This window comes from Dufourea novaeangliae, unplaced genomic scaffold (genome assembly GCF_001272555.1).
Source record: "Dufourea novaeangliae isolate 0120121106 unplaced genomic scaffold, ASM127255v1 scaffold113, whole genome shotgun sequence".
Lineage (NCBI taxonomy): Eukaryota > Metazoa > Arthropoda > Insecta > Hymenoptera > Halictidae > Dufourea > Dufourea novaeangliae.
The window spans coordinates 563,133-707,311 of record NW_015373986.1 but is presented as its reverse complement, the minus strand read 5'-3'; the positions used below and the strand labels follow the sequence as shown (position 1 = coordinate 707,311).

Below are 144,179 nucleotides of genomic sequence, written 5' to 3'. Positions count from 1 at the left end.
CTCAGGCATGGACCCAAAGTCTCCTCCGCAGTTTACTATGCTTATATTTCGAATGTGAGCCAATGGCCCTCTGTCTCCGTGTCGTACAAATACTAAAACACCGCCCAGTGTCAGATTTCCATCTAATTTTCCTGGATGTAGAAAGACAGTACGATTAAAGTACTATTAAATTAATGAGTATATCTCTGATAATGCTCTCTGTGAATACCTTCTGTGTCTGCAACAATTTCATTAGGAGGATTACAAAATCGAAATATCTTTTTAGTCTTCACGTCTGCTTTGAAATTTCTAGGAAATTCTCTTACAGAAATATCATTCCCCAGTACCTTCGCCTGCAGTGAACTCTTCTCATCTATACCAATATATTTGTACATACCTATGGAGGGTACAAAGAAAGAATTTTACTTTTATTGCACAGCACTAATAACTAAGTCCCAGAACCCGTATGCGTTATCGATAAGGCTGATATTCGTTTAAAAAAAGAAAGGAGGAACAGAGAAGGTCAAAAGCGTCAAAAGGATTCCTGAGCCGTGTTTACGGCTTATAACTGGCCGACGAAGCAGACAACATGAAATCCTCTATGTTGATCGCATTGTCGCATGTGTTTACTATTCACAGCTTACATCACGATCCAAAACAGCGTTTTATATTCGAGTATTATATTCAAATCGTCGGGACATGCAGCGAAACAAGGGAACTACGGTGCCAGAAAAACGAAAATAAAGGTGCCAACAGAGAGGAACGAAGAACATTTGATTTCGGATTACCGGCGACAAGAAGGAAGATCCAGACGCTGAGGATCACGTAGCAGTAAAACGCTCGATGCTGGTAAGAGAGTCGAACCATTTCGGCCAACATCTTGCACTAGTTTTTGGTTCTCGACGGTCTCCCCAAATCTGGTAATAACGACCTCGAAGACGAGGATGACCAGAATGAATCCGGTTCAACGACACCGATCCAGAATGCATTCTATTTCTTCAGCTACCCTGCAGCATGGCCCTTTCGCCGTGTCCCCTGGAGGACTAAGATTACTGTGAAAGACGTCGAGGGAATCGTCTACATCTGGTCGACTCTTGGACACCGACTCGGACCATAAGAAGACGTCAATGGGCGCTGTCGCTCGTCCGTCATCTGACATCTCTCAATTTTTTCCTCTCTGATTAATTTATCGATTATTTTCCAGGTATCTAGACAGCGAGTCCTGAAGACCCGAGTATGTTTACAAAGAGGACCGTTGTTCAACAATCGTGGAAGCAGTATAGACACTCGTGTAATTTGTTTTTCGATGTTGACTTTTTATTTGTCGTTTGGTCGGGTGCATAAAAAGGGGAAACAATTTTACTGTATATCAGTGGTTTCTTCTAGAGTTTAATTAGACTTTCAAGTTTTACTTTCCGTGTCGTTCGTTGTTTTACAAAGAGAAAGTTTACAGGGGCCAATAAACGACCCCCTCTTCAGTTCACACATTTATCGCGGGACGCATTTATCGTGTTTCGTTTTCTTGCTTGTTGTTGGCGTGCTATTGTATATACAAATTTACATTTTTATAACGATAACAATGGGAACGTGTTGCCGTATGACAGGCGCGGATAGACGCAGTGGCTGGTCGTTGACATCTCGTCGAAGCCACCCTCACTTTTTCGCAACTTTCGCGATGTCAACCTACTCGAGATGACACTTCCGTGGGTATTCGCACACGCGATGGAACGGGCCGAATACAGAGGCGAAACTAGAACCCTAATGGAATATTTTTCTCGGACCACAGACAGGTGAAGACGCACTCCTTGCGACAGGAGTAGGTTATCGGAGCGCGCACGCGTAGAACGCCCCCGTGTCTCCATTGGCCTGGCCTCTGTTTCAAATTCACATTTCGATCCGCCACTTAAGAAGTTAATTCCACACCGACGAAAGTGTAGAATATTTTCGAGACGGAGCTGCTGGAATAATCATTGATTCGTCTGAAAATTATGAATCGAACATTCTTCACCTGGATAGAAAATTGTTAAGAACTTAAGAAAATCTTGCTGTCCCCAACGAGTCCACCTGTCCAGCCTTCAATTCTTCCTAACGAGTGTTTCTCCTTTTTCCTTTGATATTTTTACCTGGAATCTTAATTCGAAAATTCACGTCCATCAAATTGATGTAATGTGTACGTTCACAGTGTCTGAAGGATGCAGTTTATCAAGGTGCGTTGGATGATGAGGAATTTCGTGTCTACCCTTGATGGAATCCATAAATTGATCTTTGCATGAAGAAAATTGTATTACACCAAGGCAGCGTTCGCTTAACGTTCGTCGAGCAAATGTTTGTCAAACGCAAGCTCTCCCGTCGAAGGGGGTAAAAGTAGGCTGGCCAAGGAGCAGCGCGCAGACGCCATGGTATCTATTTCCGATTTCGGGTATGCCTGTGAATCTTGTCTTACCCATCCTTGATGCCCTGATGCTCTTTGACCAAGCTTCAGTAGCAACACGTTCATACGACTTAATCATGATTTTGAGGACCAGAACACGTGGCGACACGTAGGAAGCGTCCACGACGCCCCAAGATAATGGACCCTCCTTTTTTCGGTCGATGCCCAGGACGGGGGAAGACAGGCCGAGGAAACGACAGAGAAGGAAAGCAACAATGAGTCTAGGAGATTAGTGCTATACGGACCGTTTGCTCCACAAGCAGCGGATGGGGCCGTACGAAGCGGATTCGGCTCGTACGACACGGGATCTTTTCCCCCCTGAGAATGATCTACCTACGGAGGGGTTCTCGCGTAGCGTCGCGGGGGCGTTGAATTGGCAATCAGTCGGCAGACGACGTAGACGGGTCCGATTACAGTCCTACGAGCCGTGCCTAACTGGCCTGATACGCGAGAGAGCCCCCGAGACTAACCGTGGTCAACTACGTACAATCTAGCCATCAGCCTTAAACGGAATATATTTACGGTTATATACAGGGTGCTTCATTTAACCTGACATATCGAAATATCTCCAGAAAAACGAAAAAAATGTGTCAAATAAACCCTCAATATTTTCAAAGGGGCTATCCACTTGTGCTAAAATTAGCCTGCCCCCTGGGGATAAGACGGGGGCAACTTTGGAATCTTAAATGGAAACCAACATTTTTTATTGTAGATTCAGATTCTACGGAAACATAGGCGGCCCCGTGTACTTCTGTCGCTGAGCGAACGTGTGACGTCGACATCCGTTCCCTCGCCGTTGAAGCTGCTTTGTACGCGACATAACAAAAGAAGAAAATATGGTTTCGGTATAATCGAACGGGTAGAGTGAGCGGAAAGGATACGTAGAGTGGCCGTGAAATCGGACAGGGAGACTGAAGTACCCGTGTTTCTCAGGTGTTAGGAGACCAGGAGTGTCAGAAATAGGGGGTGTAAAGGGTCTTGGGTCTTTCGTTTCAGTTTAAAGGCCTGTAGATACCTATATTGGTATTTTTATAATTTTTATACTTTCTGTCAAAAGTCTGCTTTACAAGCTATCGTTTCCACCGACTGTACCGTGAATCTTCGAATAGAAGACGCTGGAGGTAAATAGGTTGGCTAATGTCTTCCAGGATTAAATCAATTGGATTGTCCCGCGGCTGGAAAGTAAAAGGGAGAACCGCTGAATGGAAAGGCGTATGGAGATCAGGCATCTACAAACTGGATAGCCGCGGTTAATTAATGGCGCTATCGAGGTCTAGGATAATGTTGATCGACTGGACAAAGAAGCAAAAAAGTAGTTCAGTTAGAATGGTAGTCAACCGTTGATCTCGTCCAGGTGTAACTTCATCTTCAAAAGTTGAAAGTGCCTAGGTTGACCACCCAGGACTATTACGAAACGATAAAAATCCTGGCGGAGAGAAGGACACCGGAAATCACGATTGCACAAGGCAGCGTTGCCGATTAAGTTGTCGAGGAACTCATGGAAAATTGTCCAATCGTACTTTAGGACAGAAGAATACGTAAGATCGTTGGTACCGTTGCAGACTTCGATCATCATGGGGACATGAATCTTCTTGATCCATGTAACACCGCTGTGCCTCATTAGCATCGTTACCGGTGACGATCATGCTCGATCTTGCAGCCTTGGCAAGATCATTGCCACCGGTTGCGCCTCTGCGATGCGATCCTCGATCATACAGCGGCTCCGTTACAGAATGTCGCGAGTTTAATTGCATGTTATAGCGTTCTACTTATTATCGCGAAGGATAGGGTTCACGTGATTTGTAAAACGATCGGTCAAGGATCGTAGTGTTCAGAAATCGATAATCCTGGCCAAAACTATCGACGGATTTAATGGTCTATCGGAACCAGTACATGAAACAACAAACTATTTGGAGTTCAATACAGAGCGGACAAGGATTTTTTAACCCTTTGCAGTAGATTGTTCCTTCTGAAGGGACATAATGTATGGGGAATTAGGAAATATCCAGTACACGTGAGGTAGGTACCATAAGTGAGGTAGACGAAGGGCCTACCATTATTTAATCCTACCATTTACTTTGGGAGTTACTGAAATTTATGCTAAATTAATATTCGGCTGAACATTTATTTCAGTACTTGAGATAAATTTAGTCAGTGGTAGGAGACTTTTTTTTCAACGTCACTGTTTGCTCGCAAGGGTGCAAACGGTTAAAAGAAATTCCGTTATCAGAGGGTTTTCGCCAGGATTTACCAGGATAATCTCCAGTTTGAACCATTGTCGCGCAGTTGTATACAGGAATTCTGTAAAACAGGTGAACACCTGTGACGCCCGCGTCCAATTATCGCGTACCTCGCGGTCTTTCGACATCCAACGGAGATTAATTTATTGAGAAAGCCCCGCTAGAAATTCACGTGATTTCGAAAAGCGTGTATGCGAATCCCCGTACAAGGAAAATCATTGTATCCGAAGAGAAAGTTGCGGTTTCAACGTCTGGTTGACGGACTCCGGTGCATTTGACACTTGAGATTTCTAATTGATTTCGTAATATCTTTATTTCGTCTCGACTGGCTAAGAGACACTGGCCGTTTGATCCGCACCGAGATCGCAATCTGACGGATGCGTACTTTTACCCGAATTAGTGAAACTTGGAACGAAAGGAAATGAAAGTAAATTGGCTCGTCTGCGAGGGACGACGCCTTGGAACGCGGGTTAAGGGACTAGAGGCTGACTGGAAACTATTCTGAGGAATAGATCAAAGAGGACCGATCTAGATCCAGCATTTCTTCCCACCTACGTCTTATTATTCGAGTGTTCGTGAAAATCACCCCGTCGATTTTTCACGAAATATCCCCCTGTGTCCGTGTGGATCTCCGTTCCGAGAATCCCCTACCTGCTCAGGTAGAGGGTAGGAGGAAACGCGTCGATTCATGCTCGTCGATCCGATCATCGCCACCTGCCAGGTTCCTGGAACCTGTCCATTGTTGCGGTGGAGGCTTTCAGCCAGCTTATGGGGCTACCCTCTTCATCGAAATTACATTGTGGTCGGACAGGTCCGAGCGGTATCAACTTGGAATAGCGCCATAAATCCCCGGGCTAACTAGGTTAGAATATATAATAAGTACATATATTATTTATATTTAGCATTGCGCGTAAAATTTCGAAAGGGAGTACCCCAAAGGTACGTTCCATGTGACAGTAAAAGTTATGTCTTTCGTTGTAGCACTTCATGAGAATGCCCAGATAGCACAGGACGCCTTCAAGACGTCTATTTTACGGCTATTTCAGGTCTAAGGCGCCTTTAAGCCGTCTATAAGGCGTCATGTGCTATCTGGGTGTGAACCAATGGCATAACAAATGATAAATGCACGTGAAAATGTACTTTAACCTCATCTCCCACTCCAGGATTATTACCGTTGCGTATACGCAAAATAGGTTAGGTCGGAATAGATCGTATCTATTCGTCCCATGCGATTCGTGGAATCGAATAATAATTGATTTCGCTCGAAAACAGAGGTGGTAACATAACGTTGGTCGTACAATTATCGCGAGGAAGCGGTAGGTATTGTTCACGAATGGATTTGTTTATTCCAGCCGCGATCGTCGTTCCGATTCGAGACGCGTGACCTTCGTGACTGGCTGTGAACGCTGAAATCGTTTGATCGCTATTCTTTGATCTGTTTCCCTTTTGTTCCCGATGGGAATTACCGGCGAAGTGCACACTTTTGATTCACGTTGAACTATATTATTTTCTAACACGCGAATTAATTAACACGTTCTCGTCTCACGAGGACGTTAATCTCCGTCTACTTCTCTTTTATAATCGTGCCAATGAAAGCTCCAGCAGAGCCACCACGCCGCGGTGAAACGAACGTTTAATGAGCGTTAATGAAAACTCGTCGGGAGCGAACGTTTGTCGCGCGTGACCTCCCGTTTAGTCGCAATTTCTCCGTTGGGTTGCACACGTTATAAACGTTACATAAGTCGGCTCACGTGCTCGCTTATCGAAAACGATCACACTCCCCCTCTCTGGGTCTCGTCCTTTTGCGTCCTATCAAGGAAAACGGAAGAAGGGGTCACGGTCCAACTCTTCGAATCGGCGGTCTCACGTGTATGGCGTTAATTCAATGATGTTCTCAAGTCTTATCTTCGGAAACTTTGACACTGATAGCCCCAGGCGGACTATGAAGACGATTCTACGGCGCTAGAACTTATTGCAGCGGCGAAATATCTTCGTACAGAGTGATGCAAAAAATGGGTTCATAACTTCTAGGTTAGACAGTGCTCGCCAAACGATGCACAAAAGTCTTGATAGGTCGGAAAATTAATATTTTCAAAATTATATACCTGTGTATCACCCTGTATAATGCGATCTTCTAATTGAGGTACAGCAATATTGTTTTAGGTTATGTTAATGTAGTACTTACATAGAATTTTTTTATGAACATTGTATAGAAAGGTTAGCTTTTGTCATTGAAAATTGGGGACAATCTTTGACGAACGCAATTGCTATGATAGTATTATGTGTTAAGTATATTTTGGTATAGTATGTTCAAACACTTGAATATCTGAATATTGAGTACTGTAATGTTTGGGCATATTAAACCATGGTATATGCGTAATTGTACGTATTCGATAATTCCCATACAGTTGAACGTATCGCGGAATTGGTCGAGTTTCTTGATAATGATTTTTCGAAAGAAATTCGATATGCAACCGAGTCACCAGTTCGTGGACTTGGAACGTGCGTCTCTTTTATTATGTAAACACGTCCGTGGTTATCGCCGCGGGTCAAGCAATACTCTTCCGCTTTGGGGAATTATGAGGAACTCGATCAAGCCCTTTGTTTAAACGAAATGAACGTGCCGATCGTTTATTGAATAAGTAATTTCACTCGGAAAAACCGTTCTTACACAACACTTTAACCCCCTTGGATGACGGAAGTTCCTGAAGATCGACGATGTCTGGGTCCACTTGGACCCCCACTCGTTACTTTCAAGCAAGAATTGCCAGAATTTCCTGATGTAGGCACAAAGTAATGTCACACAGAGCTATGAACACGTCCTCACACCATGCTAATACTATTACAAATGAAAGCGTGACGTCGCATCCCTAGTATATATATAACCCCCCCCCCTTCTAGCAACGTCGTTTGAAGGTGTTCTTTTTTCAAAACATGATTCTGCAAAATACTCTGGTCTACGTATTGTGTACCAATACAGTAGAGCCTCCCGTATCCGAACTAACAAAGAGACGTAAGTGTTCGGATAAAGGAACGTTCGGATACGGGAGGTTCTATTGTATAAACAGCTCTACGCTTCAGGTTAGTTCCCTAAAGACATTGGAAACTTCGTGAAATTTTCGGTCAAAATGGATCCAGACAGAGGATAATTATAATAGTAATGTCGAAAAGACAATGTAGTATGGTTAATATTAGAAATATTGAGTGTAAGTATAGGAAGTCAGCGAACGCTCTTGTGCCAGGCTGGGAAGGAAGTATCAAACTAGATAACCGCAGCGAGGCTCATTGCTTCCGTTTGGCGTGTGTGGATACCGCGCGTGTTACATTCGCTCCGTCCGTTGCTGCGAGTATTCGCGAATTGGCTATCCTTTCACATAAGCTCTACTGTTTCCCCATTAATAATGTCTTTCCACGACCAAATGGGCGGTCATGTTCCCCTTTATTTGCCTTTTCAACGGGGTTAATTGGCCGGTTATGTTGCAGGTGGTTGTTGAGAAGAGATTGCTGAGAAACGATGAGGATTTACTGGGGGGAACTTCTGGAGAATAAATAAAATACAAGACACTTTTCGCATAGAACAATATAAACTAATCAGACTCTGCAATAGATTTGCAAAAGGGTGAATTTGATTTGCAAAAAGTTGACCTTGGAGTGCAGATATTGTAGTATAAAGTATTATGGACTTCAGTACGGTCTTTATTTGACTTGGGACCCGATAGAATCTTTCATAGAGTAGTCAAATGTCTGTTTGGTTCTGACTCTTAATGGTTGACGTTTGTATAAACATCCGCAGTCTAATCGTGGCATACTTTCGATAACAGAAACGTCAACGGTCAGCGGGTTAATTATTTAGCCGATTAAAATTAAACAGTAATCTGTTGATCAGTTTGACTTCCGAGAAGTTCAGTTAAGGGGTCCATAAAAAAACAAGTTCCACAAACTACGCTTCAAAGCTTATTGCTTTCCAATGAAAGAAAAGAAAACCATATGTGTATATAGGTTATATAGGTAATTTATTTTCAACCTCTCCGGCCTTGAAAAGGAACTTTGTTATCACTCCCATCCACACACTTTTATTTTACATATTTTATTTAACCTTCTCTTATGAATATTACACCCCTAACCTTATTGCCTCCTTTTCCCTAATATTCCTGTCTATTCCTCTCAACCATCCTGTTATCCTCCCATTTGTTGTCCCTTCTAATACTAAAAGAAAACTGTATACATAAATACAATGTTAAAACATTTCTGTTTCCCATTTGTCACACCATACTGCGCAGTATCAACAGAGAGAAAAACTACGAAATTCGTTGGAGGTCGAAAAAAATGTTCGAAGAGCAGGGTGGTCGGCCGGCCGAGTTCCACCGACGACTGTCGAGAGGGCACGAGCGTCGCTGATTGTCGCGTGGCCGGTGGCTAGTAGGGGGAGCGACGACGCGGCGCGGCAGTTCAGTTTGAATCCAGCATTTCACGGGAGTGAACGTTCCCCGGGATACCTCGTTCACGAATTCATCGATAATGACACGCCGGTGTCCGAGACAGTGCAGGTGAAAAACCGACGGGTGCACTTTTCATCGACGAGACAGTGGTGTGTAAACCGGAAGTGAGCTGTCACGTTGGAACTCGTCTGCCGAACGGTCTTCGAAGCGGAGCTTTCGACGAGCCAAGGTCAGAGATTTACCTTCCTTCTTTGAACTAGCTCAAAACAATGAGAACATTTTATCAAAATTTAATTTTTAACGTAAAATTAATTTAACACAAACAGTATTAATTTCTACGTTGAGTCGTTGTTGGTGGTTTGTCGTGGACGATTGTTTTTTCGTTGTTTTGAGCTACTCGAGACCGGGGACAATCGCGTGCTGGTCTTTAACGCGTTGACTGAGTAATGTTACACTGGTAGGATGATAAGGTTGTGTTGCGTTGAGTGTGAGAATGTGATTATTGTCGAGTTCCGGATTGTTATGCATTTCTGTGCGTGGGCTTGCTTTGTGTTGTTGTAGAGGGTACTTGACGAATGATTGTAAACGATATTGTGTGATATATTTGTTGTAAAATATTTAGCGATCACCACTTAGGGTGGTCTTAACGTTCTTAGATGGAAATTAGAAGGACATGATGAATCGACATAATTGTTTACGATGCAGATTTATTTGCTAGATTTTAAAACTTTAAATTTTCCACAGATTGATCATTGTGTTAGTTTCGCCAGGAACTTGCAATCTGGCATCAAAAACAAACGTCGGTTGACGGTTTAACGACTCTGCGAGTCTCTCTCTGGTCACTAGACAATTTAACAAATTACAGGAAGCTTCTTTATTGCCGCGGGGGACTCTCTAGTATTCATCTAACTGCAAAGCTCTGCGAGTTTTTGTTTCGTTTGTTATTGTTAAACTTGTTCATGTTTGCGCAAACATAGGGACCTCTTTATCTGGATTGTATTGGGGACAAATTAACCATGTTCGAAATTTTTGAGGATATATCGCTTCACTAGGATGGAAATTAACGTGCATAAAAAGTGATAGTAGAAAAGTTCAAAGAATTCAAAGTGAAAGTTACTGCCAGGCTAATAGTATACGAGTCTAATGTAGAAGGAAAAGTATTGTTCTGCAAAACAATGTGGTCAGTATTGGTCAGAATTTATTTATAAAATACTGAGTTACTATTTTGTTAATTATGAGCACTGAATAGTTTGTCAAGGCATTCACATTCCAAAAAAAAAAAAACGATTTCTTTCACTTTCTCCAAAATAGATTCCTGATCAACGAAGACGTCACAGAAACTGCATAATGCGGATATAAAATACCTTGACATCCTGTTCGGGAGATCCTTTATGGGAACTCCAATATCCGCATAAATATCTGCCAGTGTATTACTCACCGGCAGACTCGATATTTAAACCTAAAGTCTTCTGAGCGAAAAAATTGTAAACCGTCTTCACCGTATAATAATTTAATGACTGTTTTTTTTTTAACCGGTTTAATGAGGTTTGTAGTTAGTATCAATCGTACACTACCTGAACAGTGGATATGTTTGGGTTGGTTTAATAAAGTTTGAGGTTTGTAACTGAATAATGATTTTTTTTTCGACTAGTTTGATGAGGTTGGAAGTCTGAGGTTTGTGTCCATCGTACAATAATTCAACAGTGAGTATGTTTGGGTTGGTTTGATAAGGTTTGAAGTTTTTGTATATTATATGTATGTATATTATATGTACCATATAGTAATGTATCAGTGGCTTATTTCTGCGGTTGGTTTGATGAGGTTTGAATTGACTCGTCCAACTGCGCGCGGTCGCCTTTTGTCCGAGCAGTGGTTGGATCGAAGAAGCGAGCCACTCGGTTAATACGTCGAAAGTATCATCGTTGTCATTACCTTTAATGCGGCCGATTGTTCTTGTTATACCGCGACGGTGTGCCCGTTGAATGTGCGCCGCGGCGGCCGGTCAATCAACCGCCGGTGTTTGTACCCCCATCGGACATCCCGTAACAAACTGTTGACCTCGGCGCAGAGGGGAATTACGGAGAATCGTCGTTGGTTCACGACGGATCATCATCGAAGGGGGACGGTTCGCTCTCTATTTTTAACGTTTACCGAACGTCGTGGAACGTTTCCACTTATCGGCTCGTTGTACCCTAGATCACCGCCATCTTTTTTGTACTCTAATTGTGAATGTTTTTAGTATATCGCTAACAAGGGAACTTTGGTACTCTGGAGGTTCCGATTTTTCTTAAACATCGGAGGTATGTAGGGGTCATTAATAGAAAGATGGACAGTTTTTTGTTTTCGATGATTTTCGGTTCTTTGGGGTGAAAACACTCCTTGAAGGTTAATGCGTCCTTTCCTAGTCTTTTGTATATCTTGAAAACTAGTAGATATTCAAAAATTGTTGATACGAAAATTTAGTGGATTCTTAGGCTTTATGCAAGTGTACAACAAAATTGGTAAATATTTGCTTTCTAAATAAATAAATAAATAAATATACAAAAGATTTGTCAACAATTTTATTACACAGTTTTATAGACCATAAGAAGTCATTAAAGTTTCATTGCAACTTTTTTTATATATCTACTATAGTTTTCAAGATATATGTATAGAGAAATAGGAAAGGACATATTAACCTTTAGGGGGGGGGGTTTCACCCTGAATTTAAAAAAAATTTGAAATTTTGTAGTAGCGAAGTTTGTCGAACGGAATTGTGATTTAGTGAATCTCGACTGCAAGTAGCACCGTTTAATACAGCGATCAATCGGAATCAACGAACAGTGCTTTCACAACAAATCGTCGATAATCGTGAACCGTAAAACCGTCCCGGCGGCCGTTACACATTCGCGTTAAACGACGCATAAATTTTCGTCCAACGCTCTCGTAAATCTCGCGGAACGACTCGGAATTGTTAGAAAGTCCTCGAACGTTATCGGGAATATTGTTGGAAATTTGACTTCGCTGCAGGTTTGTCCACAAATTGTCGTTTATTTTTCGTTTTTCGAACCGGAAGCGATATATCGGAGCTGTTGCTGTATCCCGAGACAGAATAATATCGCTACAGAGAAAGAAAAAGACGGCGCCTCGCTAGGGTATTAATATCTTTTTTTTTAGTAGTTGTAGTAATAATGTTTCTTTAATAGGGGAAGGCTTCGGAGGATGAAGGTTATGTTACAGATATTAAGTCTGTAGTAAATTGATGTTAAAAAAGTTAGTAGCAACATACGTCCTTCATGCTCGTTAAGATAAAGAAGGTGAATAGGGTGAGATAAGGTGAAGTATGGTACTATGTGAAAGAATACGATGTACCAAGAAAATGTAAGTTTTCAGAAAACTGTTACATAACCTCTCTTTATCTTCTGAAGCCTTCAGTTCATACTGGAATTTTGAACCAATTTGTCCACCAATAAATAGACTGCAAATTTTCTGTATTTATCTTGTAAGAAAAATTCTCTAAAGTTATTGAAATTTTTAATACAGTTCACCTAGATTTGTAGTTTCCATCAAACCTTATGGTAACCTTAAAATTTTGCATGTTTTGGGATTGAATTATTGCATATAAAAATTGCTCATGTATCTTTAGTTAAATGAGTTAGAGATGCTGGAAATACACTACAACTACAAAATTGATGGAGGATGTACATATTCAGATAAAAACGTAGCTAGCGGCAGCAAAATCGTAAAAAGACATAACGCGATGGAACTTTCTCCGAGAGGCTGATAAAAGTGGCCCGTTTGCGTGAAACGGGGAGGCAAGTGGGAATCGTGTAACGCGGTTTAAACCGATCGAATCGATTTACATAAACGTTGCTCGCACGCCCGGTTTGCATAATCGGGTTACGCTGAATCTGTAATAGTAATCGCACCCGGATATCCGGATATTCGCGACTTCGGGACCGTTTTCGGGACGTAGGAGAGCGTGACTTCAACGTTCTGTCCCGTGACTGGGTCACATATGTCGATCAATAAATCCTAATTAGGATCAGACCGATTAAAAGTCGTTCACAGTAGTTGTCGTTGCCATAGACTCTCAATCAATGTCATAATTAGTTTACTTTGTATAGTGTTATTTTAATAGTAATACAATCTTTATTTTAAAAAATTTTTAATGTTTCAAATTTCGGATCTTTCAAATTTTGGATGTTTCAAATTTTGTAATAATCAAATTTGTGACGTCTCAAAATTTTGATATATGAAAATTTTCGGTTTCTCAAATTGTTGCGTTATTAATATTGAATTCTCTGTCTCTGTGTTCTTTCACGTCATAGTCACCGTGTACCGTCTACTGAAGCTTAATTATTATTATTATTATTCATGTAACATGTGACATTTTATGCATTCTGTGGAGAATGTCCCACGTACGTATGTATAGTGAGGTCACGCGGACGACGGCACGCGCATAGAAAGGAACGAATCGCCGATTAATGGGTGACAATTTTATTCCCGTTTTACACCTTTGGTTACTTAAACGGTGGACACCTGGCTGGAACGGCGGCTGTCTGCCGTTTAATCAACGGTCAATTGACGCACGGTTTGTGTTTTGAGAAACAGCCACGCGACAGCCTTGTCCCGATTGTTCCACGGCTGACCCGTTGTCGATTTCGCAACCGGAGGATATCTAGGCAAAAAAAGGGCACGCGATTGTATAATTTTGCTGTGCTTATGCCTCGTAAATAGATTCTGTATCTGTCGCGAAGCTAGTGGTAGAACCAGATACTTAACTCTTTTTCTTCGTCAGTGATCCGTTGATCGGCCTAAACAACGTGAAAAATAACAACCACCTTAAAATGATTTCTTTACACTTTTTATTCTTCAGGCCTAGCAATCTATAGATGGATCAGTGATCTATGGATCAGTGATATATGGATCAATGATCTATGGATCAATGATCTATAGTCACTTTAAATTAAATTTTCACGTTTTTTATTCTTCAGGACTAGTAATCCATCGATGGTTCAATGATCTATCAATGGATCAGTGGTCTATCGATGTATCAGATACACTTTCAGCCGTAGATCCTTGAACGGTTCGTGTCAGTAAAGACTATGGATCGTTTTCTAAATAATTGCTGGTAGTGAGAGTTTATTTATTAATAATGACAATGCCAATTTAATGTTAAGATGTATAAAGTACATCGAGGGAATTTTAATGGAAGGGAATTAGCGAAACGACATTTCATGGAAGCTTGCGGAGAATTGTCGAGGATTTAGGGGAGGGATCGTTTCGTGTTAAAATGACCGGTGTAACACGCTTTGATGGGAATCTATTCGCTGAACTCGACTAGTTTTCCTTGTTAGAGAACGTGGCCGATAGTCACGAGAATTCGCTGATGTTTATGCGCTTGGTGTAACAGAATTGCTGGAATTTTAGTCGTACCGACGAGAAAAAGAATCGCAGTCTTTTCTCGAGAAACTTTATTACGCTCGTTGTTACCGCACTTTAGGAGCCACGGCTTAGCGATCCATTGCAAATTGAATCATATCCATTCACGTTTCTCGAAACTGTGTTCCGATCAGGAAATAGTAAAGTCACTGCTGGTTAATCGAGAGATCGAATGAAACTGTAAATTTCAAACCAATTTTCTATATTTGGATTCTATCTTTACTGTGTGTGATCATTTGTAACTTTCTAGTTACGTATACATATGTATTAGGTTGCTGCACAACTTCTGTCCAATTTTGATTAATATAATGTATTCATAAGAGGGTCAGAACGTTTCCAGTAACCTTAGGGGAAGATATAAGGACGTTTTAGAAGCGTTCTCACGAATTCTACTGCAATATACTGTGAAAATTATCTCAATTGATATGAAAAAATTGTAACGCTTATGGCCCTGAAAATATTCGACTCGAGGATACAATAACGTCTATTTTGGAACGTCATAACCTCGCTGCGGAAATCCAATATGGCGACCGTGAAGTTCATTTATAGCCTCAAAATCGAATAAAGTTTCTTTGGTAATTGAAAATTTCAAGTTCCATTTGATCAAACAGTAATTATGAAGTTAATGTGATCCTTCAATTTTCGTAATTTCTATTTAAATAAATTGAAGTTTAGTGTCTGTTGTTCCGTTATCGGAACGTTTATGTCTCCCTGTTGGTTTGGATGCGGGAGGTTCGACTATAGGATAACAAGACAGAATAGAAATATGATTTATTGTCTAACGTAACAGAACTCCCATTGTTATATAAAATGTGTTTCAAGCTATCGATCACTTCAGACCGAGTTTCGAGACTGCGTATACCCCGCAATCATGCGTTTTCGCATTCCCGCCACGTTGGATCGCGAGCTATGAAACGCGCGGTGAATCACGATCGCTGAGGGTATCGTGGATCGACAATATTTTTTGTGTAATTAATATGGCTCGTCTATTGTGTACCCGCGTAACCCATTGTCGCGTCTAATGCTCGTTACGTCTGTACGTATCTGATCCCTACACCGAATACAAAAGTATTTGTACCATTAGATTTTATGATATCAACCTTATAATAGTAAACAATATGCTTTTCGAAAACCCACTGGTCGATGAAAATTTTTATAACGTAATCTAAGAATCTAGAAAATTATTTTTAACAACTAACTGCGAGTAAATATTTTTTATTGCAAAATGTGTAATTATATATTGGTTACTATTGCCATAATAGTTAATTCTAACGATATAGTTATATATCGTATCTCAATTTCATCAAATACGAAAATGTTTTAATTAAGACATTCGACTAAATATTCGCCAGTCTGGTAACATCAATATCGATGAATAGAGAAGAAACGATCGATTGAGGGGGGATCATTTATTACAACAGTCACGTTGCTCGATTTGTCGTGACGTCAAAGCAAGCTGAAACCTGCGATCTATGACCGATTACAATCGCCTCGCTAAAAGAACCGAGTCGATTTATTTTCTTGCTCTGTCTCGTCGAACATAATAAAAAAAAACGACCAGCATAAAAATGTCACTGGACTGGCCATTCTTAAAAAAAAAAAAAAAGAATCAGTGACGTTTTTATGTGTATTTTTAGTCCAGGAGACATAATATACACGATTTTATAGAATAAAATGAGGTTGCGAATTAACTTCATGGTCGCCATATTGGATATCTGCTTCGAGGTTATGTTTCAAAAGAAAAATTATTATGTCCTTCGAGTGGAATGTTTTCAGGACTACATTCGTTAAAATTTTCTGTATTAATTCAGAGAATACACAAAGAATTCGTGACACTAATATTGAAAGACCGTACATATATTCTTCCTTACCGCAAATGGAATGCAATGTGCACTATTGGGTTGCCAGAAAAGCTCTGATACCTCCGAAAATCCCTTACATAGCAATTAAATTTATTAAATAATACGCTAAATATTATGCAATCAACCTTGGTAGTTCTATTGCCAGCTAACATACTGAATTATAATATTTTTTAGAAAGCAATATGGCGGCCGAATATTCGGCGTATATCACTCGGTACAAATCGTTACATAAATATGTACAGTCCACGAATAAATTACAGACAATTGTATGTTTTATATCAAGACAGTTGCAAAGCCGAAAGAAAGTCGATCCCAATTGGCGAGAAATGCAAAGTAACGCGTCGAGACCGTTTCAAAGTGTGCAATTAGCCTGATGGAAAGAGCGCGGTTTCTTGCTGTTCTCCTCCCCCCCCCCCCCCCCCCTCGATTGCCGCCAGGGAAAATAAGCTGGAAGCTTACGTAAATCGTTCGCCACCGTATCGATTTACCTCGGACTTGACTTCGTTTTTTGTCGGATCCTCGCGGAGAAAGGTTCCACAAGACGAATTTCGCAAGAAGCCGATAAGGAAATGCGACTCGAAAAGATCGAATTTTTACGGTGTATTGGTTTTGCGCAATATAGAGGGGAGTAATTATTTGTTTCGACTCGGTGATACTTTCGTTCGTATCGTTAACCTGTTGCATCTGGAATATTTCTTATTTTTTTCTGAATTTTTTATTGAAAAATCTCTCCCACTTCCCATGGAGGATTCATTGGAGTAGTGCATAATTCACGAAATTATTTAAAAAATAGGGGTTGATTCATTTTTATGTCTAATCAATCTGTTGAATCTAGAATGTTTTCTATTTCTGGCTGAATCGTGCTTTGAACACTTTCTTCTATTTCTCCTGGAATTTTCTTTGGCTGTAGGTTAGTGTGAAATTTCATATTATGCTTCACAAGATTCGAACCCACGTCAAAAATGATGATTTATCTCTTCTACGAATTCGTAGATTTACCTGGCCGCAGGTATACTCATCTCTCACGAAAATTGCCTGACCTGGGTAATGTCTCAGGTTTTCGGTCCATCCATCTTCAGTCTGATCATTTACATATTTTTCTGCATTCTGCAGGTATAAGATGCAGATTCACGAGTTTATAAATATCAGGATACTGTCCCAGTAGTAACAGTTTCAATGTCAGAAACCCAAGATAGGGTCAGTGATATCTGACAATTAAACTACAGACATTTATACTACAAAGTCAAAGTAGTTTTCTATTTTATCTAAAACCTGGTGGAATAGTAAGAAAATAACAAAAGTTCCCTTTGACTGCAGTTCCTGCAAATTAAATTAATTCCTGCAATTTCAAAATTCGATGAAATTTTAATTTTTCAATATTTCCATCTGAAACCATGAATTTGCACAAACTTCTGCTGTCTATAGGTGACAATCATCGCAAAATCTCATTAAGACACACCGTAATTAGGAATATACTGTATCTGGAGCAACCTAAAAAAAACTTGCAACGTAACACGGTTGACCAGGGGGGTTAGAGAGGTGTAGATATGCATGGTGAAGTTTTTCCACGAAACCACGAGGAAACCAAGTGTGTATCTCTCGCGCCTTTCACGCGGGCCCTGTTTTTGTTTAACCGATGGAGGAACTTGCTTCTGTATTATGAGCGGCTCGCCTTTCATTAATAAATCAAAACGTCGTAACAGGTGGCCGGCGAAAATTGACTCTCTCTGTTCTCCTCCTCCACGTTCTCGGTTCACCTGATCGTTATCGTTTGGAATAACGTTCATCAGGAACTACGTTACATGTAACCAACACATTGTTTAATAGAATACTAGTTCCTTACTTTACTTCCTTGCTATAATAACTCGTAATAGTGAACATCCAAAATTAAAAAAAAAATTAAATAGTGAAAGCATAACAACTTACTACGAGTTAATCAGCTACCAAACTACCAAGCTATTCGGTTACTAAGTTACTAATCAAGCTACTCCATTACGAAGTTACCAAGCTACTACGTTATTAAGCTATCAAACTACTGAGCTATCAAGCAACTAAGTTATGAAACTACCGAGCTACTAAGTAAACAAGTTACCAATTTATTAAGCTACCAAGTTACCAAGCTACTATGTTACCATGCTCCAAACTACTAAGCTAATGTAAAATTACTTCTAGATGATTGGTGTATACGAAGGCTCCGTCACTTACCTTCTAACGCTTGTGAACGGAGTGTATTAAATTCTTTCGTAGGCCACACGAACGAGATTATAAAACAGACCGGATAGCCGTTTTCCCGTTTCTTCGATTTTGAAAGAGCCACGCGCTACCGTATCGACGTTATTTCGTCACTCGTCCGTCGACGAAACTGGCGTCCCGTACACGCGGAGTTCGTTGAGCAACGAACAGGCACGCATACTTTCGTCTCGCGTAACGTCGATCCGCGCGAAATTCTTGCCTGAAATCACGTCGATACGTTCTCGGTTAATCGGCAGTTCTGTTATTCACACTTAGAGAACCTAAGTAGAATCGTTTATGGAATCGAAGTTCCGCGAATGATCTATCTGATGGCGATAGATTGCTATAGGGCACAGTGGGAATCGAATCTGCGGCGAAAAATACGTGAAAATTGTAAGAAGAATTTTTTGACTTTGGAATTTAAGTTCCGTTACGCTCCTCCTCTCGAGGTACTGTGGGCCATTTTCAAACTTTGGATTATCTCCAAAATTATAGGCCATATGGGAAAACTTTACTTCATGTTTTCGATTTGTTTTTTCATGTAGAATCAACCTGCGTATTTCTTTTTTATCATTTATAAGATGTTCACGTTGTTAAACCTATTTTGTTTATGGTACACCGTGGCCACTTTGAGTTTCTCTACAGGAATGTGTTAGTTTCTAATAGTTTCGCAGGTGGTCGGCTATGGTGCAAGCCGGCTTGGAATTCGTATGGCGCCTAAGAACGTACACGTACGGTTTACACAGAATCTGGCTGGAAGTGGCGAGGACGGGAGGAAAAATTGTGCCCCGACAGCTCGCGAGAGGCTGTTTACGTGCCTCTCGTCTGACCGCGATGGGGTTAAGAAACGATAACGTCTGACATACTGACTGTTTCGCAAGGGAACGCCAGTTGATTGCCGTTTTCCTCGGTTGTCCCCGGGTAAAACTACTAGGAACGTGACAAACGACCTTCCACCAATCTTATTCCACATTCTGCGCTGTTTTTTCTCCATTTTTTCATTCGAATACGCAATCCCTCGATCGGACATTTGAAAGTTTCTTCTATTTCGAAGTTGGAGAACGAACGTTGGATGTGTCCCAGTTGAAAATAAAATTCTGAGCCTAGTAGAGCTCTGTGTTATTGAAGAGTAACGCTGCGTATCCACATGAAAGAAACTTTCTGGGGTTGAAACTTAAGCTGCGTATCCACATGAGAGAAAAATTTCGGGATTGACCCTTAAGCTGCGTATCTACATGAGAGAACTTTCGGGGTTGACCCTTAAGCTGCGTATCTAGATGAGGGGAACTTCTAAGGTTAACCCTAATGCTGCGTTTCCACATATAAAGCACACTTCCGCGAATTATATTATTCGGAGTACTGCTAAATTATATTAGAGGGTACTGCTGCATATCCATGTGAGAAAACTCTTATATAAAAGTTGCATGTCTACCACACTTGTGCAAATAATACTCTCCAACGCGCATATGTACGCAGCGTGTAACTATAATCAAGCGATTCACGCGCAAACTGTTCAAACGAAAACATAAACCGTGACCAGGAGAGAATTTTCCAATTTCATTATTTATAAGCGAGGCACTTTCGTTCTTACCGGTCACGTGTGCCTCGTCGAATGTAACCGATTAGCTTTTGTAACCGAAAGGAGAAATTCCGTGTATATACGTATACGTTATCGGAAAAATGCAAATGTCTAGATGTACATACAATTCGAACCGCCGTGCCGTCAGAGTCGGTAATCTTCTCGTCTCCTCCAGTGTCATGCGGCACACGATGACAGGATGATTAGGTCAATTCCACCGTCCAGACGATTGTTCATCGGAATAGGAAGGAAACTCTGAATGAGTGTTTTCGCGTGGAATCGCACATTCGAGACTCGTCGTCCTCATTGCAGTTCGATAGACCCTTTTTCGCTGTCTCGACTAGAGTCCTTCGAGGTTATGTAACCGCTTCGAAGGGCAGTCATTGTACTTAACGACGGTTGGGAATTTCGGGAACAAGGACCGTTCACAGTGAAATTGACCGGTTGTTATTCTCGTTGGCGTACGTTCGTAGACGTGACCGGCATCGTTGATCCCCACTGTCGTCATTTCGGAATCGTGCGATCGGTAATTTAGACCGTGGATGTTTATGCAAATCTGACGATCTCAGACACCGTTTCGTGCGTTCGTTCGATTAAAAATTTAATGCAACCCTGCACCGCCAGTCTATAAAAAGGATTAGAATCGTTGATTATCATTCATTCTCTCGATCCGATTGCTCAATCAATAATTTCCATATACCGATCGCCGCGTTATCGATCGATGATAAATTTTCGTTAAGGAACAATGTTGACGTGATCGACTCGATCTTGTCGGAATTACGTAACTAGGGGAAATACTACGTAACTGGGTACATTGGTGATTGTTTAATTAGCACGATCGGTAGCGTTACTCAAACCCGTTACGATTTCGCGTGGCCGCGAACAAAAGGCTCTTGATCGTTACGCGAACATTATTCAATCGTCGAGGTTCGAATAACGAACGGGAGTGTGTGTGTGTGTGTGCGCGCGCGCGCACGTGAGCTTGGCTGTTACCCAATGACCGTTTACTTTCTCCACGATGGAGAAAGATCTCTGGCAGTGTCCTCGCCCCCCCTCTTCCCCCTTCTGGTGGTCCTCTGGCCTCTGAACCTCGCGAAAACCCACACGTCGGTCGTCATCCTTCTCGCAATACACACACGATCGGCCTCTCCGTCCAGGTGTGTAAAACCAGCTGGAATCGAGTGCAAGTGGTTTTAGAAAGTCGTTCGCGCTCGGATCCGCGTTCGGAGCCAATGTCCTTTCGTCGTACGACGCGCGGCCGAAGGAGTCTTTCGAGGTTTTGATGAAATCCGGAAATTCTTCGGAAGAATCTTCGGGAACTTGACGACACTCTTATACTAGTTGTACAACATAGAGACGTCATCTTCGGTTAGTATTTATTCGGTTGATCTATCTACAGTTTTCTTGGCTGACGAGCCTCGGGTTTTTGTTAAGATTAATCCATGGTAGGTGAAGCAAAGTCGACTCAAACTCCAGTCAAAGTTGGGTCAAAGTTCAGCCAATATACTCTTAAAGTTCAGCCAAAGATCAGTCAAAAGTTCAGTCAAGAGTTCAGTCAAAAGTTTAACTCAACATTAACTCAACTTTAACTAAACTGCAATCCAGCTTTGACTCAACTTTGACTCAACTCTGACTCAACTTTGGCCCGGTTTTAACTCAACTTTAACTCAGCTTTAACTCAGCTTTAACTCAGCTTTAACTCGACTTTAACTCGACTTTAACTCGACTTTAACTCGACTTTAACTCGACTTTAACTCGACTTTAACTCGACTTTAACTCGACTTTAACTCGACTTTAACTCGACTTTAACTCGACTTTAACTCGACTTTAACTCGACTTTAACTCGACTTTAACTCGACTTTAACTCGACTTTAACTCGACTTTAACTCGACTTTAACTCGACTTTAACTCGACTTTAACTCGACTTTAACTCGACTTTAACTCGACTTTAACTCGACTTTAACTCGACTTTAACTCGACTTTAACTCAACTTTAACTCGACTTTAACTCGACTTTAACTCGACTTTAATTCAACTTTAACTCAACTTTAGTTAAGATAGTTCTACGTTGGTCCAAGATCATCCAAGAATAAGATTGTTCTATACATATACATGTCCTGTTGGTATCCACTTTCATGAAAAGAGCCATACAATATATTGTAGAACTGACTAATAACGAATTATTAGAACGCAGCAAGTTACACTAGTAACCTAAAACGGGGCTAATACCACGAAACAGTGGATGAGCGTTAAGAGACCCTTTCCGGGATGACAGAGGATCCTGGATGCGGGCTTGTTGAGATCCCAAGAGATTGTTCCTTTGTGGACCGGGAACAGAAGCGGGAAGGAAAGGGATATTCCACTGAAAAATGAAACGGGTGTTCCCGATCGTTCACACAGTTGGCTCTCCAGTGGCTCGTTACTCGATCCCTCGTATCTCCGAACAGTAGCAACCCTTTTCAGTCTTGCCATGATCTTCATCGAGCGTACGTGTACAGTTCTGCAATAGAATATCATACTATAGATTGTTATTTGTGAAATCCCCAGAGATGTATTACACAGGCTGACAGACTTTATATTCTTTCGGGTTATCTATCGGGTTATCTTTATATTCTATCGGGCATTATGTTCCATGGATCGTGTTTTGCAATGTATACCCAGAAAAGATTACGAATATTTCCTCCCCCATCCAGTGGCCTCACGCAATCGCCCGCCCGAAATTAATAGTCAACAATGATCTCCTGTCGTGATTTCGGTATGCTGAACGCGCTCGTATTGTCGCGAGTCGCGGGGGATTCGGGTCAAGTCCGACCTCGCTTTTACAAAAGCGGTCTTCGATGACGTTAATCCGCGTTGTTTAGTCCCGTGGCCCGGCTAACCCACTTCTTGGCCTTGAAACGGAGCAGCCGCGACGACCTCTCGGGGTCGTGTTTCTCCTCTCTTCTGTTTTTTTTTTTTTTTTTGCGGAACCGAGAACTTTCCTTGAACCCGTTAGATAGGATAGTTTCACGTAAAAGGGCGGATGTCTGCGATTCCCGTCGTTAAAACGAGCCACCGGTTGCTCGCTAACAGGAGGAGGACGACAACGGATGCCTATGTTATTAAACTAATTGCGAGCGTGCTCTTTGACGAGCAATGTGCGTGAGTTGCGATATTTGTCACGGACCACACCACTGTCTCCTTAAGTTTCCCTCTTCCTGTTTCTGTGTGTCGCAATCATTAGGAAGTTTCGGATAGAGCCAGTGTTTGTTGCGTGATTCCATTTAATAGGAATGTCGACGATATCTACCCCCACTGATTTAAATTAATCGTACAATGGATGATCAAGTGTAGACGCAGCTTAACGTTCACAGTATTGATCCAATACATCAGCACTGATTATTGTATACACTTTATTTTGCGCTGGGAAGTCGATTCTCAATTTCTGGTCACGTGGATTCTAACATTACGAAAATTCCAAGTGTATACGCAGCTGAAGAGGGCCTTTGGTTATGAAGTTGTACCAGAATTAAAATCAATCTTCTATCTCTCAACATATAAAGTCTCTACCGCAGAGTTACTTTGCCCGTCAAAAGGATTCAAGTGTATACGTAGCTTTACACAGATTTTGTTTATCAAATTCTGTTAGTGTTAATTTGTCGTGTACGATGTCGATGATTTATCTTCATTCCACTATTGTATAACTGTCTAAGTGTATACGTGGCTTAAGTACGTACGTACAGTAATGCAGCTTAAGCGTGTACGCAGCTTAAGCACTACTTTCCACGACTCGATTGTCGACCCATCTATCCCAAGAAGCTAATGTCTAGACTAGAAGTTAACTCGGTGAAAGATCTGTAACCACTTTGTCTCCGTTTCTAATTACCCAAGTCGCAATAGCGAGCCCAGTCGACGAATGTACCTGCGTAAAAACTCGTGTTAATGTTACATCAGCCGGACTGTCAATTCCGTGGTTGCGATACATACACACACACAAATACACTAGTGCGTTGCTAGTACACAAATTTGCAACTACGGCGAAACGGTTGCTCCACTTCTGGCCGCCTAACTGGCTTTTTATTACACGCCATCCCAGGCTAGATGATAGTAATCGTACGGCCATAACCCCCCCCCCTCCTCTAGCGATGTTGACAGTTCCTCTGTTTCGAAAAACCAGCTAACAGGCTCGTTTCGTTCGCTACGTTTTTGCAGATGTGCAGCAATCTGACCTGCGTGGACGACTTCCTGAATCGGGCGTTCCACAAGCTGGGCCTCGTTGTGGGTCGTCATCCCGGCTACTTCGTGGTGATCCCGGTATTGTTGGCATTCATCTGCTTCACCGGATACCAGAGGATCCATTACGAGATCGATCCCGAGTACCTATTCTCGCCCACAAATGGACCGAGCAAAACAGAACGGGCGATCGTCGAGCAGTACTTCAAGGTCAACTACAGCCACTACTTCAGCCTGGGTCGCATCACCAGGCCAGGTGGGTGTTGAAAGGAATTCGAACTACTATAGGAATCCTATATTCTATTCCTAATTACCCTAACTGCTAGGTAGCTGATCCCTAAAACGTTCAATAGACATAATGTAGACATGATCCAGAGAATTGGCTTTGTCTAGGTTACCTGGTATTCAAAATGTTGGGACCAGTTAGTATTTGGTCCCTAAAACATCCAATAGACATAATGTAGATCCGAATTTTTGTTTAACTGCTACCTAAAATGTTTGAATGAGGACCATCAAGAAGATTAAAAGATGATCGTTTACGCGAACGTGGACCGTTTACTAGCTAAAGTTCAAGGAGAAAGTGCATCAAGCACCACGAGACAACGGCTTCAACCGTCCGCTTCCTTGTTTGCCTCGTCGGCCGTGTAATTTCGCGTTACACGCTCCTCCCCTTCGTACGAATTAACCTTGTTATTAACGATACGCGCTTTCTCGTTTCATTGAGTCGTCGCTAATTGACCCCTCAGCTCGACGATGTCGTCTCTCCCATCGCGGTTTAATTGTGCACCTCTTCCCAGCCGGACCGCCGTTTAGAAGAGAAACAAAACGGGATCCTTCACGTTCCGTTTTCAGGTCGTTTCGGTCACGTGATCATCACCTCGAAGGACGGGAACGATAATCTGCTGCGCGCCGATGTGTTCGACGAGCTGATCCAGCTGGACAAAGTGATCAAGTCCTCGGTAGCGACCTACGAAGGCGGGGTCTTCACCTACGATCAGATCTGCGCGAAATGGCTGGACGAATGCTTCAGCAACGACATCCTGAATCTTCATCACATCATTAAGTAAGCATCGGTGGTCTTAGGGAGAATCGAGATATGTAGTCCAGGTGTTTTTTTGGACCGTTTCTGGTGCTGGCTGCGCGTCTTTTGTTCCGTTTACATTTTGGGATCTAAGTAGTCGGTAGCATTTTTCAGGGATGTGGAGAAGAAGGAGCTGAACCTGACCTTCCCGGTGATGCTGAACCCCGTTTCCTGGGAGATTCACATGCTGCCGGTCTATTTTGGCGGGAGCGTGATCAACGAGGACCAGGAGATAGAGTCCGTGCCGTCGATGCAGCTCGCTTACTTCCTGGCAGCTGAGAATTCACGTCAGGATGCAATGTAGGTCCACTTTCCTAAATCAGGGAACTAAGTTATTGAACTATAGAAGCCTATCTTCAGTGGATTGTGGATGTTTATGATGACGATCTGAGTGGAAAGAATGTAGAGACAATTTGGATTGGGGATACCCTATTATTCAGATACCCCAATACACAGTGCTACGTCCTTATGATCTCCTTATAGTCACCTCATCATTCTGAGGCCTTTACTTTCAGCCTTATAACTCATTTAAACATTAGAGCTACCTATCCCTTAGAAGGGGATTACATTAGAGCTATCTATCCCCATAGGAAGGGATCACATTAGACCTACCTCCGTAGGTAGCCTGTGTTTTTCATGCCCAGATGTCCTCTAAACGCCACAACCCCACAGTCCAATCATCAATCTGACTATTCACCGGACTTTTTTCGTTCTCCAATCAGCGGCGCAGCTTGGGAGGAGGCGTTCCTCGAGGCAGTGAGGAAGGTCGAGGAAGGAGGCGTGTTCAAGCACATTGCCACTGCAAGGTTCGCCTCCAGGACCCTGGAGTTGGAGCTAGAAGAGAATACAAAGACGATAGTGCCGTATTTCTCGAGCACGTTCATCCTGATGGCGTTGTTCTCCGTGGTCACCTGCATGATGACTGATTGGGTACGCAGCAAGCCTTGGTTGGGGCTTCTTGGCAATGTATCAGCGGCTATGGCCACTGTGGCCGCGTTCGGCTTATGCATCTACCTGGGCGTGGACTTTATAGGTCTGAATCTGGCTGCACCTTTCCTTATGATCGGTGAGTGGACACTTTACTTGACGAGCTGAACACTTAAAGAACCTCTAGAACTCTGGAGCATTTGGGTAAATAAGGTTCTCCGCGGTTCGAATCATCCTAGACCTTAAATTGATGAGACCAGATGACTCATCTAACTAATGTACCTCAAACATTATTCAGACCCCGTTCGGAGAAGATAATTCCCTAGGAAATACGCGTAGCGCGTTCGTTAGCGGTCCGATTCACGTTCCATTCACAGAACCCATGGAAGTAGCGATCATCATTCATCAGGAATCCAGCTCTCGATCGATTTATCAGGAAAAACCGTGAACGTCGGTCTGATTAGCATTTTCAGATTCCTCTTTACTGTGCTGTCGCGTTGTTTAGCCAGTCACAACTTCTTCCTCTCCTGTCTCTTAATTCCTCATTTTTGCTGATATTTGGATCCTCAGGGTGGTACCATCCCTTAATGTGTCTTCCCATATTTTCTTTTATATCTTGAAAAGTATTGTACACATAAAAAAACTGTTGCAATCAAAACTTAATGGGTTTTTATACTCTGTAGAACTGTGCAATAAAATGGTGAAAAATTTGTTTTTTAAATAAATAAATATATGAACAAACAAATTTTTAACAATTTCATTACACACTTTCATAGATCACAAGGATCCAATGCATTTTTATTTTAACAATTTTTGTATATCTACTGTAGCTTTCAAGATATACAGGAAAACAAGAAAGGAAATATTAACATTTAGGGGTGGTTTCACCCTGAAGACGCGAATATCAGCAAAAACGAAAAATTGCCCAATGCTTCTGTCAATACCCCTACAAAGTGAAGGTTAAAAAATAAATTGAAATTTACGGGGTACCGAAGTTCCCTTTTTAGACCCTAACCCCATGTCCTACTTCTGGACTATTACTTTGCCACATGCGCAAAGAGGTTAGGTCGGGAACATCAGTGGAGGAAATGTTCATTGATGATCCGTATACGCTGTTTGTACAACAGAAATTCCGATCGAAAGCGAATCGACGGTACGATTTCGCAACGGCGATCCAGTCGAACGTAGCCGGGCGCAATCATCGACGGTAATGAAGCGACTTTGGTCGGCCGCGTGCGCAGGCGAGCGCGACGAAAGGAAAAGAGGGCCTACGGAGAGACAGACTTCCGCTTTTCACGTAAATCACCGTACAGTCGATGGTGATCCGTTCGTGTGCTCGCTCGATCGAGTCGACACAAGAGAGGCCTGGAAAATTTCGCAAGACGAGATATTTCGTCAGCGATCGGTTGCGTCGCGACGTTTAACCGACACGCACGATCGCTGACCGGACCTAACGAATCGGAGGCACCGTACCGAACTAGACAATTTTTTTTCATTCGACAAAATTGGACTCTTCCGAAAGTCTCGATAGATTTGTAACGGAGACTGGGGTGGGCGGTGCGATCGCAAAAGGGGTTATGTTACATGAAAAATTAAGTCGGAAATATAGAATAACGGTTTTTTCGTATAATTATTCGTTACCAAAATAATCCAATTTGAACGTTTACTTAATATAGATGTATTCATGTTGACAATAAGTAGAAATGGAATGCAATGGTCAGACCGATTATATAACCTAACCTATACATACAATAACGAATTGCCTTAATATGGAGTAGTATTGCTACACCACCACCACAATTGTATCAAGACTTTTGCGCTGATCCAATAATGTTCAGCAGTGATCCTGTATCAAGTTAAGGCAGTGGCGTCGTTGATCTGTTGATTCTTCCTGGTGTCACGAGAAATTCGATTGTCCGGCGAGGAAGGCTTCCGGTGGTCGTCCTTGCTTGTAATTGAATAAACGACAACCGGGCGTTTATTAGCCCGTAAATCACCGTCCAAATCTAGACAGGGTGAATCACGAATCAACCGACCATTCTGATTCACTGCGCGCGCGAGCGCGAGCGATAAGTGCCGCCTCGTTACCACGATAATGGCACCGCCTGTCGTTTCTGTTTGCGAGACGACGAATCGTTTATTTAATTATAACACACAGCCGACTACCAAGGGTACCCCGAAAATTTCGTTTTTTTTTTAAACTACACGAGTTTGTAGGAGGACAATATTCAATTCTACAGAGTGAAACCACCCCTTAAACCTTGACATGTACTTTCCTATTTTCTTGCGAATCTAGAAAATTACAGTAGATATAAAAAAAAATTGTTGCAATGAAAGTTTAAAGGGTCCTTATGCTCTATAAAAGTGTGTAATGAAACTGTTCAAAACTTATTTTTAAAATAAACAAATAAATAAACAAATTTTTTTAAATTTCACTGCACAGTATTGTAGGATATAAAAAATCCGTAATCTTTCATCGCAACAGTTTTTTCATAACTACTATAATATGCGAGATATACAGAAAAACAGGAAAGGACATATTAAGGGGTGATTTCACTTGGAGAACCGAATATCACCGAAAACGAGGAATTTCCCAATAAATCTATCAGTGAACAGATTTTATCGATTTAACGGTTGTTGTTACTTCTGATTGAATCCAATAACTTTGAGCTTTATGGTTGGCTGATATGAATGAAGAAAAATTTTCATTTAACGTTATGGCTCTATTGTTTGCTCGTAGGAATCGGTATCGACGACACGTTCGTGATGCTGGCTGCCTGGAGACGGACCAGTATCATGAAACCGGTACCGGAGCGGATGGCCGCGATGCTCAGCGAGGCAGCTGTCTCGATTACGATCACATCTCTGACCGACATGATATCGTTTTTCATCGGGATTCTTTCGCCGTTCCCCTCGGTGCAGATCTTCTGCATTTATTCGGGTGAGTTTCTGGGATTACCCTCAAAAGCATCAATCCCTGAAAAATTTTTCTCCACTTGGTGTTCTGTCGGAAAGTCTGATGCCAAGTGAAAGTCGACTAGTATACATTTGAATTGATCTGTACATTGGAGACCTAACCAGATATAGTTAACTAATTACAGGTCTGATTAATATAGGGGGAAAAAGAATGGGGGTCCATTTTGGATCTATTATGATACTATGTTTTATTGTAGAATTCATTCTTGTACTTAAAAATAGGAAAAATGAAGTTCCTTTTGATGTACGTTCAATTGGACTATCAGACTGGACACTTAACTTCCAACCCTTTTTGTCTTGTAATTTTCAATTTCTTGCATTTTTTGATCATTGGAGTTGTTATGTCTGTCCAGGATTCGCTGTGGTCTTCACCTTCGTCTTCCATCTGACATTTTTCACCGGCTGCGTGGCCATCAGCGGTTACTGCGAGCAGAAGAACCTCCACAGCGTGGTGTGCTGTAAGGTGCAGCCTCTTTCAAAATCCTGTAAGTACTTTTACTTTGTTCCCCTTACAAAAATTTCATCATTTTTACACCATCCGATACCCTACAAAAATCAGCGTTAAATTTCTTGAGAATGATAAAAGTGGACTAAAATGGATGGTAGTCAAAAAGGGTTCCACATAAGACCTTTCACCTAACAAGAAAAGGTATTCGATCGTGACGTTTTGCGTGTGCCTAGACCTCTATGTGTATATCTAGGCAGCAAAGACGATGCGTAAACAATTAGGCGAAAGAAAGCCGCAGAAAGAAAATTGCGAAGTAGAGCGGAACGGTGAAAAAGAAATCGAAAAAAAATTCGTGTATCCTCTTTCTAATCCGCCGTTACCCTAACAGTGGGCACCTTCAATATCCCACTTGTCTTTGAAGATACAAAAAAAAAATATGAGGGAAAAGTATTATTTGGCTAGAAGGAAGAAATAAAAAAGATATTTTTTTTAAATAGGACTACATATATTTATTAGCATGGCGTAATAGTTAAGATCAAGACCAATCCAACGACCTATAATAGAATGACCTTCATATGACCGTGAGTGTGAAAAATCCACAAATATACGAGAGTAGATTTAAACAATAAAATAACTATGATACAGAGATTAGTGCAAAAATGTGTCCAAGTTGATGGACATCACTTCGAGCATTTGTTAAAATAAATTGTCTGCAAATCAAAAGCAAACGAGATATTAACGGTGCCACTTCAGATGGGACACCCTGTATATACTTGCCTCTAGGGGTAATTACCGACCGAGCGCTCTACAATGCCCTCTAGGGCCAGAAATTCGAAAACTGGACTGGATACCGTTACACACTCGCTTTCGTACGTTACGTAACCAGTTAAAGAATATTATTCGTCAGTAAAAGTGAGATGAAGAGAAGATCCCCGTTCATTTCGGTTACTACATCCCGATGTAACCGTATACAAACACTCGTAACCACGCTGAAATACACATACGAATGGAAGAGGGAACGTTCAACGGTCGAAGAAGACGTTACCCGGAACACTTTCACGGGGCCTCGAACGTATCGTTCGGCGTGTTTTTATTTGAACTTTCATTTATTTTCCGTGGCAAGGTGTACTTTCTACGGTGGAACGGGCAGGGACCCTCCGAACGCGCATTATCCTCGAATCGAGGCGCGTTCACTTTGCCCCTTTTTCGCGTGTACGGTTACTCTCGATTTTGTGAAAGGAGACGATGCGTACTCGGCGGCAATTGGGTTGCGGATTTTCATATGAATACACCTTTTTATCGGGCTTCTTTTCAAGAACTGTTCTACAGAGATGTACAGCACCTCTTAAAAATTGTGGACTGAAAAAAATGTTGGATTAAATGTTCATTAACAGGGTTAGGTGGGATTTAGGATAATTTTATAAACAGGGGTAGGTGGGATTTAGGATAACTTTATTAACAGGGTTAGGTGGGATTTAGGGTAATTTTTACAGTTTGACATACTGGAAAGAATTTATTGGGTACTGTGGCTGCCCAAAGTTTCTGGTCAAACTGTAATTTTAACGTATAGATATATACAGGGTGTTCCAAAAAGGGGTTCGTAACTTCTACGGTAGATACTACTCGTCAAATGATAAAAGGAAGTCCTGACAAACATAGGTGGAAAATTTTTCGAGTTTAAGAGACTCCTGAACTTTTAGGTTATTTTTACATAAAAATACGAGATTCTCGACGATACTACTTTCTGTTAGTGAAACGTTTTTTTAAATAAATGTTAATACATCGAATTTTTTCAAGAGCTTTAACCTAAAATTGCTTTAACCAATCCATCCGACCGATTAAAAAAGGCAAATGGCACATTCTAAAAATACAAATAAGCTTTGTGAAAGGGGGAATAACTAGATAGTTCTATCTTTAGAAATTCATTTTGCAATCCATTTCGCCCGAGAAAGCCGGAAGATCTCGTTAAGTCATCGTTATCGAATTGCTCCCTGTGATCTATAGATCCCCAGGCAGCTCGATGTGTCCCGTTACACGCGAATTACCACGCGTCCCACCGTGTCGAGGTTACGTAAGGACGATTTTCGGAGTTACGATCGTAAACACCAATTACCAAGCAGGATCCATACACGATCTCCGGGAAAAGTCGCGTGGAATCTGGATCCAAGCGTCATCGACTTTCTCTCGGTCCCCCGATGTCGTCACACACGCCTTTCCCCTCCTAAGTGTCCATATGTACATCTAACGAAAAAGAAAAAAAATATTCGAGATCTCCCCGTTATGTCAGGTACAAGCCCGGTGCGTGTTACGTTCGAGCATATAGTTAATTCGTTAGATCACTGTGGTCGTGTTATGTAATCGGTGGGTCGCTGGACTTTCTCCGTGCGTGGACACATTAGAGATGGGCAAATCTCATTATCTAGATAAAGAGTCTCGAATAACGAATAAACGATAAAAGAAGTTGTTCGCCATTTCGAATCGATTAAACGTGGAAATACAGTAAATCCTCGATGAGTATTCGAAGGCTTCTCGGCACTGAACATTAAATATTTCATAAACTAATTGCCATATGCGGTTGAAACAAATATTGTTGGCTTCAGAATTCCAATCACTGTACTAAGTCTCATTAAAAAGTCATTGTACACCTGGGGAGCCTTCTAACACTCATCGAGGAATTACTGCACCAATTTGAATGTTGCCGTTTCATTATGTATCATTCGAATAAAATTGTGCCCAAGTCTGGGACTACCTGGCTATGTCATCTCTCTGTGATTCAACGATTTAAACGACAAAAAAAAAACGTGAAACTGATCAGGGGACAGTTAAAGACCTTCAAGGTACTGTCTGCGTGACGCGCCTGCTAATACTATTGTCTGTTAGCACGTGACATTGTAGGAACAATCAGGCTCATTGGCAATCTTTGTTCTCACACCAGCAAGATGATTTCATCTTTTGTTTTCCCGCCTGGCACTTTCGGTTCCACAGTCTTATATACTCGATGAATCACTGACGAATCGGTGGACAATGATGCTATCTCGAATTTCAGCGCATCGATCCTGGATCTACAGGGCACTTTGTACTGGAGGAGTGGACCCGGATGATCCGTACAATCCGGTGGATAATCCAGAACACGGATGTATGAGCTGGTTCCGTGACTATCTGGCAGGTGCGCTAAACTGTCGACCCATCAAGGTCATCGTGATCCTGATATTCGCCTGTTACCTGGCTGGTGCAATCTACGGGCTGACGACTCTTCAAGAAGGCTTGGATCGTCGCAAGCTTTCCAAGAACGACTCTTACTCGATAACATTCTACGACCGACAGGATTATTACTTCCGGGAATTTCCGTACAGGATACAGGTACGCAGTAGATTACTTGTCTTGTTGTCTCAGACGACAGTAGAGGGTTGCTTCGATCCTCTAGGATAGCTTCAAGGACGTTGTGTACAGAATGTAGGATAGTTTATCGTTCGAAGAAGAGATTTGGCCCGGGCCAAGACCACATCAATGGATTACCTGTTCCAGGAAGTTGCCACCTCTGCTAACTAGCTTTTAGCCTTGTATCCATCTAGGGGCCCTAAAGTTAACCCCAGAAGGATTAAGTCGCCTCGTGGCCTTGATCTCCAGGAAATTGTAAAAGGTTGAGGCGCGTGGATGGACGAACGGGGGACGAAAGCCTTTCATCCGGGAATCGCGCGCAACCCTCGGTTACGACGGCTCTCGTGACACATAGCACCGGCCACCTCGCAATTATGTCACGTTCGCGCTCGTTCGATACGTCGTCCACAAAACAGCTTTCTCTCGGTGTACAGACGTCTCGGAATTGAAGAAAAGTGACGGGGGACGATTGCGTCAGACGATCCTTTCTCGACACTTGGCACTGCGATCTGGGATACCTCTGGAAAAACCCCGTCTGATACAGTCATTCGAAACTATGAAATGACGATAAAGACGATGGGGAACAAGAGCATATCCCAAATATAGGGTATCGCAATATAGGGTTATTAATACATTGGGTATTCCAAAAGAAGGTATCCCAAAATAGGGTATCCGAAGATAGGTTTATTAATACATAGGGTATCCCAATATGTACAGGGTTAGCAATTCATATGGTATCCCAAAATAGGGCTATCAATAGATAGGGTATCCCGAAAACAGGGTTATCAAAACATAAGGTATGCTAACATAGGGTCTTCGAAGATCCTTACGTTCCTTCACCGTTATGTTCCAGGTGGTAGTGAGTGGGCAGTACGACTACAGTAACCCTGTGATTCAGCAGCAAATGGAGAACCTGACGAGATCCCTCGAAGCGAGTAGCTACATCAGTAGCGCGCCAATATTTACCGAGAGTTGGCTAAGAAGCTTCCTGCGGTATGTGAACAACAGCGAGCTAAACGAGACCAACATCACCGACGAGAAGAGCTTCATGAAGACGTTGAAGGATACCTGGCTGTATCCTATAAGTAGCCTGTCCCTGGACGTGAAGCTCGACGACGCTGAGGAGCACATTATAGCGAGTAGATTCATGATCCAGGCGGTGAACGTAAGCGGTACCAATCAGGAGAAGGACATGGTGAAGGAGCTTCGCAGGATCTGCACCGAGTCTCCGTTGAATGCTAGTGTCTTCCACCCGTACTTCGTCTTTTTCGATCAGTTCGAGTTGGTTAAGCCGACCAGCATTCAGTGTATGGTGTTCGGGGCCCTGATCATGATGTTGATCAGTTTCCTCTTTATACCGAACGTTCTGTGCTGCCTCTGGGTGGCTTTCTGTATCATTTCAATTGAACTGGGGGTAGCCGGTTACATGTCTCTCTGGGACGTTAATCTGGACAGTATATCCATGATCAATCTGATCATGTGCATAGGGTTCAGCGTGGACTTCACCGCCCATATCTGTTACGCCTACATGAGCTCCAAACAGAAAACACCAGAAGACAGAGTCCGAGAGAGTCTCTACAGCCTTGGACTACCAATAGTGCAGGGTGCCGCGTCCACAATTTTGGGCTTGGTAGCCCTGGTCCTAGCTGGAACGTATATATTCATGGTGTTCTTCAAAATGGTCTTCCTAGTGATCTTCATAGGCGCCATGCATGGCATGTTCCTCTTACCTGTGCTTCTATCATTATTCGGTCCCTCCGCACCCGCGGACGACAAGACAGAGGATGTGAAGATTCAGGATGATCTAGCTTCCAAGCTCCAGCAACCCTACGTGATTCCACACCCTAGTCTTTCTTACTATCACCGCACGGGAATCGCCAAAAGTCTACAGGGCAGCCCAGCAACAAGTCTGGCTGCTTTCGAAGAAAGAGACCCTGGCCTAGGGACCAGTGAGGACAGCAACTCGACCGAGAGCAGCTCTTCCCAGAGTAGAAGACGAGAGGGTCAATTGGAGCAAGAGAACCACACGCGTCACGAGGTCTGGAGACGATCCATAGGGGTTCTATACGGTATGTCCCAGTTCCAAACAGCTGCACATCCAGTCTCCCCGCCACCTGACTACGCTGGCGCTCTGCAAGAACTTCAGGCTGACCAGGATCGTCGCGCCGTTCGAACGGTGCCCTTCGTCGGACCTTATCCCGCGCATCGACCAACGAATCACAGAGATCACAGGAGAAGCAGATCCTATCACAATATCCATCACTCGTCGAGGTACTTGACTGATCCCCGGTATCCTTAAAGGATCCGGTTACCAGTGACTATGCACGCAGCCGGCAGAGCCGGGAGAAACTTTGTTTCCCGCGGACTTTCGCCTCTTTCGACTGACCAGGAGAGTCTGGTCGCTCTGGGGAAGCGAATGGAGGCCAAGTTCCCCGGCTCTCTCCGCGGAATCACCGAGGGGCTTCGAGAACTTTGAAAGAGGATTTCCTTTCTGGAGAACTTTTGGCTTCTAGCTAGGATGAGGTCAAAGGGGCTCGAGGAATTTGAAGACTACTAAGGCTCGATCGCCGAGCACGCGTGTACCGGACCATCGAATCAGAGACTTGGGGTGTCCCAAATAGTGTATCCCTATATAGGGTGTCCCAAAATAGGGTATCCCAATATAAGGGTTATCAATACATAAGGTATCTCGGAATTGGGTATCCAGAATAGGGTATCTCAATATAGGGTATCCCAAAATGGGGTTCCCCAATATAGGGTATTCCAAGATAGCGATCGAATCAGAGACTTGGTGTTGAAGTGGGTGGAAAGAGACACTTTTTTTAGAATGTTAGACGTCATGTTTAGAATGGGAGCAGAGAGATTGAGTGGCCTTTCGAATCGGTTCTACAGGTCTGTAATTTTCTTCACATCGTTCTCTCGATATTTTCTCTGGTCTGCACTCTCTAGGATATTTATGTAATTTATGGAGTGGGATTGAAGTAAAAATCTACGCGGAGACCTGGGAACCTGATTCGTCGTAACGATAGAGAAACAAAAAAAAAAAAAAAGAATGCATAGTAACGATAACGTCGAAAATCCCTTCGATTTATCTACTATATTTTTTAACGAAGTTTGTACGAGTGAATTATATCTTAGATTACCAAATGGCAGTGTGTGTTGCCGCGGACGAATCGACCGATGAAACATAGTGTTTAAGAACCGAACGACTACCTGCTCAACCGATATCAAAGAAAAATAAAACGTTGGACCGGAAATCACAAAGAAAATGCATTACATGTACGATTCTTCGTGCCTTACCGAGAATTGTGGTCCAATAAAAAGCAGATGGAATTACCATGGATTTTTCCTCGAGGCAAGAATGAACCAAAGTCTGATCTGTTTATGAATAATGGAAGCGAACGAGGGTGTGCTGCACATTCGATATGGAACTTAGCGTGAGTGTATGCGAATGAGTGGAATACATTTGACAGAGACTAGCAGCTGCCATTGAACCAACTGTTATAAAACGAAATATATTCTGGTAACAACTTTCCGATTTCACTGGCGAATCCACAAGTTCCTGGCCTTCTTTTATAACTCGCAGTGTATGGTTGTCAACTACCAAGCGTAGAGGATCATGGAACCTGTCTAATTATTCACCGTCGGTAACCAGTCGACGAAGAAGGAAAAGTTTTCATCGAACTGGTTGGTATCCCTTCTTTATCAACTGTATAAACGAGCTGACGGTAAGGTAGGTTTATGCAGGGGCCTAGTATGCAACTATTCCTGCATCCTTGTCCAACCGGAAGTGTCACTTGGAGTCTGTACCCATTCCTCAAGAGAACAATTTTCGACCATTATTTTTCCTCCGTCGTGATTTTCAATGGTAAAGATAGTCAAAAGGGAGAAGAATGCACCCAGAGGAGGACGATACCAATACCGGAACCTTTTGGATACCCTTTAGCTTCCGGTCATGCATGAAACATCAACTTTTATAGTCGCCCCTTTTTGGATATTGCCTTTTCCGATCTCTCGGCGATCTTCAAAGGGCCTTCTGCACTCAGCGATCACTCGAAGGTATGCGGAATATCTCGATATCGTTTCTTACATCGAGAAACACAGGTGTTCTTCAGCGCTGCGAGAATTCTTTCAAAGGCTCCAGGAAACTTCGAAGACCCTAGCCGCCTCGAACTTTGCACCATGAGTCCTGGACGATTCTTGAAAGTTGCGTGAACTTTGTTACTGTTCTATCAGTTCATCTTCATCTTCTGGATCTTGATCGATCTATCTACCTTCATCTGGCAATATAGACGAAAGGTTCTATAGCAATAACAATAGCGCCACTACCTACTTCTTTAATCTGATTTTATCCTTGCCTGAATCTATTCATCTGGATTCCAAATTTTCGGTGAGGTAATAGATAAATCGATTCACCTTTACCTGGAGGCCGAGAACCGTCGCGTCGTCTCCTCATATATCATCGACCGAGAACATCATTCCGGGTTGACAACGGGACGGCCGAGCGTCAACAACGTTATTGGACATGGGGCGGAGGGTCCAATCAAAGCTGTATTCATAGAACGGGCTATATGTTGTCAGGGGAGTCTGGTGCCCGCAACTTCCCACCGCAGCTCAACAAATTGCCAATTTTTTTCCACCTACCCCTCCTCCTCCCTCGTTTTTCGGTTCCTCCGGGTCAATCCGTGACTAATTGCCCCGCACTTCGGCCTGTTGATTGCCTCCGTTCGTTCCTCCGTCCGAAAGAACCATTAGTCACACAGTTGTATTATACATGCACTTCGGCCTGTTGATTGCCTCCGTTCGTTCCTCCGTCCGAAAGAACCATTAGTCACACAGTGAACCGTATTCGTCCATTCTGAAATCACTGGTCGAGGTGTCGGTGTGTGTCTTGTACACCTGCGTCCAAGAAAGTGGGTATATTCATGGCGGGAGATTTCAAGGTCTAATTAATTTTTTTAAACGGAATGCTATATTTTTTTATACATAATATGATAGCGTTTTTTAAGACATGTTCAACGATATGTCGCATGATGCCATTGAGTGTAGTGGGAGGCGGTGGAGGCTACAGTGTTCTATTATCCGAACTTTTAATGTTTGCATGGACAGGTCTTGCTGTATCATTGAAACTATAGTGTCATTGAGTTTTCATGAAAGGTGACCTAAATATCATAAATATTAGCTGCATACAGGGTGGGTCATTTAAATCGATCTTCACTTCTTGAGAAGTTGTTGTTCAAAATTACTTACGTTCTTCAGTCGAACTATGAATACTGGTCAAAGGGCGAATTCGACGTTAGAGGATCATGTCCAAAATCGTCGATCCTCCAGGTAATAGAAGGGTTATTTGTCTTGGATCAGATTCTACTATCCTGTAACTCGATCAGGGATTCATTCCTGGTCGAATCTCCATCCGTTTGACGACATCCAGTCCACAAAGGGTCCGATTGTCGTCGAAGTTGGAGCGATTTCCGAGGAATAATTCGCGGGCTGCGACCGCAAAAGGAGGAGGAAGGGATCCTACTGAAAACGCGTCGACTGAATTATTAATACGGGCCACGAACGTTTCGAGTCCTCGCCTCGTTCTTCGAGGCTCCCGCGTCATCGTCGAGAATCCTTAGGCGAGTTCCCTCCCCCCCTATCTGGGTATAGGGGAGCCTGACGAGTATCCTGACAAGCAGCCTGTTGCGTGACCCGGCCGATCAATATCTGTACAGGCGCAACAACCGCAACCGCACCTCGTATCTCCCTAACGGACTCGTCCCGTTTCACGTCCTCCGTTGGAGCTCCTCATCCTTTCTTCCTCTTGTTTCTTTCCTTCCTTCTGTCGCTCTTGGAGGGGAAAAGGAATTCGAGACGAGGACGTGCCTTGTCGACTCGAGCACCTTTGCGTTTGCTCTCCTTGTTAGCCGTCGTATTTCCGGGCTCTGGTTAGTGTTTAACGTCTTCCCACGTGGGTGGTTGGAACGTGGTGCTTTTTTAACGATACCTGGGATTTTTCAGAAAGACGTTAGGGGCTCTTTAGAAGTATCTGAGTGGTTCTAGAGTATGGAGGGCGGGTCCATTGGATTCTAGGATCTACTAGGACCCTTGAAGAGCTTAAGAGACCTTCCGAGGCCCCTACTTTCCAACTAGTTCAAGGAGTCCAAAGAGTCCAAGTAGTCCCAGGGTATCCAAATAATCCAAATAGCCTAAATAGTCCAAATAGTCCAAGTGGGTGAAGTGGATATTAGGACTTGTCAATGGAGTCCATGCATCTAGGTCCTATCAGTGATCTTTAAGAGTGTTTAAGCAGCTAGAACTTCGTCTGGTGGATCTCTGGGATCTGAGAGATCCTCGATGAATACTAATATTTACGGTGGTCCCCGGAGGATCTATATGATCTACAGTCTGTGGGGACATCAGGCACCATAACTGCACTTTGGTAATATCAACTTTTCATAAACGGGACGCAAAAGTGCCCTTTTAAATCGGAATGCTAAATGCACAGTCAGAATTATTTACGACACCACTTTTCCTGCCTCCGGAAATAATTACGCGGCTAAAGGGCTTGACCCGTTTCTCCCACGTTGACGTCAAAACTCGTGCTCAATTTCCGGGACTCGTGGGGAATTTTCATTTCTTGGCGAACACATACAGAGTCAGAGAGCAAAATAAAAAAAAAAAAATACTAACGCACAATTCCCAGGCGCTCAAAAATATGCCAGGGTGGTTTTAATTCTCCGCCGTTGCAAAGAAACCCGGCATGCCCCATACATCCCTTGAAACTCTTTACTTTTCCCACGGATTAGATAAGTAATTACGTACGTAGTTACGGAGACACTCGTGATGCACTCTCTCGTCGTGGCACCTAGCCTCATGAATGTTTACCAGGGGCAGAACTTTAGTCGGCCTTCCCGTTAACTTCGTTAATAGCTACACACCGACAAAACACCGTTCTTCTGGACGTGATAATTAGTCCCGTACTTACTCGGGTTCTGATTTGAATTCCAAAAATATCGTAGTCCAAATTGCCACCAGAGTTTCCAATTTGTCTGAATTAGAAGTGGCCTCACCCAATAGGGGTCTAGCTTTGCTATAGTCTTACCGATCAGTCAGACTCCCATGGGCTGAAATAATAAACTAAGCGATCATCTTGGTTTTCGTTATACGAATTAATTTCGACATGAATTTCAAAATCACTACGGTGTAAATCATTGCTAATATTTGTGGTTAGTCGCCCTGAATCAGGGTCTGCATTAAAAGTGTCCTCACCCAATAGGGGTCTAACTTTGCTCTGTAGTTTTGCTGATCAGTCAGATCCCCACGGACTGCAACTGTAAACCTGGCGGCCATCTTTGTTTCCGTTAGATGACTTAAGAGGAAAAGAATTGCCCTAGTACTTTAATCGGTTGAGAAAACCCTAGTTCGACTTACGCTCGTATTTTCCTCCTGGACAATGTCCCCTAAAGGATAGATGGTAAAAGACAATTGTCAATATCAGAGAAGTTTTCAGAAGTTGTAGTTCGAGTCGAAACTAGCCCCTCCACTGTCACATAAGACGTGCACCGTTTCTCGTGTTTCCAGGCGGAAGCACGCGTCGTGAAATTCCGGTTCCCCGGGTATTAGAAGTTGGAAGCTCGTCGGTTGGGGCGCCTTTAGGCCGCGCGTCGCGCCGGTTGCATTCAACGGCGCTTTCTTTTTACGCATAAACATGTTATTTCGCGGGAACCGACGAGGCGGGCTTGTGTACGTGACGACACGTACCTACCTACCGGGCTGCGCCGTGGACCCCTGCTCCTTTTCCTCCCGGGGCTCACCAAAAACCTCGTTCCCGGTGTGTAACGTAATTTCGCGGGTAAGAAACACCGTACCACGGGAAAAGAAAACGCTCCCGGCAATTTTTACTACACCTACCTGCCCGTTCTACCGTGCCACAATTCGTTGGGTTCTCGTGGAAATTCCTGTCGATTCCTCCACTGGCGTTCAAGTCTGTGTTTAACCCTGGTTGGGTCAATTCTGACCCGTCACAGAGACACGTGTACATAATGTGGGATGATATTCTGTTTCTCATGGTGTAAACAGGTGACTTTCTTCATAACAGGTCGTCTGTGACCCGGTCATTAGGTACCTGTATATTTTTTACTTAAAAGAGTGTACTTTGGACCAACAGGGAATTATGGCCTTCTAAAGGTGAATCTAATAACCGGGTAGGTTATCAGGTTTCACGTGGTCGATTTGCATGGCAGAAGACACTGTACCTTGATCCAAGCACTAGAACGGACCCGGCGAGGTACGTCCCCGTTAACAAAGAGGCGGCCATTGAGTGTACCGGTGTGTCCATGACGCTATTGCCGCCATTTAAAATTACGCGTCGATATCTGAATACCCGGGCTCGAGGCCAGACCTGAACGCGCGCTGTTAACGTCAGCCATTCTTTTCTAGCGGCTACACACACGTCCGGCTCGTTATCTGAGCGAACGTCAGTTCCAATAATTGGAGGATCCTGATAGCGGAGGCTCACTCAGGAGACCCCGAGGCGCTGGCATTTATTAGCCCGGCCAACGTTAGTCGACCAGGAACCGCCATTTTCCTAACTGGGTACGCTATTTTGTGCACTTTTGTTTATAGTTTCTTTCGCCGGATTTGAGAAACATTTCGATGATCGATTCCTCTTTCAAGCCTAGGTTAGGTCGAGATCCGTCACTTTCCTAACCTCAATATTTCCACGTTTTATTTTATCGATTCCAGAAACAGTTTTCTGATATCTTCTAGGTTAGCTCGAAAACGGCCATTCTCCTAACCTCAATTTTTCGACAGTTTCGTCTACTGATTTCAGAAATCTTTTTCTGATCTCTTTTTCTTTCAGGTCAGGTTAGGAATTGATTTAAGTTCTACTATCCGATGGAAGTGGATACATACAGATTGTATATGGATCTACAGCCTACGTAAGAAGGGTTCACGAAGTTTTCAAAGTCCATAAGAAATGGAAACGCAGTCGAAGAGACGTGTTACACGGCCTGGAGGACGGTTAAACGGTTGGCAACGCGTCCGTAATTGAAGAGACCACGGAAATACCAGGGTGTCGTTAACACGTACCAACGCGACGAGAGAGCAACGGAGGCTCTTCGAGGCGCAATTAGGATCGAGCCTACGCAGGCTCGAGCAGCCTCCCGGGAAACTGGGACAGAGTAAATAGGCAGAGGCACAAAGGGGCCTCCAGCGCTAAAGAAACCGGGAAATGAGTCCTGTGAAACAGACGAGATCAATTGCGTCACTGGGTCGAACAAGGGGCGGCAACACATGGGCTTAATCACACGGTCATCGATATTTTCACCATCTTTTTCTAACTTTACTCTACTAGCGTGTAGGTTACTGCTGTCGATAGAGAATGTTCGTGTGAAAGTCGATTTTTTCCATGAATTGGAATCAGTCAGATATTCGAGGAAGAAAACGTATATTTCATGAAGGCGAAGAGAGAATTTGTCAGATCGGTGTCCGAAGAAGGTGATAAATCCACCAACTGAATTACTAAGAGTATTCTTCGTTTATTATTCTTTTTAGTAGGCAAATAAGCTCATCAGCGTGTTAGTCCATGGAGATATTAGGTCTTTATAGATACGAGATCTAAAATAAGAACTCAGCAAAATAAGGAGTTACCTCTAGAAGCAGCGAGTTCTCAAGATCAAGCCAAAGATATGCATCACAGGATCCGAAATCTAATATCGAAGCTTCTGAACTCTGCTTGCACCATAACTAAAAGTCACCACAATTTTACGCTTTCACAGAATACCCAAAAAGAGGACTCAGCTATATAGGGAGCTACCTCAAGGGACAGTACGACCTCCAGGTAAACCCAAAGGTACATTCACAATAAAAATCACCACCAAATTCTTCTAGATCCAAGATCCAATAATCTGTACCGCAGATAGGCTCAATCAGTAAAAAGTAGCCAACTGGCCGGCAAGGTGTCCAGAATGAGAAAGGTCAGGAGTACTTTCTGCTGGTTTGGGTAGAAGGTTGGTGAGGAGGGGCTTGCGGGCTGACGGCCAGTTTCAATTACGCCCGATGACAGGCGTCGGACGAACGCGTCCGCGCCTCGACGACATGGGAATGCTGGCCGGGGCCGAGGCTGGCGTTTGTCCTTGAACTTTAATTCTCTTCCCCCCCTCCCATCGCTGGAGCCTAGGCGACCGGACTGATACGCCCGCAGGTCCCGTCCGCGTGCTACCTACCGAATGGTGATGCTGCCTAACGTACACGAACACACACACTCGCAACGTGGGAGAGACAAGGTTTCCCCGTAAAATCGCGCTGTGACGATTTATACGATCGAAACGAGAGAGGTGGTATCGTGAATTGCATCCTGTGACAAGATGCGGGCCGCTTCTGCTGGTAATCATCGGAGTTACTTACAAATGGACTGTCACGCAATTGCCAGCGGAAGTGACTCGTTGTCCCCTCGGCCGAACCGACCAATCGTTATTCTCTTGGTCCACGATCATTGCCGGCCAACGTGACCCGTCGATCAAACGCGCGCTCTCTTTCTTTAGCCCCTCCCCTCCGCCGATGAGAGTTCGTTTAAGACGTCGTTACGGGAAGATTCGGACCTCGAGACAATGGAGACGATTGTTTCGGGGACCATTGATGAGGTCTTCATTGTATCTTCGTCACTTAACGATTGTTTGTATTTATGGTAGAACCTCTATTATCCGAACCGATAGGGAGGGTATTTTATTTTAGAAAAAAACTGTTTCTCGGTGCTTTGGATACTTTCTGTTTTTCTCTTCAGAAGGATTGATTCGAGCACATATGTTGATTAGACATTTTTCACTCCACCCAATGAGTACTACAGTAAATTCTCGATAAGTGTTCGACGGCTCCTCGGTAATGCTGACTTTTTAATGAGGTTTGGCACAGTGCCTGGATTCGGAAGCCAACGATATTTAATGTTTGGTGCCCAGGAGCCTTCGAACATTCATCGAGGATTTACTGTATAACAGCTTAAAGAGCGGTATCTCCCAACGTGTGGCGTACGCAAGCGGCAATTTGAATATTCTGGGGGCAATTAGGAAAATCATTGATATTTGTCGCTTCATTGGCAACAGTTTCACCTATGTAAACTTTTTCAGAACTTGGTTTACTATTATGCTGGAGGGACATCGAGATCTTTGAGATGTTGACGAGGGACATGATCCGAAAAATGTTGGGACACACTGCGTTAGACTCTTTCATAATTTTTTTCAACACTGTAGATTAGGATCTACAGAGAGATCGGGGTATTGAAGTTGGTAGGTACGCTGTCGGCCAGAAGCGATACATCTTCCTTTAATACGATGTTAACGGCAACCTCAGCATATACATAGAGTTCAGAGGCTGCCTGGTCGGATTTTGTGGCGTGCGCGCGCGCGCGCGATAAAGAGAGAGAGAGAGAGAGACGGAGGACTGGGGAGCGAGCGAGATAGGGAATGAGTAAGGCTTATAAGAAGGAACGGTGTCAAGTGGCCGCTTAAAAAAACTCTTCTAAAAAAAGCAAACTTTTCAAAAGCATCATGTATTAGAAGGGGGTGCAGTTAAGAAGATCGTGGAGAGAGCTCCAGCTCGGCTTGTCGTTTCTTCTCCCTCGTTGATCCTTTGAATTGCCGACGGAGACCTCGATACAACCTCTGTGAATTTTCATTCGACTGACCTAAGAACCCTGCCTCCCCCCCCCCCCGCTTGGTACACGTTATTAAAATCACGGAATTTAATCCCGGATTCCTTAGAGTACCATGCGTCCAATGGTGTGTGGGACTAAATGAATCCTCTATTTAGCATAAGGCTAACCTAGCTCTTATGAAGCGGAGCTGGTACATAAGGTTTGGCCCAGTTTACATCGAAATAGAATTGCAATGTACACAATTGAGCATTGACCATACTCTTCAGCTATGCTCCATTTCAATAAAAAGTTTAGAATTAAATTTAAAGTGACTGCCTAGCCTTAACTTTCACGAAGTAAAACCTATACGTAAGATTTGGCCCAGTTTGGATTGAGATGGAATTGTATTGTAGACAGTTAAGTATATGTCATAGCCTTCGGTTGTCCTCCATTTGGTCCATTAAAAAATCCAAGAAGTAAGTTAGTGGTAGATGAAATCACCTTTGTTGATGTTCCATAGATGAATCTGAAGAATTTTCCGAATATCCTGGGTCAGATTCACTCGTCCTGATCAGCCCCGTGGAGACAAATTACGCGCCTTTCTGGAATAGTTTCCAGGGGAGATCCTTATCCCTCGCGCAAATGAAAAATCGATCCCAGGGGGTAAGTAGAGAAACAGAAGCTCGCTAATGAGTACGGTCAATCAAGGCTCGAATAAAAGGAAAAACCACTGAAGGGGGATGTAGGGGGGATAAAGGTTGCTGGGGGCTGGTGACGTAAACAATGACCTGCACATCGGCCCCGGTTTATTTCCAGTCCGTCTGCCTCGATTCACCAGCGAGCAGTTTTATCCTTTCCATCTGGTGGATCTTGGAATTAGCGATTCGGTAGGGCTGCTCGACGTTGCTTTATCCGCCCGTCCCCCTTCCCCAGGTTTCTCGAAATTTAACAGAGCGCTTCCAGAAATACAGACATCCCGTCGACAAATTTGACGTCAACGACGGCTACGTGGAAACAATACCGTCGACGTCACGCTGCAAAACAGATGCAATCGATTTCCATCGAGACACAGGCTTGTCACTGATGGACGTTGAAACGCATTACTACAGTAATACCTCGATAATTGATCATGGTTTTGATGACGATTTTCACAGGATTAGGGGATCTAATAATTATCTAGATAATTCGTAGAACCGTTTAGTCAATCGATACAGTAGTTCGATGCCTGGACTAGTAACGAAGCCTTACTGTACTTAAAGCGAACACACAGGTGATTTATCGAAGCCTTTAATTATTATTTTAGGTGCATCTTTGCTTATACAGTTCCGTATTCCATCGTCCTCTGTACTTGAACACTGACTACAGTAGTACCTCGATAGTAGATCAATGTTTCTTTAACCTACGTCGATCTTACCTAACACCTAACGTGAGCACCTTCAGTATCCCACTTGCTTTTGAAGATACAAAAAAGTGTGAAGGGAAAGTATTATTAGAAGAAGGAACCACTATGATAAGTAAACATTTTTCTCAAGGTCATATTTTTCGAAATTTCTAGTTCATCGATGTTTTTTTGAAATGGAACCACGTATTTTTATCAGCGTGGTGTGATAGTTGAGATCAAGACCAATCCAATGACCTATAATATGTGATCTTCATGTGACCTTGAGTACGAAAAATCCACAAATGTATGAAAGTAGATCTAAAAAGAGATAAAAGGTGTTTACGTTAGGTGGAACACCCTGGATAACATCTGCTCGAGTTGATAATGGAAAGCGACAGGTGGACCATTATCAGAACATTACTGTACTCGAAGCAAATGCAAAAACCCGTACAGATATCGACTAAAGATTTTCTCCAATAGCCAATCTCAGTGGTAGAGTCTTTAGGGGTCGTAGCTTCTAGATCATCGATTGGATCATAATCGTTCTCGTCGGAGTTCCCCAATCAGGCAAATGAGTTGGAATAAGCGAAAGGCCCCTGTCCCAGTCCCTGTTCGGTTTATTCGGAGGGTGTTTTGGGCTCGACAAGATTACATCTGACTCAGTCGTTTTAATTCTCCTCGTGGGATCGAAAGGGTCGTGGCCAGGAGGCGATCTGGACATCGCGGGAACAACTCGCAGATAGCTCGGGAGGATCGTTTCGGGGCTGTTCTACTCGAGGTGAAGAGAGAAAGAGACAGAGAGAGCAGCCCTATAGCGATTCCAAGCCCGGCTGGATTCGTAAGAAATCGATACGCGGCGAACCTGCCACCTGCTGGCAACCTCCCACCGACCTAGTGCAGGTGCCTCCGCTTCTTTCCAGGACTGATCAGCCCCTGCGGGAAGAGATCGTCCTTGAAATAGGAGAAAGTGGCCCCGGTTATACTCTCCGCTCGGAGACATCCAAAACCCCTTGACCTTGATCCCAAAAGGAATCTAATCCTTTTTTTGTTATTCCATCTAGGTCCGAGGATCATCGACTGGAAGAGTTAGCAAGTGTGACTTAATCTAATTAGCTTCTACCGATGAAGAAATAGATTCCAATTTCGAGGAAGTTTTATCTATGAAAACCTAGTCTCCCAGTATTTGTGACCAGTTTAGGGTATCCTTTGGTCCAAAGATGATCCTAACTACCTACACTAGATTTTCACTACCCCTTCGTCATAATTGTGGGTCTAAGAAGAATCATTACCCAATTTCTACGAATCCACAAAGACCTAGAACCAAAGTCTCTATAATCAAGTTCAGATCCACATGGCCCAAATATGATCCCAATTACATCCACCAGGATGTCATGTCCCATTATCAAGATAGATCCACGAAGTTCGTTCCAAAGGACAGACTAATATACTCCAGCCCGTTCTCCAGCGACCGGATTAAGACGTTAGGAATTGGAGGATCGAAGATAGCTCTCATCTCGTTGGACTGGACTCGAGGCAGGCGACATTCACGACGCGGCTGCACCGGCGTAAATCTTCATTTTGCACCGGGGGGGCTCGGGCAATTTTTCAGCGCCCGGCGAAAGCGTTCGACGAGACCCGGGGACAGCCTGGTCGCCCCAACCCTTCGTTCCTGGTCACAGGCTAAAGAGGAAAAACGAGCGCCGGCGAAAGGGGCCGTTGGACTGGGGGAGGCGCGGCCGACAGAACCGAAAAAAAGAAGAGAAAAATATATATCGAGAGAGAGAGAGAAAAAGGGGAGAACCGAGGGAATTTTGAACCTACAGCGCGCTTTCACTGGGGCAAGGTAATGAAATGGCTCGGCTGCGAATCCGTCGCAGTCCAGGATCGTCAATTAATGACACCGTCTGACTCCTCCTCGCCTTCCCTATAGCTGCTCGGCCGAGCATGCGATCAGTGTGTAATTTCACGAATTACACGGGCTGAGAGCAAGGGAGGAGATCGATTCGCGGAAAAATCCGTGATCGATCGGGATTTAATGGGGCCTGAATCCTTCAAGATTTCGTCGAAGATTTACGACCGACTCGCCGGGAGTTTAAGATCCTGCGTTACGTCGGAAGATCGCTCTGATCCGAGATCGTTGCCCCGTTCACCAGGTTGAACCTTAACGAAAATGTGGATTCTGAAATAGGTGAGCTTTAATCACTTTTAATACTGTATTATTGTGAATATCGTCGTTTAGATCATTTTTCAGGACAGTAGAAAACCACTACTAAGTGCGGACATAATACACTGGGGGTACCTCCTGGGCCTAATTCCCCTGACGCCCTTAGCCCCAATAACGTCATTTCCATTTATTTCGTTGTCTTTTTAGAAACATACATAGAAAAACGAAGTTAAAGAAACCAATATGCAAATAATACCAATAAATTTGCTACCGGAATGACGACAGTCTGTCATAGATCAGACCTGCCTGGGATTTAATAATCCAGAAGACTGAAACGATCCCATATACAGGATATTATATCCAGAAGATGATCTATTAGAGAGTCCAATTATAATTCTAAAATAGAATCACCCGAATGTCGCGTAATCGATCGTTTCGGGCCACGTGCCCTAAAGGGTTGAAACGTCTATTTGTGTATCGTATGTGAAACAAGGCTGGATCTGGGCGCAAAACCCGCGTCTCTGACGTCGCTATTATTATCCAGGAGGCGAGCACCGTGTTTCGAGAGACACACACAGACGGTCCAGGACACGAGGGAGGCCAAGCATAATAAACAACGGATCCCCGGATACGGAGACAACCGGGTAGTTTCTCCCTCTCTCTACCTGCCTGCGGGGATTACCCCCAAGGGGTAGTCGTGGTAGTAGCCTTTCAGGGTCGCCGGCGATTAGAACAAAGGAGGTCCGGCGCGGAATGGACGGCTCGGAAATGGATAACGACCGTGTAATCGCGAGTGTTCATTCCTGGCTGCCTTCTTTCCCTCCTACCCCCACCCCCGACCCCGGCCCTACGTGTAACGACGAGCATTTATCGAGACCGTTTTTGTCTGCGCCGCGGTGCAATCGAGAAAACGGGATTACCCGCTAAGCATCACGGTTTTTAAAGACGCGAATTGAATTTCTCGGGATAAAAGATCTTGCAACGTAGGAATCGTTCGATTTGAAAAGTTAGGTTAGGAGAGCTGGGTGGTGGGGCGTATTATGCGCTCGTGACATGGAACCCGATATACTGATCTCATTTGATCATCTCTGAGGTCGGTAATGGAAGCTGCGCGGTGCATTAGAAGTAGAATCTAATCAGCGTGTCACCGTGAATGGTTAAGTTCCTCGTAACAATTTCTTAGCGTGCACGAGTTGTGACAATACAGTTTCGAGAATAAATCATTCAAAAATTAAATTAAAGTTATTATTTCGACAATGATGGCTTCATATCCATGTAATTATAAAAAAAGAATTTTCTCGAAACTTTATTGTCGCGCCTCGTGTATGTACCACACTGGTGACATTGTGGTATACGAGATGCGACAATAAAGTTTCGAGAATTCATTCGAAAATAAAATCGGTACATTTCACCTGAATTTTTTTTCGGTAATTCGAACGTTTCTTCGTGGTCGCAATAAGAATATAGACTATCGTGTGTCCCGGAAGGGGGAAGTGGTCGGAATTCCGTCGATCGAGGCGCGGATCGCAATTGCAATCGCGGACGGGTCGTTAAGTATTCAGTCCGTGCCGGGCCCCCTACCGGTCCTCTCACTAATAACATCACGCATCCCGAGACGTCTTTGCATGCCCGCGGCCGAACCTCTGGTTCCCGTTTCCAGCAAAGCGTCGAATCCTCCGTCGGTGCCCGTCACGTAACGTTTTCACGGGAACTTGTTTTTCTCTTGTACCTGCCCCTCCCACCGATCGCGAAACTTGGCAAGAGTTCGTTGATTGTCGCGCACGGCGTCCACATTCCAACGAACGAACACCCTCCCCCTTCGTCGCAGTTGTCGCTGACAAAGGATGCAACGTAAGACGAGGAAGTTATGTTTGGATTTCTTTTACAATGGAGACGGAGAGGGGGAGAAGCAGTCGCAGTAAGTAGACACGTGCCAATTTGGGGCTAATTATAAATATTATCAACGGTTAAGTAACTTTTTTCTCGTTCTTCTTTTTAGTTTTGATCATAATTATCATTGAGGTTAGTTTTATTGTAATACCCACATAGCACGTGACGCGTTAGACCGAAATTTCGTTAAGGTAGAAATAAATTGGGAAGGAACCCTTACCTATTCTGTGTTTCCGTAATACATAGACTGCTATAAATTTATTCATAGTTTATTTGTCAAAGTGATTAAGTTCACAAAAATTATCAAAGAAATTTATTTCAAATGTACAGAGTTAAGTATCAATCAGGTGTTTCGGGACTAAAATTTGGAAAAATTCAGAAAGTGGATTTAATCGCTTTGACCTCTGAACGGCCCAAATGTTATTAATAGTATTATGCTCACCGTCTTGGTTTCCTTGACGATGGGAGGGAGCAGATATACACGCCCCGAATCTTAACACTGGTCCCTCTATTGACGTTCGAATTATTTTAACAAGCTCCCGTCGTTTTTTTTTTTCTTTTTTTCTGTGGGGTGCTCTCCCTTATGGGACAATGGAGGGTGGCGGACCGTATTGCGACGAAACGGAATCGTTTTGCCGCGACGAAGGGTGAAATGTGGGCTGGTTACGGTTAGGGCGACGACCATCTGTCCTTTGGTAAGCTTTTTCCCCGTGGTTGGGACTCGTGGTTTACCAAGGGAGAGGAAATATATCTTTGTCGCTTACGTGCGAGCCGTTTTATTATTAATTTTTATTCACTCGGCGGTCGAGAAGAAAAGTCGTCGAGAATTTTGTTCATTCGGTGTACGTACATAGGATTATATTTTTCTGAGTTAGACTTTTTGAAACAAATTATTAACTTAACAATTCTATTTAGCAGGACATTGGGTCGTCGTTGACCCTGACTTGGCCAGCAAATCGATGTCGATTGAAGATAAAAGATTCGTTAGTTTTTAATAGAATCGAATCTCTTAAAACAGCCAGAAAGTTACATCGCTGGAAGTTCAATCCAAAATTGAAGGAAACGTTCGAAGAAAAATGTGAGAAGACAACTAAAAGTTCTCATAGCGCTCCAACGGGCGAGTAAGCGAGCAGTATGGGAGAAGGGACTCCATTTCTTCGATCCAAATTTGAAAAAATGCAGATTCAATCCAAATTTGAAGGAAAGACTAAAGAGAAATGTGAGAAGACAACCAAAAGTTCTCATAGCGCTCCAACGGGCGAGTAAGCGAGCAGTATGGGAGAAGGGACTCCATTTCTTCGATCCAAATTTGAAAAAATGCAGATTCAATCCAAATTTGAAAGAAATACTAAAGAGAAATGTGAGAAGACAACCAAAAGTTTCCATAGAGCTCAAACATACGAGTCAGCGAGCAGAGTACGGGAGAAGGCCTCCGTTCGTTCGAGTCCTCCACAAAGTTGCATCTCCAAGAACCCCGTCAGAAACTTAAAAATTGCGTCCGTTGAAAAATGCAGGATCGCAAACCAAAGACCCGACAGCCCACGGAGTGGAGGAATCATCGAGCACTCTTTTTCCCTCATCGATCAGAAAGTTGCATCGCCGGAAGCTCGGTGGAAAGTTAAATGAACGGGGACCGCGAGCGCCGATGTCTTCCGGAATAGTTTTCGACGCGGCACGAATCTTTCCCGGGGACTCGAAGTTGCCTCGAAAACTCGCGACAAAGGGAATTGAATGGGCATCGGTGGATACGGGCGCGAGAGGCGTGTGCGCCGCCGACACACACTCTCTCTCTGTCTCTCTCCACCACCACCGTCGTCGTTACCACCACCACCACTACCAAACGGCACCAGCATCGCGAGCCATCGGCGCACCTCTACTCGGTGCCACCTCTACCTCCGCGATCAGTCGACCCCGTGCAACGCGGCTCGCCGGCCGCCGCGCGATAATACACGAAGTCCGCCCTGTTCTCGTGCGATCTTCCCTCTCTACCTCGAAAAGTGTCGGCCTCGAACAAGCAGAACACAAGTGGACATACTGCGGGACCTATTCAGACCTGGAGCTAGCTCCGTAGGGGCCTATAGGGACAAACAAAGAAGGTGATATTGCGCGTGCGTGTGCTAGTTAGTGCGTGTGCCTCCTCTGGAAAGGTCACGGTAAATTAGAAGACATTCATTCACTATTGAAGAGCTAATCAAGACATAACCAAGATTTAACTAAATTCTAACTAAGACCTGAAAAAAGGACATATACACGAAAACGACGGCGTGGTTGGAGAGTAGCGAGAGGCTAACACGGGGGAGAGAGGATTGCGCGCAAAAGCCGGCGGTGGTCCCCCACTCGCTAACTTGTTGAGTCTCTCTCTATCTGGACAGGTGTGTTTGTGTGTGTGTGTGTTTGTGTGTATGTGTGTGCGCACGTAGAACCCAGCCGGGATACGCCATCGCAGAGCACGCGATAAGATGACGGGGAAGCTACCCGCGGTGCTGCTTCTCCTGCTGGTGCAGCTGAGCTCGAGCAGGGCGAACGTCGCCACCCAGAGGACTAATGTCCACAATGATCCCCTTGTGGTGGAGACGACCAGCGGTCTGGTACGTGGTTTCTCACGTACGGTGATGGACAGAGAAGTACACATCTTCTACGGGATACCGTTCGCGAAGCCCCCGATCGGTCCCCTAAGATTCCGTAAGCCACTGCCTATCGAGCCCTGGCACGGTGTGTTGAACGCGACAGTGCTACCGAACAGCTGCTACCAGGAGAGGTACGAGTACTTTCCTGGCTTCCCAGGCGAGGAAATGTGGAATCCAAACACAAACATCTCGGAGGATTGTTTGTACCTGAACATCTGGGTGTCCCAGAAGTTTCGTCTGAGACACAAAGGATCTGAACCACCGAATAATGGGGATCGAAAGGGTGTTCCTCTTTTGGTCTGGATCTACGGAGGAGGATTCATGACTGGGACGGCCACGTTGGACGTCTACGACGCTGACATCATGGCAGCCACCAGCAACGTCATCATCGCCTCTATGCAGTACAGAGTTGGCGCTTTTGGGTTTCTCTATCTGAACAAGCATTTTGCAAATAGCGAAGAAGCTCCTGGGAACATGGGCCTCTGGGACCAGGCTTTAGCGCTCAGGTGGCTGAGGGACAATGCTGCTGCGTTTGGAGGCGACCCTGACCTGATCACCATCTTCGGGGAGTCCGCTGGCGGTAGCTCGGTGTCCCTTCATCTGATCTCACCTGTGACTAGGGGTCTGGTCCGTCGTGGGATCCTACAAAGTGGGACATTGAACGCTCCGTGGAGCTACATGACTGGGGAAAAGGCTAACGAAGTGGCCAGGGTGCTGGTCGACGATTGCGGCTGCAATTCCACTTTGCTCCAAGAGAATCCAGCCAGAGTGATGGCCTGCATGAGGTCCGTGGACGCGAAGACCATCTCTGTACAGCAGTGGAACAGCTACTGGGGCATTCTTGGCTTCCCATCTGCACCCACCATCGACGGGATCTTCCTGCCCAAAGATCCACTCGAGTTGCTGATGGAGGCTGACTTCAAGGACACGGAGATACTGATCGGGAACAACAAGAACGAGGGTGAGTGAGATTTGTTTAATTCGGTCACTGGGGTTTGGGTACCAATTAAGGGTTTGATTGTAGGTCTGACGACCCTGGGTATTTAATTGGACGGTGGTACTTGCGATGTAATTGTCAGTGTGGTGGTTGTGTGATGGTATCTTGAAGAGAAAAGTGTAGTATGTTAGGTCTTATAAATTTCTTGGAAAGTCTTTTCGTGGTTTGCGAAAGTCAACTCGTTCCGAGGGTGCTTAGAGTTGAACTGATTAGGCAGTCATCGTGTCGAGGGGTCGGGTCAAGTTTGTGGGAATGAAATGGATTCTCTGGGATGACGAGCGGCTTTTAATGTAACGAGGTTATCGGGGACGTTGACGATGATTAAGCGTAGGTCGTGGGGATCGTTCGATACCGTCTTGCGAAAAATCTCTTATCGATTCCGATTTCGAGCCGTGGAACGCTCTTGTTTATCCATGTTCGTTACGTAAATTCCCCGTTGAACCGGATGAACGGCTGTCTCTGGCTGGTTGGAAACAATGGTTCTCGGTGTATTATCGTTAGATAACGCGGGGAACCTATTCATTATTGGCTCGCGATCCACCTTTCTCGTTAATGAAAAGCTGTGTCGCGCGCAACGCAGCTGTGTTTTACCGCGGACGGGAATTATTTTGCGCAGGGCTCCTTGAGGGTCTACCCACTCTGGCTAATTAACCTTTACCGATCGAAGGGGCGTGGGGACGATTCGATCGACGGTGCCTTGGTAAAGGGCATCGGGGTGTCTTCTGATATCTGTCGGGCTCGATGGGGACAGAAAGGTATGGCTGGAAGATCGCTTTTCACGAATATTCCCTGAAAGTCTTGAGAGTCTCGAGAGTCTCGAAGGTTCTCTGTATGTTTTGAAAGTTTTAAAAGTTCTGAAGGTGTTGAAGGAACTGAATGTGTTGAAAATTTTAATAGTCGTGACGATTTTGAAATTCTAAAAGTCTTTGAAAGCCTTGAAGGCCTTGAATGCTTTGAAAGTCTTGAATGTTTAGAAAGTCGTGAAAGTCTTGAAAATCTCGAAAGCGTTGTAAGTCTAGAAAGTGTTAAATGTCTTGAGAATCTTGAAAGTTTTGAAAGTCTTGAAAGTCTCGTAGATTTTAAAAACCCTGAGGACTTTTAAATTCCCCTGCTAATATTAAATTAAATTTACCTCCTACGCGATTTGATCACATCACAGGTGCCACAGAAATCGCGAATAGTTTAGGACTCCCAGAATTTTCGTGTTTCCTGAAACACGTTCATTCAGCGAAAAAAAGATTCCGAGACTCTCGGTGTTCCCAAGTTTGCGAAGTGAACAGACGGTGCCCATGGACGGGGATTAACCTCAGACGCGTGTAATCTCCACGAATCCCTCGGAGTCTGAGAGATCGCACCGATTAATTAGGACACTGATTTTCCCCGGCGAATCTACGCAACTAGCCGACAGATAACCTCGATCTGGTGATTAAAAACGTCGTACGCGTCTCGACCTTTCACCCAAAAGGTGAGGCGACCATTAATTAGCTTAGTCGAACGAGTCGAGGTAATTAAGCAGCCCGAGCTCCGTTTCTATGGGGACTTTCGCGCCCTAAATGGAACCTTTTTCTATCTCCCGAGACAGTTGTCTATTATTTCTGATTACTTACACGTGTACTTCGATTCTTTATCTCTGGCTAAGAGTACATTGGGCACAGCGGGTCCCTTCGACAACACATTCCGACGATAAAATTTGTCGTCTCGTGTTTCGAACTTATCTTGTGAGCAGTGGACCAAATGAAACATACTGTGGTGCTTCTGTAGGCGATCGTGTTTATAGAGAGAGAAAGGGGGAAAAGATGAAGGCATTCTTACAGTACAAGTATAGTGTAATATATTGAAGTGTGTACAATAGAAGGTCTTTTTTTCATTAAACGAAATATACTCAGGTCCTCGTGGTTGACCGTGCTTATACAGAGAGATGAAGGGTTTGAAATATATGTAACTGACGGTGTTTTTTTTACAGTTCAGTGAGTTCTTCTTTACATAATAAACATTTTATACAACAGAGCTTCTCTCGTTGTCATGGGAAGAATATACATTGCTTCTGTTCGAGTCAGTTTCACGAGTAAGAATAATATCGGAAGATACGTCGTGTCAGTGCGATGCACACGTGGCTACATCAGTAATTTGGCCTATTCAGTGTTCTGCCTCGATATGACATCTTGCCCCTGACACCTGTGTAAATTCGCGGTGTGGCTGACAATTGAGCGCTTCTGTAATTCCGGATCGTTTAATGTTCTCTCGAACAGGATAAAGCGTGCCTCCTCTTCCCTATCCTCCCGAAAATTGCTGCCAATCGAGGATCGTGTCAACGCGGACGGGGACCATTTTTCGCGAATTCATCGGTCGACCGATTGTTTCGGCCCGTTTTACCTCCGTTCCGCGTCAAATGCAACGTGTCTCATGCATAAATCATGCCGAAGTGGACACCCTCTCCGTCCCCCTGTAAATTGATTCCATTGACGCGTAGAAACGCTCCTTTTCGAGCTCGATGCAACCTCCTCAATAATTCAGAACACTTCCGGTACGGAAGTACACCGTTTGTTGCCGCAAAGAACGGAAAATCGACGCGATTATCGTGTTCCCCGCGTACTTGCGACCTTGTATTCGACATTTTGAAACCTATGGTAAAGAAAAATCGTCGGGATACAGTTTGAAACCATCGTGAAATTGAATTGTCTTGATCGGTCTACTAAATGGCTGACTCGTACTACTGCGATCCAGTCGTAGGATATAATAATCATTGTTTTTATTAGATTTCAGTCTCAAATTTTCACTTTAGAACACTGTATGAAACCAAGAAAAGCATGAAGTACATTAAAATCCAATTTTTTCATAGCCGCCGAAGAGCTTGACTCGTACTACTGCCATTTTGATGCAAAATCAGTTCCTATAGGAATACCAGGGAGTTTTTCGGGTGTCTCTATAAAATCGAAAGTGGGATTACTTTAATTGATCTCGTTTAGGAAGTCAGAGGTACCACGGAGGCGTGTGTGCGTACGCAGCGGTGCCAATTTCGTTTCTTCGTGGGAAGTTTTCCGGTGAGAAGAAAATTCGGAAAATCCACTGACCTGGATTCAAATTTCGCCACCCATCCGTGTTCCCTCCCCGTTCTTAACTAACTTCCTGGTTGGCACGTGCTTCCTTCTGAATCCCAATGAGGCCTGGATCGGTGATGGCTCGAAAAAGGGAAAGTCTTCCACCAAAGGAAAATCATCCGACGAAACGAGCCTAAGATATTTTGAGGTCACGATTGACCCAAGGACCGTTTGCAACGACCCATACTAAAAAATTCTATGATCTGGAAGAACGATAGCTTAACAAAAAATACAATACACCGAAAAATCGAACTTTCGAGCTGTGGGTCACTCTGAACCCATCCATTTCGTATCCCATATTTCGTAAAAAATTCCAGGGATTGCTGGAAAGGGAAAGTCCCAAACCCTTGACCCGACGGAACTCTCTGGAGTGTGTTTGCAGAAACTCGACGGAAAAAAGAAAGAAAGGGAAGGACGGAAGTCGTTGCATTCGTCATGTTTCCGGGGGGTGGGGGGTAGACGGGAATTTTAAAACTCGTTCGTTATTTATAGTACCGTTGGATATGCAAAAGAACCTGCGATCCCTGGTTGGTTAACAAATGTCTCGGCCAACGGAAGAACGATTTTTTCACGGGAAACGTGGACTTCAGCAAGGGTAATTTCGCGGGTATTCGACGGGAAGGGGGGAGAGTTCCTCGGTGGCGCGAAAGGGCGGCAGCGTTAACGAGGTCAAACGACGCGCCGATAATTGCATCAACAAGCTGCAGGATTATAATACGCGCATAAATTCGTATACTGGCTGGCTATTAACCGAATAATGCGTCGCCCTTTGCGCAGCCGGCATTAACCGGAACGGGAATTACCGGCGAGGAAAGTGTGGCGCGCCGACGTAATTGGGGCTGACTAGGCCGAGCAATGCGTCACGTTCGATGTTTTCATTAACATCGAGACCCTGTGCTTTGCGGACCTATGTTCCGGTTTTGGATGGCAATTAGGACGAAAGAATCCAGGAAAATGGAGAAATTTCGATTTTGCCGGGCGGCCGTCGGTATGATTGATTTGCACTACTGAGACCAGCTTCTTTGACGTTTATTGTTCGTTAAGTTCCGATCATATAGTTGTCATATTCGTACCTCTAATAACAGGAATTTGCAGATAAATATTTCGTAATAGCTTTAACACTGAATTAATTTCAATTTTCGTCAGCGGTTGTCGATAATATTGACTCGTACTACTGAACGTTCTTGTGTCTTTCTTCTAACCGATTTTCCGACCTTGTATTTTTAATATATTTTAGTCTGTAGTACACGAAATCACTGGGAAAATATTTCATAACAATCTCGGAATTGAATTAAATTAAATTCCTCCGGGTGTTCGCGGAAACGGTCGACCCGCACCACTGTGAGTTTCCACGGGGCGGTCCGGTTTCCGGCGTTTATCGCCCGAATTCCACGGTAATCCAGCGATAAACTCGCGTGCAAGGACTTCGTGAACGTTCGCGGGCGAATGACGGTCTCACCCCCCGATTTCAAGGTTTTGACGACTCTCGTCAAGGTCATCAGGGATGGGGGAAAATTTTGCAGTGCTCACGGAACGGCGCCAGATTTCACGGAGGCAGATTCCGTTCCCTCGGAAGCATTTCACTTCTCGCTTGTTGTCGCGTGAGTCCCATACGTTTCCTCGTAGTCACGTTCTCAAACTTTATACAATATTTTACCCAGCAATTTAAATCTCGAACCTGGTCGCCGGGATCCGATATCGACGCGTCGAAACTATCCCCTCCACCCTCGATTGTTTAAACGTTTTATCCGACGGGCCAACCGACGCGATCAGAATTTTATCGTCCCGACGTGATTGATAAATATCTCGACGGTCCATCACAAAAAAAAACAATAACACAGCAACAAATACCTTGAATTGCCGCCCCTGGCCCAGCCCTGTCCCCCCAGTGTTCGATAAACAATCGCCCGTTAAACAATGCTCCTGTTGTGTTGCCACAAAATTCACGTTGTGTCTAATGGCGTGCGTGCCTCGGGCCTTTACAGATCGATATTGACGATTCGATTTTCATGCCCGTTGCACCGCTGTGCGCGCTGTTTTTTCCGTTCCGTTTCCACCCCCACCCACTCCCATCCCACGCCTATCCAGTGTACATTTTTATGAAATTTTTTTGTCCTCTTTTTTTCGTGGTCCGGAGTTCGGTGATTTATAATTCGAGACGATTCCCGCGCGATGTTATTGCGCCCGGTATATTATCCGTTTAAACGGATTCAGGAATAATGGAGAACGGCAATCGCTTGGGCTGGCGCGTACCCGATTTACCCAGGGCGACGTAATTTGTAGCGGAATTCGTACTTGCGAAATTCCTTTAATCACGAGGCGCTTTGTTACCGGTCGTGCCTGCGGCAGAGTCATTTATGACCTGTGGCAAGAACTCACTTTTGTTAATTCATTGTTTGAACACTTTGGTAGTTTGGTGCGTTGACGAATGATGTTGTATGAATGATAAATGATTGTGTTTCTTAACGGGTGATCGGTGTCCAGGCTATAGGAAGCCTCATGGGTTAATTGTGCGTTGTGTTCCTTCATTTTCCGTACGGAAGTTGCAGCGGTTGTAACAGCGATCGAGAAACAAAATTCTCTGGCTTCTTTCCGCGAACGATGCGGAAGAAAGCGTGGGTATCACTCCGATCGTGTTACGTGGAACGATTTACACCGTCCGAAGTGTAAAGTTCGCTGTGATTAGCCGGTCGATCGGCGGCAAGCCGGCCACGTTATTATCGTTGTAACCGGGTGGGCAGAGATTTTTTATTAAGATCCTGTGCTCATTAACAGCGGGACCGAGGACATCGGTCACGCGAGCACGGACGAGATTAAAAAAGATAACCTGGCCTGGGTTTCGGGTTCTCAAGATTCCCATTCGTTAGTCCGGGAAGTAAAGGAATATGAATTAAAAAAATGAAGCTTGTACCAAGAATGAGAACAAAGTAAAAAAATGCAGTTTCCGTTAGGTCGTCTTCCAAACGGTTGACCTGTATTACTGTCGCCCGTCGGACGTTTTCGTCCTGAACTTCTGACCTTATGTTCCGTGTTGTTCTTGAGTATGTATTTTAATTTAATCTGTTATAAATAAACGCGCGAGGATCTTGATGTAGAATTAACTCCGGTTTCTATTAACAGCGTCGGCGAAACGGTTGACTCGTACTACTTGCGACTCGAACGAAGCCAGTAGTTTCCCGCCGTATTCCCATCGAATTCCATATTTTTAAGAAACACTGGAAAACAACAATTACGAGACTGTCCATCCTGGAACTGTCTCGAATGTACATCCTCGGGTTTATCAGGTTCGGCAGGGGAACGTTGCTCGTAACACAAGTCCTGTCGACGTCGTTACGCTAACGTCGTTAGAATCGCGGGGCTAAGGGTTGAGGCGAGGTAACGTCTTTTGTCAGACGGCGCGTAATTACGGGAGACAAATTGCCGGCCGGATATTCCGTGGAATTGCGCGACCAGACAACGAAGAAACCGAATGGAATTCGTAAGTCGACTCTCCTACATTAATGATTTTTCCCATTTCCCAACGTTACCGTCTCCCGTTTATTTGCACCCTGAATTGACGAAAGTTTGACGGAACAGCTCTTTGAGCTGTGTGTGCACGCGGTCTAGCAATTCGTCCAGTATCGAACAACTCGGCTGAGTCGGTCCGCTTTAAAGCGCAGACAACCCGAAAGGGTGCCTCTCGGCCGCTTCGTAGCCCAGCTACTCGAAGTATTTGTTTGATCAAAGGGTTAAGGTCGGGTTGCGGCAGGGCCTATGTGTTAACCATTGCCCCACAGACAGACTTTTCATTATTCAGCTTCTTTTATCGGAGTTGCACTGTCTGACATTTAGAGGCCAGCCGGGAGCTTCGTTGAATGTTTCAGACTTAGGTCCTATCAATTCTTTATTCTTCATTCCAGCCGACCCGCTGGCTTCGTGCATTCTCCACCTTTTAACACCTTGACTACTGTTTTATAGATCGGGCCGATGCAATCAGGATCTAACTTTGGCAGAATGCAGGCCTGATGCGTCAGTAACTAAACATGACTGTGTACTAATTCTTGCTCGATCTAGGCCTAACTAGCTGCATCATGGTACCATTCAGTAGAGTCTAGACCCAGGTGCTAATAACGTTGGCTGAACATTAGCTGGTACAGCTTTCATGGCCTTAAAGGAAGTTTCAGTTTCGAATGGTACCTCATTCCATTTTTGCCCCCGTTTTGCATCCCTTAAGACTTCCTGTTTAGGGGCAAGGCCTTTTATCAGTGCAGCCCTGTATTATTCAAGCTACCTAATTGTGCCCAACGGTCTGCCGGTTAATATTTCCGGCCGCCCGAAGATCCGGAATGATACGACGCCTTTGAGGACTGACTATGCGAGCCGTCCCATTAACGAGAGATGGGATTAATTAACGGGGAGTGCGCTTTTTCACGGAATTCCTTCTGACCCCGTTTAATTATCCGATGCAACCGTTTGCTAACGCGGAATTAGCGCAGCAGGACGGCCTTAGGGTACGCGTCTCTCTCGTTGCCGAGCCAATTACTCGGAATGATTTTAACGGCATCATGGGCCCCCGCCGCGTCTTCCGTCCCGGTGATTATAACGAGAGGCGGCCTCGAACTGTCAACACTTTAATCCCTTTAAACAAAATATCATTTCACGATATAGTCCATGTGATTCTCCTCATTTGGGCCCAGTAGTTTCGAAGTTACCTTCTTTTACTCCCATTTTTTGGGGTTGTTTTCATCCCCATCTTGGGGGTGGTTTTGAAACGTTTACCATAGAGTCTTTTAATTCTCTGAGAATTTCATTAGTATTGACCAATTGATCTGGCCTTGTATTATCTTTGTCCATTTTTCAGCCTTCTTGGATTCTAGCGAAGTCTGTTTGTCGGGGACACCCGGTATATTCGTTGAACGTATAAAATCCGCGGTCCAGTTCCGCGCATCGGATAATTAAAAGCGGCGCGGGAAGAATTCCACCGAGCGGTCCACTCCGTTAATTACTTTTTTTCCTGCCTTGATGGAAGGGGGATGTGTGACGGTATTTTTCCCCGATTCGGTCGCGATCTTCTCGATCCCTTAATCCGACATCGAAAATCCGTTCCGGCTGTCGTTGTTCTCCTCGCGATTCGTCGAATCGAGAGCTGCTTGATGAAATAAACGAAAAAGAAAAAAAAAACGGGCGCGTGAGATCCCTAGGAAATCAGGCGGTCTCCACGTTTCCCCTGGAACTCGCAGGACCCAGTAGTATTAGTAAGCGATAGGCTCGCCGCAGTGGAAAAATCCGCAATAATCGCACCCGGCCACTTTTGAGCGTCGGATTTTTCGTTGATTCGAGGTGGGAGGGGCGACACACACACGATTCGAGTCCGCGAATCAAGCCCCGTTTGGACGCGACTCACGTGACAACAATTTACGACGGTAGGTTAAGTCTAATTGCGAATTCACGGCGACACTTTTACCGGGAAACGAGCCGCGTGCACGCGGCCCCGCCATTCACTGTTGGGAAATTGGGACTAACGTGTATAGGGTGTTCTGAAAAAATTTGGGAATCCATGTGATGGTATGTCTATTATCAAAAAGGAAGTTGAAAGTATGAGAATTGAAATATACAGGGTGTCTCAGTTAACGTGGTCATACTTTCCCATAAGGAACCACGATCTTTGGATCACCCTGTACGATGTTAACTGAAAATGAATGAAGATGACGGTATTTCTAAAAGAAAAAACAGGTTGAAATATACAGGGTGTCTCAGAAATCCTGTATATCTCACCACGCATTCTTATTAGAAGACACAATCTTTATGACCACCCTGTATGATATTAATAAAAAAAAGGATAAATACACGGTGCTTTCAGTGTGTATGCCGTTTCCCATCGTATTTTCGATTTCGTGGCCATACGAGATCTTGGATTTCCGAGGAATCCGATTCCAGGCCACGGTGGAAATTTTCGCGACGAATCCCCCTCGTATTTGCCCGTCGTTATTCCTCTCGGCGTGCTCGGAATTTTATGGTGATTCCGATTGAACCCGTGCGGGAGGTGTACGAGGGTTACCGGGGTTTCCCCCCATAAATGTTTCGAATTCCCTGATAATTCGCCTCTCCTCTCCCCTCATAAAAATGTCCGTTGACGGGGAGATCAGGGGGCTGGGAAAACGTGTGTGTGCCAGGCGCGCGTCACAGCTGGATTTGCGAATCAGGCCGAGCTCGTTCGATCGCGTTCGAACAACAAGATTCCCCTGCGAATATACCCGTTGTTGTAACGCGTGTTTCCTTCATCCTTGTCGTGTAAAACCTGTATTTTTGTCGTTGTTGAAATAACGAGAACATAAGCCACCCGTGAAACTCTGGTGTGCACTATTCCCCGATACACCGCGTGTTTTGTCGAGCGTGATACGCGGCGGAACGCTCGGTTTTCAATATATTGCTAGGCAGTAAAATTTCCATCCGGTTCCCGCCTTCTTATCGTATCTTTTTTAGATGCACTCCACTTTTTACGGTTCGAAGCGTTGAAGTTTATTTGGTGCCTTGAGCGCTAGAGAATGTCTTGTAATAGAATTAAATCTGGTTTTTATCGATTTATTCTCCGAATGCTTGACCAGCACTACTGTCGCTGTTTCAAGGTTCGAGGTGATCGTTATCGTGAACCTCCCGTTATATTTTCTATTTTTAGGCCCGTATCGTATTCAAATTGATATAAAACCAATGTCGGGTAATCGGTTTGTTGGGTTGACGTCGAAGTGCTCGACTCTTACTACTGCCACTCTAGCTTCGACCCAATTGCGAGTGTTTTCATTAACATTCCGCCCCGTATTTCCATTTTTTCCAATGTATACCGAGCCCAATTTAACGAGAAACAATCTGTGGATCCCTTGAAACGGAATTAAATCCACTTTGTGTTGATTTGTCGTCTTAGTACTTGACTCATACTACTGCCACGTTCGGTCCCACCCTAACTGTGATTGTTTCAACTTAACCGTCGTTCCATATCGAATCAAATACAATAAGAAAGAAACTGGTGATGCCTTGAAACGGAATTAAGTCCACTTTTTATCGATATTTTCTCAAAGTGCTTGACTCTTGCTACTGCCACCTTTGGTTCCAACCTAACCCCGTTTCTTTCAATCAAACTGTTGCTCTATATCGAACCAAATTTAATAAGAAACAAATTACACATGTCTGGAAACAGAATTAAATCCACTTTTCGTTAATTTGTTCTCCAAGCGATTGACTCATACTACTAGTAGCTTCGTTGTAGGTACTTCGTTGTTCGTATACTTATTCGTTGGCGGGCAACGGTGGTTCGGGCACTCTTTGATCGTGAGGATCCTTCCGGTTCGATGCAATTAAAATGCAAGTCACGTGCGCCCGATCGACGCCCCGAGTTAACCAACCGACGACGCGGAAACTTTTCGTCCGATAATGCGCGGGAGCAGTGGGGAGCATCAGCAGCGCGGCGCTCGTGACAGGGGTGTGTGTGTGCGCGCCAGTCACTGGCAGAATTCCAACCGGTCGGTTGGCTCCCACCGATGCATCATTCTTGTGGCCCGTTTTGCTGCATCAGGATACCGATGCACACGTAGCTGAACGTATGACGACAGTCGTGGCCTGGAACGTCAGGTGGCCAGGGATTACCTCGTTAGTATACATTGGTTCATATATATATATATATACCCCCAACCGGCTGCATAACCTTGCAGCTCCAAATATGCTGTCCCCGCGATGCCACGCAATTTTCTGTCGTCGATCCGTCTCCTTGAATCATCCATTCCTGATTGGTGTCCTTGGTAGTTATTCAATCAAGTCCTACTTCCATTTCGAGTCACTTGAATTTTCTACTTTTTCTCTGGAACCTTAATTTCAATGGACGATGTACTCGGTATTCGACCTCTTTTTGTCGAGAAGCTTTTGAATTTTTTTGTTTCCAGATCTTTTTTCAGGTTGTCCGTCAATTTCGATTTTCGTTCGAAAGCACCACAGTTTCAGAGATAACGTTCGCGACAGTTGTTGCGTACGTTTCAACGCGAACGCTTCACACCCATGCCGCAGTATTTCGCGCAATCATATGTTGATTGTATTCGGCCAGCCATTAGGTGATTTAGGATTACATGATTAGCGCACACGTTGATACGCGGGGCAGACAGCTTCGCCACCCTCTCTGTCTCATGAATATGCATTGCTCTTGTTTCTATCGTTTGTACAACCAGTCAATTTTACGATCTGATTTAATGTACATGCACGGTACGTTTCGTCGTGGACACTTGTTTTCAGCCTGAACCGCACGTTAATTCAACATTCACCGTCGAAATACACTATTCACCTGTTATATTCACTGTTTCCGAGCCTTTCTATAGTCAAGTAGATACGTTGGTTAAGATCTACTCTCGATAATGATTTTTAAGTAGACGTACAGCTGAAGATCCACTCTGGTTAATGTGGATACCTAGCCTAAGATGTACTCTCGTTAATGGCTCGCCTGTGGACACGTACCTTAAGGTTCACTTACGAATTCAGGTATGCAACAGAAATTCCTATTCTCTGCCGATGATTGCATGAAACTATGATAAAAGTTTCATCGGTGCACAGTACGTTTTAGTGCCTGGTAGAATCCCACGAGACACATCGATATAAAACACGCTCGTCCAGGCTAACGTTGGTTTAAGTGGTTGATTGGCCCGTGATTTGGCGAGTCAATTAGAGGGGGCCGTAACACGGTGTCGTTATTCCGGGGACTCGTCTCAATTTCAGCCCAAGGGGGAGTGGGGGTGGGAGTGGGGAGGGTAGAAGGTGGGTTTCGCGGCCGGTTTTAACCGCGCTGGTGCCCGTTTCGCATCTGTTGAATCTGGCCGTACGCCAAGTCTCGTCTAGGTAACGCCTGTGCTGCTTCTTGTATCTTATTCGCGGTAACAGTCTGCGACTGACAGCACCGGGAATGGGGGAGGGTGAAAGCCGCGACAAACTTTCGGATTAACCGGTTATCGAGTAAATTGACTCGGGGAAATGGAGGCGCGGTCCCCTCTGAGTAACTCCGGGGGACTGAAACGACACGGAAAAGCTTGGGGAAAGTTTCGCCACTACGGGAAAGTTTCTCGAAATACTGGCGCCCGGGTGAAAAAGCAATGGGACGAGGAATAATCGAGGGGGAGGATCGAGGGAAGCTTTCGTTGCTGAGAATCCTGGAATCAGGGGACGACGATGATGATGACAGTGGGGGCCTAGAATTTGGGTAGGACGTGTCGTAGCTATCCTGGATAGGATATGTACCAATTATTGTAATAAGATAATATTTATACTTGAACGAGTAGAGTAATGTCACTGAATCATAAATTAATGTCACTGATTATCTTCAAGGAACTATCAAGGTCTGGGTTAGGTCACTTCTGTTGGTAGGAAGCTTTCTGTTGGTGAGAATCCTGAAATTAGGGGACGATGATGACGATGATCCTGGAACCCCCAAGTTCAGGTAGACGTGTGGTAGCGATCCTGGACAAGATACCTGAACAAAGATCTGTCAAGGTCGATTGTAGCGAGATGGACGAAATTTACCTACGACGTGGGAGAGCGAACATGAAACGCCTTCGACGTTCGTGCAACATGTTGCCCGACGTGCATGGCGAAAAGAGACGACGGTTTGACCAAGAGGATGGATCTCGAGTGGGATTTCGACAGATGTCGATAACAATCACGTTGCGTTCCGGTTCCGATGGAACGAGCTCTTGAGCTTCCACCGTTGATACGTTGCTCGCTTATCCGTCTGATAGGGGCCAGGGAAGGTCTCTGCCTTTGAAATCAAGGAAATGATCGTGCTGTTTTCGGTCCTGATCCTACTTTCGGTGAAACAATAGCGGTGGAGAGTGGATTGAAAAAGGTGGATCGTGCGGGGAAATGGAAAATATAGGGTTCTCTTTCTATAAACGCGCTACTCGGTAACGGAGAGGTGACTATATAGAGGGGAGGACGTGAGTTTTATGTCCATCCGTTGTTTGACCGTTTGCTGATGTTTTAGGATACGTCTACATACGAAATGGTTAGTGATAGTAGGTCTTATGTTACGTGTCCACTGTCGAGAGTAGGTCTTAAGCTACGTGTCCACTTGAAATACATTATCGAGAGTGAATTTTATGTAATATATTTCAATATAATGAGCTTCACGAAACGCGACAATAACGAGTGAAGACAGTATCCTGACGATGAATATTAGTAAAATAAATTTCAGTTTACTCATCCACCCGGGAGTGTTGGGGGGTTTTTAGGCTAGAGAACATTACCAGAATGTAACCTATATGTCTACAGGAAAGGCACTATAAAGTACACGTTATGCTGAGTCTTCACGTGAAAGCAATTCTCGCGTGTAATCTTAAGCCGCGTCTCCACACAAGATACACTGATGAGCTCTAGTTTCTAATTATCATTATCAATAGCGCAGATTTCTCTACCAGGGTGATAATCGATGTTCGACGGAGATTTCTCAAGGGACCACGGTGTTTTCGTGGTTCAGGGGGCGATCGTTGCATTGCAAATCAGACGGAAGGCCCGGTCGATCGGCGGATTCACGAGTGATTATCCGTATTTGCGGTTTTGCGGGGACGGGGATTGGCCTGAGCCGGGCAACGGGACACTTCGATTTGTTGGATATCAATTTATACACGCGTTGTTAGATATCCTAAACACGGTTAGCCGAGATATCCCTTCAGGCGTTTCCCCTCGTGTGAAAATCCAATTTTCCGCCGTGTTTCCATTCAGCTTGGGGAAAGGAAGAAGCAAGAGGGTAAAAAACGAATCGATGTTTCGAGGCCGGCTTGGAAAAAGCGAAGCGCAATTGTTAATAAAGGCGACGCGCGCGTTCACATTTTTCCCTCTTTATACGACTTTTTCCTCTTCTTCTTTTTTTTCTTCTTTTTCTTTTCGTTTCGCCTCTCTCGGGTGCCACGCCGGACGGGGAATGTCGTTTTTTCGCTCTCGCGGTCGCCGGGCCGGGGAAAAATAGAGGAAAGGAAAAGGTTTGTGCCTTCGCCAAAGCTTTGTGCGCCGCCGGACCTCAAAGGGGACGCTTTAACCGCATCTAGCGGCGGAAAGAAGCGCTTTTCTCGGGCGCGCGCGTACGGTTGCAAAGTGACGCGCCGGCTGAAATAAAAGCCCTGGCTCTCTCCCGTCGTCCCGCTCCTTTGTCACCCGTAATTTTCCCCTGAAAAACCGTCGCGTTCATTACGCGGAACCGCCGCGAAAATGAGTCGGCACAGTCACGATCTCACATCGATCGATACCGATTCGATCAACCGAAAATCATTGGCCTGAAGTAATTCAATCATTGGTGCAAGTAGTGCATACCAGAAATGGTCAGACATCCGGTTAATTGATGTCTGATCAACTTACTGTCAGGCTGCAATCTACGGATAGATTATTTCTGAAGTGAAAATGGACGAAAATTGTTCCCATCCAGAATTTATGCGAGTATTTAATTATTAGTGTCAGTAGTGAGTACCGAGAATGGTCAGACTTCTCGGCCAATTAATGTTTGAACCACTCACATGTCGATCAGAATCAACGGATAGGTTACTTCCTGATTACAAATAAACAAAGATTGTTTATAAACCGAATTACTAGTGAATATTTTCGCAGGTGGATATGCCTGACCATTTCACGTCACTTCCACTATCCCCGAGGGGCGTTCTTCGGCCATTGTTTTCGGTGGACTCTGTTCACCGTGGAGGTGAGCGAGTAATTTAATGGATAAATAGCACAGGAGCATGATCCTCGACAATGTTAATTCAATTTCTCGAATTCTCCGCGCTCCTTTATCCGGGATGTTAATATTAATCGGCAGACGATCTCGAGGCTAGTGCTCGTGGCTAAGCAAAGCTGGATCGTTTGTTGTTTTTTTAATTTTAAAAAAAAAACCACACAAGCGTACCGCCACGTCGAAGAATTTCCCGGACGAGGATATGAACAATGCATCGACGCAGCGCCCGTAAACACCTGCTATTTATTATTGCAACCGCGACGCGGCGGAAACGAACTGCATGAAAAGAGAAACGCATCCTGCCCACCTGCAGCGATTAATATTGTATCGAGCCGATTCGGGGCGGAACGTGACGTAATCCGCTAAGAGCGCGTGTCTCGTTCGCCAATCGACGATATTTGCGTCGACAGGAAGTAGACAGCAATAAAAATTTTATCGTGGAGGTTAAACAAAAAAAAATATAGGGAAGACAATCCTGTATGAGAGCTGGGTAGAATCTGATAGTAATTCCTGCTTGTCGTAAGAGGGAATTAGTAGAGAGATATTTCTATTATTTAATTATTAAAGTCAATGAAATTGTTGGAAATTATTCAAAATTGTCATTTGTTTAAAACAGTGCTCCATGTTTTAAATATTTGATACGTCTATTCTAGAAATGATGGTCCATAGCGTGAGATATACTCGAGAAGATCGATAATCAAAAAGAGTCGTAATGGATGAGGCGGTACACCGTCGGACTGCCACCCGGACGGGCCAGTGTTCCTATCCTGGTACACCTGGTTCAATTTTTTCAGCGTTTTTCCGAATTCTCGTGAAACCCAACACCGTGGAGTGAAACTTTTCTGACTCATAAAACGAAGGTTTGGATTGAAACGAATGGGAATAAAATTATTTGAAGTGGCAATCGAATAAAAAATGAGTACCGAAAAAGGGAAAACTTCTGTGGAGAAGAGAGCAAGCAGCAGCTCTCTTTCGACAGAGATTCGAGAAAGGGGAGGATTTTCAATTCGAATTTCCGTCGATCTCGACGATTAGTCAGCTCAAAATCACGATCGCAATTTCGCCTGGTGCAGGGGGATCTCTCGAAACGGAGGAGGACAGCTTGTGCGCGCGCTGTGGAGAATAATCGTTGATAGCGCGGGCGTAATTGCGGATGGACGCGAAAGCATCGCGACGAACAGACACGAAAACGGGTGTGCCCGTGCATCTCTCTCTGTTCCAAGAGCTCTCCAATGACAAATGGAATTCCCAGAGATAGCTCCGTCGAGGGAGAGAGGGAGAGTAAGTCGACTGCAGATGCGATCGAATTATGCGACACTCGAAATTATTGCCCAATTAGAAGCCCACTACGGGATCCAACGGAATTCACCAAGGGTTCCTCCTCCCGTATCCAAACGTATCAAATATTTCGTGTGGTACATCTTGTAGTACTACGATACTCGGTACATAAATTAGTCGTTCCGTGGAACATCCGAACATCGTGAATGTTTGACAAATCCCGTGGCGGGAAACGGGTTTGGAAAGTAGATCGACTCCCCGTGTTCCTGGTGCGTCGTTCCACTCGCGTTCGTTTAAACTTAATGAGCTTTTAATTGCATCTTAGACAGGAAAGTTTCTTGCTGGCGACGTTTATGTACCTTCAGAGAGAAGGTGGGACAGGGAAGAAGATCGATTGTCGAGACCAACCAGTCTCCTCTCCTTGTGGCAGGCCGTTTTTCGATCGTTCGACGGGAAGAGCTTCGAAACTTCCCATCGCGATAACAGAAAAGAACTGTGACCAGGTTTCGTGGCCGGGAATTAATTGAAGACGAACGAATCTGGAACAATTTGCTTGTACAGTTATAACTGCTGGGGGCTGCTTTAAACCGTTCCTAATGTACATGGTTGCCTTTCTAGGAAGGGTCGAGTGACTACGAGAGTCGATTAAAGGAGCTCGCGGTTACGGCCACTTTAAAACGACGGTCCACAAAAATTGGGTGAAGAACCCTTCAGCTTGTTACGGCCCGTGTTTTCGGCCCCGTTGTGATCTTGGACTTCCAATTTAGGTGGAACTCGGTTCGAGGGTCCTAACGACGGCTTTTCTAAAAGGTCAATGCGGGCTCCGTTCGTCATCTTCAAAAATTTGCACCTATGCACTTGGAATAAATGTCTTCAGTGACAGTTTCGAGACTTTGGGGAAGAATTGGGACACTTCCGGATGGATTGAAGAAGATCGAATAGAGAGGCGAACATATAATGGCTGTAGCTTGTCAATTTGTCGCGGATCGATGTGTTATTTATGGCACCGTTCAACTTGGTAATCGTCGAACGACAGTCTAGATCGGTTTCACGATTATCATGGGGAAGCTAGTTCGACCAATCACAACATCAGGACTGGATAATAGAGGGGTTGGATGACCCCCCCCCCCCCCGTTTGGTTGAACCCACGTGTGCTGTAAATGTACTTTGATGGGACATTAAAATGTATGAGCTGTTTAGAGCGTCACGGGAGAAGGCTCCTTTGGCTTTCACGGGCTCCGTACACGTGTCAACAGACGCACGCTAAATACACCACGTAAAATCTTGCGGAGAAGTGCTCCGCAATATTTAACCAGAACAAAGAAATTAATTGCTAGCTTCTAATATTATGTAAAATAAATTAAGTAATTATTGCAGGATATTCATTCGATTCCTCGGAAGAGTTAGATCCAACGGAAAAAGGAATCGTCGGAATGAAAAAAAGGGACAAAAACGAGGCGATCAGGAAGTACGAACGAGAGAAATACCGAGAAGAAGCTACGAACGTAGATACGATTGCCGTCGTATCCTACGGGTTTCAATGTTTTCGCAGTAACGTTTAAGGGGAACTGCGGGCCCGAAGTTAAGGTGATTGTGGGAAATGGCCGGGAACTTAGGAACGCGCGGGCGTACGGGATCGTCGTAAGAAGCCGGAAAAACGAGCCTCGGAGGAGTCTCGCGTTAAAGTTGCGTCATAACGGTCTTACAAATGGCGCCCTTATTCGTGCCTGCTGCGAGAACCGTCGCTATATTGATTCTGAACGAGAATAAATTAAAAAGGCACACAATTTTTCTTCGAACGTAATCAAAGAAGGAGGTCGCTCGAGAAATCATTCATTTCCCAGTGCGCTGATTCCATCTAGGGTTAGGTTGGTTAGGTTCGGTTGGGTTGTCTGCTTAGGTTGAATGTTAGGTTTGGGTTAGTCCCCGATAAAAAAAAAGGTTTACGTAGATTGTTAGATAGATTTTCAGGTAGATGGCTAGATAGATTGCTAAGTAGATTGCTAGGTAGATTGTTAGGTAGATTATTAGGTTAGGTCACAATAAAAAGAGTTACTTGTTAGGTTAACTGGTTAGGTGTATTGGTCAAGTGCATTGGTCAAATGTATTAGTTAGGTACATTGGTTAGGTTGATTGTACGTTGATTGTGGATCGGTGTTAGGTCCGATTCGTTAAGTGCTCGTAATTTAAAGTTCGTCTGTGCAGAGGGTAATCAGAGTTGATTACGAGACGTAAAATCCCCGAAGCAAATTCGAATCCACGGTCGCGGTAGAACAGGCTGAGCGCCATTATTCGTTTCCCCCTGACCGTTTCCCCGGGTATGCGGTCGTAAGGAAGTATACCGTGTTTTTTATGGGCTATATTTCCCGCTTACTATCTCATATACGGGATTTAAGGGATATCCGCGGGAGATATCTGTTATTGTGTGTAAAAGGACATGCTCGGGGACCGTTTCGAGCGTCCGATATTAAAATTTATGGACTGGGCGATAAATGTAACGCCTCCCCTCGGAGCCTGCATATATTCCTGGCCAATTAAAAAATAACTGGAAACGATTTTTGATCTAGAGCTTTCGGACCATCGAGAAACGTTTTAGATTGAACACCCTTTTTGCTATTACGAGGAAAAAACATTCCCCTCGGGTGCAGGGGATATCCGTGAATTTCAGATCCTGGGTTTAATCGGCCGTTGACAGAGATCCCGAGCAAACTTTGCGGTTTCGGGCATGGGACACAGTGGAATGCCTCGACGAGAGGAGATGCATTAACCAATCCGACACTGAACCGCAGATCGATTATTTCCAGAGATTGAAGGAAAGTCCCGCGAACTTTTGTCGAAACGTTTCCGGGTCCAATTATCGGCTTGAAACGAACATTCCTACCAGATGACTGAAGATGATTTATAGGTTTACCGTGGGAACTTGAGGCTGGTGGGCGGGACCAATGGGGCGTGAACGGAAGCGTTCCGGGGAGATCTTCGACCGTAATTCGGTTGTTTCTACTGTTTCGACGTTTATGGTCGTTCGGCTATCGTGGACAGTCATAAATTGGACGATAAAACTTCTTTCAGAATGTTGAGTGGGTGGTGACATTCGTTCGAAGATATAGGATACCGCCCCCTTGAAGCTGTGGGGACGATGGCCACACCCACTTCAACTTCTCCTAGTGATGCATACATGTTGGACCACTCAGCGTTGCTCCATGAGGGATTTTATAAGAAAAGATAGTTATAAGTATCCACAGTTTACATTATTGACGTATTTAACAAACAATATCCTAAACTCTAGTTTCTTGGTATAGTTTCATCTTCTTACTAATTCACTGTTACTTTCTGTTAGCCCAGGTATGGACCAAGATTAGGTTCCATAGTAAATTCTACCTTAGACAAAGTTCGGTTACAGCCACTATTAGTTCCCATTGAATTTTAGGCACCGCCCACAGTCAGGCCCCATCTATGCCCAGGCCACGCCCACAGTCCGGCTTCACCCACAGTTAATTCTAAGGGAGAATAAGTTTTCAGTGAATATATAACGTCTCAGCAAGTGCTAGCCCAATGTTTCCCATGGAATATAAATTTTCGACGGCCTTTAGGACCCTGAAGAACATTTTGAATGTCCAGACCAAGGAGGACAGGGATTTCTAAAGAAGATTTTGTAGATGGGGATCCGAGACACGAAACGATCCGTCCTGGAGCAGGGGACTACAGTTCCGTAGGACGGAAAATCCCCCTAAATGCCGGTCAGCTTCCCCTCCCTCGTAGGAAAGTGGTAACGGCCAGCTAGGATCGCATTTATCGTGGTTTATCCGTGGACAGGAGGCGGGCAGGAAAGTTCACTTGCGAGTGTTCGACGACACGGAGACTTCGGCCTGATAACGAATCACCGTCTGGGGGTCGATAGCTGTGTAGCTTACCCTACATACCTCGACCGTCATGTTTTAATCAAGCAATCAATAAATTCTCGGGCCGGTTCTCACGGCGCTAAAGCGCGGAAGTCGCTCGCGGCGACGTTAAACGATTAATCGGCCGCTAGCGACCCGGCTCGGCGCAATTCTTATCGTAATCATTATTATTCCCTGTTCGTTTTTTTTTTCCAGACCCCGTCACGCTGATATTAAACGATTTCTCGTCGCTAACCCGGTTTCTGTCTGTTATCGCACGTCAGTATACTGTTCTTTTTTTTTTTTTTTTTCAAACGAGGTCGATTTAATTTCTCTTACATTGGATATACTGTGAGTACTTCACTGGGTCTTTCGATGAAATGATTTTCTCATTATCAAAGGAATAGGGACGAATTAGTTTCATCGGGGGACCAGTTCTGCGAACGGACCAAATATTTGTCAATCAACCGACTTTACCCCACGACTTCTCCTCGTACCCACGCGCGCCATCTTCTCGAGTTCGACAGTTTGATTGGTTCACGGGTCTCATTTAAACGGGTCCCCGCTACGTCAAAGGCTCGTCTCCCCCGCGGATCGACCGTGTTGCTTATTTACCAGCACGGCTGTCTGCGTCGGCGAAAGGAACACGGTTCGTTCTCCTTCGAATCAGTTAAAAAGGTGTCGTTTGAGTTTCACCTGTCGGGCTCCTTCTAATCCGATCAGTAGTCGATTGTAAATCGAAAGAAAGAGGGAACCATTTCTCACCTTCTAATATTCCACGGTAAAAAATCAGAAAGCAAGACGTTCAAGTATTTTCCATTAATCCACGGAGTATGGATCATCGGGTTTAGATTAGATTTGGTCGAGATTAAGCCTTAGTTCTGGATTGGAACTTGGTTTTTGTTCTGGGTTAGGTGTGAGTTAGGCCTATGTCTGGGTTCGTCCCATCCTCTGGATTAGGTCTGGGTTAGGCCTATGTCTGGGTTCGTCCCATCCTCTGGATTAGGTCTGGGTTAGGCCTATGTTCCGGGTTAGGTCCGGGTTAGGTTTTTGAGCGATGGCTGGGTCAATCGTGACCCACGACAGGTTCCTCGAGATACGTGTGCCTCCGGGAAACAATGTTCTTCTCCATATTACGTAAACAATTGACTGGTTTCGTCAACGGATCGCCTGTGACCCCATCACAGGACTTCAGAGGCCAAAATCTCGACCAAGAATTGACACTTGATTTCCATCATCTGGACATCAGTCTCTCTATGTGTTATCTCGGCAGAAATGTCCTTCGATGGCAGTCACATTGCATCGAGTGACCGGCATCCGGCGTATATACACCCGAGCAACGACGGTCAGTCATCGATCGGCGTGTGCATGAGTCACGTTCTGCATAATTGATCGGGACACAGCGTTCTTCTCCGTTATTCCTCTCTCCGGGGTCACGTGCGCTCGCCGGCAAAGAAAAACCGCCGTGTCGATACGCTCGCGCGCTAAGAAAGGGGAGTAACCGGTGCGACACCGTGTGTCCGGAGAAGTTAAGAAGTTCCGTTCGCAGTAAAGAGCGCACACTCGCATACACAAACACACAGACACACGCATACACGAGGAACTTATGGAATTCTCGGACAGACGACGACGGACACGTGTTCAGCCGGGGGTGAACACGCGGTGGCATTTCCAAGATTTTCCACGGTCTCTCCGCGCCACCGCCCACAGAACCCGATATCGAGGCGGAAGTGATACGAAGTGTTCCTCTAGTTAAAGCCACAAGTACCTATACTTTCGTTGAACAATCCGTGTAGGATTTCTCGATTGAACGCAACCCTATATTCAGTGTTTTAATCTAACTTTATATTATCAGTGATCTATGCTCTTGTCTATTCTATCTACTTTGCCGTCTACATGTATATCTTTTTTTCTACATTCGTCTATCCACATCTATCTATCTACATCTATCTGTTTATATCTATCTGCGTGGTGTAACTATAAAATCATTTAAAAATTTTCAATTCTTATGTACATGTGGCTAAAATAAAAACGAACCAAGTATGCCATGTCTGAAATCGTGTGGAGAAATAATGTTTCTCCAGGAAAGGATAGATTATATTCCTTCGAAAGAAGTTTTATAGTTATACACGCAGTGTATGTATACTGTTGTAAAAAAATCCTACCAATATAAATGCTTTCTTGAGGGATGAATTTAAAACAATATTTTTGACTAAATTGTAAATATTGATGCGGACTTTAACATCAATTACTGTCTGTTATTTCTTCTATAAAGTTTAGATATACAGAATCTTATCAATAGATTCCATGAAACAACGGAGCTCAAGGTTTCGTGGTGTTAAAGTAAATTTCTGGTACACCTATGCAAATTGTATGGGATCGTAACGTTTCAGGTAGTATATTCAGATTACTGGATATTTGTTTTGCATGAGGAAGGGTCTTCCGGTTCGCAGTTCGACCGCCGAGATTCCGGCCGGGCGAATGGAAACAAAGGCAGTCGAAGGGAGGGGGATCGAATATTATCGCGGGCGACACGCGACGACCAATTATTTCGCTTTCGTTCGCCGGACGCAACAAGTTCCACGTGAACGGAATTCTGGTCCGTGGTAGGTGTGTTTGCTCGCGAGCGTTCCCCCGATCGCGGCTTTCCGAACGATCAAAGCGTAGCCGGTGACCGCCCTGTCGACAGTTTTCCACCTTTTTCACCGGCATTTTTTTGTCTGTGTTTTTTTTATAATCGTTCGCTGTCACGGAAAATTGTACGGGATCGCGGACGTTGAAAAAATAAACGTGGAAACACGGTTCCTGGTGTTGGTTGGTGACTTTCGGTGCGGAGATGAAGAATTACTGCGTTTCGTCATAGTGTTATTAGTGATAATAATTTCATTAATCAGTAGGTGGATATTATTTATTAGAATTTATTTCGATACAGTGAAAATTAAATGGACATTTTGAGGGATCTGTGTGTTGGCGGTGACTTCCGATCTGAAGGTATGGAATTATTTCTTCAGTTACAGTGTTATTAATGGTAAAAAGTTAATTAGCTCATATTGAATGTTATTATAGAATGGTTTATAATAACAGAGTTTATTTCGATACAGTGAAAATAAAATAGCCATTTTGAGGGAGCATTCGCGTGTTGATGACTTTTTGTTCGTATATAAAAATATTATTATAACATGAATTACGAAAATAGAATTAAATCGCAGAGAAGATCAAAAGTCACTCATTTCATTAAGATGTTATTAATAAAGAAATGGCTTTCAGTCGCCAATGGACATTTTTAGGACATAACGTATAAGAATAGGATATATTCGACCGTGTTAAAAATAAAATTGCGTCGTTTCGAATGCACTGCCGCACGGAAATAGAACGATCCTTGAGCTCCATGTCGGTTATTTCCGGCTGTTCCTGTTTAAGGAAGATTCGATGAGAGGCTAGAACCGGAATTTTCGGGTACTTGTGTTCGCTCGTGATTTTTCGGCCCCGTAACCGGGTCAAACACGGCCGAACTAATCCGGAAACTTGCTAAATTTTCCAGTCGTTCCTATTTACTGAATTTCCACGGGTCTGGCAACAACTGTTTCTCATAATTTTATTCACTGGACTTTTCTACGTTGTCTGTTACTACGATTCTTTGTCGAGGATCTTAAGTGATTCGAAAATAGACATTCGCATTCGTCGTGTCTAATTGTTTTCCATGAACTTTAAAATATATCGAGGACTTGAACATTTTTAATACAACAGAGCGTTCGGATAATAGAACTTTCAAATGTTAGGGTGTTCCGATAACAGAATTTTGGAATGTTATGATGTTCGGATAGTGGAACGTTTGGTTAATAGAAGGTTCGAATAATGGAACGTAGGAATAGCAGAATGTTTTGATAGTCGAACGTTCGGTTAATAGAAGGTTCGGATAATGGAACGTTGGAATAGTGGAACGTTCGGTTAATAGAAGGTTCGGATAATGGAACGTTGGAATAGTGGAACGTTCGGTTAATAGAAGGTTCGGATAATGGAACGTTGGAATAGTGGAACGTTCGGTTAATAGAAGGTTCGGATAATGGAACGGTGGAATAGTGGAACGTTCGGTTAATAGAAGGTTCGGATAATGGAACGTTGGAATCGTGGAACGTTCGGTTAATAGAAGGTTTGGATAATGGAACGTTGGAATAGTGGAACGTTCGGATAACAGAGATTCTGTGTTCGGACACTGAAGGTTATACTGTATACAGATTTGTGTATTCACGACACGCAAAAGCAATGATTCTCATCGGACAAGTTTATACAAATAATACACGATACCTGTCCCATAAATTTCGGGATTGTTGGCTGATTCGAAGAACGTGATTTCGACCTCTGGAGAGCAGTTAAAAATTCCCGAGTGGAAGCCCGAAGACAAGAAACCAAACGAGATGTTTATCGGTGGAATGGGTCGCGTGCCAGCCGAGAGTTTAGGGCGAGAATTTCGGGGGTTCGGTATGCCGTTATGCAGCCTAATGACGGTCGATAATGGCGACGTCAGCTGCCGGAAGGGGAAGCGTGATTATCAGCGAGCCGTTATCGGGGTGGGGGAGCCTGAGCATCGTGCTTGCCAGTTTATCGAGCCCACGAACAGCCTTCCCGATTCCTTCGAAACTTGCTTTTCATACATTCCCGTCGAATTAGCTTACGAACAGCTCGAGGGAATGCGCTTCCGAAATTACAACGTGGAACAGTACAGTATTACCTCGGTACTAGATCCTGACACTTAATTCTCATCGTTTAGATCGGAGACAATTTATTTTTTAATTTACAAATTTACCACATTATAATGTATCACCTAATTCTGTTTGGTGAATACTACAGAAGTGCTTCGATACTAGATCGTAGTATACACACGATTTTCATCGTTTGGACTAAATACGTATCAGTGTGCAATTAAATATTAAATATATTCTAGTACAACTTGTCAGTGAATTTATAGATGTATTATACAGTAGTGCTTCAGTAATAGACCATGAATTTTGTTTTTTTTTTCTGTCGTCGAAATTTCGTACGATTTATTCACGAATCTCCAGGTTCGTAGTGCCTCAATAATAGACCACGTCATACTTTAAATTGATAATTTTCGAAGATACTATTTTTGTAATCGTCAAGGTCATGGGAACCGTTGCTCGAGAAACGTTACGTCTCAGCCGCTCTTGAAATTCGGCGGCCAGAGGCGGCGCGATTGGACGCGGTTTATTGATAGATTAGGGCAAATGCGTCGGTGCAACCGGCATCTTGATTCGATAAGGCGACGAAGACTCTTACCTCGCAATCTCTTGCAATTTCACTGATGGCCAGCAATTGTCTGTCGTGGGCGGGCGACGTCGAACGTAGATTCACGGTTGTTAGGGACATCTTCTCGTCGTTATCTTTCTCGACGCTCTAATCCCCTGTTTCTCCGGTCGAGAATCTGATTCTCCCGACCAAAACTGATAGCATTAACCGAGCAATTATTTATTTAAACACTACTTAGAATACTACATATCAACACTATCTTATCAGAATATTTTTATTGTGGTCACGTACGAATCATGTCCGAGTTAGGTCTTATTTACGTCCATATTAGGTCTTACTTACATGTATATTAAGTCCGACCCACGTCCAGACGTCCAGGTCTGGTCTCGAGAATAAAAATTCCCGTAATATAAGTTCCAGTAATAAAAATTCCTTGAAATAAAAGAAAATCGCGACTTCTCGACGAACAACAGCCAACGAGCCATTCATCTTTTATTCATAAAGAGGTCCATACGACTGCTATCTGGCTTAAAAAGAATAGCTCTCTGATTACAAGAGGAACGTTGTTTAACCTACCGCCGTGGTTCCCCAGACATCTCCATCTTGTACCCGTCCGGCCAAGATTTATATCTCTGCCCAGAAATTTACCAGACAACGCCCAGGCGGCGAGTAGAGATTTATCCCAGACCCCGTCAGGGAAATTTAGTGTGGATCTTTTTGCGATTTAACCACCTTGAAACATCCACTGCTTCGAGACCTAAATTTTCCCACGGCATCGAGTACTCTGAGAAATAGTTCTAGTTCTCTCCCTTAAAAATTTCTGTGGATCCGTGCAACGAGCCAGGTTGATTTTTGCCCCGGGGGCGAGATAATTCGCCGTATATCTGCGTGTTCGTTTAAGATTTATCTCTTTGGGCTGGGAAAATCGTTTTATTACCTCTGAACCGGAATCCTTGATCCATCCAATTCCCTTTCCATCGACCGACGTGTACGACTCTCTGGGCTAGAAATTTTTATCCATTAGTCCTTGCTCCTGCCCCAGCTGGGATCCATGGACGAACAAAAAAAAAAAAAATGGAAAGAATCTTTGAAAGTTTCAGAGGAATCCAATAAATCCACGATCGCGGCCGCCGATTTCTCGGGAATTCTCTTACGGTCGCGAGCCACCGGAAAACACTTATCCAAAATCCCGCTGAGGAAGCACTGTCTCCCCCGCGAACGTGATTTCGATGAAGCCCCTTCGATCCACCCAATCATCCCTATTCACCCATCGTTTCCGGTTTCTCGATATTCCAGCCTTCAGATATTTTCCCTGAGTACGGTGAAACGAGTCGTTGATTAAAGAAGCAGGATTCGATGGAAAATTGGTTTTTTTTTTTTTTTAGAATTGTTTTATCGGGGGTGGTAAAAGTGATAAGAACGGTGAGTGGGGTGGAAAGATAAATCGCGAAAGGACTAAAGGCGTTCGATTCTAATTGTAAGCGGAGGGCGGGCAGAGGAGATAACAGGCCTGGGACAGAAAGCGTAACTATCTAGTGGCCGGTTGGCAGGTGGTAAATGGCAGTCGCGGCTACGTGACTGTAAATACTATGTCACCCACGCGGTATCACCCTGTCGCGCCGTCGCTGTGCTACACCCGCCCCTGAGATCGTACGTTCGACAAAAAAGCCTCGTAATTCTCGGTTAACGAGACTGCCGCCCAAGGGTTTCTTGCCGGCGCTGTGATTCGAAGAAGCGTGGGTTTGTTCGATGATGGTATCGAGGAATCGGGAAACTTTCGGAACTGAGGGATTCTGGGGACCTGATTACCTTAGGGATTCAGAAAACTTTTTCAGGAGCCAAGGATCCGAGAAATTTGTACATTCGGGAGTCCAAGGATCCCGGAAAATTTGTAGATTCGAGAGCCCAAGGATCCCAGAAAATTTTTTGCGTCGGGAGTCCAAGGATCCGGAAAACTTTGGATTCGGGAATCCAAGGATCCGGAAAACTTTCAATTGAAGAGTCCAAGGATCCGGAAAACTTTGAATTGAAGAGTCCAAGGATCCGGAAAATTTTGGATTCGGAACTTAGGGATTCGGAGAAATGTATGGACTCGGAAGAATTCAGAATTGGAGGATCTTAGTTTCCAGAAAACTTGGGGATTCTAAGATTCAGAAAAGTTTGAGACCCTGGGACTTATGTCTATTGGGAAGCCTAGGGATCCAGACAATTGTTGAGTTCAGGAGTTCAAGAACCTCGAAAACTTGGGTATTTGGGAGCTAAAAAATTTCGGTGACGTTGAGATCCAAGAAGCTTAGTTCTCCAAAAGCTCGAAGGTCCAAGAATCTTAAGAATTTCGAAAGCTCTAGGATCCGAAAGGCACAAGCATCGGATAGCTCAAGAATTCCGAAGTGTTCGTTGAAGCAACAGATTAGTGTTTACGCAGCAAAACACGAAAGGCATTTCGCCGTCCGATAATGCGCTTACAGGTCCCTAATAATAAGCTCTCGAAGACTGGATTCCGCGTGTTTTAAGCCAAATGCTTTTGACCTTAATACCCGTAGTATTTCCTGGATCTCTTTTCTTGCCTTTGGGAATTCGAACGAAAATTGATTAACATTTTCCCCACGTCCCTGCACATTTACTGTCGACAATCATTAGCTGTCTTCGAGAAAATCTTCTGTAGACTCGCTCGCGTGAAATCGCAGCGACGTTTCGTGGAAATTATCCGTTTAAAATACGACGCCGCTCGAAGGGGAGTTTAACCGTGAATTTCCATTAATTAGGAGCGAGGGCAGCGATGTGCAAGTTTCATCGAAAACATTCCACTGGTGGATAATACGCTTACAGAACCACCCTAATAAGCTTATCATAACTAAAAGCTTGGCGTTTTCTTGTAGCAAAAGCCTTCGGCCATTTCGTTTTCAATTAAACGATATTTCCAGCGCGCGTGGCGCGTCTCCGTTCGTTTTCCGCCCGCAAGAGGATCAGACAGGATCATTAAAAGCCCGAAACAAGTTGGCTGTGTTTTCCAACCGTGCGAGCGCGCGCCTCTCTTCCCATTAAAATAGAAAAACCATCGCGAAATATTGCTTCGCCGCGTTTCTTCGCGATAAATAATGTTTTCTTCGCGGTAGTGTGCTGAAACTCAGGGATTTCGAAACCGAGAAGATCCAGGAGAGCTTGGGATCTGACAAACTGGGGGATTTGAAGAGCCCGGGTAAAATGTAAGGATTCAGAGTCCAAGGGATCCGGAAAATTGGAGGTTCAGGGTCCAATGGATCCGGAAAATTGGAGATTCAGGGGTCCAATGGATCCGGAAAATGGGAGATTCAGGGTCCAAGGGATCCGGAAAATTGGAGATTCAGGGTCCAAGGTGTATCTGAACCGGATTCAGAAAATTTGGCAAACCATGGACCGAAAGATCCGGGAAAATTGGGGACCCATGATCCAAGGGAACTGGGAAAATTTGTGACAGAGCTGCGTGGACTAACGCTTGTGTAGGAAACGCGGCTGCCAATTAGCTTCGGCCGTGTGTCGAGGGATGGGATACGGTTTCGAATCAAAGCGACGATGTAATCGAAAACCGTAAGGGAGTTTCATTAAGGTTGGTGGTCGGCCGGGCTGGATCGGAGTTACGCGTGAAAATTTAATGAACCGATGCTTTGACTAATGTGGAAAATTTTCCCGGGGCAAAAGGGAACTCCTTCTTTTCCAGGGAAATTTCACTGAAAGCCAATTCATTCCTCTAATTAATTGCCTCGACGCTATGACGTGGCTGAAAATAACCAACGGATTTCCCAACAAATACTTTGGTCTACATTATTCGGTAATTTTCATTGAGATAACGAAAAAAATACATATTTATGTAATAAACAAAATACTGATTTTTTTTCATTAAGCAGTTCGATTTTCAATTTTTATCTCGACCATGCATATATGTCTCGGAATGATAAATTGATTCTTGCATTTCGTTCTGAATAAATAACGTTCCAGTACGGTCGCTGGAAAATCTGGAAAACTCTTGAGACTCGCGGCAACACCCGGTCGATGCTTCCCTCGAATCCATTCGACGAAAAATATGTCCGCTGGGTTTTCTGGTTGACGAGGTCTCTTTCAGACAAAAGAACTCGCCCGTTTCCTCGAGATGCAAGCCCATTTCCGGCCACGGGTAGTCGCAGCCAAGCGATGCACGAGACTCTGCGAGAGGCAACAGTCGGGCGATTTTTCCGCGTTTCCGGCGCCGCCAGAGGAATCGTGGAATCCGGAAGACGGTACCGCGAACCACTCGAATCGCGTGGATTTTCCCGTCTACGCTTGGAAGGGGGAATTAAAATTGATATTGTTCGCTGAATCGAAGCCTGGAATTCCAGGGATTTCATTTGATCTTTGGGAGGAAAATTCCAGATTTTCTTCTTGCATTCATGTAGCTCGTGATTGCTCTCAGGTCCTTTCATTTTTCTTTTGTTTCCAGAAGCGTATTCTTTATTTTATTCAGTGTATTTTTTTTATCACTTTTCTAGAATATGTAACATACTTTTCTTTTTACGTCTACTACCTAAACACATCTAACTGATACGAGCCACGAAAACCTAACTCAGACCTAACACCTAACCCGTAAATAACTCACAATTAACATGGAAAATGTAAGTAATTAAATTTTTATTTTTGAGGGATACTTTGCAAACCGTAGTATATTTAGTGTCTTATTTAAAAATCGCTTAAGTGGAGATGTACATTTATGTTCGACACCTGTTTTTACGAATTAACTCGTAAGGTGCCCAATCTGCATAAACATCCGCGCTTTAGAGATAACATTCCCGCCGCGGCTCTCGAGACAGATTTTCCGGCACGTTCCCGCCGAGATCCTCGGGAGCAAACGAAATGCATGGAATACATAATGCCTTCTGTAATTTCGTCCGGACAAAAATTGCGTTTCGGCATTCGGGGCCGAGAACTCGTCAGATTTAATAACGGCCTCGTTTGGTACATTTAGTATTTAATATATTCATTAATACGAGGACGTCCTGTGGAACACGGCGAAACATTAGATATTTTATTTTCTGTTGAAACTTTTATACAGAGTAAAATTAAACTTGCTTCATGTATTACGTTTCTTGAACTCAGGACTTGTGAATACGCAGCTCGCTGTACACTGTGCGTATAGCTAGATTAAGAGACAAGTAGCTTAATAGATACTCTCGATAATTTTTCTCGAGTGAATACGTAATTTAAATCACCCTCTCGATGCGGTCCTCAAGTGAATACCAAGCTTTGGAACGACATTTGAACGTTTCTCTCAAGTGTAAATGTACCCTAAGAGTAACACTCTGGAATAACTATCATTTTGATATATAGAACAATATAGTTACTCTCGATAATAACTATCAAGTGGAGAGGTAGCTTAAGATCCTCTCGACAGTAGCTCTCAATGTGGACACCATGCATAATTTTTCAGACTTTCTTTCCGGTATACATGTACCTTAAAAATTTCTCTCGATAAAGGCACTCTAGTGGACACACAGCCTAACACATACTCTCAATAGTCCTGGAACACTCCAATAATGCAACGTTAAGTGACCCCCATAAACTGTCCTTAAAACGAATATTTTGAATCTCCACGTGGACCAGCATTTATTTCGAGACACCTGGTACATTTGCTTTCCTGTAAAAAATTTCATTCTCATTACTTCGGAGACAAACTCCCCGTACCCTCGATACGTCGGAGGCGAGAACGATCGCCGCGGAGTAATTAGAGAAACTCCGACGTTGTACGTGTTCACAGCTCGCCCTCTTCCTCGCCTCTGCTGTAACCCCCGTTCCCCTACGGGTCCCATGGCGTTTAACCATACCGCCATGATATTCGCAAACTCCCGTGGAACTTCAGGCCACAATGATGAACCTGCCGGCAACACCGTTTAATCTAATCTTCACACCGTCGGTCGCGCTTCGTTAGCGTTCCAAGCTGAAATTCGACTAGTTCTCGAGGGTGTCCGTGCTGTGCTCGCTCCTGAACGAATTGTTACCCGGTTCCAGACACGGTTCTACCTTTTTTTCCCCGCTGTCACTCCGACAAAAGACAATTCCCCGACAATCTACAGGGTGTCTTGTTTCCACTTCGAACATATAGAACGTCTTCCTTGCCCCTGGGCTTCTTTGTTATTTTTATTCTTTTCCATAATAATGGCACTTTTTTTTGGCGTATTGTTGTAGCTGATAGAGAAACGAGTTCAGTGATATGTCACTTGATACGGTTCGCTTCAATCGTTTAGTAGTTATTCAAGGCAATATCAATTTTTCAATGTAAACCGTGACGATATTTTATCGAAAAGATATTGTTCTTTTTTGGAAAATGGGGCTAGTCTTGAAATTCCGAGAAACACGATTGAGCAATTGTCGCTGGAGGGGCAAGAAAAAAAGAAGGGGGAAGTTAGCAGATAGGCTGTTCCCGCGGGCAGAGCCTAGTCGTTTATAAAATCAGTAGTCTGTGTGTGGCCGACAGGATATCTCATCTCCATAGAGATCGAATTTTTATTCAAGAGTCGGCTGGCTACGTGACCAGAATCAGTTTCGTCCCATCCCCCCTGCCATCGATGACGACCATAAAGATCCAACTTTTCCAGCTTTTCCCTTCAGGATCGCGTCGCGACTAGGTACCATCATTAAATCTCAATCGTGCGGGATTACCGTTCCGTGAGTCCGTCGACCTTGCCGTCGTGATTGCTCCACCGTTCGATACACGTGGCTCCGTTCCACGAACGTGTTCGTCAATCCTGTCAGATTCGCGTCCGACAGTTTCATTAAGTGTAGCCTCGAAAGTGGACAGCAATATATTTGATCCTTGGTCGAACAATTTTACTCTGACGATTCACTGGCAACGAATTCAATCGATAAATCACATTAAAAAAATGTTGAAATTTTATTTGAGGCATTATTTCCAAGTTTTTGGCAGAATCGCGACCCTCCCTCGTTATAGGCGCGTCGTCGGACCCATGGAATGTGCTTGTACAGAAGGAACGCCGTAACTTCCCCAATAGAAATTTTGTTTGGGAGAATTGTATATTGATAATATCCTATAAAAAAATAAAATCGCGACCCACCCTCGTTATAGGCGCGTCGTCGGACCCATGGAATGTGCTTGTACAGAAGGAACGCCGTAACTTCCCCAATAGAAATTTTGTTTGGGAGAATTGTATATTGATAATATCCTATAAAAAAATAAAATCGCGACCCACCCTCGTTATAGGCGCGTCGTCGGACCCATGGAATGTGCTTGTACAGAAGGAACGCTGTAACTTCCCCAATAGAAATTTTGTTTGGGAGAATTGTATATTCATAATATCCTATAAAAAAATAAAATCGCGACCCACCCTCGTTATAGGCGCGTCGTCGGACCCATGGAATGTGCTTGTACAGAAGGAACGCTGTAACTTCCCCAATAGAAATTTTGTTTGGGAGAATTGTATATTCATAATATCCTATAAAAAAATAAAATCGCGACCCACCCTCGTTATAGGCGCGTCGTCGGACCCATGGAATGTGCTTGCATAGGAGGCTCGTTGTAACATTCCGAATAGAAATTTTGTTTGGGAGAATTGTATATTCATAATATCCTATAAAAAAATAAAATCGCGACCCACCCTCGTTATAGGCGCGTCGTCGGACCCATGGAATGTGCTTGCATAGGAGGCTCGTTGTAACATTCCGAATAGAAATTTTGTTTGAAAGATTTTTATATTGGTAGTATCTGATTAGATGGAAAAAATCGTGACCCCTACTCGTTATGGGCTCGTCGTCAAACGCGTGACATGTGCCTGTACAGAGTGGACGGTGTAAAACTCGGAATAAAAATTTCATTTGGTGGATCGCTTATAGAAAATTCCGTGTTGGTAGTATCCAGTCCTGATAGGGACAGCGCTGAAGTCAGCCGAATTTTCCAGGTCCTTTTCCATCCTTACTGTGACTCGAACAAGCGGTTTATCGATCCTCGGTAACACCGCCTTATAATAATTCGGTACACCTGCGAGGACCGTCGTTCCTCGACATTCATTCGATTCCCCCGGGGATCGTCTTGTACCGACTGGCAGATGCCATCGGTAGGGTTCGAACTCGATTTCGTCGATCGACGTTTGTCTACGGGTCTTCGATACTTTCGAGAAATCGCATAGCTATGACGAGAGAATTGTTCTACCTGTCGTTGAGATTTCTAATCCAATCTACTATTATTCTACTTCCTGGTTAAATGTAATAATAACAGAGAAAAAATAGTTTTTTTTTTTAAATTTCAGATATATCTTGATGTTAATTTATTGTTGTTATATTAATGTGGCGGTGTCACGCTATTTGTTTGTTCTCGTTCATGGCCGACAAATTCCGGGTTCACCTGAAAATTTTTCCTTAGTTGCCCGCGACACGGAATCACGGGTGCAGTAGGTTACGCACGGGGGATAAAATATAAATTATTACAGTTCACTCCCCCCCCCCCACCCCCACAGGACACACCCCCATTGTTTGTCGGACGGCTTAATGCGGGCTGCGATAAATCCCCTCGCGGAAAGCTTAACGATGTAAAGATCACGATAAATTCCGGCTGAAAACGGACTGGCCCAGCCAGTTGGCTCAATTATTTCGTCTTTTCCGTGGGCAACGCTCGACGAAACGAAGTGCCTCTTAAATAACAATCTGTTCATATTATCGTTATTTATTAAAATTTAACGTGCAGTATATCAGCCTGCTGTTCCGGGGAAAATGTATCCTGCGGTAGCCCGTTAAGCAGTGCACCCTCTCTATGATAATGTTGTTAAATGTAGAGGCAGCCAAGGTACTACTTTCAAGCTAAAGATTTATCATCAGAGTCTCTATAGTTGCTCTGATGTCAATACCAAGACTAAACGATACTTTTCACAATTTCCCCCCAGTGTACACGTGGCCTAAGGGTGGCTTTCGACAATAACGTTTCGACACACAGACTAATAGCTACTTCTAAATGGATACGTAGTCTTAGAGATATTGTCCTGACCCACTTTCTACAGTTTCTCTCAAGTGTAGACGTACCCTAAGGGTTGCTCTCAATAATAATTCTCAAATGGACACGTACCCTATACTCGATACAATAACTTCGAAGTGGACATATGGACTAAACGTTGCTCTCGATAAAGACTCCCAAGTGGAGACATAGCAAAAGGAAATAGTATCTTCTGAAATACACTGTCGGACCAAGGTAGTCGCTGAGAATTCATTAGAAGCGTTTATCGCCGTGGCGCGCAGTAGCCGAGAACGAGATAGCTGGACATTGAAATCGAGTATCGATTTACCTAAAACGATACGATCGTGCCATCTTCAGTTTCCTGTTTTACTGTCCACGCGTTTAGAACAACGTCCAATACTGTCGATTACCGTGCTATAGTCTGTTCATTAAGTTTTGTTTTCATTGAAAAATAAAAAAAAAAACGAAGCCACCGTGTTCATTTTGTCGCTGTTGCATTCGTGGCCAGGGAATTATATAAATAAACCGATCCTTGGTCTGCGATTGATAATAATCGTGTATTTGTATGTCTGATCAAGGAGTGGGCACACGAGGGTCGAAGAAACGAACGGCCCAGTGGAGGAGAGAGAAAAAAGAAAAAGCAATTAACGGTAGGAAGTCCGTAATCTAAATTGTCGCAGAGTTAAAATCGCGAAACAAACGCAACGGGCGAGCCGCGCCGGGTTCGGATAAGAGCCGATAAGTATCGTGCAAGGGTAGGCCGATAAAAGGCTACAAAAGGGAAGGACTTATATCCCAGGATATCTGACCCAATTTTCCACTCACCCCCTTGCCTCTCCCCACTCCCCTCAGTCGAAACGGGTAAACGATTCTGACGCACGCCAGTCTGCGGCGTTGCCGCGAAATACCCGTGAACATCGCGAATAAACCACTCGATGAATTTTTCCGCGGAGAAATGTGCAAGCCTTTAAGCTAGACACGATCGGAATTCGTCGACGTTCATCGTGGAATTAAATGGCGGACGTGTATCTTCGTTCGTGATCCGGTTCGCGAAATATTTATCTCACTTCTGAGAGATTAACAACGTCTGCAACGTTTTACAGAAAATTGTTGGGTTAGGTATTGCACATTTTTTTTTAATTCAGACCTAAATCGACTTAACACGCATCGACTTAGTTCGAACCGAACTACATTTAATCCTAGTAGACATACGTTAATCTGGTATAATAAATTAAATTATGAATTCAAACAGATCCGACCAATGGTGTCCCTGGGACCGAGGCATTCACGAAACATATTCCAAAGTTATTCGATTCTACGTTCGACTATATTTTCTAAACACGCCGAGCCCTTAAGTGCACTGAATTATTCAGACTGTATAAAAACGACGTCCCATAGGAAGCAGCCTAATAAAAAGACGAGGAACGTAGTCAGCCCGCCCTTTTCCCAGCGAATATGGTGCCGGAAAAGGGTTGAGAAATTCGACGAAAACCCTCCCCGGTCTCTGACAGCTACGATTATGAGGCAGGCCGCAGTTCTAAATTATTCATTCGCTTTCTCCGCGCGCGCCATCCCCCTCTGAGATATCCGTCCTGCTAGAACTCGGTCAGGAGACGCAGCTGCAACTACCACCAACGCCACAGCCCGCCCACCTCCACACACACCCACCCCCGAGGAACCTTTACGAACTTCGCAACACGCCGCTTCCGGCGGGCTAAGTTCTGCTTCCGGGGAAAATGACATCCTTGAATATTCTACTAAACGCAGTCGAAACGCACCGACTAAACGTGACTAGAACTTAAAAGGGATTTCTATTGACAAACGGATAACATTTCTTCTGGGGGTTTGGAAACTTTTCTGTCGACCTTTGAATTTTTTACACCTGAGTCGGGACGTGTAGGTTAATGTTGCGAGTATAGAGCATTGTATATGGAGATTGTAGAAGAAGTTACACCTGTAGGATTAACCCAAACTTGTAGACGTAACTCTGTCAGATATGGATGCGACCGACAATGTGGTTATGCTTCGAGCTTAACTCTACTGAATATGGTTATTGCTGAGACCTAGTACTGTTTAATAGTGTTACGATACCAATCTAATACCATCGAATATGACTGCAAATCCAACTCGACGGAATTTGAGCTGATGAAATTTCAAAACTTACTCTGTTGGTATGGCTATGTTCTATGTCTAACCAAAGTTGTTCTGGCCTTCACTTAGACCTTATCCGTGTCTAATCCAAGCTTGACTCGACCTAATCTGGTCCTAATCCATGTTTAAATTGAGCTGATATAGTTCTAATCCACGCTTAACTCAAGCTAATTCAATCCTAATCCATGCTTAGTTCGAACTAATCTAGTCCTAGCCCAATCTTATTTAGACCCTATTCGAGATCTAACCCAGATGAAATCTGGACGAAGCTCGACCTTACTCGACCAAGTTTGGCTGCTGTAATATCTAACTCGGCCTAAGGGACAGGCCTAAATCGACCTGACTGGGTCCTAGGACCTAACCCAGACCTACCATAATCTGATTCAGTTGTTATCCTATCGTAATTAAACCTAACTCAAATCGAACTCCGCCCAATTATCCACCTAACCCAAGACTAGCCTAACCGAGACTTAACCTAACTGTATCTAATCTAAACCAAATGTACTATTAGTTGTTATCCCATCGTACTTTAAGCCTATCCCAAATCGAACTCCACTCAATCCGGTCCTAATTTGGAGCTAACTCAACCTTAGCTGGTCCTGAAATTTCTAAGTGTAATTCAAGACTGTTGAATATAATTATCTCCTCGGAATTGTCACGTTTTAAAGCACTTTATACGCGGTTTGGAAATTCAGTAAAAATCCCACGATACATTTAAGACTGTCGATTAGCCTCTGGTCTACGGAAATTTTCCCACGAATTTCCCAGAGGCGATCACGCGGTAGGCGTCGAATCGTTCGGGTCGATAAGATCGATAGACGTAGCGGTGGTAAATCAGAAGGAATCCCCGGTCGGCACGCGCGGAGATCCTTCCTCTCCCTTTCGCTCCACCCTTCTTCCGACGCCCTGAAATGAGAGGCAGACGTTCACCCGCGGGAGATTAAAGTCGAGCGGGCGATTCGCAGCAAGGGGGTAGAAACTTCCGGTAAGATCCAATCAGTCGGAAAACTTTATTTTCCTTCGGGCCTGGGCTCCTCGTCCCTACCTACCACCCACCTGCTCGATGTTGATTCATGACTCCTTCGTGGATCGAGCTCGTTAAACGGACGTTCAGAGCCAGGTTTAAATCGATTCGGGAAGTCGATGGTTACGATCGAGACACGCTTAACCGTTTCACCGACTGAATCCTCTCCGAAGAAAACGGTTTCTTCATTTTTTTCTTTCTCGGCCAGCCTGTAATTTCTTTCCTTCTATCCGAAGCCACTGCAGAAGTCGGGAGATATCAAACATTGACAGACTAGTCTACGAAAGAGAATAAGAAATGAAAACGTGCGTATGGCTAGAGGCAAGCTTTACCCGCTGGGATCACTAACGAAAATATTAAGTATCAATCTGTGATGGAAAATAGGCAAGGATTTCTTTCGTCGACAGGTTAGGCCCTTGACTCTGCTTGGACCGGTGTGCACCCAGGGAAAATCCAATTTCACTGCCAACCGTCGCGCGCACGCAAATTGCTTTTCGTCGGAGAATTTTGCTCGATCAGCTCGACTAATCGGAACTGGGAATTCCCCTAGAATACATACACATAGGCCACGTGAGTGCGCAAGCGCGCAGCGACGATCAACGGATGCGACCGGATTCGATATCTCGCTCGGTAACCGACGCAGGAAGTGGCCGCGTTCGAGCTGTAACGAGATCCGGCGGAACCGCAGCCCGAATTAATCGCGCGAAGTCGCCGCCGTTGCTGTCTGTCCCTCCGTCCGTTCGTCGTCTCTTTGCGCGTCGGCTTTAATCGAACCCCAGGGCCGCGCGCCGGGGCAAACACGTTTAAGCCGTGTTTACACTCGACCCTGAACACGCGTGGGGTACGGTTAATCGAACGTGGCCGGATTATAGTCGTCGGCGTTCACAAATAGCCTTTGCTCCTCTCGGCGCTTTCGATTCTTTCGACTGACATTGAAAAAAGGACCCGTAGCACGTCGAAAAACATGTTAAGTAACTCTTTCGGTATTGGGTAAGGAGAAAAAGTCAGTAAGAAATCAGACAGGAAGTTTTAGACACGTAATAAGTCGGACGAGTAGAGTAAGTCCGTCATTCGTTAGATGGGAGATCAGATAAGTCGCTGGTTGGGTAAGTGAAAAGCACAGCCATGAATCATACAGGGGGACAGATTAGCCACTCGTTAGAGAAGTAGAAAGATTGGCCATGTATCAGACAGGAGAGCAGGGTAGCCACCAGTCAGAGAAGTGGAGAAGATCAGCCACTAGTCAGACAAATAGAACAGATGATCAGGGAAACGAGTAGATTAAATCTGCCATTAGTCAAACACGAAGAGGAATTCTATTACTAAGGAAACTAGTATTCGATCGAGATCTAGATTTGATTTCGGATACGTTCATAGTAAAAAAGACGTAGTAGAATATTCTTTTTTCAAGTGTTTTCATAGGAGAAAAAGATTCTTCTCGGTCGATTTATTTAAACAATCTTCCCCGTGAAGGCCCCATGTCACTTTTAAGTTTACGAAGATCGACGGAAGCCAAGTTTCTATCTCCTAAACACGGATAACTTCCGGGGACCTCGCACGATCGTCGAAACTTTCCTAATAACACTTCGAAGAACGCGCGTAGCTCCAAACCCCTCTTGCTCACCGCACGCGCTAGCTCGTGGCCTCTCCCATCCGCAGCGACGCGCGATACGTGCCCTGAAACACCGCTGCAAATTAATGTAAACACTTCGCCACCCCACCGTCTATCTACATCGTTCTCAAACATTGCGTCACTAGGGGGCAAACAATCGCCATTGAGGTCGCCGCGGAAACTGGATTAGTCGGATTTACTTGCCACGTGTACGTCCTTCTTTTCGTGTCCCCGCTCGTTCCCCTTCTGTTTCCAAGTATGCCAACCAAATGTAGTTCATTTACAATCGTGTTGTACCATTAATTAATAAAACGTTGACATACATTTCCGTTCTTTGCTCGTGCGTTTAAATTTTCTGGTCACCCAGATTCATCAATGGTCCTCATTTTCCCGTCTCACAGCGATGGCAATGATTTGGGTTTCCTCGTTTCCGACCGAAGTTTTCACAAGTTTAATCAAACACCGGAACTTTCAACGCAGGGGGAACGATAACACGAGGACGTTGTTTGGCGAATTCGTATTTAACGAGAAAAGAGACGAGAGACGATGCTCTTGGACAATTCCATTTCGGCCCTGGGCTTCGTTCGTTCGTTCCGCGAGGTTCCTGGGTCCTGGCCGGGTGACTAATACAAAGCTCGGACTGTTTCTCGGTCAATTAGAGGAGCAAGGGCGGGACGAGAAGCAATTCGTGGCGCCGCGACCAGGAAACTTTCCGCGTCCGAAAGTTCTTCCTTGTTACCGGTGAATTCTGAAATTCCCCGTTCTCGTCGGCGAACCGTGGATCCCGATGTCGATTGTCCTTGCGTCTCGCTGCATTCTCACCACAGGAAAACACTACCAGAAGTAGACAACTTTATGGAGAGTCCTATTACTTTTTTTATATTCTTATTTCATTATTGTCTGAAGTTTCTCCTGGGGGCTTCTGTCAAATGGTTACGTAGGTTAAAACACTCAACATTTACTACCAAGTGCATATGTAGCTTAAGTTTCCTTCTGAATACCTGATACCAAGTGGATACATAGCTTAAGACCTCGTCTCAGTACCTTCTCTCAAGTGGATCTGCAGCTTAAGATCCCTTCTCAGTATTTGCTCTCAATTGAATACGTAGCCTCAGACTCAGAATCGACTCAATATTGCCTCCCAAGAGTACATTGTAACTCAAGACACAATCTCGATAGTGTCCCTCAAGTGGATACGTGGCTTGAGACAAAACCGAATAAACAGAATCGTGTGCACTGTACTCGAAAATTCGAATAATTGTCATCACGCTGTTCCGTCGAATGAAAAATTACATATAACCTCGCGGAAAAATGCAGCTAGGTTCCGAGACAATAAAAACATTTCATCCGCCTTGGAAATACCTCGGCAGCAGCGTTCCGTTGCACGTGTGTGTGTGTGTGTGGGATCGCGAGGGTGGGGTGGCCTCGATTTATTCGCAATAAAACCGGTGGAGAATCGAGATTGAAACGCGACTGAGGCTCGCCGGCAACCAACCAGAAATTTCACTTTTGTATCCCACGGTTTAAAGGGTATTCTTTATTACCTGCCGCGGAAGCGCGGCGAGGAGAGAGAAGAGCCACTTTCGTAATTTATCCGCGGCTAAAATTTATCTACCTTTCGACTCGGCTCGCAGCCGGGGGGACATCATTCTTCGTCCACGGAAATGAAATCGCGTAGCTGTCAACCGTCGAGAGACCCCCCGGTGCCGTCTCTTCCGCCGAACGGAAACACTGCTCGCAAGACGTCCTTTGAGATCCAATATGTTTACTTCATATCCAGACGGCGCGGAAACAAGATTAATAATGGAGTGCGAGTGCGTACAATGATGGGGAAATATGAAGGCTTTCTCTAGAATCCTTGACCTAACCAAGGACTTGACATGGTCTAGCTTAGGTGAACTGGCAATGGACTACTACGTGGCTTAACTTTTACCTAACTGGTGGTGTATACATGACTTGATATGTGCCAACTCATTCTTAATACACTACCTTATTCTGACGTAACGCAAGACAACAGAACATTCCTCGATGTGTGTCCTCATCCAGGCCTAAGGTAGTCAAAAAGTTCCCTGGATTGTGTTCAGGTTAGGTTGCAGGTAAAAATAATAATTGTCAAGTGTGTTCCGTGTCAAAGTGCTTCCCTCGAACAAAGGCGAATTTCAATCGTAGTGAAATTCCGTTCCATGGGCGTAATTGAATTTCCCGCAAAGGGTGTGACGTTAACCAGATTCGTCAGTGTCAAATATCTCCCGGGGTCGAAACCGGACCAGCCTCCGTCCACCGCGGCTCGGGGGTTGCTTTCAAACTATTTAAGCGATTTTTAAATCGCGCGTAATCCCGCGTATGCTCGGTTTTCGTTGAAATTCCGGGGTACAGATCGTCGAGCCAGACAGTGAGAGAGAATGGCACGGAATTTGACGTAGCAGGTCCCTACGCGGGACAATCGTTCTCGTTCGCTCTGACTCGCTCGAAATTAGAGGAATTTCAAACAAAGACCGCCCCTTTTCGACCTCTTCCCCTTTCCTCCCACCTAGCCGTGCCATCACCGACAAACCTCCCGGAAACAAGAATTCACAGGGGCGAGCTTTCCCGTCGGATCAACCCTAGCAGCGTCATCCTTTTTCCCACCGAATGTTCCCCGGTTTTCCAAACACAATATTTCAGCCGGGAGGTTTCCAATTCGCAACCTGGTGCTCTGTGTCGAAAATTTCAATTACACGCTGGTCGGTTGTGTGTCCCTGGCTGGGCCCCGTTGAACGTATTCGATATCGGATATTAATGGTGAGATTCTTCAATCGGTTATTACCCGGATATTAATCGAGTTTCGTTTCGTCCGATACTTCTGCAAATGAGGAATCACCGACGAATTCACACCGAGTGTTTTATTTATTTATTAAAACGATCTAGCAGTTTCTCTCTGGCACGTGAACCGTTTAAGGTTCATCGTCAAGGCGGTGGAAAAGGACCGTTTCTGGTCAGACAAGTAGAATAGACACGCCACTGGTCAGACAAGTAGAATAGACAAATCACTGGTCAGACAAGTAGAATAGACAAGCCACTGGTCAGACAAGTAGAGTGGACGTGTCACCAGTCAGACAAGTAGATTAGCCATGCCACTGGTCAGACAAGTAGATAATATCGACCACTACTTCATCGAGTAGAACAGATCAGCCATTGATCAGACGGCCGTAGAATCGATCGATCTAGTCAATTTTCGAATTCGATCTGGATGAAGTTTCTGAAACTTGCTCCAGTTAAGAGTCTACCCTGTGTCGATGAGTTACACGATGGTTGGCAACACTGCCGAAAGTTTCCATTCCAGGCTCGCTTAGATAAATAGGAACGACGTCGTAACCGCAGAAAGTCCGTTCGAGGGCTCCGAACGCGATTGCTATTAATGTTGCTGCTCTGCACGGATACGGGACAGCTGATAACGTAACTCGGCCCACTTCTGGGAACTGAATCCGTATAGCGTGTCTAATGTATGGGAACGGATTTCGTGTTCAGTGACGTAACTATCCCTGGGAAAGTTCCTGGAACCATTTCATCGTCGGCGAGACCACCGTACATTAATATACAGGGTGTATTATAAATTCTGTGGAACATAAAACGTGTAAAGACGTCTTGGAATATTATTCAGTGGAATATGAGACCTTCCCTCTGCGTCAGAGGGTCTGGAAGTGTCAACGCTACTCCGACAGCGGAGAATTGTGAAGTCCTGAAGCGGAGGAAATAGCGGTAATCTTTTTTTTTTCCTCCTTTCTTGAAAAAGTATCGCGAAAGGGTCGAATTAATTATATCCCCACAGTGCTGAAATACAGGTCGACGTATTAATTTGTCTTCCGTGCGGCATTATCGGAATTTTAAACAGCCCCGTGGAAAATTATCGCTCGAGGGTGCAGGGGGCGGAGAGGTGGTGGGTCGAAAATTTCTTCGCGAAGAATCCATTCCTCCTAAATACTTCCATCCTCTCGAAGGGTAGCAGAAGAATAATTCTTCTCGAAAGGTCCGGCCACGAGGACAGGGAACTCGTCGGTTTCTGAATGTCAAGAGGGTGGTTTTCGTTTATTCTTCGGTGGCTGTAGTGGGGTCCCTTTGAAGGAACGAATAATCGCGCACGCCCCGCAAAAGCGGTCGTAAATTGAGTTCCTTTGCATCGAGGCTTTGCTTGGTTGCTGAAGTAGAGAGGGTGGGGGGTGGTTGAGAGTTATTTATTTCGCTAGATGTCACCCCTTCAACGGAGGGACGATTCATAATTGTTCCCTCGGCTCAAGCCCGCCTCGATTTATTATTCGACCGCTCGAATGATAAAACGAATCCTCCTGGAATATTTCACCGTACATTTCCCGCAATTATTTTCGCCAGAGCGAACGCAAGCCACTAGTTTTCAATTCCATTTACAATACATCCAATCTGAATGTAATGTACACTTTAGGGACCTAACACCCTACTAGTAGAATACTTACCTTATCAAGGCGAACGGCTCCCCCTTTCCGACGTCTCATTAAGCAAAGGAAAAATGGCGGCCATTTCCTACAACGTAAATCCAATCTGTTCTTGACAAGTTTGCCTCCATTATCGTCTTGTTTTCCATGTCGATGGAAAGTAAGATCAAGCTTCGGTGGGGATAAACCGGGAATAATGTCGGGTTGGAAAAAGCAGCGAAGGAAAATGGAGCGATCAGCCTATTAAAAAGGCGATAGAGATCCGATTACCATGGTACGGTGCTGGGTTAACGACATAGTGTTCTTCGATTTACTGTATATGACTTCCGATCCGGCATTAATTTTAACGGTAATGGAATATTGACCTGTTGAATAAATTATGAAAGATCCTTTAGATAGTGGTACGGGAATGCGAATTAAGTTAATAATGATATGGTGGCTTGTATGCGTGTCGTTTCTGAAATTTTAGCTCCGGATGGAATATTTGAAGTAGAGGGCGAACGCTTGTGTACGAGAGGTATACTTGGCAACCGGGGGTGAAATTAATAAAAGAGCTGTGTTTTCCATGTTTTCTCAACGGTACGTTATCCTTGGGAAGAAATGGTGTTTCAGAGGGAAAGAAAGTAGGTCAGGCTGCTCCTCCCATGTTTGATAAGCTTAGAGTCGTTGCTCTGGGGATAGAAAACGACCAATATGTCCCACGTTTCTTACGATCCGTCCATGTTATTTATTAAGGATATCTGGAATCTTCGGAATTAATCGACGGTCCAAATACAAACCAGATTTATACCGTAAAAACGATGTTAAAGATTTTCAGGAAAATTCAGAGATTTAGTGGGACTTTGCTCTTCTATAGTGACAATGAGAAAAGGTTGATGGAAAATGAGCGTTAAGAGTAGAGTCAATATTGGGAGCAGGGAACTTGGCCGACGAGACGGGGATGACATTTCAACGGACCATTAAAGTTCCCACAGGTGTGATTAAAGCGTTAAGTCCACCAACTTCGCGAGCTTAATTTCCGCCGCCACCGATCCCCCCATTGCATTCTTACCCCATTTTATTTTCTACCGTTAGAACACTTGGCGAAAGTATTGGCAAATCGAGATGACGGGCGTTAGAGGGTGGTACTGTAAAATAATGGGAATAGAAGTGTCGATAAATAAGTGAAACAGATTGCTTTGGATCTGATTTATACTTTTGTTGGTATCTTCATTGGATCTTACTTGGAGCTGCCTCGAAACCTAACTTGGAGCTCCCTCAGAACCTAACTTGGAACCTCTTTGAGGACCAACTTGGATCCCCTTTGAAGCCTAACATGGGCCTCGTCCTGGCCTAGCTAGAATTCCATTGGGCCTAACTTGGATCTCCTTCGGATCCAGCTTGGATTCCCATAAGATTCAATTTGGTTCTATCAGGCCTGACTTGGATCTCCATAGGAAGGGTCTCTGGATCAACCCTGGAACTTCCTTCATCCTAAGACCTAATACTAGCATCCATTGGATCCGACATTGACCTAACGCAATACTGACAAAGATTGAAAACTTTTATGTCGCTCCATGGCAACATGAATCCTAGGAGCGGTCATTAAACTATCTCGTAGAATCTAATAAATATATCCACGCGGAGTGGTAGAAAGCTGTTGCGATCACAGTGCCGCAGGGCTCGTAAAGTGGACGTGCTCGTGAAAAGCGAAATACGTCTTGTTCCAGTTGCATTCGACCGTTGCAATATGTATGCGTCGCAGGTCGCGTGAATGGTTTATTCCGAGCTTTCTCACGAGAGAGACCCGTCTCCCTCTGTCCCAACCCCTCCCACCCCCCAGTGGATTGCTACTTACCTCGGCGTTATTTCTTTTCGTCGAGCTGGACAGGAATTCTAACCGAGAGGGTAATATTAACGATGTAAAGATTTATGTGGCGTAGTCCCGATGCTTTTTCATTTGTACGTCCCTCTGTTCTGTCCTCTCTATTATTTCGTCGATGGAAAATTCATGGTCTCCCGCTGTGTTTCCGACGACAAGACGAAAGTCCCGAAGTGATTATCCTTGATAATAAAAGAAAGTCGATGACAGAGTGTCTCTGGAATGTTTTTCCGTACGGAGTACCGAGCGATTGCCATCATTCTCGAAAGCCACATAGGTAAAACTTCGAAGGGAGACAGTCCCCACGGCCGAGAACTGTCTCATTAATGCGAGTTGCTGCTACTTATCGAGCCACAAGTGTTTGAGTTTCACCCACAGCACGGAACGACTTTACGAGCGGCTACGGTAATGCCGTGTCCCTGTTCGTGGTCTTCCACGACCCCTTCTGCTTTCCGTAAGCCTTCCTTTATCTCCCCATTCGATCGACCAGCCACCCTTAAACCTCCCCCACGAACGAAATCGACGTCCCCTTTGACCCGACCCATCGAAATTTTCCTTTATCGTTTCGATCCACCCCCGAAGTCAGTCGAATGATGAAAGCTTCGTTATCGTGGCGTTTCGTAATAACAGAAGGACTTTCTGGTTCACTGTCAATACCAGCACCCAAAACCACCCTCCTTCGAACAACCCCGAAACTTCGTGTTTCGGATAAAGAAGTTACGTTTGCTCGGCTCGAATACGAGAGAAACCCTCCCCCTTCGGGACGACCCTTCTCGAGCTGCCACGTGGAAAAATAGAGGGGTGATCGAAACGCCAGGGGGTGGCTGGCCAGCCCGAACTGTTCCGACGTCTGGAGGCACGATCTCCAGTGAAGATCGCTAGCCCAACAAGTTGCCAGACCCTAGAATCGATATAGTACAAGCACGAAGTCGTGTATAGGTGTGCGAGACTCGTCTAACCTGGCGACTTCTCCTTTTTTCTAACCCTTTTGCACCCCCTGGACTTCACGCGCCACCAAGCCCAGCTTCTCGATCTACCCAACCCCTTTAGTCACTCCGTGTTTCCTCGCACTCTCTCGTCTTTTTCTCCACTTTCGGTCCACACCCCCACACACCGTCTCTACTCAGCCTCGACCCTTCACTTTGTTCCACCCTCGTCGCTCTTCTTCAATCCTTCCTCGGTAATGCCTTTCCCCCCCCCCCCTCCCCCTACTTACTCCTATTCCACCCTCTTCTTCGTCGCCCAGCTTCTGTCTTCTCCCATTTCCGTCCTTTCTCCTCTGTTGCTCGGCCTCGTCGAGACACGTCAGACCAAGAGACCACCTAGAGAGCCTCGAGGAATCTCGAATATCCTCCGGGAACTCCCCCCCCCCCCCCCCCCCCCCCCCCCCCCCGACGACTTGCTTTCGGTGGATCCGGAGGTAGACGAGAGAGTGACACAAGAACCCTTGCTAGCCGGTTTGTCTAACCCAAGAAGGAAATTTATAATCCTGTTTCTGCTGGCTGATTAGAAAACGACGGGTGTTCGATGCAGAACTATTGCCCTGGACGGGAAAACCGTCGACTTGTATCACTGAAATCTTTCTGCTACCGTGCCCGGACAATCCTGCTGCTGTGGAATTCGTTGACCCATACTACTGAATTCATTGACCTATACTACTAAATTCCTTGATTTATACACCGAGTTCAATGACTTGTAACGCTAATACGTTGCCTCGTACGACTGAATTTTCTTTCTGCAGAGATAGAGGTCACATTTAGGTACGAATAGCAAAGAAGTACGTATTTATTACCCGTTCAGTGACGAAGATATTCTCGGTGCCGTCGATTCGAACGCGACCAATTTCAACCGGGCGAATTCATATTTCATCCGGGATGACACGACCGCCATCTGGAAGGCGAGGGTATAGGGATTTTCGGGAAAATATTTACAATGTAAATAGCTCGACAGGTTGCTGGTATCGGTTCGACAGGAAATCCTTTATACCGCGCGAGGAGGGGTGGGAGAGGGGGGTCGGCAACCCTTGGCTCGATCTGAAAGTCAGTTTCGCCCGAGGGGACAAGCTTTTTTGCATATCGTGTGTGGAACACAGTTTCAGTGTTCGCCACGCGTGAGAACGCCCGAAAAGACGGAAAATCTCTCGTCGTTTCGAGCGATAGGGCTGATTTATTCGTAGGCTGTACTACTTGCTAATTTTTATTTCCCGTATTTCAGCGATACAAACCCAGCACTGCTATTTTTCTTACTTGTGTCTCGGGTAGACCGAAGTGTGTTTCTTTTAGCTATCCACTTGCCTGACCTACTGTGCTTTTATTTGTTTCAGGGACATACTTTATCCTGTACGACTTCATCGACTTCTTCGAGAAGGATCAGGCGAGCTTCCTGGAACGCGACAAGTTTCTCGGTATCATCAACACCATCTTCAAGAACATGTCTCAGATCGAACGGGAGGCGATCACCTTCCAAGTAAGCCTTCTTCCGAATATTTTCCAGAATAGTGATGGGTTTCTTATCTGTCTCGAACCTTCCCTTAACGTTACAGCGTTCTATCAACACATAAACGTAGAAAATTTCGATAGTAAGGTAATCAAAGATACATCTAAAACGTATTAGGATCCTCGGAACGGGTCTACATCTATCTAAAAGTTTTCAAAATTATCTACACAGTTGTAAAACTATCTAAAAGTTCTCCCAAGGTCATTTAAACGGTTCTTCAGATATCTCGAAGGTCTCTGGATAACCTAAACGGATCTAAAACTATTTAAAAGCGCCCAGGATAATGTTTTGCAACTATCTGAAAACGCCCAAGGTAATTTAAAATGTCCTAAGCTTATTTAAAGGGTTCCAAGGTGATTCAAACTGTTTTACAACTACCTAAGAGTTCTCAAGGTTACGTAAAATGTTCTAAGATTGTCTGAAATATCTCAAGATCGTTTAAACTTTCTAAGATGAATATAATAGCTTTGAACATCGTTTAAACGCTCCAAAGATCATCCAAAAGTTCCAGCGACCATCCAATGACTCAGAATATCATTTAAAAGCTCCAGAGATCATCCAGAAGCTCAAAGGATCATCTAAAATGCCTCAAAATCATCTAAAAGCTCCTAAGATCACCCAAAAGCTCCAAGGATCATCTAAAAGCCCCAAAGATCATCGACAACGATAAAAGATCATTCCAGGACTTCGTGGAATCGTCGAAAGTCACCGAGCTTCGCATCTCACCGGGTAAATTCGCCCGGTACGGCGCCTGTAAAGTGCTACAGTTTGTCACTTCGCCCTTAGAAACGAGCGGAGATAGTCGATATTCCGCTCACGTTGCCCCGAGACACATCCACCGGTGCCGGATGAGTAGTATAAGACGCACGCTGCAGTAGTAATGGACCGCGCAAGTCAGGCTGCTCTCGATCCGTACTTTGTAGCGTTCCTCGCGAGGCAGCAGCAGCAGTAGCAGTGGTAATGGAAGTCAAGAGTCAGCCACGATAGCTTAAGTATTCCGTTCGCGTTTATTACATCGGGATTTTACTAATATCGTACCACTTCCTGTCGTGACTTGAAATATAAAAAGTTCGGTCGATATTTCCACGCATCTAACAACGATACACCCTAATTATCAACCCTTTGCTTGCCAACCCTTTTAATCGAATATGTCAATTTATTATTCAGAACCTCCTTTGAATAATAATTCTAGTGGCACTGATTCATATACTATTCCAATCTTCTTCTGAAATAATTCTCGAGATTTAGGGCTGTTGTGCACCCCTCCAGAAAGATCGAAGGAGTGAAGAACACCGTAAGCCTATTCTTAACATCTCGAAAAACGAGGTATACAGCTCTAAACGTGATCTTCACCGACGAATGCTTCACTCCAAATGGGAATCCACCCTCTCTTGACTGGATTTTCCGCTCGCGCGAGAATAAACCTACTTACCCCTTTCCAGTGTCGCGAGATCGAGGGTGTGTATCGCTGAGGGGATGAAGAAGATTGCCAAGATTCGGAGAGTAAATATCCCGGGACGTTTCGGGGTGGATCGAAAATAGGGACGGGTGCAATTTCGCTCGAAATTTCGGATAAAAGTCACCCACTCCCGTTTTGCAACCCTTCTTCGTCCTGTTAATATTAGGGGGAGAATTGCGTCCTGTGAGGTCTTGGCACACGTCAAACTCTTTGGAAACGTCGTGCAGCACGATGTACAGGTCGCACACACACATTACCCACCCCCGTTGTAGCTTCAAAGTAGTCCTCTTCGTTTCCATGAAACGACATTTCCATGAAATTTCCTATGAAACACTTTCCGCCCCGTCCACGGTGAAATTGAACGGTTTTTCGGGTTGAAAGGCTCCCCGGGGAAGGAATCGTTTCCACCGTGAAAAGATGCCTTTCCCGGGAAAAACATTGCGGGCTACTGCTCGAATATTAATTCACTACCCCTTTCAAAGGACGATCATCCCTCGAGAAACCTCCCTCATCACTGTCTTTCGTTTCTTTGGTAAAGCAACTTCCCAGAGTTGTGGTATGGCTAATCGAATTTTTAATCGGGCATTGTCACTGATTTACCATCCCCAGTGGTTGCAACGGTGGGGGGGGGGAGGGGGTGAACCACCACCTGGGAAATTTAGAAACGTTAACGCTGGACCCTGGTACCGGTCCATCGGGTACAATAAATATTGCTCGGGCCCGTTTATTCGGTGTTTCAATTACGAGCCCCGTACACCAGTGGAATAATTCACTGGCCTGAGATTTCGGTGGTCCATCATCCCCCGTAGGAGGAAATGGATTAAAAATTTCATTTCTCGTCTTCCAATCGAATTTTGTCGATCGAAGGGGAGAAATTTAACTCTGTGCCGGTCGATTCTCAGCGGAGGGATGTCCAGGGTCGTGAATCGAGGGTCGAGGGTTGAAAGTCGAGGGTTTAAGGGTCGATCGGAAATTCCACCCCCGTTATCCACCCCCTCTGAAACAAACAGTGGTCGTAACCACGCAAGTGGTTCAGAACGAGGGGACGGTCGTTGATAATCAATATCTCTGTGTACACGGTTAATGCCGCCTCAAAGACACCCCCTCTCCGGACTGGGGGGTGGGTGGTCGCTAATTATTTTCCTGTCGGTGATACCACACGCCAAAGTCGCTTCGTCAGAGATCAGTCCGTGTATAACCCTTCATAGAGGCGTCCATTTAATGAACACGGGTTGGAAAGAGTTTGTAGGGGGCTGTGTTGCTAAAATTGGAAAATCCACCCTCGAGAGAAGCATGTATGCCTTCCGCACCAGTTTTTGTTCAAATAGAAAAGCTTTCTACTCTTTGAGCGTATAACTCTGGTGGCAGTGGGCTAGTGGAAATTATATACAAATTTCACTTGTCCGCCCAGTGGTCCACTGTTTCTACTTAAATTAATTTTCGTTAATATTCATTTTCATGAAAATTAATTTAAACCGTCAGCTATAATACAACGAGATGCTATTAGATTAGATGTAGTCGGGTGGAATGAGCTAGCAATGCTCAGACACGATATTTCTTTTAATTCATCAAATAGAATGAGTCGGCGATAGTCAGACACCACATAAAGTATATTCACGATTATCTGTAGTTGAAATATCCTGAAGTGTGCTTTTTTCTCCAAAATCATATCCCACACAAAGAATTATTTTTCTACTATTTTCTACTACTTCGAATTTGTCTCATTCAATATTACGACCCCCTTTAAGATAGCCTCATCATTCCAGCACCACCCTATGCAATTAAAGGGGCGAGGTTAGTGCAGAGTCATGAACTTAAACGATCGCTCACGCGTAGAAATACCGTGTGTGTTCTCCCCTCCGTTAATAGCAACCCCTAGGCTAGCTTTCGGAATTTCGTCCCGTCAAGGGGGTTGGTCGGGGAAAAATATTTCAACGGAAAAACGGGTCAAACTATTCGTGATATGTTCGAACACTCGACGATTTTAATGGTCCCGTGGCTCTTAACATTTTAATAACGAAAATGTTTCATCCCCTTTCCAGGGTTCAAAATCCCCCCCCCCCCACCCGGTTCGTATCAAAGCTCCTTTATGATTCCATTTTTTCCGATCATACATACATATTCGAATACCTGTCTTCCATAAATATTGAATCCTTGGGAACCACATTTCCCAATGTCGCGGAGCAAAATCGTATGCAACCACCGCGTGTACATATGGATGCACCCTTGTTCGTGGCGAGGACGATCCTTATGCGCGACCCGTTCGCGAGAATCTCGCACATCGATCATGAATATTCAGCGATGCGTTATTCTTAAAAATCGAAAACCAGCCCTTTGTGTGCAGAAGCGCGTGCAATTAATGGAATAGCGTAGGAAGAAAGGTTTAGAAAAGTCGAGGACACATCGAGGACCCAGGGGGTGAGATAAAAATTTCACAGGCATATTCCTCCGGTGCACCTGCACCGGGCTGTCTGACCATTTACTGGCTATTTCTACTCGTATGCAAGTTTATTAATAGTGGCAACGAGCATGACATTTATTTCGGAAATAATTCAGTAGACAAGTAAGGTCGATACAAGACGACACCTTAATGGCCACTTTTGTCGCAAGTAGAAATATCAAGCGATGGTCAGGCACGTTAAGCAGACCTGGCCTACAAACGTTTCGATTGAATTCTCGTGGCAACAACGCTACATCGTGGGTGAAACATTGGCACATTTCCGTGTATCGACTAGGACAAAGGGTTGGAATTATTAAATCGCAGGAATATTTTCGGGGCCGGTGTTCGTCGCAGCGAATAATAATTGTGAAGGGTGGTTCGACACGCCCTATATCCGTGACTTCTCCTCCAAGGAATATCGAGAAGACACGCGCTCAGAAAATATTCTGGAAACGTCACCGAGCAAGCTTTCCGCTCCCGAGCATCCGGAATAAAATGCTGCGACGATCTTCTCACCCCCTACCCTCTACTACCCCCATCGTGCTCTCGTTTCTTCGTCATATTCCTGGGGAGAACTCACTCGAGATCTGGTAAAAAATTAAACGTTGACGTTACGGACGAACTGTACACACGTTTTGCTAAAAGAAATCTGTACGGAACTAAAAACCACAACTTGTTTGGGAATCATGCCACGACTTTAAGGGTTGCGACAGGGTGTTTTTTCGTTATCTTACAGACCTCTTTATCTTCGTTATTTTTGACGCTACGGAAAACTGTCAAAGGGAAAAATTGTTTGATTCAGTTGATAGGACACTTTCAGTCTAAAACTTCACTTCCTAGCTCAAATTTCTTTGAGCTTTCGTGACCGTCGTTATTTTTCCAAAGGGGATGATACATTTCCGTTGCCATATTCTTGTCGCTGACAGAAGAACGCGTTCAACCATATACGATATATCGACATTCGTCCAGCAGTAACTCATATTCTCTCTGCGCTCAAAATTATAATTTTAAAATCGTAACTCTTCAGAAAATCGTCCAAAAACCCACATGTGACACATGTTTCAACTTGTTTTTTTACCAGCTACAACAATACGACCAGGAAAGTACATCATTGTTATACAAAATTTCGAAATAAATAATGACCCGAATGTCACTCGTCAATTTTCACCGAAATATCGTCCCTCGTAGGGAAATTCGAACAAAAGGGGGCGAACAATAACGTTTATCCCATCGTCCGTAGTCGAAATTCCGCGACTACGGTCCCGAGACATTCGTGGTGCATCGGCACGTGAAAGCGTCTGACAAAAGTCAGTCCCGCCGGGATGCAAATCGTGCTCGACTCGAATGCACCGAGATAGGGTTCCCTCCCTCGAGGAACAAGGGTGGCCGTTGGGTGGCTGGGGGAGGAGAGTAGGTCTATGTAAATGCGGCCACCTTGTCGGAAATCAATTTTCGGCGTTCCCCTTTTATCTGTACCGCGTCCTCCCGCTTGCGATCCACGCCCCTTCCACCTGTGGAAAAGCCTTTCCAATCTCTTTTCCCGAGCCCAGGCGAACCGGCCACCGGTCTTATCGCGATCGTACACTCCTGAACGTGTCCTACCTTTCAGAATCTTTAACCGGGGGACGTGGACTAGTTGCCTGAGGATCGAAACGCTGCCAAGTGGAACCCTGAGAGAATTTGTTTTTATATTAATTCGAAAATAATTGAAAAATTACAACGGAGACATTTATATCGCGATCACACGGTGGATTCTACTCCCTCGTCGGCGATATCATTTGGTTGTATCACTTTAAAGGCTAGAGATCTCTTGTGATTAGTCATCTAAGAATAATAATCTTGCTAAGTGGAATTATGTAATGCTGTTAATAATTATTTTATGGTAAGCCTTAAATAATTTTAACAATGTCGAGATTTAGATACTTATTTCATTCTGATTTAGGTGAATGATTTTCGACACATTGGTGGATGAGAAATTGCATTGTGAGGAACGTCGGCGATATCGTTTGGTTGTATCACTTGAAGTAGCGGAGATCTTGTTCGATTCGGCGAACCTAAACTTGATGATTTTTACTACTGCGTATATTTCAGCTAAAGCTCGTTTCAAAAGGGCGCTTTCAGGCCCGTCTAGGTTTCGCTCAGGTATTTTCGAGACGTAACGGACGATACGGCCGGGTGTTTCATGCGCGTTATCTCGACACAAAGGAGGCACGAAACCGGAAGGGAAGGCCGCGCGCTCGCTGCGGGATTCCTGCATAATTAAAAAGGATCACCCAGCCACGGTGAGAACGAAATTCGCTCCGCCGGCTCTGCCTGCGTTACTAGCATTGCTAACCCCTTTGTTTCCAAGTAGTCATTCATGACTTCTTCAATTACACAATAATCAAACTGGAACGCAACACGTTCTTCGCGCAATGCTTCGCTTCGTCCGATCCATGGTCGACTTTTTCTACTTGGCGAAAACATTTGCCTATGTGCTGAACACCATATTGCATCGATTTTCGTATCACTTAGCCACTAGTCTGTATCAAATCACTAGGGAAAAACACGTAATATCTTCTGGAAAATTTTACTTTAACCAGAAATACCTAACAATAGACGTGAATTATTTCGAAGCCTCCGTTGCGCCTTAAATTTTTAATACCTTCTATCGCTTATTTTTCTCTTAATTATTTTTCAAAAGTTAATGAACAAAACCGAATAAATACGCACACACGCGTGTTACAGTGTCTTCGAGATGGGTAGCATAATTAACGATACATATTTCGGTCGCTCGTAATAAATTTCACGGTGAAACCTCGAATGCGCGGCGACCGTGTGCCGCGGCTTCTGTTCTGCATTTAATTATCACTAATTTAGGCCGCACTCCCCGCGCGAGTCTCGATAATACAACAATATACCGGGTGAGACACATCCAAATCGGGAAATCTGTCGGTTCCATTCCTATGTCCAGCTTCTTCTCCGGTTGACCAGCCGAGTGTTACACCGAATGACGTCAGGATTAATTATTAATTGGCGTCCTGGAAGACACCAGAGGCCGGCAGAGAGAGCTGGTCGGCTTAAAAAATTCAGGGTACACTGGCCTGGTCCGTGGCTGGCTAGCGATCGATCTTCGCCTCTAGAGTTTCGCAGGTTTCATGGGTATTCGCAAACGCGTGTTCATAATTACCGACCCAGATCCGCGATAACTCCGGTTTTGGGGTTAATTATAAATGCTCCCGCAGTCTTATCTTGGTCACCGAGCCAGCCGAGGTCGAAACTTGATCGGCCGCCATTTTGGTGATCATCGATTTCCGATCAGGAACACAGCGTGTTGGATGTTCCCGAAGAAATTGGGTGGTCCTAGTTAGGTATCCGTCAAATATGGACTACATGGGCTCTCGGGTATTGGTTCGTTCTTGGATCTAACAGGGTTAGGTCTAAAATTCAATTTGGGTTCGGTCTCTGGGTTAGGTCCGTAGCCGAGGTTAGGGCTAGGCCCTTTGGTTTCTTTGGATTAGGTCTTTATCTGATCTGAATTAGGTCCTGATTTGGGTTACGTGTTTCAGCATTGATAACGTAATTTAATATATTTTTTTGCAGAAGTTTCAATTTTCCAAGAAATAATGGTTCGAGAACGCGTGTCGGCCACCGTGCCACGGAAAACGAGCTGGCACGCGGGATGTGCTGGTCGCGTTTCCCCACTTGATATTAATGGTCCTCGGTTATCGAGCCAGTAAATCAAGGGACGCGGTTACGCGCCAGTCTCGATAAGTGGCCACCCCTTATATCTACCCCGTGTAGTCGCGAGAAACGAGACCCCCTTACCTACGAACTCCGTAACCGCAGTTGGAAAACTTTGATACTCCCTTCGCCTGACTTTCATTCTCCCCTCTGACCAAATTTCAGGACCTCCTTTGTTTCGTTTGAACGACGGAAGAATGAACGAAGGTGGAATTACAAACGCGAAGAACGGCCGCGTATTTCAATTGAACGAACCCTTTCCCCACCGTCAGCCGCGAAACAAGATAATCACGGCGCACGAAGAGGGCGGGTATCGATTCTACCCGCTTGTCGTTTATGGCCGTGTCGTAAATTACCGGTAAATACAGGCGGGTCTGGTGAAACACTGGCGAACAATCGTAACAGCCGTTACCACGTATTTAAGGGCTCGTAGGGCTGCTCGCTGTTAAGCCCGAAGAAATAGGGGGTACGAAATCGAATTTTGTTCGTAGTTAATCAAATCCTTAACTAGACCTGGTTTAACCCCCCAAAAAAGACCTGAATTACATCTGTACTGGACTCCAGTTAGATTTTAACGTCTCAATTCGACCTGAATTAGAACTGAACCAGACATTACATAGAACTGAATTGGACCCTACTTAGGATTGAATTAGACCTTACTTGGAACTGAATTGTACTTTATTTAGACCTGATCAAAACTGGATCTAAGTCCCTTGCAGAGCAAAATTAATCTTTGATCAGTCTGGTCAGTCTAAGTCAATTTGACTCAGTGCGATGAATAGTGATCGGAACAACTATCGAAGTTTGTGCTACCATCCACGAAATGCGAATCCCTGTCGGACCTAGAACGACCTATATTCCAGGGAAATGGATACGCTAAACATCGGCCAGGACGTGGGGAAGTGGTTTGAAGAAGCCCTTTTCTCCTCTCAAGTAGGTCGACCAAAGAAAGAGCACGATGGGCGAACGGAACGAGCCTTTCTTCTCGAGCGGTCACATCGGCCGACAGGACTACTGCTTCATCGTCTTGACGGTCCCAAGTCCCGCGGTTAAGGATCGTCCAAGGCGACGAAAAGATTATTTAAACAAAAGTTTTCGGCTCCTCCGTTCATTGTCGTTTCTACCGCCAGACTCCTAGCCGCGAATCCATTGTTTCCGAAGAAATACCCCGGAAAAATTTCTCGTACCCGTGTCGTTTTCTCTCTACCATGCATCGTCGCCTTCTTTTCGCCTCTTCTTCTGTCTCGAGGCTCGCCTGTTCCGAACTGAAATAACGCGCCCACCCATCCACCCACTCCGAAACACCAGGCCGACGAAAAATAACGTTCCCCTTGGAAAACGAGGGAGCGTTGGAAACTTTGGCAGCGTTGAAACTTGCGCCGTAAATGGCACCACACGTGACCAAATTTCAGGCAGCTCTCGCGTATACGTTATCCTCTTTATATACAGGGTAGTATTGTACAGGGTGATTTTTCAAACTAGTTTGACATTTTGTTTTTTGGGGAGGAAGTTGGATGAACGAGGGGACAGCAAACTTTACAGAATCTATAATTTATAATACAATAGAAGAATTACTTCTGAAACACCCTGTAGACCGGTTTCGGTATCATTAAGAAAAATTTGTTTGACTATTCCTGAGACAAAAGTAATTGACGAACAAACATATAGGAGAGGGACCAAAGTTGTAGAATCGATGACTTTCGAAACACCCTGTATACTCGTGACAATACTAATAATTTATTTGGCAATTATTCTTGAGAGAAGATAAATCGGTGGTGGGCATGTAATTTAGGAGAGACATCAATTAAAATCGTAGAATATATGACTTTTAAAACGTCCTGTACAATACATGCATGACCGATTTGTTTGATGATTATTCTGGAGAAATGGTTCATCGATAAATAAATAATACAGAAATGTGATCGATGATCGTTTTCGAAGTCGATCACGAACAGTATAGTCGAATCGGTTACTTTTGGAATGACCTGTAGACACATCGAAACTCGTTCACCGATACGGGGAGCTCCCTCGCCTATCCGGCTCGAAAAGTTATCGCAAACTTTTAATAGCCAATTCCGATCTTTCGTTGATATTCGCGCAAGAATCCTGGCCGACGCCTCCTTCTACCGCGGCTCACTCGTGACGCAAGCACATCCGCGAGCATGCGTCTGGAAGCGAAAACGGAATGGTGAGGAGGTGGTGAGGCGAGCTCCGAATACCTCTCGTCTGTTGCTACAATGGATTTATGTAGATCAACCTTCGATTAGGTTTCCTTTTGATACCTTGCCAGCTCTCTGACTGCCGGCAGAAGTCGTCTACTTCGTGCAATAAATGCAGCACTCTTCCAAAGTTGAGCGAGGGTGTAAAGAACGTGTCGAAGAATTCTTGTTTTCTGACAATATAAAATTTCTCATTGTATTCACTGGCAAGCTCCAGTTTCAATTTTCTTCGATTGTTTGATTGCGACATTCCTCTCCTTTCGATAATAGAATAATTTTTTGTATGGAGTTGTATATAGTGTCTGAAGTTAAGTTCAATTTTGTACAAGTTAGATCTATGGAAAATCTAACTGAGATCAAAATTAGGTTTACGAAGGATCCATCAGAAATTCAAGTTACGTCCATGAAAGGTTCATCAGAAATCCAAAGGGCGTCTATGGAGGATCCATCAGAGATCCAAGTTAGGTCCATGGAAGATCCAGTGAAAATCCAGGTTAGGTCAGGTAGGATCTAGCCGAATTCCAGACATCGCAGTTGCAAAGATATACCTTTTTCCGATAGAATCCACTGAAGTGGAATGCGAAATCATAACCTCGTCAATTTAATCGAACGGATGCGCGTCATTTTTCTTCGGTGATATTCGCCGTCACAATTTTCGAGGCCCCCGGTGCTCAATTATCGCGGTATAACGCTATCATCCCTGGACGCGGCGTGGATCACGTTTCTATAATTACCGACAGCTGTCGTAAATCGCGTCCAATCACTGCCAGCCACGTTTCAAATTTCGGACGATTGTTTTGCCGAAATTAATAACACGATACTCGGAAAACATCGTGTTCGAACCAACAGAAATGCTCCTATTGATCTGATATCCGATTATTTCGTATCTAGACTGGACTAATTGCTGATTAATGTTTCCGTTAGGAATAAGATTAGATTAAGTTATGGCAAAGTTTAATGTTAGGTTCGAGGTTAGGCTAAATTTGGGTTAGGTTATATCTTTTTGTTAAATTTAGGGTTAGGTTAAATATTGGTTAGGTTAGGTTTAGGGTTAGGCTAAATCTTAGGTTGGGTTTTATCGTGTGGTTGGAATTAGGGCCAGGTTCAAAACAATTTTCTGAGCACTGTTATCCTGATTGGACAGCAGTCGTTACATTCACCGCAGGAAATCGACATCCGTGGGCGAATGTAAATCGATCGCGGAAGAAATTGCAGCAGGTTGGGCGAGGAGCGAAGTGTTCTCAAGTTGCGGAATGCTTCCACGGGGAATTAAGTCGATAAGCTAACCGCGTGGCTGAATTTAAAGCACGGCTTACAGCCGCTTAAGGCCGGTTCAACGCATGAAAATTGCCTGTCACGTGTAATTATAGGCCCGATCGGGAATCAGATTAACCGGGGCGGGAACGTGATCAACGGCAAGAAACCGGGTCACGCGGCCACATCAAATAAACTTTCCTTAATATCGCCGTGAAATTAGCGGGCTCGTGGCGCTTCCGTTCGATCCACGTGGCGATATAGCCGCGAAATTTTCACGATGAATCATCCCAAACGATACTGTTAATAATTACGGGACATTTATTCGACGTCCAATAAACTTCATTCCACGTGAACGTGATCTATTTTCTTTAATGGAAACGCTTATGGACCAGATGGACAATTATAGATCAAATGGACAATTCTGGCTCAAATGGGCATTTCTGAATCGGGTGGACACTTATATCTAAACATTTATTCTAAATTCACTTATACGCCTGACCAACGATAGTCTTTATCACTTAAAACGTCGAATAAACTTGATTCCAGAGGCGCGAGATCTATTCTCTTTAATGAAAACGCTTATGAGTCCGATGTTTTTGAAGTTCTGACAGGGGACTGGTGCCCTGTAGTCGCAAGCTCGTTCGAATTTGTCGTCAGAGACGGTGGAAGTTGCTTAATTTCCTGGCGGAACGCGTTGAATTATCCACAGCAGCTTTGATCTCTCGAGGTTTTCGAAAGCACCGAAAGCGCAACGGCAGACATTTCCTTCGGTGCACGCTTGAAGCGTAAGCTTGCTTAGGAATCCGGCTGGGAGCGAAAGCTTTGTGTCTGCGCAAGCCGCTTGGTTTCCACCGGCGGTGAACGATCGTTTGCGATCCTCTGCCCTCTTGCTGCCCCTTATTCCGCGGAGCATCTTAATGGCTGCGTGACCCTGTAACAGCTGGAACCATCCCGGGAACGCCTTCAATAGACGCGACTGCATTGTTTCGACGATTTTCAATTGTGCATCCGACTGCTAACGACTCCCGGGTCTGTCCTCCGAGTAGTCTTCGGAATTTATTCGGGAATTAACGCGTTCAACTGTCTCATGAGGAGTAGAATGTTCCACTTCTCTCAATGATAAAGAAGTTTTATATACGGAATTTTGATCGGGATAGGTCTGGATCGACGGTAAGGTTTATGTTCTTGTTGTATACAAGGTAGGTCCAGTCGATATACATATTTGATCCAAGCTAGATCCAATTGGGATCCATTTTAGATCGTCTAGACCACAAGGTTAAGATTAAGGGGATCCAAATGAGATTCTGGTAGGGTCTGATACGATCCAGTTGGGAGTTAGGTTAGGTCTTCGGTCCAAAGGTGATCCAAGTTAGGTCTGACATGTTCCGATTGTGATTCAGGTTAGGCATTCGGTCCAAAAAGGATCCAAGTTAGGTCTGACATGTTCCGATTGTGATTCAGGTTAGGCCTTCGGTCCAAAAAGGATCCAAGTTAGATCTCGTGGGATCCAAGCTAAGATTCAAGCAAGATCTTAGGGTGACTGGGTTGCTTCCAACTGAATCCAAGGTAGAACTTAATATAAAATAAAATAAAATAAATAAATTATACTTAAATATAGGTTAGTGTTATGTAAGAAGGATGTCTGGTCTTTTCTAATTTCCACGCGGGACACCGAAAATTTTCATTACATCGTACAATGTAGGCGGACGGTGTCTCTTGACGTTGTTTCAAGGGTGAGGCAGCTCTCGTCGCTCTTAAACAACCAAAATTTACGAGGGTGTTCCGGAAAATTCAAGGGCGTGAAGCATTATATTTATGGGAAAAGTGAGGCCGGGTAAGAAAGTACGGCTATATTTAACGCCAACGACGGGGAAAATGGACCCGCGCGTATATCCATATACTCCGCTGGTTTTTCGATCCACCAAACTTCCCTTCTGCCTCTGTCGAACCATTTATTATTCCATAACCTTCAGACTTCATTAACGTACTTGCTGATTCCTCGACTAACAATTATGCTGACAGTAACATTTTTTAAATAATAATTTTCGAAACATTTCGATATTGTCTTTTATCAGAACGATAAATTCAAGTGGTGGACGTGGTAGCCAGTCCAAAGTGGGGGGGTGACATAGGGGAGTCCGGTTTGATTATTACGATTCATTAATATTACTCTCGTTACGAATTTATTGCCCGGTCTTATTGTTCTTGCAATCTCAAGGGGGAGCACCGTCGGGCTCTCCATTAATTCAACCAGCTAGCCCCAGGTTCGTCCAGTCGTTTCGATTTGTCACGAGCGGACAACCTTTCGGCGAACGCCGCAGTCGGCCAACCTAATCCCTCGGACCTAACCTACTATGTATGACCACTTCTGCTCGGTCGTTTCGCTTTGATGAGATTTTCAGCCAAGCCGTATCACGCGTACCACTCATTATTCCCGTTCACGGCACTGCTCGGAACTGATATCCGCCATCTTGACCGCAATCATCGCCATTCCGACATCTTAACTCGTGACCGGAGCTGGAAGATTGACGTCTTTTTAATGTCACAGTCGATGTGGACTGCTGGGCGTCATTAACCAAACACGTTGAAACTAATTGCCCACGTTTAAGAAGCCATATAACATTCTTTTCCTACTTGTCTGACCACATACAGACCCTATGCTACTTGCAGAACCGTGTATCATTTGTTCGGTCATATACGAATCCTATTTCCCTTGTTTGGCCCTAAACGATCACTGTTTCACTTACAGAACCATATAAATACCATCTTGTTAGACCATGTACTAATTCTTGTGTACTTGTCTGATCATATACGAACCCCATTCTACACTTCTGAGCATATCGGAAACATAGATCACTTGTCTGGCCATATATGGAACCTGTTTCACTTGTCTGACCATATATGGAACCTGTTTCACTGATCTAATATACGGAAACTATTCTATGGGTTGTTACTTCCTCAGTTTTTTGTATTTTACGCTTAATTACTGATTAATAGAAGTTAACAATTAATAGTAACTTCTGTCCGCCTATCAGTCGACATTCACAGTTTCATCCATGGAGAGAAGTTTAATGCATTCCCGTTCGAAAAATCATCTTCTTGAACGGTGCTCGAAGAATTTTCTCCGTTTAATTAATCGAACGAAACTCACTCGAAGCGGCACGCGAGCGTACGTTTTAACAAGGCCGCGCGGCAATTATGTGCCCCACGATGACTCTCGTCATTGGTTGCACGCGGCGCGGTATTTCGAAAAAAGTGAGCTAACGAGCGGGTAGAGTCGCAGCTAGAAAACGACTGAATCGTGTCCCCGCCTGCAATCTCGTGGAAAATCAACCGTGAGCAACCTCCACCCTCTCCAATTATTAATTTCGTATTATTTTGTTAATCTACCATCTCGTACTTGATGGCCCATGCACAGCCATCCTTATAATCACAAGCGTGGGACCATTGAAAATACAACGCGACAAGCTTTTTATTAACTGACTCAAATCCCAGAGATGACTATGTCAAGATTGTCAACGCTTTTCCATCCACGACAATGCTTTCAACTCTCCTGACATCTTGGAATCTCCGAAGTCACATGACTATTTCCCGTTCACACGTCACGACGAGACGAGAAATCCTGCGGAAATAACAGTCTCGGTTGAGAAGCTCCACCGCCGAGTTTAATTCACGAAACGAGAACCCCTACTCCAGCGACCTGTCCGCCAGTTTCCCGCGACAAGAAGCGCGTTACACGCGCCGGATTACGTGGTCCGACCACCTGCCCGCGAAGACACTCCGTGGAAAGTTTGATTAAAGCCTTGAACCAGACCTCACCGTCGGGAAACGGGTGTCGTATTGCGCCAGCCAGCGAAACCGTTAATCTGAGCCTGTCCTCCCGGAGCGCCTGACCGCCACATACACGTACACGCTCGTGGGCTTCGCGAAACGGAAATCGGAGTACGTCGACTGGTTTTGGTTTCATCGCGGGTTTCATTAATCGGAGCGGGATTCCGTTCGTTCGCGAAAATGATAGTGCAGCCGCGGTTCATTTGCATCCGCTTTAATCGAACCTGTCCACTCGCATCGCGTTAATCGCGCGGTGACCCGAGTCGAGCACAATGATGCTTGATCGACCAGAAAAATCGGGAAATTTCGAAGCTTAGAGGACTTCAGATAGTAGACATTACCCTTAGGTCTAGGGCTCGATCTGGGTCAGGCAAGGTGTTAAGTCTGAGGTCAGGCAAAGTGTTAAGTCTGAGGTCAGGCAATGCGTTAAGTCCGAGGTCAGGCAATGTGTTATGTCTGAGGCCATATAAAGTGTTAAGTCTGAGGTCATATAAAGTGTTAAGTCTGGGGTTAGGCTATGTGTTAAGTCTGAGGTCGGGCAATGTGTTATGTCTGAGGCCATATAAAGTGTTAAGTCTGAGGTCATATAAAGTGTTAAGTCTGGGGTCGGGCAAAGTGTTACGCCTGGGGTCGAGCAAGGTGTTAGGTTCCAGTCGGGCAATGTAAGTTCACGGCCAAGCAAGACGTTAGTTCTGGGTTTGGCCCGCTTTCCCGATATTGGAATCAAATCGTTGCAATGGAAACCATCAGTCCAACGACACAGGCTATTCCGAAAGTCGGAGGAAAGAATATTATTAAAGTACATCGAGATCCAGTATCTACACACCGTCAATCGTTCATGTTGCTGACCCTCGACGGGAAGTCAGCCTATAGCTCGCCCAGTTTCATTTCATTAAACTTCCATGCGGCGGAGGACCGAGAGCGGGCCGCGAAGTAATCTTTGAGCAATCAAAGTTGCTCCACGCGACGATTCATCGTTCGAGCTTCAGGGCCGCCCCTTTCCGGGCACCACCAACCAATCCAAGCTTACCTCGACTGAGACTATCACGCGAATATTCCAGATTGAATAACAGTGTTTCAAGTGAACGGTAACGCGTCGAGTACAGATCTCAGGCTTCATCAGCCTCGAATCGGCAATAGGAGAAAAGTAGCCACGAAGAAAGTTGATTAATTAGCACCACCCCGGGGACTAATTAATCGAAAGGTAACGGAGGACAGGGAGGGAAATCGATGTCGACGATTTCCTAGGGAAGACCAAGTTTCCCCGTTCCTCGACGAGCCCTGAGTAATGCTGCCCCTTTAAACTTGTCGCGCGGTACCGCGACCGCTTTTTCCCTCCCATCTTGCGCCGCTTGAAACGCACTCTCGGCAACAGGTTCGCGGGGGAGGGAGAGAAATCCCGTAGGCCTTGGTTTTCCACGGGGAAACGGGAGCTTCTGACAACCCTCCATCCACCTACCACCGCCAGGGTCTCTTCCTCTCCGTCACGCTGGAAAATTTGTTTGCCGAAGAAATTTCAACGCACGGGAACAAGCTAACACCGTGACGATATAAATTTGTTATGACTTGCTCCGGGGCGTCTGCTTATACCGGGTGTTCTGCGTTTTATCCATGCAATAATATGGCGTGTTATTGAATTGACTAACTTCGAACGAATATTTTCGGTCGTGGGATAATGTCAGCTTGTAATTTACGGTACGCTGAACTCAATTGGATTAGATGGAAATAAGTTAGGGGTATACTATTGGTTAGTAGCATGTTTTATGTTAAATCTTAAACTAAACCTATGTTAGGCCCCCAATTGAATCCATCTTAGTCCCCAACTGAGTCCATCCTACGCCCTAACTGGATCCATGTTAGGTCCCATCTGGATACGTGCTAGATATATGTTGTTTCTGTAACTGTTAGGTCTAGGTTGAATCTCTATGCTTGGTGTTCGCCCACGTAAAAAGAGGTCAATGTTTTAAGTCGTGTTCGGTCCCAACGATATCTTGGTTAGGCGAGTGTTCTTAGAGGTTCGGAAGGTTCTAGGTATTTGTCAGAAATTCTCGGGCACCATTAAGCCACGCGGAAGTAGTAGACGAGGGAGCTGCATTCGCGTGGGAACGCGAGCAATAATCGGCGCGTATTGAGCCGGTGGGGCTCGCGAGCGTAACGCAACGGCTGCCGTGATAAATGGAGCCTGATAGCCAGCGCCACGAATTTTACTGGCCCCTAAACTCCGAGCGTAGTTTGTTGTTTAAGCGCCGGTGAAATATGGAAAGCCTAGCCGGTACCGATGAAAAACCGTCATTCTACTTTTATTAAAAATTCCTTCGAGCCGTTCCCCCGTGAAATCTGATTTCCCTCGTAGAACGTATCGGCCATTTTGCCGTAGCATTCTATAATGCCGTGATTCGAGACGGTACCTTTTTATTTTAATAACAACATCGATCATATATTTCACATCACACATACACCTAAAGTGTGGCCATCTATTTCATGACCACCCTCTACATCTCAGACGATTTGTTCATCCCTATGTTTCACTAATGATATTCATTGTTTCTATTTCTCACAGTACACCGACTGGGAGCAGGTGGACAACGGTTTCGTATACCAGAAGATGATCGCTGACGTGGTTGGCGACTACTTTTTCATTTGCCCGTCGATACATTTCGCTCAACTGTTCGCGGACAGGGGGATGAAGGTCTACTACTATTTCTTCACCCAGGTGAGACCCCTTTCTTTCTGTCTCAGTTTCGTCGTCACGTGCACGAATCGCGGATACTGGCGGCTCGTAATCACGTGAAACACATCCGATCGATAAACGGCCATTATTGTTATAGCCGGCATGACATTTCCGGGGGTACAACGACGGTCACGTGGCGAAACGAGAATGATAACGCGGCTCGTGATTCTTTTCGCTCGATTTAAGCACCCCTTCCCAACCCTCTGCTTATCGCCCGCCACCGGGAATCGACTTCCAGACGAATCTATTATTCAACCGTGGAGGAAGATCATCGATTTCCCTTGGAAAGGCAAACACGAACGGCTCACGGTTCAATGGGTCGCGTGATTTCGCCCGGAGATTTATTTAAACGAAGCCTGCCCCGCGGTGATTTCGACTCCCGAGGGGATACGCCCCCCACAGACGTGACCCAGACCTAACAAAGACCACCAATACCTAACCAAGACCAAATGAAGACATAGTCAAGACCTAATTAAGACGTACTCGAGACCTAACGAAACCTATGACCGTATCAAAATGATTTTCAGTGAATGAACAATTAGAAGGCATAAATGACCTCATCAAGCTTTTCGTTTCTTTTCTCCCCTGGCGGCAATCGATCGAGGAATAAAATTACTTCGTTCCCTTTGTCTCTGTCAGTCGATTGTCAGCTTTGTCATTTATTTCTTGCCCGGCTGGAATATCCGTGCTCCGTTAATGGCGGACTCGAAAAACGGCCGTCCAGCGAGCAATCGGTAGCATCGAATACGAGCTTTTAAGAGCTCCATTTGTAGTCGAATAAAGATCGGGTCCGGCTATGACGGAGATTTCCCCTGTCGGTCGACTTTTTTCCTATTTTCATCACTCGCGATCTATCTTGCCTGTCGGGGAAAGAGACGAGAAGATCTTTTTTCCGCTGGAGAACTGCATTCGCGAGTAGAGTAAGTCAATAATTCCTCGGACGTGGCTGCGGCGACAGTAGTACAGGTCGGTCATAAGTCAGCCGATGGTAGAATTTTAATTTTTCACGGAATACGATACTCTGTCTATTTTCTGCCGATAAAGTACGACATGGGAACGTTATTGAGAAGTCGGAGTAGTTTTCCTTGTTCGTGTTTCGTTGTCATTCGTCCTCGAAGCGTAGAGAGGCAACGCCGTAATTTTCTTGTTCACCACGGTTAAGCATTTTTCTTTCGCGTCGCCCTCTCTCAGATCTCGAACCATCCCTCTCGAGTTTATCACGAAATTTCTCGATATATATTCCCGCGGTGAAGTTATAAAAGCGAGTATATATACATGTATATGCGGCCTCCGCTCACGAGGGCTCTTGAACTTTCATCGCCTCTTTAGCTCGAGAGGACATTAGAGTTCCACAATTTATGTAACGCACGAGTGGAGCGTTACGAGGGACGACCGCCGGGGAAATATCAGACCCTACGCGAGACGAGGATTGAACGTGAAGTAGGAACGACCGACATCGCTGAAAATTTCCGAAATACGCACGAATTCCTTCCAGAAACACTTTCGATAACCACCATAGTTAGCCTTTGCTCTCGGGATGATTGTCTCGTCTGGATATCCTGTTCTGGAAGACCTGGTATGATACAGTTAATTATTCGGACATATATTTTAAACGATATCTTTTGCCCTTTTTATTATATTCCATTCATTAGAATCATAGATGTCTTTCTACCCATAGAGTATACTTTTAATATATGTGTCAAATCAGCTGTGGAACTATTGAGAATCTTCAGTGCGAAAGAGAATCTCTTAACTTAAAGAAGCCAGATCCCATAATAACCTAATCATTCATGACTAACCAACCCATACCTAGCACAATACCTAACGTAGAACTAGCACCAGACCCTAATCCAGACCTAACATAGAACCTAACACAGACTATATCATTTGGAAGCGAACGGATCCCGATTCCTGGCCACCAAAAATCAAGTCGGTCAGAGTTTCACGCGATCGACAGTCCCCGGGATTCTCCATGTGTTTCACTTTTGTGGTACAATTCGATAATTTATCAGAGCGCGGTGGTGGAAGCAAAGGAGGATGTCATTACTCATGCGCGCCGTCCGTAATCTTAATAACGGTTTCTCTCGCCAGTTAAAGCAACCCCCTTAACGCTCGACTCAACCATCCCCCACTCCCCTCTGGAGCACCGTGTCTTCGGGCCTTCCTTCTTCCGTCACGATTCGCGTACTCGTTTTCCGCTCCGGGCTGTTAATCTCCGCGCCTCTCGCGGATTCCTCCCCCTTTAACACTCCCCCTACCCCCCTGTTAAATCGACGAAACAGTCTGCAAACGCTCGGATAATGCATGCCTTCTGAGAAGTACCAGAACCGTTCTACTTCGTCCTTACCGATTGTGATATTCAGATTGTTAGTAGGAATTAGTTACTTTCTTATTCCTTTTCCAGGTCCATTGCTCACGCTGAGACGCATTTTGGTTCAGATCCTGACCTAGCGTTTGGACCCAAGTTGGTACAAAGTTAGGACCTAGATTCATGTTGGTACAAAGTTAGGTCCTGGACATAAGTTTGTCTAAACACTGGCCTAACTTTGGGGCCTAGCTTTGGGCCTGGTTGGCTCAGGCAATACTTCACTCACTCCCAAAGGACAGAAATGATTTTAGTCCACGTTATCCTACGACGTATAGTTCTCGAAACCTCTTCGTCCTCTAAGCTGGAGGGACTTTCAAAGGAGATTTTCGCCTAACCCACGGAAGTTTTATAGCTCTTGGCTTGACTCTAAAGTATAAATCTCGAGTCTCCTTGGAAAGAGCGCAGTATCGACTGTGAGTTCGCCACCTGTGTCTGGTGTCGAACCGCTACCAACGTTTCATCCCCTTAAAGTTCGAATGGGGGGCGAAGGAAGAGGATTGTCGATCTTCATAAAGGAAAGCCGGATCCCGTTGCCTGGCAGATCTCTTAATTAAAAGAAACGAGGCCCAGCTGCCGTTAGCCAATGTCAATTACGTCACCGCTATAGAAGAAGCTCGTGGCCCCCGAGGTTGGCTTAGGTTTAGCACCACTTTCGCGTCTCCTTGATCCCGTTTGTCTTCTTCTCTTTCTCTCGTCGGATACGGCCACTCGTCTGCTCCCTGGATACGTTCTTTTTTCCCTCGACGAACACGAAGACCGGTCCGTCTGTCCACCCCGGTTTCCTTCGGGACCCAGGGCAATTATCGTTCCACTTTGAATTCCTCCGGGAACGAACACGAAAATCAACTTAGGTCCTTTCACTGTCTGCTCGGGCCAAGCTACTTAAACCTTCCGTCGCGACGTGTTTCGACCATTGCAGAAAAAGAGAAGGCAGAGAGAGAGAGAGAGAGATAGAGACCAAAATAAGACGACTGCTGTTTCTTGTTAATTTCTGCCCTCGGCCTTCGGCTAGGAAGGAAGAGGGCGAACCACTTGGATCCCTCGAAAAACTTCCGTACCGGAGAAGCGAAACGAGTTCAAAGCGGGTAACTGGGTCGGAAACGGGTTAACGTTGAAACGATGCCCGGCGAAACACGTGTACGTTACAGACTCGACGGAGCCTCCGCCGGACTGCGAACACATTTCCTCCATCAGCGCACGGTGATCTGGACACACAGGGTGTCGAGTGAACTACGGAGCTCATGAGGGGTGCTATGCTCCACAAGTTGATGTCCGAAGTATCAGGCATTTTCTTGACCTAACTTGATCCTGACCTGACCCAACTTGATCGTGATCTGACCTAACTTGACCTTCATCTTTACTTAACTTGACCTTGGATCTTACCTAACCTGGTCTTGGGCCAGCATAGTTCCTATTGTGCATACCTAACCGAGACCTAACCTGAGCTGGTCGTCGAGCTCAACAAGCACATTACTCGACTTTGGTCAAGCGAGAATAATGAGCGTCAGGGACCTCATCTTGACTTTTAATTGAGTCCGCTGGACACGACCACGCCTCGAGCGAAACGTTCCAATTAATCTAATCGTCGATTCTCGAAATCCGCTTCCCGGTCCCGTTAAAAAATAATTGCACGCCCGGATAGAAACTCAGCCCGGCCACCTCTGCCGATTCATTAACGGCTGAATCGCGGCTATTGACCAATGGAATTAATGGCAGCGGAGATCCTTGCGGCCTGCCCACCCTCAAAAAGCTCTACTTTCTCGCGCCCCCGGGCGAATCCTTTCATTGCGCCGCTCGGCTCGCGTGTCTTCCGCGCCAGATTCATTATCGGTGGATCGCGCTTTACGATCGCCCCGGCGACAGGCTCATTCATTTCGCGTCAACACGGGGGCCACGGGATAGAGGGATGAACCGAGAACGACGAGAATCCCCGAGCGAACAAAAAGATTCTGGTTGGGGGGTGGAGGGGGGGAGCGGATGTTATTTAACTTGGACCATGGTTCGTGAAAGAAGAGATTAAATGTGGCTTCCTGTGTATCATCGTCGACGAGAAAATGGGAATGGGATTAATTAGTGGAGATCCTGTGCGCTTTTACTCATCTGGAACGTATTACTTCGCGTTTGTCGTGTATTGACGCAAGTGGTATTGGTCAACCCTGTGTCAGACCCATCGAGTAAGTAGTGCAGGTTAACGATGAATGAGACATCTAGAGGATTTACGAGTTACTTTGTCCCAGCCACTATTATTCGAGCAATAACGATGCTTTAAGCTCGTGGATGGTACAGAGAAAATTTTCATGCGTCATTTTTCCCCCTCTACGATCGGTAAATGGCCTGCGCTTCGATGTTAATACGATGTACCGTGTAAAATTCGCCAGGTTAATTAAGAGATACCGCTCGATACACGCTTATTACGCCATAGGTAATGAAATTCTAGTGCAGTCTATCGAGTTTCGTTGGGCATTATCGATCGTCGTATCATTATGCACGCCCCTGGGCTTCCCTCTGGACGATCCTCGAGCATCACTCGGCCGTCATGGCGTTGCCTTTGTAATTTTAAGGATCGTTAAAATTAACGACGTTTTGTGAACACGGAAGCCTGTCATAACGGCAGCGGAGCGTTCACCGTTTCCACCGCTTTCGCGAGAAACGCTTCTTCTTTTCTCGCGATCCAGAGGTTTCAATGAAACAACCTCCAGGATTGCACTGAACCACGCATTTCTGTCGGTTCCCTGTGTCGTTGCACGAATGCTATCCGCTGTAATGCTTCTACTCGTCGATTGAAGCTTTGTGCAGACCTAGCCCATTCCTCACCTTCAGACCCAGCCATACCTGACCTTCAGACCAAGGCATGCCTGACCCGCAGACCTAGCCATGCTTGACCAGATTTGTCCCAGTGCTTGACCATCAGACCTAACCCATGTCTGACCCCAGACCTAATACATGCCTGACCTGAATTTAGGCAAGACGTGAACTATATTTTAGGACCAGGCTCGGCCTATGTCTATTTCGGGATTGACCTGAGCTACAGAAAACTTAATTTGAGCTTCATCTAGACCTAATCTATGCCTAGATTACATTCTCATAAGTTCTAATATTGGTCCAGCTCCGGTTTGAATCCGGTCTAACCTATACTTGACTCATGTTTTGGTTGTGACATAACCAGGACATTATTGTTATCCCAGTTTAATCATATTTCTGAGCGTTATCGAGATTTAACTCATATAAGAACCGGAAGGAAAGCAGAACCGGTGTGCGGTAAATAACGACGTTCCTCCAACGTTTACGATCCTCGCGAAAAATCACACTTCGAAGTTTAACAGTCTGCCGCATGAACTTCCACGGAAAGGATGTTCACGAACTTGTTCCTCTTCTGTAGGTGGGGGTGGTAATCCAATTTTTTCGGACGTAGCTTCGAACTCCGCGGCACAATCATTTCCGAGACATCGGGCTGGCATTTCTTTAACGTACCGGAATGCCATCGGTCGAATGAGATAGGGGATCACTAAATCCGTTGATTTCAACTATCCGACGGGTTTCGAACCGTTCGAACGATGCTCAAAATTTAATACGATCGAACCTTTTACGAACTTTCCTCATTCTACGTGATTCACTTTTCCCTTGGACGCTTTATTCGAGCGCAGTTCTTCCCTAGTATAAAATCTTTTTAACATAACTGCTGCGACGTGGGTCAGACTTATGCCTGGCCTTTGTTTCTATCCGTTTTAACATATTTCATTACTGGATTGGATTGAAGTTAGGCGACTAGGGTTCTAATTCATATCAAATTTGGCTCGATTACAATTAGGTTTCTCCTGATGTCTGACCATTACTGGCTATTACCACTTATAATGCACGAAAATTCTCGGACGAGCGGAGCCATTTCTCGAATGTCCACCAAAAATTCACGGTTTAAAAATTCCATATCAATTTCCATTTTCCATCAGCGTGAAGTGGAAAGGGGCGGAGGGGGAGCATCCAATGAAATTAATTCGTCGAGCGAACGTAACTCAGGATCCACGCGTTCGCACACATAATCATCAAGTTGGCGACGGTGGTGGTGAGGGGAGAAAGTTAAACAACGGTCGGCGCTGTGTGTAACGTTAATACATTTCGCGTTCCGCTGCGAATTAAACGCGGGGACCAACTTATTCGAAAGTTCCGAACTAAATCGCATTTCCCATCGGATACGCTGAGGCCGTTCTTAATTCGTGGCGAACGATTCAATGGGAACCGGTAGGAGAGGAATGGAGAAGGAAGTTGCTGCGGTCGAATAAAGAGGATTCTCGTGAATGCTGCGCAATTATTATTGTACACCACGTTCCGTGCCGTGTTGTGCAAGCTGACAAATTGCGCGACTTCGCGGTTGCGAACACGAATCAATTAACGTGGAACGCTCTTCGTCTTCCTGGGAGAACGACATTTCGCAAGATTCGGAAATTTTCAGAGCTGCTTGGGCTCGTACGATTCGCTCCAGGATTCGGGATAGTTTCAGGTCTGATGAATTCGGAATCTTTTCGAAGTGATTGCGTCGAGCATCGATCAGTACAGATAGGTCGATGTTGCGTTTAGAACTGGGTTTGAATCATGTTAGATTTGTGTTTGGACAGTATTAGGTGTTAGGTATGTGTTTGGACTTTGTTAGGTGTTTTATATGTGTGTTTGGGCAGTGTTAGGATATGTGTTTGGACGGTTAGGTTGCCGCAATATCTGCAGGAAAATTCAGTAAATTCTCTTCGGGTTACTAACACGTCTGAATTGGAACAATATAGGAGGGTTTGGATCCAAGTCCCCGTTTGGCATTCCGAGTGTCACGTCCGTCTACGTCCGGCGCCGCAATATTTATACGAAATCACCTGAAATCCGTGTCAATTACACGTGGTGCCCGATAATTCCGGCCGACCTCGGGCTCGATTCGAACGGATTCAATCGAAACCATTGCGGCTGCCTTTTTATAAATTCGACGAGACGACCGTATTATGCACGTGCTACCAGCTATTTCCGACGAATTTGCCCGGGATTTAAGAATACACCGGCCGGCCCCGGCTGAATCAATAAATGCCGGCGGATGATAACACGACCTCCGTGGTGAACACTGCGAGCGCGACCTTTTTTTCTACGACCCCGCGAATGGAAGCTGAACTAACAGGGGCAGTTTGGTACCACGCAAAAATTGTGATTTTCTTAATACTCTGCAAGGTTGAAGAAGACTTCGATAGAAGCATTGGGCGAATTTTTAGTTTTGCCGATATCTGATTCTTCAGGGTGAAACATCTCTTTAAACTTTAATGTGGCTTTCTCTATTTTCCTGTATATCTTGGAAACTATAGGAGATACAGAACAACTGGTATAGTGAATATTGAGTAGCATCTTATGCTTTATAAAAGCATGTAATAAAATTGTTCAAAATTTATTTGTTTATTAATTTATTTATTTAAAAAACAAATTTTTAACCATTTTATTACGTACTTTTACAAAGCATAAGATGCTATTGATGTTTCATTGAAACAGTTTTTTTATATCTATTATAGTTTTCGAGATATAGCGGAAAATTTGAAAGGACATATTAACGTTTAAGGGGTGGTTTCGCCTTCAAGAAATTAGCTTCTATTGAGGTGATCTCGAATCCCGTTTTTACGGCTCTGTCTGAAAACGAAAGACGAAGATTTCGACGGATTCGCGTCGATTCGAGGAATTTTAATTAGCTCCGTCCACCCGCGTTATTATAGATCGTAATTGAATTCCAGCACAATGGCTCTGGCGATCGGCCGTCTAACTTGGACCGACCCTTCTTCTCAAGTCGATTTGTTTTACGTCGATGAAAGGCCGGTTTAAATCCCTAATTGTCGGAAAATTCGAGATTTCCTTCGACTTCGACGGGGGTACCACCTCGAAAAAACATCGACGAGGCCACCACTCGTTCTTCGAACGTGGCACCGTAAACACCGGGGGAGTTTCCGTTCCCGTGGCAAACAACGGGATTTTCAATGACGCCATTATATCCGCGCATCGATGTTTACCCGGTAACTCAGCAAACAGAGAATATGCTTGCGAGTTTGTCTAAAAACGTGCAGGTTCTTCTCTCGCTTTTAATTAAACGGACCAATTAGTGATTCGCCATTTTTTGTTCAATTGGAGGTTATTCCTGTGAAAATTAGATGTGTCTCTCGTCATTCTCCAAGGAAATACCGGTAATTTTCAAGTCTCGAATACTCATTTATCCAATAGGGACAATTATTTCGTTAGATACATAAATATATTACAAATATTGCGACGTAAGTACACGGAAAATCATTGAAACGAGTGACTTTGACGATCCAAAAGCCGAAATAGATTTGAGGAACCAAGATGGCGGACGAGACAGTCCACTCTACCATAAATAATAATTTATCATAAGCTTGACATTATCGATATATTACAAAGGTTAATATAACAACAAATATAATTTCTAAAAGTATTACAGTCTCCTCTCAATTATCGCCTGACTTATTCCTACACGATGATTGTCCAGGCTTATCTCCCCACTTTTTGGAAGTTGGTCTGAAGCATTTCTCCCTATAAGATTATTGTCCCGGCGCTGACCCGAGTTCTGGACAATAATCGAATGGAGTCTGTACTCCACAAAAGAAACGGATCAAAATAAAATAGAGCGATACAATTGGTCGCGACATTACCGACAGAGTAGCCTGCCTCATCGACCTACTTATCGACCGATCGCCGCCATTTTGTTTCCACGCATAAAACTGTCCGGAATCAATTGATCCAAGCATGCATCTACGGAATCATCCTAAAAATATCATCTCACTGAGCGTTATCGCGATAAATGATCGATGGATCGCGACCTCCTTTGACTCCAGATATTCGAACGCCACTCTTCGAGGGTCGACGCTCCACGCAGGTGTTCCGTGGCGCCAGATTGGAAATTAATTGGAAGAGGACGCGAGTCATCGGCGCGTGTCTATTACTCGACTCGATGGAAAATCGTGATTACAGAGATTGAATTTCCCCCGCGGGAGGTCCTCCCGATGGCCGCGGTGTTCTTTTCTCATGAATTATAAAAACGTTAACCCTGGTCGACGTGTGTTGTACACGAGCAACCCATTTCGGAATTCCACAACAAAAGGGGAAGTCGGTTGAAGCCGTTGGCTTCCGCGTCGACCGCATTCGACGGGGTACGAACGTTCAATTTCCGACCGTTTCGAGGCGACTCGCAATTTTCCTGGCCCCAGGGCAGATACAGCGTTCGCGACGATAACCATAACTGGAGACGAGTGTCCCCTGGGGGGCTACAGAGAGAGACAGAAGGGTTCTATGGCGCGCTGACGCTCCGTTGATCCTCTAAAGACTCCACCGTACTTCGCCACGGCTACTATATTACAATAATTTCAGACTTTAGGAGACGCCTGGCCACGTTCACCCTTCCTTCGTCTCATAATACGCGCTGTGGCCCCGTATACCCTGACACTATCGAAAGTTTAGAGGCTGTGGGGCCTGATAGCCACTATAGGAGACACTGACACCGTATATGGGATTTCATTCTTCTTTTTTTCCAAGACTTATTTTATCGGTCATTTAGATTATATGGTGGTGTTCGGATATAGGTGGGTCGAAGGAAGAGTCAAGTGATGGCCAGGGTTGATTTAGATGAGTTTCGGGGATAGGTTCAGGTTAGATTAACATAATAATATATAGAACATACATTAAATATGAAGAATTATTAATTAATTAAAACGTGTAAGCAACCCCAGTGGCCCTATAATTGTCACCTCAAAAATGAAAGTAATTTTTATACACTTCGACAATTCATTTTGTACAACAAAATACCACATCCTACTTGCGTAGTGCGTTTTTGGTGCTCGAATTGCAATTTAATTTTTCAACATTAATTTCTATAATACAAACATGTATTTCTTTATCTTTATATACAGTTCCAATTTAATAATAAAATTGCTCGTGCACAATTCTTTCTACATATTTCTTTATGTAAGTAAAATAAACAAACTGGCAGTATTATGGACGCTGGCAGTGATCGGTACCTTCACCCTATACCAGGTATACATTTTTACCTGCCCAGAACCGATATAGGTACGTATACCTCTTACGGACCGAAAGGTTGTTTGTTTCCGAAAAATTCCACCGAAACGCCATGCCACGTCCGTATGAATATTGACAAACTGTCGGGCGTAGGGGGAGATCGTGGTTAGTATCACCTTGATCCCCCGTCAGAACGGATCACAGTTGATCTACCGTGGTCGGAGTGGATCTGACTGAAGCTCCGCTACGGAAAAGTGTGTGTATTTCGAAACGATATTTTAACGGGAACCGGGGCATCGCGTGTACTTGTTTCAGAGGACCAGCACGAGTCTGTGGGGCGAGTGGATGGGCGTGATGCACGGGGACGAGGTGGAATACGTGTTCGGGCATCCTTTGAACACCTCGCTGACCTACAGCAACAACGAACGGGACCTGTCCCTCAGGATGATCCTCCACTTCTCGAATTTCGCCTACTTCGGGTGAGTTACATACTCTAATTACATGATGTAACATCGATACGGATCGAAATAGTCATTTCGACCACATCAGTTCGTTCGTACGAATAGTGTCATACGATCCAAGATGGCGGCGTTCATTACCTGATTAGTAGACCACGAATTTTATACGTACACGGCATACAAAATTGTTTAATCGTTACTAATTGCGGTGAATAATGTTAATTTGGATCGAAATAGTAATTTCAAGCACCTCAATTCGTCTGTACGATTAGTGTCACGTGATCCAAGATTGCGGCGCTCCTGACCCGATCAGTTGACCGTGGATTTCGCACGATTATTTAAAATTCAGTTGCAATCGAGCGTTTAATAGAGTATAACGAGACTTTTCTGTAAATTACCCCATAAAATTCTGTATCTACACGAACATCCCCCTCGGTTTACCGATCGCGACCTCGATTTTTAGGCAGATTTAATCTCCTGTGGTTGCCTTACAATTACGTTTTAATATTTAATATATAAAAATAAAAAATGACGATAACAGTGAGAAGTGTCGTGTAAGATCGAAAAGTGCGATTTTTCTCGGTGATTTATTCGGGCAGGCCACGACGGGATCGAGAATGGCCTGAGCAACCCCGGATCCCGCACGATCCAACCGATAAACTTCACAACGCTCGACGTTACGACAGAGAGTCGACGGATATTCATTCGACGGGAGACGGTTAACCTGAAAGCTCGATTGTCTGGCACCCGTCGATTCTCCGTCGGTTATTTTAAGTCGTGGTCGTTTAAAATTGCATTTCGTATTCACCGTCCAGCCCCCATCCCCCCCCCCTTTACCAGTTTGATATATAGCTTGGTTGAACGAGAAGGTAGCTCCTCGAGAATTCCTTCCACGGAGGAAGATAGTCGTAGCAACAAATTTGACTTGCATGGAGGAAACGCCCGTTGAAAGCATTCCCTCCTCTGGGCCCGTCCGCATACGAAGCGACCGATTATTTGATTGCGAATTAACGACCGATCTTTCGCACCCATTTACAAGACACAGGTCATATAACGTTTTCTCTGAACTTTTTGAGCGCTGATTAGGACGAATTTTTCCTTTATTCAAGCATCTGGACAATTTAGTCGCTGAGCCGCCATTTTGATTAATTTGAAGGTCCGCCATATTGATCAATCTGAACGTCCGCCGTATTGGTCAACCTGAACGTCCGCCATATTTGATTTCGAAGCGAATCGCAAGAATTTCTCTCGATTTGGGAATTGTTAAATGCTCCAGTTTGTTTAAAAATGATTGAAGATGGAATGATTCCAACCTAGAAATGATAGGGAAGTTCTTATGTTGGAGATTGATTAATAATTTACCGCGCAATCGCGTTCCAAATTCGCGAGTCGGTCGAGAAGTCGAATAAATTCGTGACGTGTTCGTTGTGTTTCGCGGCAACGATTAAATATTAACGACATGTTCCCCGTGGATTTTCGATCTGGGTTAACGGGCAGCATTCAGAATTATTTAATCGATCGGATACAAAGTGCCCGTGATACGTCGCCTGGACATCACAGTCTATCAATCCACTTTTCTATCGACGGTTTTATGGACTGAGAGCGTGTCCCCTCCAGGCATCGATCTCTTCTCTTTTTCCTTCATTTCAACGGGCATTCAGCATTAATTATCGTGACCTTTGACCTTCTCCCGACCAGCTAGGTGCCGTTTAAAACAAGGTCAAAAGGTTTCTCTAGCTCTTTTAGTCAGAAAAAAAATCACCTGTTTTCGATCTCGCGTGAAGTACACTCCCAGCCATAAGTCGCAAAAAAATGAGGTTCGAAACGGAAATGGAATTTTCTGAAGCATCAGTTTCACTAATTCATTGTGTTCTTAGATAACATAGTGATCTTGAAGTAGTTTTAGTAAAATAGTCGAGATATTTCTTTGTCCGTGTCGACTTGTGGACGAGAGTGTATACGTCTTTAAAGTGGGATCAAAATAATCCTATAATTGTCTACGGTCCGAAGAAACTGCTGATCCGTCTCGTGATTAATCGAGGAAACGGAAAATCGCCACTGAAATATTCATATAATTCACGGGGGAGACAACCAGCCACGCCGATAATAATTAATAAACTCCATCTGGGAGTACGGCGTGTGCTTAGTTTGTTAGTGCGTTGTTAATAATTTTAAACGAGCCTAGTTAACTGGCTTACGTCGCGGTGTGTATAACTCGGATTAATTATCGACGGACAACGCCTCCGACACGTTGTCACCTCGCGTCTGGATCGTTTAAAATCATCCCCCTGATCAGAGATTGTCGAAAACAGATTATCAAATTGTACCGATTCTTTCACACAATTATTAATAATTTTATAAGTAGGTGTATGTACGTTCATTACGATTAGAAGAATTTTTTACGACGTTACCAGATTATTTGTGCTTGACTATACCATTTATTATACCTTCTGTAAGTACCTATCTATATGATATTTAAACGTGAACGAATCGTTTGAAATTATTTTCTAGAAAACCAACGCGTGAGGAGTCTGAGTGGCCGCCATATTCGAGGGACAAGCCACAGTATTTTATTTTCGACGCGGCGGGGACCTCGCTTGGCAAAGGGCCCCGGACCACGTCCTGCGCCTTCTGGAACGAGTTTCTGCCCAGGCTGAAGGGCATACCAGGTACATAAATATCAACATCACTGATTCGTCTAAAAAACTCTCCCCCCTGTTCCCTTGTTAGCACAAATCCCACTTATCTAGCTGAGGCTCCATATGACCCTTTATACTTTTTATCAATTTTACCAATTTAATTAGAATGATTAATATTTTAAACTAAAATTGAAAAAAAATTAAAAATAAGTGGGAAAAAAAATGTTTTCCTTACAGTAAAACGATTTAATTGTTTTTGATAATTTCACAAAAAATTATATTAGAAATGGAAAGCTCAAGGTATTTTTCAGTAACCCCAGAAAGCCGATATATCGACTTTATGGTAGTAAAAGGGTTAAATTCGTCTCAGAGATGAGTGGTCTTTAGTCAAGGATTAAACCTGGCACCTGTTCCTTGCCGTCGATTTAATATCACCCGACGTTTTCTTCCCTACGACAGCTTGGAATCCCCATTTTTCCCTCGTTTCACCCCCCGACTGTGGTCGACCCTCCCCCGATAAATAATTCAAATCCTATATCGACCAGATTTTCCCATTCCAGGGGGCCCTCGCAGTGTTTCATTATCCCCCCTGTGTTGCGTGACGTTGCGTTCCGGTACGCGGTTGTTTCCCCGTGCACATAATTCCCTGCTTCTGTTTATTCGAGATCGTTCCGGATTAAACCTATTGTTTGGTCGTATCGAACGCTCGACCGTTCCACTATCCATCCCTCTGACCCTCTCCTGTTCTACGGAAAAATCGTTTCCGATCCAATCTGTGTCCCCAAAGCTCTCTCTCTCTCTCTGTTCGAATACATATTCCATCGTGGAAATCAGAATTCGGGTCAGGGTCAGAGAGTCGGAATAGAAATCGGACCAGGATGGATAGGACATCTTGGAATGCAATTTTCCGCGGATGGTCGATCCTCTTGGGAGGCTGATTAATCCGTGGAAGATTGCTTGACCGCAGGAGACTCCGCGGATCGAGGATTAAATATCAGTGAATCTGAATACGGTGGTCTGTTCCATTTTTGGGGGGGGGGGGGCTTTTAGGAATTGTTTGACCAGTGCACAATAGAATTTACTACCAGTTGATATTGATCGGTGGTTTTTTTTTGAGATTGTTATTGTAGTGGGGAACGATCCAGTAAGGGTTGTTAATGAAAATTCTTAAGGGCCATTTAATTCACGGCTTTAATCTTTCGTGGAGAGGAAGAACAGCGGACAGCCATTAGAGTGTTCACAAACCGACAATTTCCTCCTCGGCTTTTAATTAACGGGACACTTAATTCCCCTATAATCGGATCGGAACGACCGGTTCACGGTTTCTTTTAATAACAATCCTGGTGGTTCGTGAGGAGACTGAGGGAAACGAGGGTGCAGTTTACACGGAGAACTGGGGAACACAGTCGCAACCGTAATTCACTTTATTGACTTTCATTTAATTTGATATTGTTCGATCGTTACTTGTGAATCGATTGATTCATAATATTCATGAATTGATTGTTCGATTCATAATTATTTATGAATTCATTTCACTCGAGTGATTTCAACGCACGAAACCAATATGGCGGCGATCAGTTGGTGAACGGATCGATAAGGCAGATTACACGTTATCGGTAATATTGTGACATATTGTAAATTTATTTAATTGCAAATAATTATTTAGACTTCTTACAATGTATGCAATTTATAAAACGTGTTTTTTTTTCTCAAGAAATAACTGAATTGTAGTTATGGTAGGTCGCCACATTACCGACCGTGTGGCCTGTCTCTTCGATCCGTTTATCGACTGATCGCCGCCATATTGAACCCATGCGACAATCTTTATGCGAGTTTTTTTATGCAACGACCTATTAATTACGATACATTCGTGATTGCAGAGTTAAATACGAACATTGCACTTAACATGACGATACATAATTCTTATAAAAGCATCAATTAACACGTTTACTGCCGCAATGGTCACCGGTGACAAGCGCCATATTGATTCTGCGCGATAATATGGCTCGCAACCCACGAGAGAAGTACAAAACGACGTTCAATCCTACTCCAACCTCAATAATTATGACACATTCACAGCTACACAGTTGAATAATAATATGACACACAAAATTACAGTACACTGTTCCCATGATAAACACGCGTTCATTAACCCCAGCAATCTCCATTAAATTACACGACGAAAAACCTTCAATTTCGAAACAGTAGATACCATTTACAGGCTTGTGAATACAATAATTAGCACTCGAATGATTGCAATTCCAATGATAAAACAAGCTCGTAAAATTCCGCCCAAGAAAAAAGAAAGAAATATAAATAAAGTGGTTCCACACTTTTGGACGCCAGTGTTGAATCTGGATCGCGTGACTCGGGGCCATCATCAATCATTTCTAGCTAATAACAGTCTTTCGCGAACTAGGATCCATAGATTAACGCGATTCTTCATAAGATATGGACTCCCTCCAGACAACCTGTTAATCTCGCGGAAACGATCGAGGCTCTGATTTTTAATAAGATCTTGTTGCTTGTCACGCTTGCAAATATTTGTTCAGTCGGTTCGACTAAAGCAATCGGATCTCTGGGGAACTCCTTTCGGGATCTCGAAAGAACCGGTTGCTCATTATCCTTCCGGCGATTTTTTTCACCCCCGTTCGTCGACCGACGCGACGCAATCTCGCGCTGGATTCGCCTCGCGTCTAGCTCGGGGAATTACAAAAGAACTCGGGGGAAAAAGCTTTCTGCGTTCCTCCGTTGCCCACTGCTTCTTCTTTTCGGAGCTCATCAGCGGTCGAAATCACGACAAAGAGAATACGAAATCAGACGGGTCTGATGATTTAAGGCGTTCGAATATTTATAGGGGTGGAAACGAATTCCCTCGGGCCTGGTGAATCCAATTATATAACAGGCTGCCTTGGCTGCCTCGAGCGAGACAATTAGAGGGAATTCGGCATCAATTAATTGTAATCAAGTCGAAGACCAGGGACGGCACTATGTTTCCTTTTGATTTTTAATGATCCCTTCGACCTGTCAGAGTGCAGTTGCATGCAATTTGTTCGAAGTTGTTGAGTTATTACTAATGAAAATTCATAATTTCGGACACGAATATTTAAAAATTAAAATTTTACGGAATTTTGAATTTTGTGGTAGAGGTTTTACTACCATTGAGAAGATAGTAGAATTTTGTACTAGAGGTTTTACACCACTAGTAATAACACACAAATAGTAGGTAATACAATCATAATCCAAACACAATCCAAACAGAATCCAAACAGAATCCAACCAGAATCCAAACAGAATCCAAACAGAATCCAAACGGAATCCAAACAGAATCCAAACGGAATCCAAACAGAATCCAAACAGAATCCAAACAGAATCCAAACGGAATCCAAACGGAATCCAAACAGAATCCAAACAGAATCCAAACAGAATCCAAACGGAATCCAAACGGAATCCAAACGGAATCCAAACAGAATCCAAACAGAATTCAAACACAATCCAAACACAATCCAAATATAATCCAGGTAGCAGAAGTAATCCAAAAAAAGATCTAATCCAACACTGGCAGTCGAACTGTTACCCAAGCTCCTTTTTCTTAACTTAAGACATTTTCTGTGCCAAAAGTAATTCTGAACATTACGTTATGAATCTCGACCAATTGTCTGTTCCAGACCCAGCTCCAGAAGCGTGCAACAGCGCAGTGGCGATAGTGTCCGGGGCGACGTCCGATCACGGGAACACGCTGACGATCACGGTCCTCTCGTCGATCCTGGTGTTATCCAGGGTCATTTAAACCACTCGAGGGACACGTGTCACGATCAATCCTTTTTCCCCCGAAAGCCGACAATCCGTTTGTTTCGAAACAACCGCGCACGGAAACTCGTTTCCTTCGATCATTTCCCGCGCGGTCTTGTCGAATACGTTGTTGGATCCCCGTCGATCCCGATCCGCGCTCACCGAAAATTTTAGTCACGAGTGATATCTCTCGATCCGTGATTCGCCGCTAGATCGTCGCTTTTTCCCTACCCTCCACACGTATAAAACACGTGATCCTTCGATCTTCGACGATAAAAAATAGATCGATTTAGGCGGAGGTGGGGGGAAACGGGATTTATGACAAAAAAAGAATGTAGATCAAGTCACGTGGTCTTCTGGATCTTCTCGGACGGTTGAATCTTCTTGGATCAGGATCGTTTCCATACCCAAATAGGACATGACGGCTTAAAGACGCCCATTTTACGGCTGTTTTAGGTCTAAGGCGCCTTTAAGCCGTCTTTAAGGCGTCATGTACTATTTGAGTGATTGACTCGTCCAGTGATCTCGTTCGAAACGGAAAGATATTCGATTAGATCCGAATAAAAATGACCGACCATGGTCCAGTCGAGACAATTCGAATGATAATCGAACGAGGAAGGAGTGTGACGGTCTGCATAAATAATACCGTGAACCCCAGGCAAACAGAATCGATAACCGCCCGGAAAAAACGCGTTTCTAGATAGAGAGTGGAGGGAGAGACCACGCGTAAACTGTTTACGGCGGCTGTTAACCACCTGTTCGCGGAATCGATGGCTCGCGACAGAAGTTTCATTAGTAAAACGCAACAAGTGCTCACCGTTTTACATAAGGCAGGGGGGAGGGGGGATGGTACGATCCCGGGGATCGCTTGGATCGCGTCCAGGAGCCACGGGACACGCGATTTTTCGTGATCCACGGGACCAAGGCTTGGCCTCGGAACGAACTGTCAGGTGTTCCACCTGTTCCTCGGTGATTGGGGATCGAGACAATAGTTGTTTAACACTAGAACTACCAAAGCAGTCGAAACGACTGGTTAGTACGCTTTTATAACGATAATTAAAATGTTAAAACAATGCATTTTTTCAGATCTTTAATAACTTTTATTGCAATATATGAGTAAAGAAATTAATTAACTAATAAATTCTTATTTGTTACTTTTATTGCAATATGTAAGTGAAGAAATGAGTTAACTAATCAATTTGTACTTACAACTTTTATTGTAATATGTAAGTGAAGAAATGAGTTGATTTGTAAATTTTTATTCATAATTTTTATTGAAATATGTACGTGAAGAAATGAGTCAACTTTCAAAGTTTATCGTATTTATCGACGTACATCGAGATGCAAGTTTGTTGTCGGTAGTTCTAGTGTTTAACAGCTTTCTAGAGTCGAAAGATTATTCAGGCGGTACGATATCTTGAAGGACTGGTCCTTTGTGTTTGTAGAGACCTGGAGCTCAAAAATGGAAGTAGATAAATTCAGAATTATTCCGAAAACAGACATGACAAGTTCGTAGCGCTTCAAGCGCGCTGTCTTTCAGTGGCCTTGTTCACTGGACGACGGAAAAATCGTTTGGATCCAGTGAACAAGTACCTACCGCTTCTGAGATTTTCTTTTCTTCTCGAGGAAATCAAAGGACATGAAACTTCTCGACGAGCCATCAGCTTCCAAGATCCCTCAAGATTTTATCTCGAGAAAATCCAATATCCCTTCAAATTTTATCTCGCGAAAATCCAACATCCCTTCAAATTTTATCTCGAGAAAATCGAAAATGATCGTCCTGAAAGTGGACCGTCTCTTAGAGAGAAATCAGCTCTTCGTCTACAAGGATCGTTCCCCGAACGGTTTAAGGATTCACGGTCCCAGGGATTCGACGGGTTAAGTGCAGACCGGTGTCGAGGACACCTACAACGTAGTCCTGTACCGTTTGGAACGAAAAAGGAGGTTGGAGAGCGGTGCGGAGAAACTAGGAGTCGCGTCAGTTTCCCGAGGAATTCACGCTCCGGTTGCCTGACCCGCGAAATTGGACGCACTTCGCCCTCTCGCACGGGTGACTCCTCTCTCGGGGGCTGCTGGGGGGGAGGGGGATCGTTATAAATATATTCCCTGTCTCGGCCGGATGTGTCGGTGGGTGTCCTTTGACGGATGTATATATCCTTCTCGTGGTTCTCTTCCGCGGCTACGTTCGTTGAGACTGGGAAAGGTTCCTCTGGATCCTTGGGATGAGATTACCGGACGAGAAATCCACCAGACACGCGCGACTTCTTTGATCTGGCCGGAAAAAGGGGATCGAGGAGTTTTCGGTGGGCCAGCTAGGAGACGAACACGTTGACTGCCGGGAGTATCTTTCACTGCTTCGTTGAAGATCGAGCGTGAATGAGTACCGTGGGGAATAGTATAGTATAAGGTCAGGCAAAGTATTCTGTGGGGTCAAGCAGGAAAGGAGTTGTTAGACTAGTTTGTGGGGACACTGAGGATCTTCTACGCCTCGTCGAAGATCCTAGTGAATAGTGCGCAGGGTCAGGCAAAACGTTATGTTGGGTCAGGCAAAGGGGAGTTATTAGAGTGATTTGTGGGAACAAACCTCTTCAAAAATCAAGGTGAATAGATAGACTAGTATGCAAGACCAGGGAAAGTGGGTTCAAGCAGAATTAGGGTCAAGCAAAGAGAATTAGTTAAATAAAGAAATTGTTGTATAAGGCCAGGCAGAGTGTCATGTGGGGTCGGGTATAGTGTTATTTAAGGTCGGACAGAGTATTATGCAGGGTCAAGCAGAGCGTTGTGTGGGGTCGGGCATAAAGTCATGTGGGGTCAAGCAGAGGATATTTATCAGAATGTCATGCGGAAACGTTGGACATCAGAATATTTCTTAAGATTGTTTCGGCCTCCCATAAAGAGATAATGGAAGACTGAAACGATCTGGGAATGTTTGAATACCGGCAGTCAACGTGTTCGAGGGGCACTACGATCCAGTCGATCGATCATTTTCCCAAAGGACCAGGAAGACGGCGGATAACAACCTTTGATCTGGACTACGAAGATGGGCACAGCTACCATGACAATACCGTCGGTGAAGTAGAAGTTATTATTGTCTACTATCTCTCTTCCGCTTTTGAAGCGGACCAATTTAAATTGCTAGAAAATACTTAAAACGAACAGAAAAAAAAAGAGAAAAAACACCTTTGTGAAATAATCGACCGGGAGATAGAGAAAGAGAAATGTAATCTGTCGTTTCTAGGTAGAGAACGAGCTCGATGAACACGGTCTTTAGAGTCCATTTTTTGGACTGTGTGAATATATATTGTATATGTATAATCAGTCCAGGTCAAATTCAGGCGACCCTCGAGAGTCATTTGAATGGTCGAACGTGGGCGCGTTTCATGGTACTTGTTAACACATTCGCAGTCGGATTTAAATAATTGAATAAATAAATATGCAGCTGGATATCTGTTACGTATGTATAATTAACTCCGTTAATGGAAACAGTTAACTTTTTATGGTTTTCACTTTGAAATGTTACAAGCAAGGTAATTTAAACGAATGTGTTTCGACTGTTTAATGTTCGACATTTGTACAGATTAAGTGAGAAACAAATTCTCGTTTTATTCGTGGCGTCAGAAAACCGAGAATGAAAATGAGATAATATTCGACACTATTAACAATTGTACTTGGTAATTTTTTGAAGTTTATTGTTACATATGAAGGCATATCTAACAATAATCTTCAATAAATTACAATTGCGTTTCTATAAGAGAGAAATTTTCTTTAGTCATCAACTTAGAAACTTAATAGTAGATCATGTTATTCGTCATCCAGCTTCATACTTGTTTATTCTCACAAACCTCGTCTCTCCTTGCCATTAAAACACGAAACCATTAAACGGAATATAAATTCTCCAACGAACGATCTATCGAGGTCCATTAAATCAACATGTAAAATAATTTTATCTTACCTCCGAATCTATCGACTTCCTCGATCATCTTCGAAAAAAAAAAAAACCAAAAACAAAGCTGCGAGTGTGTTAAGTAAGAGTGGAAAACGCATAAGAATCCTTGGTTTATCTCGATTTTCCGACTTTCCGCCGACCCTTTAAAAAAAAAGTATACGCAGAACGGCGTCACGAGGAAAACGCAAACAGGCGTTAGCCCCCCGGCGTGGCGAGAACGAAATGATTTCGACGTGGTAGTTTCGTTGTTCGCCGTGCTTTTTGTGTGTTTTTTTTTTGTTTCGTCTTTCGTTTCGCGTCTCGTTTTCATTGGTCCATTCTACCGGCTGGTGGTAGAGTCGGTCGGGCGTGGAAAGATTTGCTTTTTTTTTTTTTCTTTTTTTATTTTCGTGCTTGTTCCTTTCGGCCGCCAGAGACATCACGAGAAAGACAAAGGAGTATAATGGCACCTCGTGAATTTAAACACGTTACAAAAAAAAAACAAAATAGACACTTAAGGGATATACCATTTAAGCGATGATGTAAATATACGTATACATATTATACATATGGATCTATATAAATATATATATATATATACATATATAAATGCGTCAGGTTGTTGCTAGTGAAGTGACATTTATATTAACGGTATTACTACCAATAACGCCACGCCAACTGTTTGTGGCCTATGACGTCACAGTCTCCACTGGTACTTGTCAAACATTCCAAATTATCGAATTTTGTTACATACAGGGTGTCCCACCTAACGTGAGTCCCTTCAACAAATTCTCAAACTGATAACCATCAACTTCGACAAATTATTTGCACTAATTAAATTTATTATTTAAATCTACTTCCTTAGATTTCAGGATTTTTCGTACTCAATGTCAAATGAAGGTCACCAGATTGGTCTCGACCTCAATTATTCCCATTCAAGAAAACACCTTAGAAATTCCAGAAATGTGACCTTTATAAATATTGTTTATTATTTAATTTAAAGTTAAATATTTCGATTAGAGCTCACGTTAGGTGAGACACCCTGTATATACATATCAGAAAATCCCCAGTCTAGTTGTTAGATTTCCAAGAAATTGATTCTTGTTAGGAGTGTACGCTATAATTCCGTGGACCTCAGGATTCAGGTTTCATAAATTCCACGTCGTTCCACTGGCAGCAGCCTGGCCCACACGCTGTATATCGAATCAGGCGAGAAACCGGTCAAGATCGCGACGTAAACGTGTAAGTAAAGGGTTTAAGGGCACCCAGTGTAACTTCGCTCCGCGAGCAGTAGGTCCACGCAGTGACATTTCTAGACGATACGATTCTACCCGGCTATAAGATAGACACATAGATATATACATATATATATATATATCAGCTCGTTCGAAGGCGTCGCCTTGTGATTCCTCGATCGCAGAGAGAACCGTAAGCGTTGATCCCGCGATCGTTCCTCGCTAGACAGCCACGAAAACTCCGTTCGAATCTCTGGAATCTTCGAATCTATTCTAGTGATTCGAGGATAAAAGTTTTCTGGATCCAGGACAGGCATGGATCTATCATTAATCCCTTACGAACTTGGTCCAGAGATCCCTCGAAACACGTGCAACAAGTCTCACGAAGTTACCAGAAAAGAAAGCCAGCTTACCAATGAAAGATTCGAAATTTGAGCGATCGATGAGTAGAATCCTTGTACTTGGATGGAAAGGCAAAAAAGATGTCTGAACGAACTTAACGGCGGGTGTTGGGAGCAAGCTCCATTCGCCTGTCCCGCGAGGAACGGTACGGCGAAACATGAATCTTCCATTTCGTACATATCACCTATATAAATATATCATATAGCGAGAGAGAAAGTGTGTTGGAATTCTATTGACAGAGAGAGTGGGAGAGAATGATCTTCTTTATTCTAGTTAGAGAGTGTCGATGCGTCGTGTGACCAGAACGTGCACACACACACTATAAACAAATGGAGAACAAAAAAACGCGCATGTAAGAGAGAGAAAGAGGGAGAGAAAGAGGATTTGGTATTTTGATTAACACGAGAACATATTTTCTACCGAGTGATAAAACGTTGGCTCTAGGCAGTATCGTGTCCGTCACAGGCTTCGTCGAGAAGCTCAACGATTCGCGGAACACGCTACGAGAAACTCGCTGGGGTTCGATTCCACGATACAGAATCCGGGGAAGTGGATCAGACCTAACCGTGGAATACTTGAAAACTTGGAAGAGTGTATCGTTGACGGCGATGATAGGGTAATTCGATCTTTTTCAGTGGTTTGCCCCGGTGCTCTTCGATCCGTAAGCCGGATCTAACCGAGATCCAACTGGAAAACTGGGTCGTACGTAACTCTAAAACACTTTAATGCTCGTGGAATCTTTGTTCGGATGTGATAGAAGGATGATTCGGGATTTTCAGTAGTAGAGGTCAATGGTAACCGCGGCCTAATTTGGACCTAATCCATGTAAAATCGGATATTAAGTCGTACGTAACTGTAAAGCACTTTAAACATTGTGGAATCTATGTTGGAACATGATAAAAAGGTGATTTTCGGATTTTCAGTAGTAGAGGCCAATGGAAACCGAGGTCTAATTTGGACCTAATCCATGTAAAATCGGATATTAAGTCGTACTTAACTGTAAAGCACTGTAAACATGGTGGAACCTTTGTTGGAATGTGATAGAAAGGTGATTTTGAGATTTTCAGTAGTATAAGTCAACAGTAACTGACACCTAATTCAGACCTAATCCAAATGGCCAATGGTAATTGAACCTGACATCAAGATAACTCCAAGGTCGTTGGAGTTCTATAGAATCTTGATAGAATGATGGTAGAAGGTTAGTAGACTTTTACCAGGAGTTTAGGTCAACGACAACTTGACCCTTGTGGAGAGACCCTCGTAGCGTTTACCGCGACACGAAATCGACGTACCTTCAGTAGAGTATATTCAGGGCCGTATACGCTTCTTCAGCGTCCAACGCACCCCTCTCATTAACGATTAAGCACGTCCTCACATATCATTAGCTAATTATCCACGCGTCTTGTCGCGAGAACTTAATGTTAGGATTAGTGCCTCGACGTGAAACACGCTCGGCCTGTCCACAGAGGAAACCGTGTTCTGTTTCAACGCGTTAATTAATTAGTTATAATTAACATAATTGAAAGGAACAAAGAATCTCTCATTTATCACAGAATTCTTTGCGTTTTCGTGTAACCTTGACTTTAACTCGCGCCTAAATCCAAGTGTACCACGAACCCTTTTCAGACTTAATTGGATACTAATTCGGGGCTATATTACTATGGAAAGGAGAGTGAATCTAGTTTTGATCAGCCTCCATATAACGCGTCGAGTCCTTGGAAGCCCGTAACACCCGGGGACAGGTCAATATTTGTCGTTAAATCGTTGGTTCCTGTGCGTGCAATTTATTAGCGCGTAATTCGGTCGCGATCGATGCGTTCGCCGAGCCGCGTCCCTGCACCGAAACACCGTGGATATCACCTCGCCGCGGGAGCTAAATTCCCGGAACGTTTCGCTTCCCGTCGAAGCGTTATACAACCCGCTCAACTCTTTCACTGTCTGCATAAAAATTTATTTTCAATCGAAACGCAACCAATGGACACGATTCG

The 144,179-nt window shown here is 44.4% G+C and overlaps 3 protein-coding genes across 3 annotated transcripts in view; 2 read left to right on the top strand and 1 right to left on the bottom strand.

The window, feature by feature from the left end:
- LOC107187378 (2-phosphoxylose phosphatase 1) overlaps positions 1–858 on the bottom strand; it is a 2,142-nt gene extending 1,284 nt beyond the window's left edge. The window contains exons 1-3 of the mRNA XM_015575459.1: positions 768–858; positions 209–376; positions 1–131 (exon numbers count right to left, since the gene is read on the bottom strand). The exon at positions 1–131 is cut by the window's left edge and continues 435 nt beyond it. Of these exons, the coding sequence (XP_015430945.1) occupies positions 1–131; positions 209–376; positions 768–858 (390 nt within the window). The remainder of the gene's footprint in view (positions 132–208; positions 377–767) is intronic.
- An 8,449-nt stretch (positions 859–9,307) lies between these two features.
- Positions 9,308–35,802, top strand: LOC107187356 (patched domain-containing protein 3). Its single transcript, XM_015575433.1, has 10 exons — positions 9,308–9,318; positions 24,377–24,653; positions 25,250–25,460; positions 25,593–25,778; positions 26,201–26,544; positions 29,146–29,346; positions 29,735–29,866; positions 31,581–31,586; positions 32,876–33,189; positions 34,061–35,802. The coding sequence occupies exons 2-10, from the start codon at positions 24,377–24,379 to the stop codon at positions 35,504–35,506; spliced, it is 3,117 nt and encodes a 1,038-aa protein (XP_015430919.1). The 5' UTR covers positions 9,308–9,318; the 3' UTR covers positions 35,507–35,802.
- A 16,846-nt stretch (positions 35,803–52,648) lies between these two features.
- LOC107187334 (acetylcholinesterase) lies at positions 52,649–136,627 on the top strand. The gene is made up of 6 exons (XM_015575406.1): positions 52,649–53,847; positions 101,506–101,648; positions 119,168–119,320; positions 130,056–130,219; positions 132,710–132,867; positions 136,506–136,627. The coding sequence occupies exons 1-6, from the start codon at positions 52,719–52,721 to the stop codon at positions 136,625–136,627; spliced, it is 1,869 nt and encodes a 622-aa protein (XP_015430892.1). The 5' UTR covers positions 52,649–52,718.
- The last annotated feature ends 7,552 nt before the right edge of the window (positions 136,628–144,179 follow it).

Bases quoted from the DNA above. Each gene is read 5' to 3' on its own strand.
- LOC107187356 (XM_015575433.1), top strand. From the start codon at position 24,377: ATGTGCAGCAATCTGACCTGCGTGGACGACTTCCTGAATCGGGCGTTC. The intron at 25,461-25,592 runs GTAAGCATCGGT...AGCATTTTTCAG, and splicing joins AATCTTCATCACATCATTAA to GGATGTGGAGAAGAAGGAGC. The intron at 33,190-34,060 runs GTACGCAGTAGA...GTTATGTTCCAG, and splicing joins AATTTCCGTACAGGATACAG to GTGGTAGTGAGTGGGCAGTA.
- LOC107187334 (XM_015575406.1), top strand. From the start codon at position 52,719: ATGACGGGGAAGCTACCCGCGGTGCTGCTTCTCCTGCTGGTGCAGCTG. The intron at 101,649-119,167 runs GTAAGCCTTCTT...TATTTCTCACAG, and splicing joins GGGAGGCGATCACCTTCCAA to TACACCGACTGGGAGCAGGT. The intron at 119,321-130,055 runs GTGAGACCCCTT...TACTTGTTTCAG, and splicing joins ACTACTATTTCTTCACCCAG to AGGACCAGCACGAGTCTGTG.